The sequence below is a fragment of the Fistularia commersonii genome, chromosome 35, assembly GCF_037954325.1.
Source record: "Fistularia commersonii isolate RoL2024-O1a breed Wild chromosome 35, RoL_Fcom_v1.0, whole genome shotgun sequence".
NCBI classification, from domain to species: domain Eukaryota; kingdom Metazoa; phylum Chordata; class Actinopteri; order Syngnathiformes; family Fistulariidae; genus Fistularia; species Fistularia commersonii.
In genome coordinates, this window is record NC_141318.1 from 5,883,551 (window position 1) to 6,027,729 (window position 144,179).

Here is a 144,179-nt window from a genome sequence, read left to right on the forward strand (position 1 = left end):
TCTATTTCTTTATGATGCTTTTCTGTCAAGTTATTTGGGCAGTTTCCTTCTCTCAAGTATTTCATGTTGAGATTCTAAAAGAAGAGAGTGGTGTGCTCTGTTCATATTTTCAAAGTCCCGTGAAGAACTGTTTTTGCGATACTGGTCCAAATAAACCAAAATATACTTGGAGTACAGACTGTGGTAATGATGATTCTCTTCCACTGTAGAATACAGTATATTTATTTGCTCCCACAAAAAGTCGCTGCACCCAGCAGGGCTTTCCAATTTCTGGATTTAAGTTCTGCAGCATGAGTTACTCTTGCCTCGAGTATTGAAGCCACTGACACAGCCAGATTAAGCTGGAATCAGTATATACCGCAATATCTAACTGGCAGACATCATGAGTGACAGATCCTGGTGCTGTTGTTTGCTTTGGGATTTTTGAACTTCATATATTCTCTCTCAGGTGCTTGGGTATATAAATAACATGCACTATTCATTGCTGAAAAAAACAAAAAAACCCTGAACGATGAACTCTATGTATAAAGAATTTTGTACAATACGAGTTTAAAAATGAACAGGTAGTATTTAAACCAAAAAATTCATAACATGCGATGGCCAAAATGTTGTTTTTTGATGTTTGAAAATGACAAATGGCTGTTGTTTTTTTTTCTTTTTTTCACAAGTGCAATGACATAGTCCATGGGTAAACAACAGTTAATTCCTTCTACTGGGAAGCCAATTTAATCAACTGTGGGGAAACTAACAGAAAAAAAAGGAAAGAGACAGAGAAAGAAAGGGAAATAAAACACTTCCGCTTTTCCAAAGTTTTTTAGGTGATTCCAAAGCACTTCGCAATTGAGGTGGCAAGCCTCCTGTCTGGTCTCTCTGCGGTTCTTGCTTCGACCGCTCAGCCTGGCGGAAAGGGAAGCTCTTCCTCCTCTTGATGATATGGAATTCTAGTATTCTAGTATTTACCCGGGTCATTATTTTGTCATTCTGGCAGTCCCAGCAGTCTAAGATTGTCCCGAACAAAGCTGGAAAATGCAGCTATCTAATTTGACCTAACCATTGCTTTTATCTGCTTTGGCCTTAAAGTTGAAATGGGATTGCTAGAAACAGCAACATGCTGTTTCTCCCATAGGATGATGACAGTTTCCATTATTCAGTCTCAAGATCAACCATGGAGACCTTTTCCCGTCTGGATGCCAACAATGTCAGCTGTGGGGGGAAAAAATAAAAAAAAAGTATAAATATTTAAAAAGGGATACATGCCCAAAGTATTATTTTGATTCCATTGACTTTTTTTGTCATTTGTTCATCCATCATATTTTGTGATGTTTGTGATGTAATTCAGATTTAACAGGCATGTACGGAGGAGGTGGGGCCAGTGACAACAATATAGGGAATGCCAATGTTTTTTTTTCAAGTGTCCAATAAGTCACATGCATGTAACAGTTATACTGTTTTCTATCAAATATATTCATTTTTTTTATTATTAAGTGGCTCATAAATGCACAGAAATTCAGAAATTGAGCACATTTTACCCAGCATGTAACATATTGTGATCTTTTCACTTCCAAATCCATACTTTGTTTATACCTGTTGTGTAGCAGTGGTTGCCCTTTGTTCAGCCTGCGTCAGTCGTCTCTGGAGACGGCTTGTTTTCTCTTGACTCTCTGCGAGCTGAGTCTCATACTGGACAAAAAAAAAAGTTGTACAATCAATTAATCCAATGATCCATCCGTCGGTTCAACTGAGTGAGTTACCTTGTTATCCCTATGCCCGGCATCTTGATGGACCCTAAGGATTAATTCAGAAGCTCTACGACAGCCCTATAAATACCCTGGCCGTGTATTGTTTCCCTTCCCTGGCCACCTGGTTTGCTCTTTGAGGTCAATTATTGGTTCCCCTCAACGGGTACAACGGAAGGTATTTGCTTCAGCAATATCTGAGCAATATCCCAGCCTTCAGTGGCCGCTTCAGTCGTCCCCTGGACAAATCAGACACCATTTTTTTGTTTTCACAGTGAAAGCATCCCTCACCGATAAGGCTCAACACAAGTTTCTCACCCTGCTGCAGAAATGACTTTCTGATATCAGTTAAGGCCAGCCACCGCCACAATGTAGTCTTTGAACTTGGTCCATCCAGGTCTCACTGCTTGACCCCACTGACCAAAAACACTAAGACTTTTCAGAGACAGCATTAGAAGACTACAGAATAAGTTCAATAAAATTTTGCCCAAGGCATTTGTGTACAAGATCCTGTTGGAGGGATATGGTGATTGTTTAACAAATCTTGTTTTCTAAGTATAGGAGAAGTGCCATTAAACAAAGGTTTTACTGTCCATTATCTTACATAGCTTTTGTAGGGTATCGTTCAGAACAGTTTATTTTTTTTTTACATAATATAATTGTTTTATAATAGGGCTGGGTAATTAGTTACAGATGTATCAAAACCTGCATTAAAGACCAATGAAAAACGTCATCCTGATCATGTCAATGACTTTAATTAATAAACTCACATGAAATCATTGTAATGCTATTTTAGTTTCACTTCAAGTGAAGCTTGACCTTAGGATGAGACAACTGGACATCTTGTACTTGTTCATACAGAATATGGCTTGAACTTAACGGAATCTATAAAAGTGCAACAATTCCCTCTACAAACCACACGTACTTCGTGTTCAATTAAACCCTTGTATGTTGTACATTGCAGGACAACGCTTGAGAACTATGACAAAATCAGCACATACATAGATAACAAATATAAATCCCACCAGAAGTGAACCTGGGACTTTTTTACTGTGAGGCAAGACTGCAGCTAACTGCAGCACCACTGCACCAACAGATACTCCTCCCCTAGATTCCGGGTGTCAGTATATTTGGCAAAATGTGGTACTGGTGGTGAATTAACAGCCAGTGCGTGCTGAGAAACCAGTGAAATAAACGGTTTAACCCTATCTAAACATAACCAGATAATTGTTTCAGAAAATCATGATATTGTTTTGAATATTGTACTGCCCCCCTTCATATCAATGTCGATTATGCTTTACGTTATCTCATTTTATATGCCTCAAATATTCCATATACCCTCTCTGATGCTATATATGCTATATATTACAAAATGTAATTTTTGAACAGCTGTCTTGATCATGCTGCTTGATGGCCCTTGACAAGGCTTCAAGATTATATGGTTGAAAATGCCTTATTTCTTGTCTTTTTGTAGCTGTTTGTGTAAATGCTGCAGAGAACAGCAGGTGTGATATTTGCTGAAGGTAACAGCAGCTTAACAGGCATGAACAACAAAGGTCAGCTCCTCCCTTATGGTAGAAAACAGTGTGCAGAAGAACACAATGTTCATTTCACAGTTCTCTTATAGGATCTGAACTTTTAGGAATCGGGTCGCTGTCTCAACTTGCTTTGCTCTTCACTATACTCTAATAGTAGTGTGTGTTGCACAGACCTCAGCAATTGTCTTGTGGTTACTTTCCAGCTGAATCTCGAGCTCATGTGTACGTTGCTTCTGTCGATTCAGCATTGCCCTGAAAGGTACATTTATTTATTATTTTGAAGATATATATGTATATTCATTGATCTCAGCAGTGCTTCACTTGCTGAAGATAACCCTATGCTTCTTTTAATTATCTGCATCTGACACATGAATCCTCATCTAATTTATCCAAAGTTATTATTTTAAGAAGCAATGCAATCAAGTATCTCAAAAAAATGTTTTCACTTTCCAATGCTATTTTTCAGCTTATATTGTCTGTGAAGTAAGAGGTGCTTACAAACTTACTGAGCAGCAATAAAGTTATGACCACTGACAGCAAGTGAAGGGAAAAACATTAATTATCTGTTTTAAAAAACATGCAAATGTCAGTGGGAAGTTTTTAAATCAAGTAAACAGTTTATCTTCAAAATGGATGTGTCAGATGCAGGAAACGGTCTAGAAATGTCTTTTAATCGGTCTCTGTCATGTTAGTTTTGCACGACAACAGCGGATGACAATCAATTTATTTAGTCACATTATACATAAGCAAACAGTTTGCTTTCACGTGGATTAAAGTTTTACTCTTCCTACTTTTAGTCTCAAAACGTATCTCTGCTCACACTCTGTATCCTTTTGTCTTCAGTAACTGCATCAGTTCTTACTTGAGATGTTTAATTTTTGCTTCAAAAGCCTGAACCAGGTTGGTGGCTTCATCCTTCCAGCGTTGCGTTGTCTTCTGCTGTGCTCTGAGGAGCTGTGTCAGATTGGCACTGGAGCTTTTGCTGGTTTCTTCCAGCTCCCTGATGCGTGCGTCAAGCCCCTGCTCCTTTAGGCTAAAGTCTTCCTCGATCTGTGATACCTACAGAAGGGGAGCACAAAAACAAAAAAACGATTCAATTCCTCCTTGAAGACGACCAATTATTATAGATGCTGAGCTACAGGTAAATGATTTGCACCATTTTATGAATGCTCCACTAGTGCATGAGGCATAATCTCATATGGTTTTGTTCGTGGAAAAACGCATTCAGTGGGTAGAATGATCCTGAAGCATTTGTTTGGAGTCTTAATGCTCTCAAGGATCTCTTACCTTTTCAACCAGTGTTGATTATTGTATTTCACTGGCTGCAATTGCTGTTTTATTTACTTGCATTCTGATTCAAAATCCAAACCATCATTCCTATTTTGAGTTATTTTTTTTCCTTTCTTTCTTTAATTTTTCTAAAATTTTCTTTATCCATTGTATGAAGGAAAAAAATGACAATATGAAACGAGTATTTCCTGATGTGTGTCTCTCAGGAGTTAACATACTTATGTCACCTTTGGGCCAAATCACATGCGGTTTCTAAAAATACTGTCTTGGTGGTCATTGCCCAGCTTACAAGTTTAATGTGTAATGTTACAGTTATACTGGATAACTGCATAATTGTAGTAGTAAACTGTATTCATTATGATTATTCACTGCCCTGCCAAAGCATGCAAAACTGGAAAGTTTTATCTGATTTATTGCCCAATCAGCCAAAATAAAACAGGCTCCCCCTCTCAGGGCTCAATGCTGACTTGGAGTCATGCTATCTGTCTTCTCCTGGGTCTCTAAGGAATCAGAGAGCATACTGGGACTCTTGTGTAACAACTGCCTTCATGGATCCAAACTCTTGCACCATCTGCTACTTCTTTACAAACTGCATCACTCAATTACGCTGAATCAATGTTCTAGAAAACTATTTTGTTTGCTCTCTTGCGTCTCCTAGGTAATCTGGTGATCATTTGGCTCCGTAACCTCATCTTGACAACTTGACTTGGATCATCATTAATCAAATAGATCACAGTTGTCATAAATTCCTTCATTCATGGTCTATATCCCCTTTTCTGCACACAGGGTTGCAAGGGTGCTTAAGCCAATCCCAGCTGACACTGAGCAAACGGTGGGTTGCATTGTGGATCAGTGGCCAGTCAATCACAGGAAAGAAATACGACAATCTACAGTCATGAATTAACCTTTTGCATGTTCTGTACGGTGGTAAGATACCAGAGAGCCCAGTCTTTCGGAATCACACAACAAAGCATCTGTCCATCCTGCATCCTGAGGCTCTCCAAAAGGTTCCCCTAACCCCCCCGAAAGAACTTCACCCCAACCAGATTTTTTCCCTGTTACTTTTTCAAAATATCTTAGGCCGGAGGTTGTAAAGTTTCATAGAGACTGTAAATCCCTTGAAGGTAAGTGCTTGCTATTCTGTGTTTTATAAATAAAAATGACCTGTTGTTTCGCTTTCTTTTGGACCAGCAGCGTTGTCTTGCGCAGCTCATCCATCTCCCTCCGGAGCTGCATGTTCTCCTGTTGCAACTGCAGTCTTTCCTCACTGACACCGACACAGTCATCCCGGGCTGTGGCTAGAGAGCCCTGCAGCCGACGTACTTCCTCCTGGTAACGGGAAAGTTCCTCGCTGTAGCTAAAGATCAGGAGATGGAAGAGAGACAGAAGTAGAAATGCACCACTGCCACCTCACTTGTCCCCACCACTTAATTTTCTCCATGATGTGAAAGGAAGAAAAGGTAAAATGAACAAAAAGCAAAGGTTCATTACTGGACTCAAGTGTGATCTTTATGACAACAAATCTTAAACAGCAAAGAGCCCATATTGGCGAGGAATTATTAAATCAGTGACAATAGCTCCACTCACTCCATTTCCAGCTTTTTCAGTTTACTTTGGGTGCTTTGCAGGGTGAGGTTAATTTCATCCTTCATCCTCTCTGCATTAAGGCATCTCTGGTGAAGGTTATCAATCTTCCTGAACTCTGGTTCTCCCCTGCCTTCTTTATACAGCTAAAAGAAACACAAAAAAAAATCAAAACAGAGGCTGCTGAATGATCACCATAAAACCACAGTAAAATCAACTAGTGTAATACCTCTGGACTAGGATAAAGAGGATTCTTCTAGCTTGTGTTTACACTAAATACCTTCTCCAGTTCTTCCTCAACAGCTTTTCTTTCACGAAAGGCCCTCTCAATCTGAGACTCTTTGTCTGCACACTCCTGGAGAGGTAGGAGAAAACAACTTGATTCAAGGGAAGGTTAGAGATATAGGACTAGAAAAACAGGCAAAAAAGTAAAAAAAAAAAAAAAGGATTTAGTTGGAGTCCAGGAAGTCGTTGTATTTCAATTCTTACCAGCTGCAAAGCAGACAGCTCCTCGGCAATGCACTGGATTTGAATGTTGCAGTGCTTGCGCACGTTATCCACCTGTCAGAGAAGAAGTCACGGAATTTAAATATCGCAATTAGTACAGGGATTAAGGGAGGGTGATTGTTTTGTAATCTGCAATGCTTTAGACCAGTAGTTTCCACTGTTATGAAACCAAAATGAGATACTTGAGTTGGGGGCTTATTTTCCTGCCGAGTTAAGCAGCTAAGTTAATTCACAACTGAAGTGAGTTGAATTATTCAAAGGAGGCAAATCAGACAGCAGCCCTGATTTCGTTAATTTAGATGAATGTAACCTCACTCATTCTTACAATTCTCCTTATCTGACTCTACTATGCTGAGCCTTTTGGAGAAGTATGCCAAACAAGCATTTGAAATAAAAGGAGAAAAAGACAATTAGTCTATAAGTCTAAAAACTGGAGATTTTAGTAAAATATGTTAATGGAGTGATTTTCAAGAAGAAAGCGTTATTCTAAAAACTCGAATTACAAATGCTGAATGGTAAAGTGAAAGCCTTTTACTTCAGTCTTATTCAACTAGTTGGGTTATCATAGCTCAAAAGACCTTATGACCTGAAAGATTTTGGTACTTGCCATGAGCATGAACTATTCAATGACTTGAAAAGTGAAAGCAACTGACAATTAAAATTGTGATGTTTTTCAGGCACCTTATTCTCTGTAGGCTTTTGATCATATTGGGATATTAAATATAGAAATATTCCAAATATCCAACTTTTTATGTACAAATATTAATAAAATGTATTGCATTCCCACTGCTGGAGTGATAAAGAATAATCTGAAGTTATAAATTACATAAGCATAACACTTTGCTTATTGACCTTTGGGTTTGAGGAATGTACCTTTAAAGAATAAAACACAAGACAACAAAATGATCCTGCATGCGTGTGTATTGCAGAGATTAATATCGTTAAGGCGGGTTGCGATTATATTTATTTCCTCTTTGCCTGGGAAAGAAATATGCTTAAAGTGACTGTTGATAACCCTGGACACGCCTCTATTGTAGGAAAACTCCACCCTTCATTTGCAACAGTCTGAGTGGCACTCGATTTCCCCGGGTGACTTTGCGGCCCGACTAACAATGTTAACAGTTTTGGGATTAACTCAGGTTTATCTCATTACTCAATATGGCTTTAAGAGAGGATGAGAGGGGGGAGATTATGGCGAGGAAATTGCCTACTTTGTCTGCATTGTTTAGCATTAATCTCCAGTGCCAGGAGAAAATTACCTAGGAGGTAATAAGGCAAAGGCAAGAGAAGTTCGGTATTTTTTGAAAGTCAAATACATCAACAGTGACTCTGAAACCCCATTTGCTGAAGTCCGACCAATGACTAAGATGACAGCTGGCACAGCTGTCATACTTAACTCCAACGGGATTTAGTAGTTGAAAGACGATGAATGAGGATGATTATGGCGCATTAATCAACATGTCTCCCAGTGAGGTAAGGCCAAGGGAAAGACCAATTCTTTCCCGTTGGGCTTAGTTCATCATCTTAGTTCAAACACAAGGGTGAAGAAGTAGTGTAGCTGGAAGGCAGATTATACTCTGAAAACTTTTTTATGTAAACATTGGGCTTGAAGAAGAGATTTCTTTGGTGTAAAGAGATTATACCAAAAACAACCATGTACTTCAAGGAAATGACCTAAATGACAGTGTTTTAAAGCTGATTTTAGGTGCGAGAACAGTGTTATGATGAATCTAGAGGAACAATTTTATGATTTCTCATTTGAAAAACATAAATAAAAAAGCTTCTCTAATTTTCATTTATTTAAATACACAGCCTGAATCTCATGGAAGCCATGGCACATGTTTTGTCTCCACCTCAAGCGGCAAGTCACTACATTGCAAAAACAACTAAGAGGACAACGGTTCGGAAATGACAAGAAATTACTAAAAAAAATAAAGAATCCACAATCGAAATGGATCTCAGGTACTACATTAAGAAAAGGAGGACACTGATCATTGCCCACTGATGCAGAAACAACCATTTTGCTCCAAATGAAGCCTGGCCTGATTAGTTAATGCAATTTTTGGGTAAGGCTTACAATCTGCATAGTGTGGGCTGTGGGAGGACTCTATCCTGAATTCATTGCTCTCCTAACATTGGTCATGCCCAAAACCAGTCTCTGTCTATGAAAGTGTACAGCATCAGCACTCACTGAGTCGTGAGTGCACACATGGCTGACAGTTAAATTTAGCTGCGGTTGTATAGATCTCAACAGGCTTCTGACAGAAGTGACAAGAGATTTTTCAATAAAAGCTGACACTATGTCAGCCAATTACTTAGGATAAAGGTCCCGCCCCCTCCAGATATTGGCATCACTAGTGCCTGCCAATCAGTGCTGATAGAATGTTATTTGTGATTCTGATGCTCCTTTCTGTGCAAAGAAAGCTATGCGTCTAACACCATTTGTTTACATCTATAATTGTCCACGACAATAATAAAACAATGAAGTCACCGAGCATTCATTAAAAAAGGCAAGCAGGTTTTGTATTCTAAATGGTTGACTTTCACCCTTGTTCCTGTTTTGCATATTCAGCAGTTATACAGCTCCTTATTTGCAAAACACATCCTCTAAATCAACAAACCACACTGGTAGCTTGTGTCTGGCCACGCCGCTACTTTCCCTGGCACTGTGTGCATGATGTAATTTCACCATGCTGCCGATGTTTGTAATTCCAACCAGTACAGAATTGGTTCCACTGGGATTTTTTTTCTGTTTTCTTTGCTGCACAGAGCCAATAAATCAAACATCCCAACAGCATATCTGCCGGATGGAAACATTGGGACTCTGACAAAATGAATGCCAATTGAATAGAAGTTTAAACTAGTTGACGCAGACTATGAAAAATTAACAAAAAAAGTCCCGAAAACATATTAAAAAGCAAAAATACCTTGCATATCTTACATAAATTATGTAAATTTACAGTGGAATTACAGAAACATGAAACCAGTATGTAGCGTTTTTCTGTGATATTCACTTAAAAGCACATAATCGCAGTGCTCCTCAGTCCCCTACTCTTGCCCTTGTGCCTGGAAAAGACTACAAGGCCATTGTTCCTTATACCTCTTTCCTTGTGCGGGCACCAGCATCCTGGATCAGCTGTTTGATAGCCCCTTTCGTTTTCTCAAGCTCTTCTGCCCGCTGTTTCTCTCTTAACAGGGCCTATAGGGAGAGTGTAAACGCAGACAGGGTTACCCATTTTAATGGGCAAACAGTTGTAGCACTGAAGGATTGTGAAGACTTGTTAGCACAGCTGATGATGGAGAGACAAAAAGGTACGGTTTGGATCAGATCAAGTAAGAACAAGACGATAGTCACCTGGTCCTTCTGTAGTGCAGCCTCCTCTGCTACCTGATTACTCTCTCTGACTTTGGCCAAAGCTTCATACTTCTCCTCCTCTAAAGTAGTGCAACGTGCCTGGAGTTCTCCCACCTTTCTCTCCCACACATTCTGCTCCCTGCGAACAGCTTCAGCCTCCTGAGATGCTGCTTTGAGTCTGTCAACAAACAGCAATCACAATGAACTACTTCTGATGTACGGTTGGCAAAGTCAAAATATATATATATATGTTTATGTCTAATATTTGAAAAAACATGTTGAGACTTTAGCAGGGGTTGACATTTTGAATCATATCAGCCATGAATTTAAATTGAAGACCTTGATGATACATCAGAAAGCACATGTTAGATGTTTTGGAGAGAAGGTCAGAAAAGCCAGACTGAGATGGTTTGGTCATGTACAGAGGAGGGATAGTGAATATATTGGCAAACGGATGCTGGAACTGGAGCTGCCAGGTAGGAGGTCTAGAGGAAGACCAAAGAGAAGATTTATGGACATAGTGAGAGAGGATATGAAGGTAGTTCGTGTGAGAGAGGAGGATACAGAAAATAGGGTTAAATGGAGGAGGTTGATTCGCTGTGGCGACCCCGAAGGGAAAAGCCCAGAGGAGAAGAAGAAGCAGAAGAAGACAACACATCAGAAAATTTTACACAAATAGATTGCCGGAAAAAGTTAGAAAAAAGAATGGCGGGTGTAGTAAAAGATTACCAAGTACTGACCGGGCCTCAACCTGGCTCAAGGCTGACTGAAGCTGTTGGCCACGTCTGTCGGCTGCGTCTTCTCGGCCTTGAGCTTCAGCGACATCTTCCTCCTGAACATAAAGCCTTTAGAGCTGACTTAAAAATATATATTTTATAAATGTAGTTTATAATTTCTTTTGATGTCTGAAGATCTGATTTCTAAACCAGCAGTAACATTACAATGGAACCCTTAGAAATGATATTATCAAAATTTGGTCAACATGATGAATATATACTTTAACACAGAACAAAAACACAGCTTTTATATTTTTTGTATCAGCTAAGGTATTAATTCCATGACAGGTTTGCTCTTGCTGTCAATATGGATTATTGATTCTATTATTTTATTCACCCGTCTCTGCATCTGGTCCTGAATGTTCTGGAGCAATTTTGTCATCTCATCCACTTTTGCTGTTGCTGTTCTCAGCTCAGCTTTGGCTTGTCTGCAACAGGCAGCACAGAAACACAACATTTTCAGCATGAGGTTATGGAGATTTTCCACAGCATTTACATTGAGCTCTGTCTGATTGGTGTCATCCTCTAAAGGACTGGTGTGATATCGTTTTAAGCCTGCATGAGTTGAGGACCTAATTGTAGCATTGTTTACTTTAATGTCATCCATTCAGCTTTGTGTTGAGAACACAGAACTTAATTGGTTTGACTTGGCAGAGACACATGACTGGGCACGAGTGATTTTGTTTTTAAAGGGAACAGTTCATAAATTCAAGCATAGCAGAAGGCAAAGCCATGCTTAATCAGCAAGAGGAAGACTGAGTCGGTTCAAGGTTTAAAATTTCAGATGCCTACTATATGGCATTTAGTTACCTCAGCTGGATTTGTAGCTCCTCCATCTCTGAGCCTTGCTCTGTCACTGTCTTCAGGAGTTGCTGGTTCATCTGTGCATGGCAAGAGATGCATGACTGCAATTTTTGAGGCATAATTCTTTGAAATTAATGCAAAAACTAACTTTCTCCTAAAAAAAACTTATCTGCCCTTTTACATCAAACCCCACAGAGCATATACTTGTCACTCTGTTCAAAAGTCAATTGTTCTCAGTCAGAGTGAAAAGGCTCCTAATGTAGGACGCTTGAGGGGAACTGCACAAGGCTTGTCCTGCCATTAAAAATACATCAGATGGATATCCTATTACTCTCTTGTCAGAGTTGTGTCAAAAGCACTGTGTATATTTATATGTACATTGTACTAGCTATTGATTTCGTATGTGGAATATGCGCTGAACCTCCTTCTATAAGAACTAACTGAGCTCATGTTTGATCTTTTTCCCCCCTTTCTGTATATTTCATTCATTACTTTGTTAGAAGGGTAATTACTAGTATCGAGTTAATTTTGGATATATGCATGGCAATTTGATTCAAAGACTAATTAAGGGGAAATAAATTAACATGGTTTCATATGTCATTACTTACCAATTCAAGTTTCTGATTGGCTACTTGGAGTTCATGCAAATGCTGCTGGCCCTGAACAAGTTGATCCTGTGAAAAATGTTTTTGAAAAGTAAATTGCTTTTAATTGTCATTAGCTTACATCAAGGATTAATTAGAGCCAGAAGCCTGTAATTATTCTCATTTCTATGTTGGTTGCTCCATCTAGTGGTGAAGGGTATGCAAGATGTTCTAATGAAGTAAGTTCAAACCTTCAGCTGTTTGCTCTGAGCGTTGTGGATCTGTGCATCAGAGACTGTCTTCTGGTAGATTTGCTGGAGGTGGTCAAGCTCCTGTGCTGCTGTCTGCCACAGTTCCATAGCCTGCAAACGCTCCTAAAAAAATGCACAAGAACCCAACTGGTGGTACAATGAGACTAAGGCCATCTGCTTCGCTTCCTTTTTTTTTTTTTTGAAGTCTTAGTCTGCAAAATAGCAGAGATCAAAAATGGTGTTCTATTCCAAATTTTGCCCTGTTGCAAATTACTTCTGCAGTCCACAGCACTAGAAAAGTAGCCCTACCTGGGGGAGAGATGTTTGCATATTTTTGTCGGTGAATGACTCTTGTATGATAGGATTCAGATATTAAAAGCCTGTGCTATTCTCACAAAGGCCATGATATTTCATCTCACAGAATACCCCCCTTTTATCACTCCAATGGCGCAATAACATTGGTGCTTCAAAACTTTAGGCACCCTAGTGCAACTAAGTCATTTACAGGTGTCAGAACGTAAAACATAACGAAAATTGCTTATTTGAACCTAAGCTGTGATCATTACCCAAATCAAAGTGTTTTGGGCCTGTCATTAATTTGCCTTCACGTATTTTGTTGTCTAACAATGGCTGTAAATAAAGCAAAACGGGGACCTGCTCAGTTAGCTGAACTTGTTCGTGTAGATTTTTAATGACCCCCTCATCCTCCATTGTAGCACCATCCACTTCTGATGACACTGGAAGGGCTTGAAGCTGTTTCTCCACACAGTCCCTCAGTTCTGCATGAAGACTGAGAAAAAGTGATCGGTATTATGAGTCAAGTATGAAACATTTATTTTTGGAATTTGAAAATGGTAGCAGAAAATTATGGTCTTTTAGACACACTTTACTTAGCTGAATAAAAAAAGCAATTGATGCCTTTATTACCAGCCAAATTGACTACTTTACTTCGACTCGTCGGATGTCACACATTGTAGCACTTAGTAATAGCAAAGTTAAAGTGAATGTATGCAAATTGAAATGAAAAATTTAATATTTGTTAATCTTAACTACAGATTTGAAGGATTCACATTATTAACTATTTTCGCTTGTTGAAATACCAGCAGAGGAACTTTAATACCTTTCATTCTCCTTGACAAGCTTCTCCAGCTTTGCTTTGACTTCTTTTATGGACACCTATTATTTAAACAACATGTTGACATGTCACGAAAAAGGCAGGGAATCCTAATGGCAACCACACACGAAGTAAAGGATGGGGGCAATAAAAAAAAACAAATTATGAAGAAGTAATACATAGGATAAGTATTTGACTCTTAATCTTACACTCTAGATAGAGTAGAATAGCTACCTTGACTTTCAAAACCATACACCGATGCATTTTTTGAATGTAAGTGTGTTTACTCCCCATTAGTTGTGCAGTATAATTACCAATAATATTAATCCAAGTTTTACGTATATACAAAATAAAAAGATTCTTCAAAATTAATATATATACCGGTACGTATGGGAGACATCAGATACATAAATGATATTGCACATAGATTTGCTAGAAACTCCCCAGTCTGTTGGCACTGAAAAAGCCTCTAAAATGAGAGGTAGAACATCTTTGAAGAACAAAACAAAGTCCAGTTCCACGCTAACATTTGACAATGATAGATCGTAACCTGGTTGAAGGGGAACTGTCACAAACATTTTCCGTATACAGGTATATATAGATAGAATAATAGAGCAAGAGATGACAGCTGGCCGACAAAGTTAAAATACTTAATGTGATACATCTTGCATTGATTACCTGATATTTCTGCAGCTGTTCAGTCATTTCATCAATATGCCGATCATACTCAGCCATCAATGGAGCCATTATACTGTAACATAGAATAATGCTGAAATCACTTTTTGTTCTATGCTCAAGGCTATATACACAATATTAATATAGCTGAACATTGACCTGTATAAAGACAAAATGATAATTTCTCTGACCTTCTATCTGAGATCCAGGGAGCAGGAGACTCTCCCTGATTTCCCTCCTCAACCTGATGAGAATAGGACAAGAAGAGTCAAAACACTGAAGGCTGATCAGTCAAGGTTGATTTAAGACTCAAGATCCCATCATAATTCAAATAATTCATATATGTAGATGGTATATTGATAAGAAAAAAGTAAATTAAAATTTACATATAGAAATATGATTTTAAAATTATTTCCTGGCAAAGCCGCAGAACTGCCTATTGCAGCGAGAAAACACAAAGTGACCCTGGCTGTTTCAAATAGGTTTTACTCTCATAAACGTAATAGTGCTGAATAAAGAAGGCTGTGTACCTGAGATGAAGAGGATTGAGGGTAGTGTGCATCCTGGTACCGGCTGAGAGCAGAATTCAGCCTGTGAACTGTAACAAACACACCTGAAACCTTAAAATACTCCAAGTTAAGGTTACACATTTCAAAACATCCTATCCTATTCACTTTCGTGACATCATCTGCTCTTGTAATGCTCATACAGATAGTCAAAAACCATCCCATCCAGGATGGAACTCGGAAAGTTATTGGGAAATTCTACCGCCCCACATCTCTTATGTCATTTCAAAGAAAACTTTGTTCTCTATTGAACAGAATCTCATAGGCTGCAATTTCAAAAAGATGGAAGTTTGTGGTTATGTGTCTGAACTGTTCCAAAACTAAATCCATGACAGACAGAGCACTTATTGATTCACTTTAGCTGAATTTACCTCCTGATCTTGAAATTCAGTTGATATGGTATTTGACAAAGAGCAGCACAGTCAATACAGTACAGAATAAGCTGTTGACTTTGATATTGCTCTACTTTTACATTTTTTTCCTTTCGCAAGGGACTTATGCCCTGAGTAACAGAAAGATAACAGTAGATACATATTTCTATCATGCAATGAAACAACCTTCTCATTTCAAGAGAGGATAGATATGGACAAAACTGTTGTTACCCCTCTGTTAAGACAAGAAAAGCCCACAATGGTAATGAAATAACTTGAAACTAACAAAAATAATAATCAATAAAAAATAACTGAAAATCAACCAATGAAAATAAGCCATTACTTTTACAATGGTTCTTTAACAGGTTAATATTAAAAACAAAATAATGAAACTGGCCTGGACAAAAATGATGGTACCCTTTACTTAATATGTTGCAAAACCTTTTAAGGCAATCACTGCAATCAACTATTAATGAGGCTTTAGCACCTGATAACAGATATTAAGGCCTACTTCTTGTGAGCAAAATGCTCAAATTGTCCAAGGTGTGTCAGGTTTGAAGGGTGCCTTCTTCACAGAGCATGTTTTAGCCCCTTCCAGAGTTTTTCAATGGGATTTAGATCAGAGCTCATCGAAGGCCATTTCAGAGTAGTTCAATGTTTTGCGCTTAGCTATTCCTGGGTGGTTTTTTTTAGCTTTGTGTTTTTGTGTCATTATCCTGTTGGAAGACCCATGACCTGTGAAAGAGACCAAACTTTCTGACACAGGGAAGCACATTTCTCTCCAGAATGCCTTGGATAGTCTTGAGATTTCATTGTATCCTCACAGATTCAAGACTCCCTGTACCAGATGCAGCTAAACAACCCCACAACATAACCGAGTCTCCTCCATGTTTCACAGTAGGGCCAGTGTTCTGCTTGCCTGGTTGTCCACTTTGGTTTAAACAGTGATGGATGGCACTATCTTACATTAGTGAGATAGTGTACCTTAACATGTACCTTAACCTTGAAGTTCATTTTTAATTAATTAATTCAATTAAGTTATTGCCTCTTTGGTTACCATTGGTATAATCTGTCTCTTCCATTTGTTATTGATTTTCCTCTTGCGAATACATCCAGGGAGGTTTGATACAGTCCCGTGGACCTTAAACTTCTGGCTAATATGTGCAACTGTAGTCACAAGAACATCAAGCTGCTTTGAGACGGTCTTGTAGCCTTTACCTTTAATGTGCTAGTCTATAATATTCTTTCTAATCTCCTGAGACAATCTCCTTTGCTTTCTGCTATCCATGCTCAGTGTGGTACACACCATTGTCACCAAACAGCACAGTGACTATTGGTCAACCTTTAAATAGACAGATTGACTGGCTAAAAGTCTGAAGTCATCTTTGATGCTAATTAGAGGACACACCTTAGTTTAACATGTAATAAAAAAAAAATATTTTCAATCTTTTTCTTGGGGTACAATTATATTTGTCCCAGCATTTTTCATTAGTTTGTTTTTAAACTGATTCTGTTGACCTCCCACTTATTTCTGATTTTCATTGGTTAAAATTCAGTCCTTTTTTTATTTATTACAATTCTCTTGTCAGTTTCAAGTTCTTTCAATGACCATTGTAAGTTTTTCTTTCATTAAAAGAAGGGTACCAACAATTTTGCCTATGTGAGTACAACATCAGAAGACTATGTCTGATCATGTTATTCACGGGTCTGTGATTTTCTGCCATGTGTTTTGTGAACTATAAGCTTACATTGAGGATATTATTCAATCAATTCAAAAACTTCATTTGTCTCCTAGGGGACATTGTGATGTTTCCTTTTTATTTATGTTGTTAAAGATGAAAAGTAAAATAAAAAAAAAGCAGAAGTCAAAATTAAAACAATATTCAGAAAGAGGTATGACAAACTGTGGCCAATTGTGGATTGTGGCTATATCTCAATCCCCTCCCCATTGGTCATCCTTCCCATCAACCCAGCAATAAATAAATCTAAAAATAAAATCAATTTATGATCTTTTAGGCCAACTTAAGGGTTAACTATAGGGGCTGTACTTTCAATACTCCTTTTTACTTGTAATATGTTAATATCAAACTACATAGAGAAAATGTGTGATGAATTTGGGTAGCCAATAACAATCAAAGAAGTTATCAGTAACAAGTGGAGAAACAATTGGGTGAGAATTATAATAAAATTAAATCAGTTACAATATAGCTATAATGATTCGTGGTAAGAACCGATCCTCATAAGGCATATTATTCAAAACCACTGAATTTACATCAACTGAACACACACTGATATACACTTTAGTGTGGATATCAAAACAACATGGCAGTAGCATTAGTAAGCTGTCGTGTTTCGGTTGGGTCGCGATGTTTTGTGAATACCAATCGACGACATTTCTGACTAGATTTATCACGGCTGAAAGCTGAAGAACTTTAGATCGAACACAAACATCACTACAGAAACACTCCCTGCCTTGCCCTTACCTTGATCACGCAAGAACTCAACTTCTGCTTCCATGCTGAAGGTCCAGTGAGCAGAGGAGCGTATGTAAAACTAAAGAACGTTAAAGCAGCTAAAACCCGAGACCGAGGTTTTACATGAAAGCAGCGAACCATCAGCCTGAACACTGGATCCCAAGCTGTTCTTGCATTGTTTCAATAAAACAAGCACTAACGTTGTTTATAAAATCTGAAAGACATTTGCAGAAAGCTAATTATCAAGCGTTACCAATGACAACCTTCCGCCGCTCGCGTCGGTCTGAACAGCTAGTAAATCTCTGCTAGCTACTATTTAGCAAGACTTGTTTAAGATAAGTCCGTTACCCAATTAAAATATGTAAATTAAATAGAAAGTTATTCAAACTGAAGTGAAGGGGTCATATGGGCAATTATCGCGGAAATTGTTTGAAAATGTAATTATTCCTTCCTTTTCATATTTACTTTAGCCCTTAGTTCCGCCGTCAGTTTTGAAGCGAACCAATGACAGCCAATGGAAGTGAGGTGGTGCACCGGTAAAAGTGGTCCCATCAGTACAAGACACTAAGGTTCCGCTCTCGCTTTAGACACGTAGTGGTTTTATGGCCGTGTCGAAAAAAACAAACACTTTTATTTTTAAAAATTAACTCTCGGGTTGATTTTTTTTCAAACCCTTTCAAATTGAAGCAGCTTATATGTGGATTCCCGCTAAGTAGGCTCTGTTAATCAAAAATTGTAAAACTTATGATAGCCCGACATAAAGCTTCCCTGTTCCAGCGGGACAACAAGCTTTATCATAGCCTGACCTCGTCATGTGATTATCTTCCTGTTCATCTTTGACAATTAACTCTATATTCCACAACTTTTCTTCTGATTTTGTGAAAGAACAGAAATCAGACTGTCTCTGAAAGTAAGTGGGACATTATTTGGTCCATTCTTAAGGAAGTACATTTTATGATCTTGCTAAGTTAATGACAGACAGAGAAACCTTTGATAACAAATTGCACAATGAATGTGACAAAAGGGCATTTAATCTCCTGGTAGCACAACACAACACTCCATCTCACAATTTATCAGCATAGGGTCTTTGAGCCTTGGACATCATGGCATTAGCTTGTTGCTTGCATTTTCTGAAACTCATCTTCTTTTTGCAGGGCTGTGAATCTATGTAAGTTTTGAATTTATTGCTGCTCTACTGCCAACAGGCACATTCTCAATGGCATGTCATTTTGCTTTCAGATCTGCCTTACAAATGCAATTCAAGATCCGTCACACATGGGACAGCGATCCTGTGGACCACGAGCCCATCAGCATAATTTTCTCTCCTGGTGAAGGGGGGCTGAAGATGCAAGTATTGGCTCCCTTCTTCAATGACCCGGAGGCTCCTGTAGGGCCCCCAGGCCAACCCTTCCCTGGACTTTGGGACTATGAAGGTAGTTAACTTTCCTGGGGCTCAAGAACGCAGCATATATTGGGATTTTAATGTGACAGTTGCCTAAGATTTCATCTATTTCAGTAAATTATAGCTAACACACAATACATATGTATTTTTTCCATATTGGTTGTAGCAAATGAAAAGTTCATGTGATATTATTCCTGGGATTTAAAAGGATCAGTCAGTGACAAATAAGCAAGTAGGTGGGCGCTGCTAGCCTGCTCCAATCCAATCATTATAACTAATTTATTATTTTTAATTGAAATTATTTATCTGACCTTGGTTTTTGTATTTATGTTGAGCATGATTATTCATGTGTTAGTGCCGGAATTATTACTGAATTTAAAATTCATGGTTTTGTCAATGTCTTTAGAAATAACTAAAACTACTTCTTCAATCATATATTATAGAACTTTAATTAGCCTGTTAGAAGAAATTGTATGGAATAATAGCATTGAGGAAAAAACAGACTTCTTAGATGTGATTCTTATCTATTTCCAAAAGCACAACAGTATTCTACTACTACTCTACTGACTACTATGTATTCAAATGTATTCAAATGGTTTGTGTTAAGCATATGTAGGTGTTGCTCCCAGTTGTTTTACATATCATAATGTTTACATTAATAAAGTGGGATGGATACTTGGTGATGCATTGTTACTCTATAAGCTCAGATAACATAATGAATATGGTCGATTGAGGTTAGTCAGAACAGGGACTTACTCTGTTTATGAGGCTATAATAATAATTTCATTATCATTACAACAGTGACAAAGCAATTAACCTTTAATGAGTTTGAGTAATAACAATTCTATCTAATTGACCTTAAGTAAGTTTGATTTCCGGCTAATGAGCCCCCTATATTTGGCCTCATTAATGTACCAGCCCCATTAACGACTAGGTAGATATGAGCATGCTGCTAAGTTACTGGGCGTGGCATCTGCATTTATGTTACTGATTCTGAAACTTCATATTGTCTGTTTCATATGAAATAATTAAAAACGTTTTGTCTTCTTCAACTCCCCAGTTGTGGAGTCCTTCTTCCTTGATAGCACCACAGAAAATTACCTTGAAGTGGAAGTGTGTCCGTAAGTGCAGTGTACTGATTTGCTCAACAGATGGTTACTAATTTGCAACCAAAGACTCATGGACATATACTGTTGTGGTTTTGCTGTATTTTTTCTAGACATGGACAACATTTGATATTATTGTTGTCGGGGGTTGGCCAAGCATTCCAAGTAGGTAGATACCAGTGCGGTTGTTGAAGCGATAATTAAGAATTTTAAATATTTCTTATTCTTCCTGCATTTCTACCCCCAGCAACAACTGCCCATGGCTTTTAATGCTACAATCACCGGAGACAGATGGATGGGTGAGGCTCTCCTACCCTGGACGTACTTCCCTCCGAATGTCAACAAGATGAATTCATACGCCATCCATGGCTCAGGGCAAAAACGCACGTATGAGGCTCTCTACCCTATCCCCAAAGAGGTGATCGTAGAAGGCCAAAAACCTAACTTGTGAGTACACGTTTTTAATAATTCTATATCTGTCATCACGTTCCCTTGTTTAAAAATGAATGCAAAAAAATCTTGAGAATGCATTGCTTTTAATCTTATATAGAGCCTCTAATCATATTCCATTCCCTTGATAAACCAAATCTACCGTGTCCCATATCTATGTCAACTAATTTTAACCAGAAACATCAAAACATTCTGGCTCTGTTAGCCTGCAGCCGGAGCCTCAGCACTCTAGCAGGTCCCTGTTGGGAAAGTGGTGATAGCATTCCTGCTCCATTTCATTCCACTTTGCATTGATTCTTATCACATCACACACAAGCACACATATGAAATTAGGATGATATTGTTCCATCGCAACTGCTAAGACAACAACTAATATCATTGCCATTGATCGAACTGCAAATTAATCTTAGATTACCTCTTAGGAGACCACTTTCACTAGCTAATTACCGACATCGAAATCTGGATTCATTTTTCCTCTTGATTTTTTTGTCTATTACTCAAATATTGGCCTTGCACATTTAATGCATATTCCTTTTAAGTTATGATTATTATGGTAAGCGCTTGTAATGTTAATATAAATATATATATGAAATAAAGAATGGGTATTTCAGAAATATTTTTATGACTTTGCCAGGCTAAATTCTTATCTTAAATCTCCATTATGCGAGAAAGCAGATGTTTTCCAGGTTTAGAAAATATCAGTATACATGTCATGATTTTTAAAGATGTGTTAACCTCAGTATTCAGTTCAAGAATGTCGCACTCCATCGAGGTATGGAGTTTTAGGATTTTGACTGTTCTAATTTACCGAGCAAATATTCTAGTTGCTAATTAAATTCAGATAATGAAACACGAAACATACATACACAGCTTATATGGTGCATGTGCATAATGAATTCATGCTTTGTCTGTGCAAATTCTCTCTCCCTGTCTTAGCCACCGCCTGGAGTATTTCCAAGACTTCCGTCTGCAAAGCATCATGGGAGAAGGCTGGGTCCAGCCAGAGTCTGATCTGTGGAAGGGAAAACCTTGAGCCTTTCCAAGGTCTATCCTTGCTCACTGCATCACTCTTACTCACACATATGTAGGCACATGAGCGTATGCAAAAGCAGACGGACACACACACACACACACACACACACACACACACACACACACACACACACACACAGTGGCAAGAGGACAGTGGTGCAAACACTCATTGACTGGGAACAAAGGGCAATCAATCTTTAGTAGTTAATTATGTCAAATGATGTGACAAGAAATATGTTATCAGCTTGTCAGATTGCATTATCTCTCACACAGATGCACATACTTGCATGCACATACACACACACATGGACACGCACACATCTCAAGGTATTAGACGTCACCTCAAATTGCATCAGCAGAGTGTGACCCACCGTGGCTTTACTAGCAGCAAAGACTGCTCTCTTTGACATTCAACTCTTGCGGAGTTGATGTATTTCACTTGAGAGAGATGAACGGAAGCAGGGTCTTGTGACTCTCGGTCCCAAATTTTGTTTGAAGACACACACACAAACAACCAGACACCCACGCAGGCTAAAACGGAAAATCTGTTCTCCAGTGATATGTAGCACAGCTTTTGATGTTGTGCTGTAATTAGATACACTTTCAATCTCTACAATCTCTTTGTTGATTTTTCCTTTGTAATTAAACACATCAATTTATTGATTACATTTTGCTGATGAAGTGTGCTGTTATTTTGTTCTAGTGTGACTGTGACAAATGCCCCCAAATGTGGCAAATGCTTTTTTTTTAAGGGTGAGCAGGGTTAGGGTTAAGAAAAGTTCACATGATGGGACTTTTTAAAGTCATCAGATAGCTGAGTTGTTTACACCATGTAAAGTCCTCTCTTGAATAACTTGTAGTGTATATTCTCTGCCACTGACAGGCTAAATGGGATCACTAATAACTTAGCGGGAGTTTAAGCTGGCCTCTTTCGTCCTTTCAGGGTTTTTTGGGGTGCAAAAATTCACATTAACCTTTTTCTCATGGCACAAAAGGAAACTAAAGGATGTTGTTTTTGTAAGTATCTCACTGTATAACATATGTGTGGCCTGTTTGTCAGGTCATTATGGCTAGTGTTCCAGCTCCTAATGCAACCAAGAATGATTCTGAGTTCTGAGATCTTCTCCAAGTCTTATACTTCGATTTACACAGCTTCAGCCTGTTAAGCCAACAGCTTCAGGAGTTCCCAACGATAGATAATGCTGAATATATCTACACAGTATTGGTGAGGCATTTGGCTGACAGCTTTTTTTTTCCACAACTGATATAGAGCATTCCAGAGCCAGAATCCAGAGATTTTCATCTGATGTTCTACCAAAATCTGCCTCCAAGTAGAAAATTGGGTAAAAAAATAGTGTGAAAACTACGTTATATGAGCTTCCTCTTAAAGCTAAGGTAACAGTTCTGCATGTTGGGACATTCATTTAAACCCCATGAGAAGAAGATGAGTAAATTATTGGTTTTGTCTGTATCATTTCTTACAGTGATGCGATTTTCCACACTGCATTAAGCCAATCAAGTGAGGTGTTTGCAAGCGTGCATTGCCTGAGAACAGTATTTGCTTGCCAATGTTAAAACAGCATCATTACCTTTATAAAAGGAGTTTTTTTCCCCCACTCTTTTTTTACTTTCCATTTTTCAAGCTGAAGAAGCACTATCTGGACCAAAAATGAAATCAGTCAACTGTTGAATTGGTGTTTGATGGGAGACCCACTGGTGGAACTTATCATCATTGGCATGAGCAAATGGCAGCCATGATCAATAGCCTTTAAGAGATTGTTATAGTTACCTGTGTGTGAATTCTCCTCACTGACAGGTCACCAGTATAATTTATTACTCAGAAATGCTTTGGTTTTCATCCTGCAGTCATGTTCAAGGCTCTCACTCACACTTGCTAATCCATATTAGTATTCTTTGCCTATGTCAGCCTCTGAACATTATTAGGGCAGTGGATTATTTTTACATGAGAGACTTGTTGCCATCTGGATTTTTTTTTTTTTAATCTAAACAAGAACGTGTTCTTTGAGAGAGTAAGCATAGTGTAACTGCTGAAAACTGGTGTAATGGGTTGCCTGGTTATGTTTTCAGGTGAAAAGTGGTACCATTCCAGCTCACCAATTAACACGCTTATATCTCATCACATACTTTGCCACTCATTTCACAAAGTTACGATCATAAGCCGTCTAAACCCCCAGCATACACTGACACATGATGATTGGGGACTCACAAATCCCTGTCTTTTTTTTTTCCATGACCCTTCAAATCCCCTCTCACCCACCCTTGCTGCAGAGCCTGACTATTTATCAGAAGCTCCTCTTGGATAACTGCCTGGCTGTTGGATGTGTTACTCTTAGCCATGGCAGCCCAAAAGCTCATATTGAGCCCTATCAGTTTTAATTGGCGTTCTCGCCTTTGAAATGCATGCAGTGATTAGGCCTTGAGAGCCAACTGCTTAAGCCCCCTCCTTATCATCGTCCCTTGGTGCCTTGCCACCGCACTGCATGGTATTCTCGTGCACGCAAACATATGCGAGCTCACACTCGCTCATTCACGCACACAAACACTGTTTGTGCATTGTATCTTATGAAATGTAAAATATAGATAATCACTTCTGATGGATACTTGTGACAATTTAATGAAATGCTTTAGTTAATAGACACAAACACACGCTTATGTGCAGGCAGAGGAAGTGTGTCCCCACAAAGATTTCATCCAACCTCTCTAATTAGTCTGAAGAGAAGCGAGTAGAGAGCAGAACAGGTTGCTGGCTTTGGTCTACCTTCGTAGACCCGGCAGACAAGTAGGCACAAGAATCATCATATTCCTCCTCGGAAAAGAGACCAGCTTCCTCTTAAACATTCACAACAAGCTCAAGGGTTATTCTGCATGTCAGGAACTTTCTGGTGATCACCCAGACCCAGTTCTTTTTTATTCAAGAGCTGTGGGTTTCATTTCTTCAAGTTTAAAGAGTGTTTGAGGGTATGAACGAGGGTAAAGTTGTGATGAAAAATAGAACGAGGGGGATAAAGCACTGATCTTGGAACATTAAATGAGAGAGAGATTGAAAAAGTGGGAAGCGGTAATGACTTTGCCTTGTTTTAGGCGGTCTATGATAGAGAACTAAAATGAATGATTCATACTGGAGCTGGTAAGATACTGGGATAATCCATAGTCTTTGCACTCCAATGGCAACAGATTGAACAAATTGATACAATTCATCAACGCTACAGTACACAGTCCTTAAAGGGCTCACTTCTAGTTTTCCACATACTACAAATAAAAGCATGGTTTGATCATCTTAAGTGAGACTTTGTCGTACCCCGTCACCAAACTACCATAATAAATGCATCATCACCAATGCATTTTTCGAATTAACCACCATTGCGTAACAACAGCTGATGAAGTTAAATGAGAAGCTTTTATATGGAGGGCTATATGGCATCCTGGACTTTTCCCGAAACAACTAATCGCTTATCAGCTTTGCCTAATTGTTGTCAAACAGATTCATCATTACTGAGAGTGATGCAGTGGTAAGATCTGAGGAGGAGTGCTGGTTATTCAAAAAAAAAAAATGAAGATCTGACCATAATGCTGCATATGGCCTGTGTAGTTGTATGTCAGTGTGTTATGACGCAGGTACTAATTGCAGTCAAAGCCACTGATGTTCCTTGTACAAGGATGGCATGCACAGAGAGTGGAATGAAGCTATAAGCAGACTGGGGAGAAGGAATGAGTGATTCAGAGCCAAGTGGATGCCAGGGACATTAATGAGAGCCAGGGTAGTTATGTCTCTCAATGAAGCTGCACCGAGCGGGGAGAGAAGACACTAACAGGAAAAATATAAAGAAGGAAAAAACAGAGAAACCAAGTAGTGGTCTTCATCCTTTCACATTTGTAGTTAATATATATATATATTTGTTAACAAGAAGATGAATCGCTCCAAAGTACAGAAAGCAAATACGTATAGAAATCAGCCTCCTAAGTATGACTCAGTGGTAATACATGCATTAACATTTTATAGTCTGAGTTAATAATTAACAGTCATGCACCCGAGATACACACACACACACACACAAAGAGAGAGAGAGATAGAGAGCGAGAGAGAGAGAAATATTGGAAATATATTACATTGTATTAGGAGAAGAAAGTAAATCAAGGTTTCCTCTTTATCAACAAGTAATATAAATCATGGGTGTTTGGCTAATTGATCCCATTATATTCCTACCTGCCTCCTGAGTCTCTCATCCATTCCTGTTTTGTTTATCTTCATTTTAAACTAGATGGATGAAAAAAGTACGGTACTGGATGTGCAGCCTGCTGAATTTCACCCTATTCAGTAAGAAAGCACATTAATTGACAATTAGAAGGAGCTTACAATTACCAAAGAGCATTTAGTCTTGGATAATATTCTGACAAAACAATGTACTCTTGATACAGAAGTTCACCTGATTGTGAGATGGAGATATTCCCTTTTTTTTCTAATGGCAGCAATAACTTGGAGGTAATTTATGTGTAGCTTGATGTTGCTGGTAAGTGAGCAAGTTCACTAAATCTTAATTAGGAACTAAATCACAGTGTTGCATAGCAAAAAACAGTTTAAAGAGGTTATTGTATAACGAGAGAATGCTGATCGCATTAGCTGATAGAATGCACAGTAAGGTAGCATGTCCTTGTGCAAGCTGGTATGTCCACTAATGTTAAGTTTTGTACCTCCTCGAGGTTCTCACCCTAAATGCTTGTTAGTATAACTGAATATATTCTCTCTCTCTTTACACGTACACTCTTAGAATTTCTTTTTGTCCTTTTGTCTGAGCTGCTGTTACAAACGTTTAATAATTGCAAATATTAAAAATAAGAAAGCAGCCCTAAAAAAATTAGTTGTATCATTATGCATCTCAGTTAACCCATTTATATGTTGATATATGCATCCATATATGGTGACACAAATTTACTTATTTTTACCTTATTGTTTCCATCTCAATTCCGACATTGACACACACACACACACACACACACACACACACACACACACACACGCACACACACACACACACAAATATTTTAAATTGATTTATTTTTTAATTTTTTTTTTTATTTTATTCATTTATGTTTTTCCTCTGTTGTGCCCACTCTCATTTTTTATCCTGAGCCCCGTTTCCTCTCTCCAGACCACTCAACTCATGAAATGGATGGAGGCAAAAAGAGCATTAGCGCAGATGAATGGACTGACTGGCCTAACACAATCTGGCTCACTTCAGTAAACAATTTAATATGAACTCTCCCACCGTGAGGTTATCCCATCAGGGCTCGGCACTTAATCTCAGTTTGACTTGATCATACAGGCTGTGATGGATACAGTTTTGACAGGAAAACTTGTGTGTTTTTGTTTGTGTGTGTGTGTGTGTGGGGTTGTGTGTTTGTGTTTGTGTTTGTGTGTGAGAGGGAAAGAGTGAGAGAGACCAAGAGGAAGAAAGAGAAAGAAAAGGAGAGTGTATAATGATGTGTAGGCATGATGGATACCACAGACAATCGGCAGACGGGTGAGCTGTGAGAGGCAGAGCTGATAATTACAGTATTTATCTGGGTTAGGTGTCATGGCTCCCTATGCCGCATTATGAACGGATAAAAAGGCTGAAATGCCTTTCAGTGCATCCCATCAATTCATCACGTGCTCCTCACTTTTTCAAGAGAACTATAAAGGGACTAGATGAACCGTATCATTGAAGTGAATGTTTTCAAGTGCAAGATGTCGCGTCCTCAGGCTGTACAGTGCATGTAGAAATATATTCATGACTATTAATACATTACCTTACATACTATTAAAAACATGAACAGACCATCGACGATGATTAAAACAGTTAATTCTTTATCTGAACTTGCTACTAGGCTTACCTCAATAAACTCAGTCTACACTGGAAAGAAAATAAACCATCTGACCCCTGACTGTTCTCAGAAAAACAGGCACCCACGTCATAATCAAGTGTATCCATGACTCAGCTGCTGGTGTCATGAGCAAATATAGTCAAGATCTCATTCCTCTTTTTTATGGATCCATCGTTTGACGTTTTAATATTTTCGGTTTTTCAGCTTTTTTTTCTGTCTCTGCAATTTTGCTTTTTCATGTATTGAATCCATTATTATGATTATATATGTTGTAGGCGGCACAGCAGTGCAGTGGCTAGCACTTCCGCGCACACAGCAAGAAGGTCTGACTGGAGTTTGCAATTTCTCGAGGTTCTCTGATTTCCTCCCACGGTGCAAAAACAGGGAGTTGGTTCACTGGAGTCCCTAAATTGCAGAAATGTGGGAATGAGAAGGTGAATGGTTATATGTCTCTGTATGTAACCCCATAAAGAACTGGCAACTAACTGGTCCAGTGTGTTCCCCACCTCTTGCCCAGTGGCAGCTGAGATAGGCTTCATCCCCCATGTGCAGTATTGATAATAAATAAATGAATAAATTAATATAACATAAAAATATGTTACATGTGATTATGTCACCTCTCTCCTGTGTAATGACCTTCTATCTCTTTATGACATTTTGTGTTCTCCATCGTCTAGCCACAAGTGTTTCCTGACGATCAATTGTCTGCTTCCGCTCTTCTATCATGTGATTGCCGACTGTTTTTGGTGTTTTATAGCCAGGGTTTCCAATTGTTTTTAAGGTAAAGTTATCCATTCCATTCCAGGCTGGAGAGACAGAGAAAGACTGAAGCTGAAGAGGAGATTTCTGGATGGAATGAAAGAAAACATGAGGTAAGTTCATGTGAGAGAGGAGGATGCAGAGGAGGTGGTTCGGTGAAGGTAGGAGATCCATTGTAGCGACCCCTGAGGGGAGCAGCTGGAAGGAAAAAAAAAATAAGATAACTCATTCTAAATTCTTTTTAAATATTATAATGAATAAACAGTTCACTATATTTGATACCTGCACGCATGCTTCTTCTTCTGCATTTTTTGGGTTCTCTTGGAGGAACAACTTCTTTGTGTAAATTATTAAGTTGATGTTATTTTTTGTCATTTTTTTTCCCTATTTAAATAAATGAACAAATGAATGAATAGATAAATCATGCCCGGTAAAAAGGGTGTTGGCTAGATTACTTGACTAATGATGCTTGGTATCACATTGGACAGATTGCTTCATTAACACTCGACTGCATTTCAAAATTTTTGAAAAAATAAATAATAAAAGTATAGTAAAAATGCATGAAGCAACAGCCTAGACTGCAAAAACAGGAAACAAGCCCTCAATCAGTCAGAGAGCTGATAGCTAATATGGAGAGACATACATTCAGTCTCGTGTTGTCATCTGATATCGAACCACTGCATAAATTTTAGGAGCTATGATTTGTCCCAAATGATTAACAAAATTATACAGAGTGCAGGAGAGACAAATAGAGATACTTGTTCTGATGGATTAATTTCACTTGACAGCTTAACCAGGGACGCAAATCCAAATATTTTTCACTCAGTTTGTGTCTGACAGTTTAAGAGTCCTGAAAATTCCAGGTGTCTTGAAAAGTTGCCCATTAACCTCACTTTTACTCAACTCCATCATGTTGTTCCCAAAAGTCAAGCCTAACTTTGAACCAATTCGTGGCTGTCTCACCTGTCAGTGCTGCGAATCATCCAGTGTCATCGATAATACGTGGTATATCAGCATCACATCGCTGCTATTTTCTGTCTGTGTGTGTGGCTTAAGAATAGAGTTGAGGTTAATTGACTGCCCTGCGGCCACGTGGCTGGAATCTAATCTTACCGGTAATGTGGGGGAAACAAAAGGAGATTTTAGCTCTCATCAAGGCTTCACCTGAAACTGTGACAGACTTTGGTGTAGAAAGTGAACAGCGGCAAACTGTGAAGAGTATTCTTTACTTTGAATACACTTTGAGTATACTTTAGAGCTTGCAGGATTTCACATTGTCAGTCCAACATTATCGTCTTCTTATTTTCCTTTCAGCTACTTTCTTTAGGGGTCACCACAGTGAATTGATCTCCTCCATCTAACCCTGTATCCTCCTCTCTCACACCAACTTACTTCATGTCCTCTTTCACTACATCCATAAATGTTCTCGTTGTGTTTTTCTCTAGACCTGCCTAATAATTCAAACCCCAGCATCCTTCTTACAATACTTTCACTATCCCTCCTCTGTACATGACTGAACCATTGCAGTCTGGCTTGTCTGACCTTCTCTCCAAAACATCTAACATGTGCCGTCCCTCTGATCGACTCATTTTAGATCCTATCCATCCTCATCCCTCCCAAAGAGACCCTAAACATCTTCATCTCCGCTACCTCCAGCTCTAGCTCCTGATTTTTCTTCAAGGCCACTGTCTCCAAACCATACAGCATCGCTGGTCTCATCACTGTCTAGTAAGCTTTTCCTTTCAGTCTGGCTGATACTCTTTTATCACACATTACCCCTGGCACTTTTCTACACCCGTTCCACCTGAACCTGTTTCTTCACCTCTTTTCCACATTCTTCATTGTTCTGGACTGTTGACCATTACTACTTAAAATCCTTCACCTTCTTTATCTCCACTCCCCATAGCCTCACTGTTCCACTCTCATTCACACACATATATTCTGTCTTGCTGTGACTAACCTTCATTCCTCTCCTTTCAAGGGCACCTCTCTAGATTTTCTTCCATTTTTTTTTTCTATAGTCTCACTACAGATCACAATGTCACCTGAAAACGTCATGGTCCATGTAGATTCCTGCCTAACCTCATCTGTCAGCCTTTCCATCACCACCGCAAACAAGAAAGGGCTTAGAGCTGACCCCTGACACAGCCTCACATCCACCTTTAACTTCTCTGTCACACCTGCAGGACAACACAACACTGTCCCACAGCTCGCATACATGTCCTGCACTAGCCTAACATACTTCTCTGGCAATCCAGACTTCCTCATACAATACCATAGTTGCTCTCTTGGCACCCTGTTATTTGCTTTTTCTAGGTCTAAAAAGGCACAATCCAGCTCCTTCTGACATTCTCTGTACTTCTCTACGACCATTCCTAAAGTAAACACTCCATCGGCAGAAACTTTCTAGGCCTGAAACCATAACGCTGCTCACAAATGCTGAGTTTTAATCTCAGTCTAGTTTCCACTACTCTTTCCCATAATCTCATTGTAAGGCTCATCAACTTTAGCCCTCTATAGTTACTGCAATTCTGCACGTCCCCCTTATTCTTAAAAATGAGCACCATCACACTTCTTCTCCATTATTCAGGCATCTTCTCACTCTTTAAGATCCTGTTGAATAATCTAGCTATAGTCACCTCTTGTACCCTTCCCTCTCTTTCATTTTCCGCATTCATCAACACTTCAAAGTACTCTTTCCATCCTCCTATCACTCTTCTAGCATCTGTCCATACATTTTCCTCTCTATCCTTAATCACCCGGACCTGTTGTACATCCTTTCCATCTCTATCTCTCTGTTTTGCCAACCTGCTTAAATCATTCTCTCCCTCCTTACTGTCCGACCGAGCATGCAAGTCATCATATGCCCTTTGTTTTGCCCTTGCTACTTTTCTCTGTATATACCTCTGCACTTCCTCAGTCCACCACCAAGTCTCCTTATCTACAGTACTTTCCTTCCAAACAATACACCAAGTACTCTTCTACCTGTCTCCCTGATAACATTAGCTGTAGTTGTCCCGTCATCTGGAAGCTCTCCCTGACCACCCAGACCCTTTCTCAACTCCTGCCTGAAAACCATAAAACCCTCCTGCTTTTTCTCTGCCTTTGTCCTCTTGATGTTGTCACCAGTCATCCTACAAACCACCCTTCCATGCTGTCTGGCTAAACTCTCACCTACCACTACTTTGCAGTCACTGATCTCCGTCAGGTTACCTCGTCTATGCAAAGTGTCTACCTGGGTGCTCCTACCTCCACTCTTGTTAGTTACCCTATATTCCTATCTTTTCTGGAAAAAAAGTGTTCACTACAGCCATTTCCATTCTTTTTGCAAAATCTACCACCACATGTCCCTCTGTGTTCCTATCCTGGATACCAAATCTGCCCATCACTTCTTCATCAATTCTATTGCCAGCCCCAACATTTCCACTGAAGTCTGTACCAACTTCTCATCTCTGGGGATATTTTGCGTCGCTTCATCTAACTCATTCCAGAACTTTTCCTTCTCCTCAAGCCCACATCCCACCTGTGGGACACAGCCATGAACAACACTGAGTATCACACACTCAATTTCCAATTTCAGACTCGTAGGTCTATCTGACATTCTTTTCACCTTCAGAACATTCCTAACAAACTCCTCCTTCAAGATAACTCCTACTCCACTTCTTTTCCTATCAGTACCATGATAGTACAAATAAAAACCTGCTCCTTAGCTCCTATCCTTACTACCTTTCCACCTGGTCTCCTGGGCACACAGTATAGCTGCCTTCCTTCTCTGCATCATGTCGACCAACTCTCTACGTTTTTCCTGTCATCATCCCAATATTCAAAGTCCCTACTCTCAGTCCCAGACTCTTGCCTTTCCTCTTCTCTCTGTGCTTCCAAACACACTTTCCTCCTCTCCTCCTTCGATCTACAGTAGCCCAATTTCCACTAGTACCCTGTAGGTCATAGGTACCAATGGTGTTGGTTGTTAACACCGGCCTTGACCAAATCCAGTATGGGATTAGTTTTAATTCGCATATATGGTTTTGGCAAAAGTTTTATATCGGATGCCATTCCTGACGCAAACCTTTGCATTTATCCGGGCTCAGGGAGACACTGGCCTGTGCCACCCTGAGGCTTTGTTGATTCTAATGTACTGTATGCCATGTTTACCAAATGTATGTCACATATTCACTTATTCATACACACATTTATTCATGCTGTAATTTGGGGCTATACTATATCCCGGTCCCACAAGGCTGAATTCAGTGATAGCGCAGTTACATAGCAATTGGATCAAGTGTGGGTTAGGTTTCTTGCCCAAGAACACTGAAACAAATTCCTTGCTCTAGCTCTGAATTCAGACAGTCACCCACCAATATTAATCCAGTTTACGATGCAATAGCCCCCCCCCCCCTTGAACATTGCCATAATATTGGAGTGTAAAGCAGATAGCCATTGGATTATCTACAATATTATTATTTAAGCATTATGAACACGATATTATGTTTAAATGTTGGTGTTAGTGCCTCTCAGTACGAGTGCACAGCACTAATAACACTCCCTCACAGGCAAAGAAAGCAGCAAATTGACTCTCTCCCTCTCCCTCTCTCATATATGCACTGTGACTCAACTATTCCTCGCCATTTATGGTCCACAATACCAGACACATTAATGTTACATATTCACATGTCTACAGTTAATGTTACTTTTTCCTGACGGCTGCTTTATTGTACTGCCGCTATTTAGTCATCCTGTGGATGACTCATTACATCTTTTCTTCAATATTTGCACTATCTGTACAGTTTTACCACACTTTTGTGTTTGGTACTCATTCACTCCTAACTGTTGGCCTTGTGAGAATATGTTCATAGTTATGTAAGAATAGAATAGGATAGAATAGAATAGAATAGAATAGAGTAGAATAGAATAGAATAGAATAGAATAGAATAGAATAGAATAGAATAGAATAGAATAGATCCTGATTTTACACCAAGATAGTTAGTCGTCTACTCACCAGTTGTAAAAGACAATAAAAACAGCATCAGTTACTGTAAAGGTAAGGCCAAAAAAGCCCCAGTTAAAACATATTGGATTGAAATTTACTAAAAATAGGAGTGGAGTTACCTACACTGTGGTCTGAAGGAAATGTGTCTCAGTCTGCAACGTCCTCTATACACAGCAGAATTTACAACAATGCTGACCTTGACTTGTTGCAGTATATAATTCTAAAAAACATAATGTGGACAGGGATTTAATTGGTAATTGAGAAGAGACCAACAGGAATGTAACACATTTATTATTTCATCGATACATGATATGCATGGACTATGTTGCTATCTTGGCGCCATAAACCTCATCTGATGTAGGGAAGATGCATCCTAGCTCACTTTAATCACAGGGGAAAATATTGATAAATATCACCATTCATTCAAATTCACATTTTTGCATTTGTCTTGAGTTAATGTACCACAAGTATATGATGCAGTGGAGGAAGTCAAAATATTTCGGAGAGAACCCATTCAGCCACTGGGAGATGGTACAAAAGGCACCACTCCTGCATACATTATCATATTTTGTCAGTTGCTGAATGGAAAAAAGAACAACAGTAATATGGTTTTGGCAATGACAACAGTTATTAGTGTGATAATCTCTAGTGGAATACATGTATAAAATAAATCAGTACTGTTTAATGATACAATGTAACTGGGTGCACAAAAGTCCCTGTATTCTTGAATCCCCCCCCCCCCCAACACACACACACACACACACACATGCACACACACAGATAACTATGTTGATTATTCCTTGCACGGACTAGATGTTGGACTTGGATTCACATGATGGCTATAGACATTAATTCCAGTAAATGTCACGAGTGCAACCTCGTTTGTTAAGACCTCAAAAAAAAAAACACCAAAAAAAAAAAAAAACAGTATCCCTTTTCAAAATGTTCAAAAATAAAATAACTAACACGACTGCCTTTACCCATTTATTTACATCCAGTATTACTTATTATTTCATACTTGTTGTTAACTTTGTTTGTTAATTGCTGTCAATGATTCAATCAACTGCAGCCAAAGGAACAGGTGACATTAAATGGCCAGGGTCGAAATAACTGCCACCACCCAGTTCCCAACTAACGGCATCTTATTAGCCAAGATAAAGGACAAATCAATGGTTTGAAAGTCACTGGGCGATCCGTGCACAGTCATTTAACTCTAATGACTCAATTAATTCTAAAACTATCATTATGCGGATCAATCAAGGCCAAAGAGTGCATTTATAAGTGACAATTGGGCTGTCCTAATTGCCCCCTTATTACAGGGAAATACCATTCATTTTAAAAATTACCATATCTGATTAACAGCCATAAAGAATCACTAGGAATTCATATAAAGAGCTTGCAAAGTTAAGATACCGGGCTAGTTTTATTAATGTATCCCTTCAACCTGTGCAGTACTGCTAACTGAAAACGAATACCTTGCACCCTGGTTTGCACCCGCTGGAATGTATATTGGGCTTCATGTTTTTGGTCTGACTGACTGACCAATGACAACAACAAACCACAATAAAACAGTGGCACGCTTTAATCCCCAAACGTTTTTTCTAATACTATGTCTGCTATCTGGTTGATGTTATACTTAATTCCTGAATACAATTACATTCACAGTGCATTAAACATATCCTACTTGTTACAAGAACAAATTAATTCTGTCGCTGACACCATTAGAGAATTATTTTTTTTAATACAACAGAAACGGCAAAGAAATTGTATAATTTTGACAAAGTATAATACTTGTGATAAACATAAGATCTCTGTGATATGATACAAGCAAAATTAGCAATATTCCTGCACTAAAAGAGTGGACTTATTTCCTCCTCCGTGTCTTTTTTGTCAAATTAAGGGCGACAGTGGCAATTTAGTCGTTTTTTCCTTAAACCACAGAAAGGATAATTTTGACAGATAATTATTTAAGAAAAAAAAAATCTGAAAGCTAAATACAGCAAACAAGAATATGTTCTAAAGATGAAAGTCAAAGGCTATTTTTCATTCTCATTATTAATATTATTACTTTTTTCTTCATAAAACTGTGGTGCACTCATGTTCTCTGAACCTGACCAGTTTACTAAAAGCTGTTCTGCATGACCTTACTTTCAACAGTCTCAATAGTAAAAGATTGTGTCACGGGGACTGATTGTGTTTTTCTGGACCCGTCTGTGTCATGGGAGATCGAGAATACGTGCGGAACATGATAAATATGGAGTCAAGGTAATCTTCTTTGTTGTTGAAAACTTTCTCTCTCATTCTATTTTGCATATCCTTAAGAGAGAAGAGTTGCATGTAGAGATAATATAATACACTAGCTGATGTTCAGCTACAGAAGATTAATGTGGTGTGTTGCTCCTTTAAACTGTCAAATTTCAGTGTTTATCAGAGTTTATTTGGCTTCAGACTTACTGTAAGTATTAATAAGTAGCCTGGTTCTGCAAAGTGTCTTTAAAAATCAGTAATTTTATTGCAGGACTGTCATGATAATATGACAGTGTTGTTTTTGGAACTGTCACAATGTAGCATGTAGTAAGCGATCAAATATTTGCAGAAACTGCAGTTTACCAAAAATTGGTGCACTCTGTTCCGATAGAAGCAATGGCCTCAGTATGTATCTGCTAAGTCACTCTCAATATGAAGCAGATATTTTGAAATGGCAACATACCTTTTTTCTTAGGACTTTAAAATCTATACTTGCAAATATTTAAATACTCAAAGTTTACTTTTTTCACCCTGTTATGTTGTATAATAAGATCAAATATTAGCACCCCCCCCAAACCCCAAAAAGGTCTTGCTGACAAATGCTAGATTAAGCTTGAAAACAATAGTGCAGAGAAATAACAAAAACATGCAAAGAGGTGGCACACCTGAATAGTGTTAGTATGGTCTCCGCTTTAGAAACTAAATACTTTACCCGAAACACAGTAATGACATTTGCTGCTCCAGTCTCTGACATGATTCACTGAAGTTGGTTAATTATGATGAATGCAGCGAGTCCACAGAGGTGGAGGATGTAAGTGACAAATGAAAAAAAAACCCAGACCTTTACAAGAATCCTGTACCTGGGAATGGCGAGATGGCACTAATGGCCCTGGATATAACACATTTACATTTGAATTCACATGGTGGTGTGGTGGGAAATGAGTTTACTTCTTGTGAAATATCTATTTATGCTGGTGGTGTGATGAACTCATTAGTCTTCACATAGGGACACAGCACAGTCAATGTAACCGAACGCTTTCACTCCCTGCAAGCTCATAGATACAGTTCAGACAAGTGGTATTAATGGGGAGGTATTGCAAATTCCAAAATAAAGTTAACACATTGACAGTACAGTCCTAAACAAAGGTCACATTGTAAGAAAGTGAGAAGCTCAATGTGAATAACAGATATGTTTAGATGATGTCAACACCGCTGAAGGATCAAGGATCAAGACCTTTGCAGCACATTGGACTGCATGCTTGATAGGAAGAAGGACCTCCCAAATTCTTGCTAGATAACACATTTTGATGAATTAAATCAATAAACAAATAAATGTAAAAAAAAAAAAAAAAAAAAAAAACCTCGGTCATGCATACCAGACAGAACGGAGCACCGACTCTCTTTGACAGTGATAGATTACGACAATATGCCTGGGAATCTCCAGGTCAGAAATGTGAGGTTTATCATTTTTGAGGTTTAACTGGGTCACTTAAAGGGTAACAGCCAATGCAAGTCATGGAAGTGGAACAGCAGAACTTGCAAGTGAAGGACACTGATATGCCATGGATGAAATTAATGAAAATAAACAATGAAATCAAATGATATAGGACTGTCTCAGAAGATTATAATATTGTGATCAAGTTCTGTAATGCAATTAAAAAACAAAAATTTTTGAGTTTTCTTAAGATGTAAGCCATATTTAACAACATTAAAATAATAAAAGGCTTGCAATATTTCAGTTGATTTGTAATGAATCCAGAATGTATGACATTTTTGTTTTTGTAATTGCATTACAGAAAATAAAGAGCTTTATCACAATATACTAATTTTCTGAGACAGTCCTGTATATACAGCACATATATACATATATATATATCTAAGATATATACATATATCAAAGAATATGTTCATCAGGGTTAACCAAAATCCATGTCTCAGAGGGAAGAACACATTGGTTGCTCTATTCTTTTGAGCATTGATGGAAGGTGATGACAAATATTTTGGTAGGAATATTAAAGGTATGCGTGTTTACCACCTCTTTTCTGAGTCTATACATCCATTGCAGGGTATCTGAAAAATTTGGTGTCTGGTTAGATTGAGAGTGTAGATGAAAAGATGTCGTGAGAAGAGGGTTTGGAGACTAGAAAACATTTGACAGCTGAGAATATGCAGTTAATCTCACGACTATTTTTCTAGCCATTTAATTTCTACATTTTTTCTATAGAATTGAGCATTTGCTTCATGTGCTGCTATTTTTCTGTTGATTGTTCATGAGTGTAATGCAACTTTGTATTTGCTGTTGTTTCAGACGAATGAACAGCTGTCGGCATTGTGTGTATTGCATTTAGTGTGTGTCACGTCAGAGACAGTTGGCAAGGGGTGCCATATTTTGCGGTATTAAAAATGTATCAGTGTATTATCGTAAATTGCACGGGGGGTGAGGTTTAATTAAAATTGTCTTGAAAGTCATTCGAAACTCATTCCTCGGCTGCAATAAAACCCCTGCTTTACATTACATGATCTCCCAATTACTGCCGGTGCTCACTTCAGTGAAGCACGAGTGACAGAAAAGCAGGCCAGAGATTTCATCAAGATGAAAAAAGCGCCACGGCATGCTTGACGGTACCACGCCATCGTCCCAGATATACCCATCCGTGCACGATTCGCCATCATCTGATTTTGAGGACCATTCAGAACAACTTTGGCATGGCTCATCTCACAGATTGTGCAAACAAGGTGTATGCTACAGCCGGGCTGGCATGCAAAATAAAGTACGCACGGATCTTATCCCATCCGCCACACGACAAGATATCTCCTTGAAATATGGATATGACTCACCAGATATGAAGTCACTTTTTGCGGATGCCGATAAAAGTAAGCGTTACATTCCTTCCTCCTGATTTCGGAACAACGGGTGACTGGGGCTTTTTAGGTGTATCGGCTGCATTACGTTTTTTTAATATTGTATTGCTATTTTTCTAGAGTGACTGGATTCATTTTGTTTGATACTTATCGCTTTGACCCTGTGGACTGACCACCTCCATTAACCTTGTTTCCATCATTTGAGTCACTTAAAACATTTGTTAAAACCCTCCAATCGGCCAAGCTGGCTTTGGAAGAAAGTGAGTACGTCAGGCATGACATCGGATTCACATCTTATCTTCAATAGCACTCCTTCTTTGCGGTGAGACACCATAGCTCCGAGGATACTACATCTTCATCATACTGTATTGACATTGTATTTAAGTTGTTGACCTCATGAGGAAATGTTAAATGAGACTCTTTCTGCTGTGAGAAAGCGGTCGGTAGACTAAGATTACTGGAGTTCTTTCTCATTCAGCTCCTGACAAAGAAGTGTTGTGTGAAAGAAAAAAAAAAAGGTCAACAAGGCAAAGTGTTAATATTCAGCCTTGGATTTACAGCTTTGGAAGATTTATAAGCAAGTTTCATCACATGAAAGTCGTACCTCCTGGAGAGTTGGCATCTTTGATATAATGATGTGATCAGAATTTGATTGGAGTAGTAGAAGCAACGTGCAGCACAGGGAGAGGGGATATAACAAAGAGACTGTACGGAATAATATAAAATAAGAGAGCTGAAGGGGGAAAGAGGAAAATGCATAAACAGCACTGAGAGGGAAAAGAATCTGACACAGATGAAAGCAACACCAAACCTGTCTTAGACAAAGGAACTGTGCAAAAGGTAGAAATCACATGGAGAGCTCAGACAAAGAGAGAAAGAGAAAGGGAGGGGAAAATAGGAAGTACTCGCTTCAAGTCAAAGCGTAGCTTTAGTTGTGTACGGCAGGGTGATGAATGAGAGGTAAGTGGTCAGAAAAATGAAAGTTACATTTGATTATTTGCAGTTATGGCTTGAAATCATTGATGCTGTTTGCTGACTGGCAAACATTCACACTGCTCCGGTGATTAGAAGCAGGAAGGTGATGAGTAAGTGCGATAAAACTTCTCCAATTTCACCGATAAGACCAAATTAGAATATCTTGATTTTTTTTTTTCTCCTCTTCATGGTCTCCCCTTGCTCGGTCTCCTCTGACCCGCCCACCTCAGTGTTTCTTCTCATCTCCCTTTTCTCACATCACTTGCGCACGCTCTCTTATTTTATTCATCCCCCTCTTACTTTTTATCTCACTTTATAAAGTTCAAACCGGCTGCCAGTCAACTTCGGTGCCGAGCTCAGATCTCCCGTAACCGCAATTTACGAAAAGCCGTTGCCCGGTTGAGAAGGAGAAGAAGGAGAGGACGAAAAAAGAAACCCTTTCTGTCTGCCTTTTTCTTTCCTGTTCTTTCTCTTTCTATCCGAGGCACCTTGTGAATATGTGATCAGAGTGGCAACATGCTTTTAACCCGAAACAGCGGAGTAGCTGCCAGCTTCACTCATCTGCACTGTATTGTGGCTCTCTGTGCTCCTCCGACGTGGCGCAGAGACAGACTCCGGCAGCTCGGCTGCGCGACGATTGCTTCGCAACCCCTATTTCCAAAGTAGGCGCGTTTAATTTGTTAGGAAGCGTGAGAAGACATGTCTCGCTGAGTGGGTGAGTGAATGAATGAGGATAAAGTGTCACAGCTGCTCGTTTTCGCCGTTACATCAGTTAGGTGGCGGGGCAACTAATAGGCCATTGGCCGGTCCAAATTAAAACACAATCGTCTAATTGGCGCGCTGCGAGGGAGGCGGGATCTAACAAGATTTATGAGAAAATGAAAAGTGATTGGATGTGAAGTTTGAATTAGAGGAAAGCAGTCTGGTGTCAGACTCTATGAAGGTGACTGACTGGCCCGGTGAACGGCCGACTCTCAGCGGGCCAAAATCCCATCCAAACCCAGTTTATCAAATTAGTGTGATAGGTGGACCCCTCCCAAAAGTTCAGCTGTGAAAACAACTTGCCAGCCATTAATTATACTACAGTTGGAACGGCCTGACACGCCCTTTCCTGTTTTTCATGTTAATACAAATCTGCTTATATGCTGACACTAAAGCATTTATCCTAAAAGCAATATCCACCTTAATACATACCATAATGAAACTCCCTGTATGTACATTTCTGGGAAATAAACAATACAATTTCCCCCTTACAAGACAGAAGACAGAAGTTGAAATTATAAGGGAAAATGCAACCCTTGCAAAGTCCAGATCACTGGAAGGTTTTGCTGATGCGAACTTATTCGGTGCTGTCGCTCAGGAAAATATTGTCTGCGACTTTCAAAACTTCAAAGAAACACACAAAGCCCTTGCTGATGTGAGAAAGAAAAAGTACATTAAACATCATAGAAGGTATTGACCCAAAATGTATGGCGTGAATACAAGATTAAATGACGGCACTGCTCCACAAATGGACTTTAAATAGCCGAGTTTTACACCTAGACATGCTTTAATTTTAACTCATATTTGAAAACATTGAAATTCATCCATGCGCTCAAACATTTTTTTCTTCAACAGGGCTTTCAGAGCCAGTGTAGCTGGTGTTCTTGCTCTGGGCTGATCACATCTAACACCACTAGGATTTTTGGTTGAATCATTTATGCTGTAGTAATGAGGTTATGAGACTCTCTTAAGATATTCTTCCTCCTCCCTGAATAGGTCATTTTTTTTTTTTTTTTTTTTCTTAACCTTGCAGCTGGATTTATACTTTTGAGTCGTGGTAACCTATTTGCATGTCGAAGTGACAAAATGCTTTCTGTTGAGCGCAAAATTTAATGCTTAGGCCTTACCTTTTCAAAGGCTTATCTGAATATGTGGCAGCTGTGAATCAGTTGGTAAAGGGGGTTTCCTTTCCTATTAGAAGGTTGGCAGTTCAAATTTCTGAATTGTGTGTGTGTGTGTGTGTGTGTGTGTGTGTGTGTGTGTGTGTGTGTGTGTGTGTGTGTGTGTGTGTGTGTGTGTGTGTGTGAATGGATGAATGCGATCCAGTATAAATCAAGGATCTGAAACAGCTCTACAAGTTGAAACCATCTAATATATGTAAGTACATTCATTTATTCATTATCCATACAGCTTATCCTGCACTATTTGGGGTATGTAGTTTGTGAGATTATGATGAATGATGAATGACTTTTCAGTAATCCTAATAGTCCAGGAAATTTTGGAATAGGGTTTCGTATTTTTTTTTTTTTAGTAATTACTGTTTCAAACTGAGAGAAAGTCTTCTGACCCTATATTTCGTATGAAATTGATTTGCATTTATTGACCAAAATACATTTTATATCTCCCAACCAGAACATTGTTTTTCAGTTTATCCGAAACCCTGGATATTTATAAGCAAGGTATTACCAGCTTTGTAAGTGTTGTATGTTAATTAATGGCGATTTTATTAATACAATGGAACATTACATAGAAAAAAATGAATTGTTTTCCAAGTTAAATATAACCTAGAGTGACTAATGTACTGTCTAGTGATTGGTAGAGGAAAGAATAAGAAAAAGTCAGAGGATGAATTTTGCACAACTGTAGTGTTGGGATGTTTAAAACTAATGTTTAAAATATAATAATGTTGCAACATTCATCATCAGGTATCTTATTTCTCTGTATTCTGTGAAGACCCTTCTTCACTCTGCCCTGATTGGCTTTGTCAGACATTTTTCTAAATCTCACTACTCAAGTCTAAACCAAACTAAACAAATCATCAACATGGCAGCAGGGCAATATGGAAAGCCAAAAATGAAAAAAATAATAAACACAAGAAAATGCATCACAATAAGCGGTGGCACCTTCACAGATCGATAGCCCTGATAAAGATCAGGAGCTTAATGTTGCTTGGCTGTATTTACTCGAAACAATAAGACAAATGATGTTGGTGCTGCATCCGGAGCTTTACTGTCACGGTTCAGTCTAAATCCCTTTCCTATACTTTTAATGTATTAATGCAGCATGGAAAATACAAATGCAAAATGATATTGTTGACAATGCCAGTCCAATATATCATTTTAAGACATTGCTCGGGGGTTTATATTTCATGGATTGTACATATAATTATGGTTGATTTGACATTCCGAATATATCTTCCTCTAAATTCACACCGTTTCCATTAATCATATTCTCCTTCCCTATCATTGAACCTGGAGTCTGACTCCTTGAAATAGCTACTCAAGCTTTGAAAACAGTATATTTGGTATAAGTTCTAATTGCTCCAAAGTCATTTAAAATTACTCATCAGTGAAACATTACACTTGCCAGGAAATAATCCGGAAATAAAATCATGATTCTCAAAAACTAATTTCATGTCCATCCACACCCATGTCCATCTTTAGAAATTATAAAGCAACATTACAAATCTGAACTTCATTTTTTTTTGTTGATCAGTTGTAAGTCATGGCCTTGATTATCTCTTCTGAGACATGCTAGTAATTATTTGACATTAGCATATTCTTCAAAATACCTGACATTTACCTTTTTTCAAAGTCCTGCTTATTTTTCTTGCATCACAGAAAAGTCTGCAAATTAGTTGCAGACTTGCAAATGTAAATTACAGGGCAAATACATTCAATACATTTAACCTAAAATATGAAAGCCATGTACTTCGTTGCCTAAAACTTCAACACACAATAGGGTTGTTCCTCCATTGTTATTACATTTTTAGCTTTGATAAACCCACAAAATGTTTTGTTTATTATTCATAGGAATTGTTTTTGCCTTTAATTAACAATGGGCACTTTATGCTTTTTTTTTTTTTTTTTTTTTTTTTTTTTTTTTTCCGATAGTTTGATTCCTTCTGCTTCTCTTCAGTCCTGAATTATTAAAACCTGGCTCAAATATATGAAGCACTTTGAAAAGGGCTAGAGAAACAAAATGAATAAATAAAGAAACGTTTCTCGAGAGATCTTTTTAGCAGGACAATAGCTGGGCAGCGGGTTTTTTGACTGGTGAAAAGCTAATTCAGTTCCCCCGTTGAGAACCTGAGGGAGTTTCTCCCGCCTTGAGCAAGGCACTTAATCCTCAGTCAGCAGGTTAGACTGGTGTAATACTGGTCATTTCTTGGTGTAAACTGTGGAAAAGCATTACTGTCTGGGAAACTACCGTGGTTAAGCAGGTATTGCAATAGCAATTTTCAAGTTTATACAGATAACAAACATATTTGACACTTTCTAAACCTTCCTCTCAATTATTGAGAAATATGTTAATAGTGGTAATTCCTTTTTCACAGGCTACACATGATGTCAGTCTTTAAGGGGCAGCAAGGCATTTCACATTTATCTTGGTTAGCATGATGGATCTCTCATTGGAAAGTATGACATAAATCACGCTATAATTTCATTTGTTGGCCACTTGTACTTTCTTGTATTCTCGAAAATGTTTTAAGATCATGCTATCACTCACTCATTAATTAAGACCAAGAAAACAGCTTTTACCAAATGATTTAGAGGGCACTCACCAGAAATGAAAGTAATCAGAAAAGCAAAACTAATGTAATGTTCTGACATCACATAAACAGCAGATGTAATCTCCACAATGTTTCGACCGTTCTGCTGCGGAAAAGAGCTCCAATGGTGTAGACCTTGCTGTTCGATTTGAATTAACTGCTGCGACGTGTGAAAAATGCTCTTGCTTGTGAATCATGCCATTTGGCAGAATCTTGAGAATTGTCATATACTATGCGTGGGGATGTGTACGTTTTTGTATACGTGTGCACACATGTGTGTTTGCCAATGGGTGACAAATGTACAAAGATGAACATTACTCAAAGTATACTGTTTTTGGCAAATTCATTAAAAAGAACCACAGAGTTTAGGATATGAAAATGAAAGTCAATAACTTGCTGCCCCGGTTTGTGTGCAGGTCAAAAGGGAAAGAGCTCCCAGGGGAAGTCAAAATTGTTGGAAAATTGGATTCTCGAATCAAAAAAAGCAAATGTTAAGACTTCTGGCTCTAAATTGAAGGTTCAATGATTTTTGAATGGATGGATGCATGGAGGGATGGATGGATTGATGAAAACAAATCATGCACAAATATATACATATATATATATACATATATATATATATACACACTGCTCAAAAAAATAAAGGGAACACTTAAAAAACACATCCTAGATCTAAATGAATGAAATATTCTTATGTGCTCTTTACACAGTTGAATGTGCATACAACAAAATCACACAAAAATGATCCATGGAAATCAATTGTATCAACCCATGGAGGTCTGGATAAGAATCACACTCAAAATTAAAGTGTAAAAACAAACTCCAGGCTGATCCAACTTTGATGTAATGTCCTTAAAACAAGTCAAAATGAATCTGTGTTGCTTCCTGAGTGGACACTATGATTTCACAGAAGTGTGATTGCCTTGGAGTTACATTGTGTTGTTCAAGTGTTCCCTTTATTTTTTTGAGCAGTATATATATATATATATATATATATGCACCATATGTTTTAAATGTATATACAAAAGTATATATTTGTGTGTGTGTAAATATGTAAATACTAGATATAGTGCACAGTTGAAATGTCATGATGACATCAGTATTTCTGCTGAGGGAGAATCCTGCATCTATAATCAAAACTTTTACAATGATATATTTTGGTATATTTTTCCTAGTGGGCTTAGATCTCTATGAATGCTCTCACAAAGCTCTCTTGTAACTTGAACAGTGATAAACTTTCCCCTGAAGTCCTTGTGGTGAAGACTGGATAGTAGAATCTTCTCGGCCACTCTTGCGCGCACATTGAAGCTGCATTGTTATCTTCCACCTTGGTAGGTGATTGAAAAACAAAATTGTATGATGTGAAATGTGGTCCTCGAAAAGGTTGAAGATTCATGAAAAAAAAAAAAATTGAATTTTATATTAACAAGGACACTGGTTAGTACTTTAAACGTTGTGTCATGTTTGAAATATTTTGACATGGCAAACATAACACAACATAAAACATAAAACAATTTCTAAATGAAAAGGAGGATAAAGTATTCTGTTTGTTTAATGTACTAGAATGAGGCATGTTTTCTTGTTTCCATGCTATTACAAAGGAATGAAACTTAAGCGGATATTTTAGCTTCAGGTTGGTCTTAATTTTTTTTCTTGTCTGTTTCCATTGTTCTGTGTGGCATTTACTCAATAATCCATGAATAAATAATTAATGCATCAATATATCTGGTTGGGTATGTGTATCTTGCCATAGGAAACAGTGCAGTCTGCATTTATTGTAATCCCAACATAAAGGAAGAGCCTATGCTTTGCTTCAGCAATCTAAGGCTGTTTTTAGTACAGTAAGTTTCTGGTAACTATCAAAATAGCCTCTTCTAGCAACCTTGGATTTAGGCTATAGTGAAAAAATTGTGCAACTCAGTCAGTCATTTCATTCTTTCTCTGAAAAAAAGTTTGCATTCCTTCGTAATCTCATTATACATTGATTTTTTTATTTATTTATTTTTTTAAATTCTATTTCTTTCAAAGTGAATAATGCTGTTACTGGAATTGATTGATTTTTTACTTGCCGACCGCCTTGTGAGGCGAGGTGATAGCTATTTAGCTTTGAATCAGAGTTGTGATTTGTTTCATTTACATTATTGTAACTATTTTTGAAGGGCAATGTCTATTATATTATTGAAACTTGGCGGTCGCAGATTCTTTTTTTCATTTTTTGTTTAGCTAACACCTGAGTCAGAGCATTCCTTGATGCATACAATCATGGATTCTACTTTATGTGCGAGCAGAAGAGTGGATATAGAGCACAAGGAGAATCACAGACAACCAGGAGGAAATTGTGATTTTCTGATCGCATCAATATTAGCAATATAAATGAAAAAAACATATTCGTAAATATTTGCAACTGATGAGCACACAATTTTAACCAAATTGGAGATGTCCTGCCTGTACATCAAATGACATGTTAATTCGGTCCAGAATTTTACAAAGGTTATAATGTCAGTGTGTCAATGGTCCAAAATGAAATTTAACTATCAAATGTGAATTATGGTCTTCCACTTATTTGGAACCCTGCGGCATTTTTACTCGTCTTCATACTACCGGTAATTTAGCTGCCTTGTTCTAATTTTAGTAGTGTAAAAAAGACAAAGAGTGTTAAAAACAAACAAACAAACAAAAAAACTTCAAGTGAGAATATTGAGAGTCTCAGGATTTCATATCGCTCTTTAATTGTGCTTTAAGCTGCACCTTTAATGAGTTGAGTCTTTTTTTAGATATTGTATTAATCACACATTTTTTCACCCATCTGTTCATTTGCTTGTTTTTCCCCACAAAGCCTTACCCGCTCCTACATGCATTTTTGCACATCGCTGGGTCGCATCACTGTCAGTCTCATCACTTACCCTGCCCTTGAAGTGATATTATTGTGATTTGGGCTGTTGTGCAACACATTTTAACAAAAACCGTTTCTTCATTTTGTACATATATCCGGCTTTTGTCTCCGTTTTCTACAGCATTATTATGTCCCTCACCTCCTTGCTCCCACCCCCATTCCTCAGTTGGAAGCCACTATTATTAATGTCTTCCATGTGTCCTGGAGACCATGGCAACACAGCCATCACTGGCAGCCAGATGGGGTTGCCTACGTGAACACACAAGCTAAAAGATCTTCCGCCACCACCAATTCCCGTCTCTGCTCGGCCCTGCTCCTTTCTTCTGCTACTCTCAATCCTCTTTCTCTTTGGGCATCACCTCTCTTCCTCACTAGCTTTTTTTCCAAAAAGGGACTGAATCAGGATCTTCCCCTTCCTTCTGCAGCTTCTAAAGACTTACAATATATATATACTGATATACAGTATATATATATGTAAATACACACAGGCACATATATACACATATATAAATTTTCTCCTATTGGAAGGGGGAGCAAAGATAAGGAGGGTTAGTGGGAAAGAGGAATACAGGGGAGAAAGGGAGAAGGGGTAATGTAATCTGACTGTGGGAAGTGTGGTAATATATCACCTGCCACTGTTAATAAAATATCATGACACCCAGGGTTTAGTAAGGAAAGAAAGGTTAACTGGTGCTTCATTCAAATGTGCTTATACCGATGCTGGTACGCACACACAAGCACACATGCGCCACCAATGCACACACACGCACAGACACACACACACATGCACGTACATCCGCAACCGCTTATACTGGGACACGGCCATATAAACGTGCAAGCAGACTTTGTTTGTAAAGCTGATCGATGAGCTCACAAAATGCAAGAACCACTGGAAGAGTTCAAGCACACACACACACACACGAGGGCAACAATAAACAACAAAATGTGTCTTTTTTTTTTTCTTTTTCATTATCCACACTTCTGTCGGGACATGTGGCTGCTTGTACATGCAGCAGATACTTGATTCGCGTTTACTTGCAATTATATTTTGAGAGGAACGTAACTTTCAGAACATCTGCTATCAAACGTACACACTGTCTCATCCTAATAAACCTGTCTCAATTTTCACAGTACCACTTTTTGGTTGCATTTTTCCTCCATATAATCTACTCGCTCTTCTCTCCCGTCCTTTTTTCTCTTTATACATATCGACACTCTCCACCTCCTCTCCTCTCTCCCCCCCCGTGGTAGGTTCATCCCTCTCTCCTACTCCTTCTTTTGCCCCAAGGATATCTCCCCGCCTACACAGCCTCGCCTCACGCCTCTCTCTATCTCCATTTATTTATATCAATGAGCAAAAGTCATCCTTTCATCTTCCTCCAGATGAACAGACTCAGTTTGTGGAAGAGGACAGAAGAAAAGAGGAGCTGAACAGAGGAACGCAGTTTCTCAATCCATAATTTTAACTGTACCAAGCAGAGGGAATATTATATAAACTCTCACTTGTAAGAGGAGATAATTCAATGTGTTTTGGCTGGCTGGAGAAGTGATGGCTTCACCTCAAATGGTCGAAAATGCATATTCATGTCAAAGCGGCGAAATCAGGGCCCCCAACCCTCTAGCATTTACTAAAAAGATTTATTGTGAAGAAAAACTCTTCATTATTGACCTTAGATTCTTCTTGTAAAAAGCCAGAAAAGTGTTATCACTTTATCTTTCTTGTATCCTATTTCCTTTGTGTTTGGCTTTTTTTGGTGAATGCAAAGCTTTCCAGAGAAATAATTTTTAACTTTTGTTTAACAAAAGTTCACCGTGGTCCTTCCAGTTTGTTACAGAGTAAAGCGAAGATAGCAGCCAGGGACCCCCATTTTCATGTAAAATCCCCCCCAAAAAGATGCAATTGGAAAAACAATTGTCATAATAATCGAGAGATGACATATTAATTTCTGAATTCCTCATTTCTGTTATTCCTATTTTGTAGATATTCATAGACCCCGCCTTCCATACAGTACATGCACACTTCACAATATATGTTTTGTATTACTTGTATATGTGATTTGTGGATTTGTGACTGGGAACTAGTTCATCATTTGTCTTATACATCGGAATTATTGTTCAGTGGTAATCACAAAACATGTGTCAATTTATGCAATGATGTCGGTCCAAAAATTCCAAAGATTCAAAAGTGGAATCTTTCTTTTCTAATTGAAAGATGTCTTGTAATTATTATCTCTCTACAATGGTCATGTAAAGTAAGAATAGTGAGAGCAAGACTACATTCTGAAAAGAAAATACAATATTTTTCCCATACAACGTGAGCTTTAATTCAATGAATCCTAGTTTATGCCGTTGCAGCGGTCTAATACGGGTGCTAAATATCCCACATTGTATGAGAATTAGTGCCACGCCGGCTTTAAGGATTTTTTTCCACACTAAAAACTTATCTAGTCTGGCAACCCAACTCAAATACAAAGCCCTGGTTTCATTTCACTCCACAGATCAAAGTAACTCCCCTTTACAAGCATCTGATTTCAGCCAGTTTTGTGAATACCAAGCCAATCACAATCAATTATCTCGAGGGCGTGCTTGGCTTGACGAGAACGCCGCCCAGTAGCAGTGGAAGCATTGGAATGCTAATGCCGCTGAGGCTTTTTGACGATGCGATGAGATGGCTGCTCCCATTGATGTGTATTTCGTATCAAAATGTGGCCAGAAAATAGCATTTAAGGGTCTTGCTGCTTCAGGTTTGACAACATTTGGTAAAAGGATTTTGGCTTTTGTAATGTTCAGTTCCCGACAATCTGATAGTGAATGTTTGTAGATCCGGCCAATTGTGTTTAGAGGAATGCTTTGTCTGCGGTCACTGTTAACACTCTCTGCAAATCTGAAATGAACTGTGAGAGACTAGATCAATGTACCTTGCCATTTTGGAAAGCAATACCCAACCCTCCTGTTATCCCCCTGTCTCAGGGGCACAGCATGAAATGTGCACACTCCTACTCACAAGCTAAGACAGTGCAGTGGGAAACAATTTTTCTATTCTGTCTTTAGTTGTTAAATACCAGTGAGCATTTTAAATAGATTTAGATCCCTGTACTATATTTGGAGGCTAGATAAATAACTTTTAGTACGGCACAACGCAACTCATCGGAAATTAAACTGCTGCTTGAAAGGAAGGAAAATTAATTTATAGAAAAAGCAAACAACAACAAAAAAATCAATTGCAACAACAATAATAGTAGTAATAATACTACAATATGACAAATATCAATAACAACAACAATAATAATAATAAATAAATCTATCCCTTCAACCACCGTCCATCCATCCATCTTCTGCTGTTTTCCTGCATTGGGCGAGAGGCAGGATACACCCTGGACCGGTCACAGGTACAGACACAAAGGACTGTCTCGGAAAATTAGAATATTGTGATAAAGTTCTTTATCTCCTGTAATGCAATTATAAAAACAAAAATGTCATACATTCTGGATTCATTACAAATCAACTGAAATATTGCAAGCCTTTTATCATTTTAATATTGCTGATTATGGCTTAAATCTTAAGAAAACTCAAAAATCTCAAAGTATTAGAATGTCATGAAAAAGGTTTTTTTTTTTTTTTTAATTGCATTACAGAAGATAAAGAACTTTATCACAATATTCTAATTTTCTGAGACAGTCCTGTATAAACAAACAACCATTCTCTCACTCACTCATTCGGGGCAATTTTCTCACAGTAAAAGTTTTTCTTATACAGTTAGATAGAAGCTTGAAGTAGCTGTCAGTTTGGCTTGTATGACGATGATGGTCAGTGCCCTCCACACCTGGCAGTCATTTCCCAGATGGGGCTGATGGCTCTATCCACAATGGAGAGCCTCAAAAAGTAATCACCTACAGTTGGGACTACTTCTGATATGGTCATGGTCACGGATTTTCATTTGGGTTTTTTGATGGGTCGCCCAACTCAAGCATCCAGGTCACATTTGGTCAGAGCTGCTAGGAGCCACCAAACCCCCTTATGTTAGTAAAAAAGTATATTTGTGGGTTGCTGCGAAGGACAGCTCTTCCCTTCTACAATACCCAGATAGCTTTCATTCATGACATTTTTGCCATCTATTTATTTTTCCTCCCCTTTTTCGGAATGCATTTTTTCGCCCAAATGGAACATTGGCTAAGTTCAGCATGCAGTTTACTTAGATAGAGGACAAGAAATTGTTTGAACAAATGACTGATGAGCAAATGACCAAGCTTTGCGTTGGGTTAACATTGCAAAGCTTTTAAGCGGTTGCCGCATTAACAGTTGGACTTCAAAAGAAAACAAACATGTTAAACAATAAGTCAGCTTGAGAATGCTAAAGAATCAATTGCTGTATTAGCACTCCATGTGAAACACGATATTGAAAAATGGCGCATACTTCTTGGATTTTTAATTTTAAAGGGATCCCCGCTTACCAAGATGTTATAGTCCTATTTGATCAGTATCTGTACCAGCTGCATATAAATGATAATAAAATCTCTCAACATTTATCTTAGTTTGGAAAAAAATGAAAAAAATATTTCACTTGTAGGCCACCATTATTGTTCACGTTTCAATGCTGTCTGGGACATCATGAGGTTGACCTGGGCTTGGTCACATTCATTTTCCCTTACGGTGCATAAACATGTCGACCGTGCAGCTCTTCCCATTTGAACCTGAAGGAATGAGAGCAAGGTGGACGACACTAAAATCAAAATGAGCTGCAAAACGAAGAAGACCAAAGATGCAAAGCAGCAAGAGTCGGCAAATGTGTGCATGCGGCAGCTGCATTGCTATGCTAACAGAGAGAGTGTCTGTTTTAAGGAACTCCACTTTTTGTCATTGGTTGTTTACTGCAGACTAAAGAACCGCTGTGCTGATTGACCGGTTGGCTGGTCATAAGCTTCCTCCTTGATCGTGCCGCTGCCCAGTCTTTCGTCATCAGGTGCTACTTCTGCGGTAGCAGGTCGTTGACATCCTTGAAGGGGAATACCGAGCCCCCTGCCTGCCTGTGCCGTTTCTTCGAGCGAGCTTCTCTCGTTTTCCGAGGACCTTTTGTATACTTGTGAAAGTAAACTCCAGGCATGGCATTAGCCTTTAGTGTCCCTTTGAAACTAGCAGCACCTGTGAGCTCTTTTAGCAGCTTAGCTCAGCTAAATGTGTCAAATGCATCTGCTGAACACAGCCACGGATCCTCGGGAAGCTGTGGACGTCCACAAGGAGTTTTGCACTTCTTTCTGCGTTTCATATCCCTTGGAAAGCTGCATAGACTAATATCAGTCCGTTTGTTTCCATGGGGTTTCCCAAAAGCAGCACAATATTGCATTATTACTGTATATTCCAGACTGTACCAACTGAAAGTTAACACAAGCGTAAAGCCAGAGTTAACACAGTGCAACCTGTATACATCATCAAACCATTATGCATTGTGCTAGTAAAACAAAAGCTGAGTCTGTAGGTTAAAATACTGTATGTTATATCGTCATTATCTTTTACATTAGTCCACCCAAGCAGAATCCTTTTTAACCCTCATATTATGTTAAGGGTCAATTTTGTCCATTGGGTCAATGGGTGAAACGGGTCAAATTGACCTTTAACATAATATGAGGGTTAAAATCAGATTGACCGAAACAGAACAACTCTTGCATGTGAATTTTAACATTGTTTTCATGTTATGGCATTTTAATCACAACTAATTCCTTATTTGCAACTTTAACTTAGGGACTGAGTCATTTGGTTAATCATCTTATGATTGTGGAAAAAAAAGAAATATAGCAAAACAATGGAGTGAAATTATCAGCCTGCTTCCTCACACTCAATGTGATCGCTTTACTCCTTCATATCCCAACCATTTTGCATTTCTAAAGGATCCTTAGAAAATAGGAAACTACATGAAGGAAGAAGGGAGTCAGCCCACACCTAAGGATTTTTTTTTTACAAATAAAAATCTCTGAAACTGAAAATACGACAAAATTATTCTTGAAGACTTTTTCTTTTCTTCTGCCCTCCCATGTGTGTCTTGCAGTCTGCCATGCTTATCTATCGCTCACTTTCATCTCTTATCGAAATATTTGCCCATATGTATTTAAGTGAACTCCAGGGTCTCCATGGCGAGCATCAGGATTCCTCTAAAAGGGACTTTTCAAGTTTATTTTAGTGTACTTAAGAGTTTGCCAGAGGGTCTCGGTACGAGAGACTGACTCGGTCAGGAGACTCGACGCCTGACACGTGTCTTTCCAATCAGCTCTCCTCCTGTGACTGACTCATCCTTTGTGACTCAGACTGTGAAAACCTCACACTGTGACACCTGATGGCTCGGTTCTCACATACGAAGCTCTACTGGGAATCTCATACACACAAGTGCACACGTGCCAGTAATGTAATAACAGGCACTTTCTTTTTTTTTTTTTTTTTTTTTCCTAAGAGTTACTGCCTAGACTCACATGAAGGTGGAATGAGCCGGAACACCTTTAGTTTCATTAAGCGGCACGCTTTGAGGACGGCTGAAGCTGCTGGGAACCAACGGCCCGTGACTGACGGAGGCTGCGGAGGTGGATACAGAACCAGACCAAGGGCAAGGAGCTGCTGGTGTTACTGGTTAACTGCTGCGACTATGATTAAATCCTCCCGTCTGAGATAAGTCCCTGTCAGTTTCCCTTTTGTTTTCAACATACTTTTGACAGTTTCTTTCTCACTCCCGGCTTACCATATATACAGCCATCCCTTTTGCTGTCTTTCTATTTGAAGACGTGGAATCATCCGTCTCATCTCAATGTTAACCCCTCTCCCTTTGCTTTCACTCCTCTCCCTTTTGGTTTCTATGTTGTCATTGGCTTAACAGCTGACTCTCAGTCATGTTATCTCCTGAGGATCGCATCAAAGCTTCATCGCAGCAACCCACCAAATCCTTCCCCAATCCCATGTCATTGCTAATTCTGTCAAATAGTTACCTACTGTGAGAGTCTGCCCGTGTGTACATGTCAAGAGAAATAGATCTAAAGCACAGACTGCAGATTAGACAGGGATATTTTTTACACCGCAAACAAATGGGACAGGGGCTCGTACAAATGATTCAACATAGCAAAACTTTCGAACTCCCAGACAAAAAAAAAAAACCAAAACTATTAGATATGATCATCGTTAAAGTCTTCAACAGCACACTCATCGCAGTACGTTTTTTTTTTTTTTCTTCAATATTCCATCAAACCATGCAAAAAAGACCAAATTATTCATGGCGCTATGCAGTATAAATGATCGAACAATGTCTCTAAAATTTGTCAGTTTGTAATAAACCGACAAGTGTGGAAGCAGAGGGGCCCCTTCACAAGAGTTGCTCCCACATAGGGTGTTCTCTTTTGCCCCCTTTACTTTTTCAACCTTGTATTCCCCAGCACCCCGTCATTTGTTCAGTCACACCATCATGTTCGCTGCTGAGAGAGACCGAACTACAATAATCCCGATGGCCTTGGCTTCCTTACCCTTTTGGTAGAAGAAGGAGAAAAAAAATTCAAACTCGTTTTTGTGACTGACAGATTTGCTTGTGTAGGACTCACATGCGTGTTTAAGTTATTCATGTGCACTCAAAGCTCGGCAACATGTTGACATGTTGACACTTTGGCTTGTTTTCAAGTGGATGTTTAAAAAAAAAAAAAAAAAAAGCTAATTGGAGGACCATTTGTTTGTTTAAACTGCAACTTGACTGTTTTTACACGCATTTCTGTATGTAGAGAATTAAGGATAAAACATGCACATCTTTTTTAATTGACTTACAAAGGATTATAGGGGAAAAAGGCCAACGGGCAGCGGAGAGGAACTAGCGAGCAAGAAGAGGTTGATTATGTTTATTGGCACTGTTTGGCAGCATTGTTGTCACGTTTAGGCCAAATAATAAAATGGAAAGACACAATCTGCCAATTAAAGTGAGGATAAAAAAAGAAATTTTGAACAGAGAATGTTTGGCTTTACAATGTTTTTTCCCAAAAAAAAAAAAAAAAAAGTAACTTAAAGCACCCTTGTCATGTTCAGTTATCTCAGTTTATCCCAGAGTTTTTTGTCACTTAAGCCACTTTTAACCCAGATATGTCCTCATATTTCCTTTTATTTTATTTTAAGAGGGAGTTTCAGCAGCATGTCAAATTCAGTGAACACGACCCATGGCAGCATCAGTTTTCCTGCCTCCACTAAAATAATCCCACTTGTCAGAAAAAGGCCATCGTATATCACTGCGGCAGTTTCTTCTCATGAGTTCAAGGAGGACGGATGCCCTTTACAGAGGTGTGAGATGTTTGTGACAAAGAGTTTCACTAACCTCTCCTCTCCATTTTGGTGATCCTCTTCCTGTGTGGAGCACGGAGATGCTCAGACTCACTACTAAAAGACCTTATCCGGGACGTAGAACAGACATAGCAGGTCCTTAAAATGGCCTTACTGAGGCAAGATCTGGATGGTTTTGATCTGCAAGTTGTCAGATTCCTGGCTTTCTTGGAGAGGAATCAGATGTAGCGGTGATGGGTCTTAGCTACTCTACACCCATAATCACTTTGGTTTATATATTTCACTCAAGGTCCAGTTTGTAAATTTATTCCACTTTCTGTCAATCAAGTCTACTTACTCAACATTGTACCTGTAATTAATCCTGGTCCCCTGTTGCCCTTAGCATTCCCTTGCCTGGTCCTTTCCTCCTTTCCCTGCTCCTCCATAAGCTTATATATAAAATTCATAATCGGCCGTCAGCCTGACTGCTTTATCCATTCTAACGCCAATTAACAGAGTTTTTCAGATATTTCCTCATCATTGTTAATGTGCACCACATTGAACAGGAATATCAAAATATTAAAAATTATTTATTATTAAAAAAGCAACAACGTTTGTTGATTTTTATTGTCTATGTGCAGGAGGCAGAATCTGTCAGACAACAGGAGATGGATATTCATTTTCACACAGACACACACACACACACACACACAAATAGCACGTTAACATATATTGCTTTTGAGAAGTGGGATTCTTCCATGTGGTATTGATGGTTTGAATGTATAAAAGTTTGAATAGATTCACCATGTTGTCCTTGGCACTGTGAAAAATGGCGATTAGAAAGCAGTGGCAAAAAGTAAAACGGACTTTGATTAATTTGAGTAATTTATTGAATATGATTTTTACTCATTAAGGATTAGTCATGCTTCACTACCCTGCAAATACATATTCGTTGATTGTTTTGATTTTCACAGAAATCTATAATTATTGTTGGATTTTTAGCTAAATTTAATTAATTCAGCAATTTTCTACCTTCAAAAAGTTTGGATCAATCATCTACAAACACACACACACACACACGGACACGCATAAATACACATAGAAAAACTATCATCGCTGGTTACTCTTTAGTGTATGCAGTGTTAATGAATTTTAACAAATGTGGCGCCTAGTCTGTTTAGCACTGTTACCGAACAAGCACATGATTTGGAGATGTGCTATTTTCAAATCCTCCTTTTTCCAGTTCTCTGACTCTTTGCAGTAATTGGGAGGACAAACCTTAGACAAGTTAAGCAGTCGGAAATAATTTTACTTCAAGCAGTAAGATCTTTCTTTAGTTTTTGAACATTCGTTTATGATGCTTTATAAAATGTGTATTTTTCCAAGGGTACATTACAGAATGCATGGTACTGCATCTTTCAGACAAAGAAATGTTAAATATGTTGTTAAAGTAGTTTATACAACTATGAAACTTCATTGGATAACAGGCCCCTAACAGAGGCTTCACGCAGGGAATATATGGGGGATCAAAAAGATGAAGTCACATCAGTAAATGCCTGCAAACTTTGCAACACACAGCACACAACTAAAAATGGAATCCAATCAAACGGGAACTCAAGATATTCTTACAACAGCATCTGTTTATCCTGGCAGGTCATTTGGGAACGATAGCCATTATGCTTTTGTTTTGGCTGCATTCAAGTAACAATGTTTATCAGAAATCTATTTTTTTTTTTCTCTGTGTTTTGTTATTTTTCCTCTGTATGCTTCTGTAAACAACTCAACATATTGCAGTCAGCTGGTAATACATTTGTGTGTCATCAGCATGAAGATAAAGTGAACCCGATTCTTTTGAATAATATCCCCTTGTGGCAAAAAGGAAATAAAAAGGTTGGCCACAAAAGTGACTATTTACAGTAGCATATCAGAACACATGACTGTTGTTGGATAAACCGCGGTGTGTTCTCAGCTTCAAATATTTATGAGCTGTAGGCCCCCAATGTGAGGAGGTTAGTTGGGGGAGAGGGTACGCAAGCTAAATGAGTCGGGGAGGACAGAAGAATCTGAAAAAAAAGTCAACTTTACCCAAAAAGATACAATAAAACAACCAAACAGGTGATTATCATTGCAAAGGTCAGCTCTACGGAAGCTTTCATCCTCTGGAAATAGAAAGCAGCCAAAACCCCACCAAGTCAAGCCAAATTTATTTCTACTCCCCATTTCACACACCAGGCACCACAATCTGTTTCAGAAAAAAATCACACTGTGGAGAAGCTTTTCTCTTTTCTCCTCAGTCCAGGGTTAGTAATTAACAGTAGATGGCCCTGCTCACTTGCACGCAGGCACTCACATACACATTCCAATAATTTGCGTTTTGAAAAGTGACATCTTGAACCTTCATTTTCGAGTGTTTATTGCCGATGCCTCTCTCAGAAAGGATGTTCTAAATGCTTGAGCCGAACAGTAGTAACAAAAAGATTTGGAACAGAGCTGCAAATGAAGGAGAGAAGGAGAGAATTAAAAAGAGATGTAGAAACTCACTAGTGCTGTGATACAAAAAAAAAAAAAAGAATTACTGAAGGCCCTCTGAGCCGAGCTTCAAAACCACCCCGTCACCCTCTGACAAGTACGAAGGAAAGCAAGGGGTAAAGACAAAAGAGGTAACAGTAAAAGGGGGCATGTAAGTGTCAGGTAAAAAGGTGGGAGTAATGACAGAAAGGGGGGATTGGGTTGGACGGCTAAATAAAAATACTTAGATAGTATCTGCTGAAACTGTTGTCCTCCAACCGATGTTTGATCAACCTTTCTCTCCTTGATCCACAAAACTTTGTGTAATCTTTCACCTAAGCGCATGAACTACATCTAAAGGCCTCTTGCGCACAACGGAGCACACACACACACACACACACACACACACACACACACACACACACACACACACACAGTCTCTTCCTAGAATGAATCAAGGTTGCCTAACCTTTCAGCATCTTCTCAGAGCTTATTAATATGCCTCCTTGCTAAAAGGCAAGAAGCGAAAATGTCTCATTTAAATTTAGAGCCGTGATGAGATGGATGTGAGATTCTATTAAAGGTACCTCTTCCTTTTCATGATACACTGAAAGGTACACACTCGCACTCATTTGTACACACCTCGGCAGTGTTACGAACTGAGCCGTATGAACCAGTGATTAAAAAGTATGGTGGTGAATCTCAATCAAAGCACGTTCAACTCAAACCTGACATTTCAACTTCTTGCTCCTCTCTAATCTCATGTCTATAACACAGTGTTAAGTAGCTGCTGGAAGAGATTATGTCTCTTTTTCTCTCAGTCCCTCTGTAAGCCAGCAACTTTCTTTTTATCTTTGAGATTTTACTCTGTCTTATATTTAGTATATTCCACTTTAAAAGCGATTCGCAGACAGATACTCAACTATGCTCAAAGTTCTCTTGCGAAATAGGCAAACGTAAATCTTAGCCGTGGCGTGGATTGCAGTTGTAGCTCTTGACAGGCTTCTTGAGAGGTTCATATAACTCAAAATTGAGACCGCTGTTTTTTTGTACTCTTTTTATTTATTTTTTTTTATAACTAACAGAGTTCCATATCACATAACATCATTTTAGGGCACTCTTGTGCTTTTTTCGTGGTCAGTTGGAAATAGATTACAGATTATAGAGTGGTGGCTTTAGCTTAAAACATATAGAAAAATAAATGTCATTTTCCTCTCCCTGTGCAAGCGTCTGACAATTTTGCTGAAATATAGTTTGACCTGGTTTTACGTGTTGAGCATCTATGACTATAGCACTGCGTTATGAGTAAGGAAGTGTTGGGAGGTGGTGACATGACATCATGTTTTTTTTTTTAGACACTGGACACAGGTTTCATGCTTCGAACAATAAATGGCTCAGGTTTGAGGGATTATTATCTGGTCTCATTTGAAGAGGGCGACATATCAGCACTTCAACTTGGATCTTGTGCATTTTGTGAGCAAAATCTTACTTGATTGAACGGCCACCCATTACATTGATGGCTTCATGCGCGCTCCCTCTCCATCACGCATGCAACGCAACAATGCAATTAGAGCAAAAAGCATTATTGCGCCATAGAAAAGCCTGACACTTAAATGGTACGATAAAACATCGCCAATGGAAGCAACACAGAGATGAATGAATGACATTATGTCCGCAGCGGCAGTGGTCACCGATCACACTTCCGAAGAGAGCAACACGGTCGAGTACGGTGCACAGGCATCGTCTCTGTTAACTGCTGCAATAACTACATAAATCATTGAGTGGGAAATGTGTTCCTTCAGATATCATGCTCTGACTGGACTATGAGCGACTAGAAATGCACCGTGGCAAAGTTGGCAGTTTTGGGGTATAAACCCGACCTTCGCAAGGAGCTCTGGCAGGCTTAGCTGTTTCTTTGTTGTTAATCAATGGTTGAACGATTTGTGCTTATCGTGTAGTTATGGTTTTATCTGCGGCTGCCACTTTCCCGCTACTCAACTTATTACCACAGCTCGTGTACCATTTTTAATACACAGCAACCATTTCCCATTACAATGGAGACCAGGGAAAAGTAAAATGGTCTTTCTTTTTCTTCATTGGCGTCATTTTGAATTAGACAACACATAGACTGGTATCATCAAGCAGAAAAGCCTATTACCTGCACCCACTGACACTTCACTTCTGAAGCTACTCCAGATAAATCCTCTATCTGCAGATGAGACACCTCTCCTCAAAGATTTCGTAGAGAGAAATTGGGCTTCCTCTTCCTCATTGAAGCACTGAGTATTCGTCCTGAAATTAACTCTGTCCTAAAGACTGCAGGTTTTATCAGCATGCCAAGGCTGTCTGGCTGAGGTGGAGGTCTTGTATAATTTAAAAAAAATTGCTTTGACTGCGAGTTGGTTGGTGAGATTGAGCCTTCATTTGAACAGAGTTTATCTATAATTGGTTGATTGAAGCATTTTTAATATATTTTAATATACATACCTACTGGCCCAGCAGGCCTTTTTCTGAATGATTTTAATGAGTTTTATGTTCTATCATGAAGTTGGAAAACTTTATAATCACTGTTTTAAATTTTCATCTTGACAATGGCAGTTCCAAAGAAGCTTTTTGATATCACTGACGGTTTCAACATCATCCAAAATTAACCCGTTCCAGGGCATAGCTTGGGTCGACCGCGGTCTTATTATAAATGGTATTTCTACTGACAATTCTTTAGATGCCAATTTTCTTGAAATTAATTAATTCATTTTGATTGTTCTTGACAACTATCTTGAAAGTCCATACATTTGCTATTATTTTAAAATAATAATAAAATAAACATTGAGAAAAATTAAGCGTCCTAGTGGACTATCTAACATATGCTCCTCACTTTTATCTTTAGTGCATTTAACTAAAATGTCAGTAGCGTTTTTGATAAATTCAATTGTTCCCGTTTAAGTTTCTCTGCCCTTAAGCCTTTTTAAGCATGCTTTTATCAGGCCTCTGCTAAATAAAAATACATAAAGTATAGAGAAAAAATTACAGAGTGTATAAAGTGAAAATGAAAAGTAATTAATGCATTAATTCACTTAATACATAAATAAATGAATGTATGACTAAACAAACAAATAAATGAATAAATAAATGAACCCTTGACGATTACTCTGTTTGCAATTATGTAAGGAGTCTTCTGATTAGATTTCTGTTGAACTGAGTAAGCCCTTCCTAGGTATTGAGTATACCAACAAGGTTGCTTATAGTAAAAGATACTGCTATTTTCCAAAGTGATCTAAGTTTAGCTCATGAAATTATGAGGCCTTTTATTCTTTCAAGCAGAGTCATCATGATATTTCCATTCTGACCATTCTGAGCACTTTTAATTATTTGCATCTAATCTTGAAGACGGGAGTTTCTTAATGTCAGTGAGTTCATTTAACACAGGTGTTCCAGAGCGTTCTGGAACATGTAAATGTAATTCACAATTGGGGTAGATTTAACAGCTATTTATTCGGAAAACATTTTTCTCTTCATGCCGTTTTTCCCTACATGTAATACTCTAATGACAATTAGAGTATTACATGTTATGCATGGAGTGATTTTTGATGCATGTTCTGCAACGTTTAAGGATACAGTTGTCACATCATGTTAGATTTGTCCCATGGCGCGAATGGAGCAGAGAAACCAGATGTGCCTCAGCAGTAATTCATGTCTTTCTCAAAGTCCGAAATGTGTCTGCAATGTTGTGAAAAGAACTGCACTTCCCTGTCTTACCCCATCCTGTCAACTACTCTGAAGGCTTCTTGTGGCAGTTCAACATGTTTTTTATTCGGACAACGTTCTGGTAAGCGTTTGGGGAACTAAGTGCTGTGCTTTTTGCTGTTATTTTTTGTTGTTTATATTGATTTGAAATGGGATGCACAGGGATGCGGTAGTTAGCGCTTCAGTTTTGCACTGGGAAATTTCACAATTCAAATCTGTTGCGCCCTTGGAGCTGTCTTTGTGCAGTTTGCATCGGTTCTATATAGTTTGTACAGCTTTCTCTCACAATCCAAAACATATTCTCAGGGAATTCCATCATAAAAAGGCATAGAGCATTATGAAATTTCAAAACATATCACCTTAAAAACAACAACTCTAGTCTATTCATATGTTGCAAACCAGTTTTGATAGAATATTGAAAAAAGCATAACCAGAGCATCCAAAAAGGATTTTGACAAAGATAAGAGGGCCTATTTGACTAAAGGAATACTAAGAGATCAAATTATAAAAGGTGACAATGTGAAAAATCTGCCTTGGATAATATATGTTTGAATATATGTTTGAACTCAATATGAACATTTAATATTGTGTTGCATATAAAGAACATTACTGACAAAGTGATGACCATGAATATGCAGACATACAGTCTTTTCACTGCTCAAAAATATCCTAGAGCTGAATGAAATCCTTATTAAATACTTTCTTTTTTACATAGTTGAATGTCTGACAAAAAAAAAGCAATGGAATCAACTTTTTTAACTCAGGGAGGTCTGGATTTGGAGTCACAGTCTAATTAAGGTGGAAAAACAGATTACAAACTGATCCAACTTCGATATAACGTCCCTAAAACAAATCAGAATGATCCTGAGGGATCTCCTCCTAGACCTAGACTAAAACGTCCTCAAGCTTTTGGACAGTCTGTGGTGCAACGTGGCGTTCGTGAATGGAGCAAGACATGATGTCCCAGATGTGCTCAGTTGGATTGGGCATCAATGCCTTTGTCTTGCAGGAACTGCTGACACTCCAGTCACATGAGGTCAAGCATTGTCTTGCATTAGGAGGACTCAGGGCCAACCGCACCAGCATATGGTCTCACAAGGGGTCTGAGGATCTCATCTCAGTACCTAACCTCTGGTGAGCACATGAAGGGCTGTGACCCCCCCAAAGAATTGGCGCCCCACATAATTACTGACCTACTGCTAAACCGGTCATGCTGGAGGATGTTACAAGCAGCAGAATGTGCTCTAAGGCATCTCCAGACTGTCACGTATGCTCAGTGCGAACCTGCTTTCATCTGTGAAGAGTACAAGGCACCAGTGGCGTATTTGCCAAGCTTGGTGTTTTCTGGCAAATGCCAAATGGCTTGCACGGTGTTGGGCTGTAAGCACAACCCCCACCTGCGGATGTCAGGCCCTCATAGTGTCTTTCTGAGCAGATACATGCACATTTGTGGCCTACTGGAGGTCATTTTGCAGGGCTCTGGCAGTGCGCCTCATGTTCTCCATTGCACAAAAGCAGAGGAAGCAGTCCTGCTGCTAGGTTGTTACCCTCCTCGGGCCTCCTCCGCATCTCCTGATGTGCTGGCCTGTCTCCTGGTAGCGCCTCCGTGCTGCGGACACTACACTGGCAGAGACAGCAAACTTCCTGGATACAGATCGCATTGATGTGCCATCCTGGATGAGCTGCACTACCTTAGCTACTTGTGTGGGTTGGACTCTCTGTCTCATGCTACCGATAGAGTGAACATACCGCCAGCATTCAAAAGTGACCAAAAACAGCCAAAAAGCATAGAAACTGAGAAGTGGTCTATGGTCACCACCTGCAGAACCACCGCTTTATTGGGGATGTTTTGCTAATTGATGATAATTTCCACCTGTTGTCTATTCGATTTGCAGAACAGCATGTAAAATTGATTGTCAATCAGTGTTGCTTCCCTAAGTGGACAGTTTGATTTCACAGAAGTGTGATTGACTTAGAGATACATTGAGTTGTTGAAGTGTTCCCTTTTTTTTGAGTAGTGTATACACACACACACATACACACACACCCACATATATATAATCACTCCTTGTTTAACAACGATGATCCGTTCCAATGACCGCGTAGTCAAGCGAATTTGTCGTTTAGCGAAGGATTCCCTTTATGTTAACTCAAATTGTCATATATAAGTAGCATAATGCACAGCCATATGGTAGGCTAGCCTACCATAGCCTGAAAGTTAACCTATTGTTGGTGAAAAGTTACAAGTTAATCTTGCCTAATGTTGACAATAGCGTTGGTGTTATTGCTATAGATCTTTTATTATATTTTATTATACCATTATCTTCTAATTCAAACCGATATATCTTTTCCTTTCTTATATCTGTACTGCAGTCAAAATGTTAGTGTTATCTTATATTCTAGTGTACATACACAAAATGAATGATAGGTACACTTACGCTCTCGACCTGGCTGCCACTGTACTTGGAGCATATACATGGACGTCGCAACTATATATATATATATATATATATATTTATATAACAACGAGGGGTCTGAGGATATATATATATAGTTGCGACGTCCATGTATATGCTCCAAGTACAGTGGCAGCCAGGTCGAGAGCGTAAGTGTATATATATATATATAAAACAGCAGGAAATAATTGTATATTAGGATATATTCAGGTTGCAGTAAGCAACTTCAATTTTGAATGATGTTGCTCTTTAATTAAACAGCCAGATAATTATAACTATGCAACAAACAAAAAAACCTCAGGGTGTAATTAACTAAATGAGCAGTCCCATGCATGGTGCCTCCACATTCTGCCCTCCCTTCATGCAAAAGTACAGCAGGGGTTAGTGCAGCACAATTGTCTGTGTATGGCACACTTATTGTTACACTTGGGCTTTCATGCGTTGAACTCTAGAAGGCTAGCAAAGTTCCAACTGCCAAAATAAAGGATGCTTGGAAGATTATGTGCAAGTCTCCCCACATGTCCCAATATTGATGCATTATCTTTTTAACATACAAAACGGAACACGATGAACAAGCATGTATGAATACATGATTGGATATGTATATAATAGACATTGTATGAGCTGTCTTCTTGGTGCTGTGAATCAAGTACTCTTCATCAGCAAATGGAAAATAAGCCTTAATAAAACATCAGATATTACTTCCTTGATTCAATAAGTTGAATCCAATATTATTTACACATTTAGTTTGGAGCTGAAAAATGAAAGAAGTGCCTTTTTTATGTCCGAGCTCAAACTATCATTTTCATGAATTACATTATTATATTTCCTTTTTTTTCCACTTTTTTTTCATGACCAATTGAACTTCACCCTTTAATCTCAAATGACCTCCCTCCGAACACTCTCAAAGCTGAAGCAGGAAAATTGTACCAAAGAAAATAATGAACACTATTAGCTTACATCTAACTTAACTTACTCTGCAGCAATATGATTTGTTCAATTTGAATACTAACAAGTGAGAAAGGTTAGGGGTGCACAGTCCCTCTTCATCAGACTCTGCCCCTCAACAGGAGAGAGATTAAAAGTCAGACTGTTATCATATTGATCTGTAGGCTAAATACACACACATTCTCAAGAGGCCATTTACTGGATATGGGTATCGAGTTAGAATGGAGATGCTTAATTTTTGAAAAAATTCCTTCTGGCCCCAAGAGTTTCCTGCTGCCTGGTGGTGAGTTTCTTTTGAAGGGGACCATTGTTTCGGCAGAAACTGAAATCGGTATTAAGGTCACAGATCATGGACGGATCATAGAACTGAGAATTTTAAATGACTGAAACACAGATGTGCTATGGCCCCCACTGTAAGTCGGTTTTCCTTGAAAATATGTATTATTCATTCAAATTCCACATGTTATTTTTTTTACAGACAGTAATTATAGCCTCAAGTCTAAAAAGCCAAATGCAGTGTCTTGGAATTATGTTTTTATCAAAATACAATAAAGAAATTTGACTTAAACTGCAGGTATTATGACATGTGCAAGACATTATTGAAAAAAGTGACATAAGCTTTTGACTGCTCTTTTTTGTGCAAGACACATTGGAAGAGATCATTTCAGGTAAATTCACACTGTAGCAACAATTTATCTAAAGTAAATCAACAAAAAAAAAAACAGCCTGGGATCAAAATCCAAGTCTCAATAGCATTTTTTCCCAGTTTCATCTGGATAAAAAATGAATAATAAAACCATAACCGATTTTTCTTTCCCACAACGTTTAGACGAAGTGGCACAGAGTCGCTTCTGCTTATGGAAATATGTTTGTTGTTGTTCGTAGCTGCTGACAAAGGTGGGCAGCCATCATTTCTTTGTTGTCCTGCGGGCTTGGTAACATTAAGGGTCTGGGAGAGACATTAACTTTCACAATTTGGGTTGGAACCCAAAATATTGCGAAGAATATAAATACAAAAACTGTTGTTTATATTTGTAAATACTAACAAGGAATGGTATAATATTAGTATAAAATTTTTGAATGCCATTTGAATTAAATGTGTAAGTATGTACAACTTTGCACAATTTTAATGTCTCTTCAAAGGTATTAACTCTTGCATGCCTAAAGGACAACCAGGTAATCAGTTACATAATGATATTTCGACATTTTCTTTACTCGTAACACGGAAATAAAATGAATATATGTCTTGAAGTTAACTGGTTGCAGGACCAGGCAACTACATCAATGGAATTTGTTCTGTGGCTGTTTAACCATGAAATGTGGTCTGTCATAATGATATTGTCATATTTTCTGAACGGAGGAACAAAGCATGAATATCTCAAGTCATATAATGGTTTTGTTCCTTTTAGTAAAGACTGCTAATTATCATCAATGGAGAATGTCATGCCCTTGAAAGAGAAAAAAAAAATGGGAAAAAGAGGGTCATTCAACATTTGTGTGCTGTGATATCATATAGAATCACATTCATCAAAAAGGGCATTTACATGGGAGCAGTATGCACCTATTATTCTTCAAAATCACCCTGGTTCACACAATCTATTGAGCCATGCGCACACACACACACACACACACACACACACACACACACACACACACACACACACACACACACACACACACACACACACACACACACACACACACACACACACACATATATTTGATAAATCTTAAGATCCTCCCCATTGACATGATTTACATGCAATAGTACTTTTCTAGATGCAAGAACTTCTACATTTGATCCTAAATAAATAAAAAAAATGAATCAAACCAAAAAAAACTTGGAATAGTTATTTACAACTGAAAAACCACCTTAGGTAGAATTTACGATTGCCTTTCTAGTTAATGCTTTTGATAAAAAAGGCAAGTGCAGAGCTTTTGCTACACATGATTAAAATCATGAAAGGTTATCGCCTTACCAAGATGCTTTCATCAACTCCCTGCAAAGGAATCTGTTGCCTGAAAAGCACTAAACAGCAACAGAAAGGGGGGTGGGGGGATAAGTTAATGAGCAAAAACAACTTTCACACACATCTTCTGCCTCCCGGACAAAAGCTTCGTGCACAATGTGTGCGCGTGAAGCGGTGGTTTGAAAGTGTGCTTGTTCACTATTTATACTTCATCACGCTCCTTCCTGGGGGTGCCCTGCCAGAAAGCTTCTCTGATAAAAAAAAGCCTCTGTGGCAAACGGTTTTTGAGCTCTCTAATCTTGAGAATCACGTTTCGGGAACAGAGGTGGTAAACTTCCGTTCCGCTCGCTTACCTCACTACACCCGACTTGTTGCAGAAGTTCTGTCTTTGACTGAACGGGAGATCACATGGGTAGAACTAGTAGTTGATCCTGTAAACCAACCACTGACACAGTTTACCGCAGTAACTGAAGTAACAGTAAAGTAACTGTTCCTTGTGTCGACTTGTATGGGGCAATCATATAAAACATCTCTGTACATATGTTCACAAATACCTGCGAAACTTTCCTTGTTTTTAACGTATAACTTCAATCTTTCTCGTAACAATCAGAAATTAATGTGAACCATCATTTTGTAAGCTTTGGTTCAATACGTGAAGAAGATTAAACTCATTATCCCCTCAACAAATGCCAAATATTTATCATCTAATATGTGTTACCTCTGTGTTGGATGCACACACACACACACACACACACACTCAGTTCCCCTGGACTTGCTCTATATTCGCACTCTTCCTAGGTGGTGTGATCAGCATCCCTTTCGTCATCGCTCATCTGCTTTACCTGTCCATGAAACTGATTCTTTTATTGACTTCTTCTCTTAGTCTGTGACTCAGCATTAAACTGACCTTCTCTTTTCTCAGCTATTTCTCATGTTGTCTCCCACCGTCCCAGCCCAGTTAGAACTACAGGATATTTCAACTTGTATTCCAAACAATATTTTGGACACATCTCTGCTGGTGATGAACCAACAGCGGCAGAAGAGTGGAAGTTATACTATTAGAGAAGCTTTCGGTACAATCACACACCGAGAACGGTAGAAGGCCTTTAGGAGAAGAAGATGTGGGTTGTTGTTTTTATATTTGTCTATTTTTTCAGGATAATTCTGAACCATAATCTCACATTTGAAATACGCACACATGAACAGCACATATTGATGTAAGGGAGGTTTTAAAAGAGGATTTTGATTTGATTTGTAACTTTGCTTGTTATTTTTAGGTTGTACTAAAATGATAAAATTGAAGAAGATGTGAGAAATGCTTGAAATGAACACACACACTGACCTTGAGGAAAATAAGCTGGTTGACGGCTTTGCCTTTGTATCGATGATAAACAAAGTTGCACACCTTTGACAATGTAGACACCTCATGTACACGTGCACCAAAAAACATCACCATAGCATATCTGCAGGGAACACATCTTTGAATCACAAGAACTTTGTGCACTGATGTACAGATTTGTAACTGTTCATGTCAAAATCTGCCACTCTAAGTGGAAGATTAAAATTTGGCACTGGGCAAGTGGCACATATAACCTTAATCAATAAAACGGGGGGGGTGAAAAAAAAGATCATTTACACCAATGTGCGCAAACAACCAAGAACGTCTTAAAATATACTTAAAAAAATGTTGTCAATAAAGTGTATCTTAAGAGCAGGCTTGTGTCGAGAGTTGTATTGTGACACAATACAGGGGATCTCGTAACCACACAATGATGGAGGTTAAGATAATATCCTAGGAAACAATATATAAATGTGAATTCGTTCACTCATCATCTGTGCAGTCGGGGTCGTGGAGGGTGGCTGTCACATTTGACAGGGTTCACCCTGAATAAGTTAATCACAATGTCCCATAGAGAGACATACAACCATTCACCCTATCTCTCACAAATCTGGGCAAAATTATTTCCGGATCGAATTGAGTTAATAAATAAATAAAAGCCGACATGCTGTGTTTAATTTGCATCATACTTGGAGCAGTTATTCATTTGATTATGCTAAAAGGAAAGTGACATTTTTATCCCTTTCCGTCACCACAGTGTAGTTGTGCTCTCTCTTCAAAACCGTTCATAGTGACAGACAACCCCCAATGCGAGCAGATAGGGTCTGCTGAGTCTGATAATATGTTTTTATTCCCCCTCTTTTTTTTTTGGGGGGGGGGGGTGCTTTTTTCAGCTTTGGTAACACCTAAAAGCGCTTTTGCTTTTTACTACATAAAGAGATCCAGATTGACAGGCTGGCAGATTTTAAAATGGCTGGTTTTGCAATGATGGTGGGTGGGGTGTCGGGGGGTCGGGGGGGTCGGGGTGGAGGGGTTAGGGGCAAGAAGCAAAGTAAAGCGAAACTAAACAGCTAAATGAGGGGGTGAGCCAGCTTCTGACTAATCAAGTGAGTGAATGAGCAGGTAAGTGAGTATGCATCTGACTGATTAAGTCACCAGGCCATTAAGCCCAGAAAGCAGTTGAGGCATTTTATATGTTAATGCGAGTGCAAGAGAGGAAAGTTAGTGAAGGATGTGGTGTGACAAGAAATAAGAAGGCAGGCAGGGGTGACAAAAGGTGGAAGCCGGTTGGTGGGGGAAGGTGAGTGGGAGGCGGGCGAGCGGGAGAGAGGGGAGAATCATTGGAGTGTGTAGGAAGGATGGAGAGAAGGAGTGAGGGTGGCTGTGGAAGCTGGTGGTAATCAGAAGGCAGTGATGGGTGGTCAAGCTGTGTGTGCGTGCATGTGGTTGTGTGTGTGTGTGTGCGTGCGTGCATGTGTGTGTGTGTGTGTGAGCCCCACTGCGGTCAGTACTCTGTGACAGCGCAGGTTTCTCTCCCCTTAGAGTGTGTCTGTCTCACTGTGCACAGCTGTGTGTGTAAGTTGTATTTAAAAGTGGCTGAATGGATTTTCAGACACTTTTTCCACCCTCCTGGCGATTTTCCTGGCTGCCTCTTCCAAAGGAGTTCCTGAAGGTGTAAACTTTGATTTGCAGCTAATATCATATTTTTCACATTCTGAAGCTCCCAATTTCTTTTTGATCCTGAAGATGTCTTTGACAAGAGTTTGTCATGTTTTACAAATCCTTTCATTATATTCAAGTTATGAGGAATAATTATTATTTGTATCACTTTTATATGAATTGGAATCCTATAAAGCTACATGTCCTTGAAAAAAAAAAAAAAATCACAAAATATGTTGTAGTGACCCCAATAAAAGATTTCTGAATTACACACATGCTCAGATCACCAATGTTTGTTGACCTCCCTCCTTTCCTGACCTTGTCTCTTGAATGCATGGAATGATTTAATTAAAACTAAACGTTCTGCTCTACATGGAACGGACATCGGTCATCATTTTTCTGGCCATTATAATTACTTGCTATCTGTCCATGAAGCGTATTTTTGAAAGAAATTGATGGTCCATCAGACTTCAACTGATAACTTTGGAGTTTTGTTTCTTGAGAGAAATGCTGGTTAGGATTTTTTGTGATGTGTGATTTCTGTGAAACAAATTTTGATAGCTTTCTGGTAAGAACCCTTAGATTATTTGGAGTAAATTATGTCACAAATGTTAGTTGTATCTAATCAGAATATTTACAATAACGAGAAATGCGGTGGCTTCAATGGAAATCTTTATAATATGCACATTTATAGAATTAAGTTGCCTCCTCACAAACACACACACCCACACACACACACACACACACACACACACAAATCAACCCACAAGTCACATCTCTCAAGATGGAAAACAGACACAAAGTGCTTCTATATGGGTTTGTGTCACAGACGCCTCCCAGGACAGAACAAGACCTCGATCGTGAAAAGCAGTTTAGAATTCGCTGCCAACTGACTTCAGAACTCGGGGGATTGTATAAAATAATTGTTTAATAGTCTTGTGTCTATGTCCAATCAATTCTACAAGAGAATCGATCATTCCTACAAGAGAATTGATCTAACCTAGCTACCATTTGATTTGTAAAAAGAGTTTAATCGATACAACTGAATCAAGTTTTTTTTCTTTTTCCCCGATGTGGTACTATTGCCATCAAACAATGGGTTTGCTACGGAAAATAGTTGGGTATGACAAACAGCGACAAATGATTTTTAATATGTGATAATCAAAAAAGGAACACTCAGCAGCCCTTAATGTAAAGTTGCTCAGGCTTAACTATGAATTATGTGATTTAATAAGAAAGAATTTCAAATTGGTTTGTTTACGATTTCAGTAAATTCAGTCGAGAGCATCAGCTCTGGGTCATGTGTCACAGCGATGCAGAGAGGCAATGTAGAACACCTGTTCAATAGTTGAATCTGTGAAATCTCTTTGCCCTCAGGAACGAGGGAGAGCAAAAATCTTTTTTATTTTTTTTTATTTTTGTAATCCCATTGTGTTGTTAGCGTGTTTTTCGAGTCTGCTATCGCCCCCACGCACATACAAAGCACCGAGCTGACCAACAGCGGTGAAGGCTGACAGGGGAGCCTTGGGGAAAGAGGGAAATAAAGAAAAGAAATTAATAAATTTCACAGTGCACGCAAGAAGGTCCCTGGTTTGGTTCCGATGGGGGGGGGTTCCGATGTTGACTTTGCGAGTTCTTGCCACGTCTTTGTGGGTTTCCTCAAGGCTTTCTCCACCCACAATTAAAAAACATGCAGGCGCTTCATTGGAGGCCCTGCGTTGCCCGTCTGACTTGTGCATGATAGTTGGAGTGGTTGTATGTCTCAGTTTTAGGGTGGACTCCGCCTTTCGCCTGCTGTGATAGGCTCCAGCCCCCAAGATACCGAGTGCAGGATAAGCGGTATAAGTAATGAATGAATGAATGGATTCACATGTATATATAAATAAATATATTTGCCGCCAACAGTCAGCCTTAATTGCCGACAGCAGGTCCCTGCTGTCCGAAAGCACCAGAACAGCAGGTGAAACAATCCCACCCACGATTATGATGTGGGTTTGATGAGTTGAAAACAATTACGCATTCACACTTTAGTTAATTGCTTAACGTTTTACTATTGGAAAGCAATCATGGAGCTATTGTTGGGATCCGAGGTCGGGGCTCTGGGTGCAGCCCACGTCACCAGTGAGTCTGATTGAGCAGGTGAATAATACCAGCTGGGGGTGCCGGCACACACACGGCTGACCAGGCCTCGTCAAGCAGGGGATGAGAGAAGTCTGCCACCGGCTCTTCGGTGACTGATTGTTGGTTGTTCCTCGCTAGTTCATTACCCCCCTTGCGTTCTTTGTCTTGGTCGCAGGTTGTAGTTCCTGATGGTTGACGCCTCTGCTTTGCCTGCCTCTAGTTTTCGAGACTCCTGGTGCCTCTCCTTGTCAGCCTCGAGTTACCGCAGTTGCCTTACGCCTCTCCTTGCCTGCCCCTAGTTCTCGAGGCGCCTCGTGACTTTCCCCAGCTCTTCATTCGGCTGCCTCGTCAATAAACCCCTTAAGACTCTCTACTTCCTGAGTGTCCTTGCGTTTGGATCAGGCGCACCTTCCTGAAACATGACAGAATTGCAGGGCATGTAAGTTGAGGGGTGGTACCTGTTCTAGGATGAACCACCAGACCTCCTTCACTCTCTCTATTACAGACAAGAGGCTATGAAGTGGCCAGCGGATCTGCACTAGAAGCGCCAGTTGGATTGGACATGCTGCGGACGTTCGTATGGAAACCGATGGGCTCGACCGACGTACATTGGCTTGGGACCCTGATTGGGGAAGTTGGGTCCTGGACGGAGGAAGAGCTTGAAGGTTGACATTCAGTTCTATGCCCGACCCACTGTTAACTGTACCTCTTTGCTTGTATCTTAGCTGATTGAGGCAGGTAGCCAAGGTTATCAGGTCCTCTGGTCATCCAAGGGGCTGATTTGGCCTTCAAGGTTTCACTGAGGGCACCAAAACAGGCGCTCTTCATAGTGAGAGGGTTCCACCCAGATGCAGAAGCAAATGTACTAAACTCAGTGGCAAAGTTGGAAACAGTTTGCTGACCTTGTGAGTATCCCAAGATCTCTGGAACAGGTGGTGTGGTCAGAACCCTCACTAAAGGATTTCTTAAATTTTAAATTCCTGAAAGAACTTTTTGAAGGTGCAACCAAAGCTGGATGGAACCGGGCCCCGGCCCATCTTCGGGCCTTGCAGGAAAGGAGGCCCGGGATAAATAAAATCTTGGCGTCATCATGTGGGGAACAATTAAAGGCACTCTAGAAGAAATCCCCGCTCCCACAACGGTCTGAGAATTTCGCTGGCATGGGTGAGCTAACATCTCGGGAGGTGGTGAGGGCCTGGGAGACTGGCGGAGCAGCGGGGACCTCTGTAGGAGGAGATGGACTAGGATGACAGCTCAGGAGTAGCTGTATCAGCTGATCCAAGCGCTGGTCAATGTTTAGTAGGCTGAGGGACCCAAGAACAGCATTGTAAGAGTGGACCAGAGAGTGTCCACTGGGTCAGAATGGCCAAATTGTTCTTCTGGGCTGCCAGGTGGTAGCTTTTGGGGGTGATGTTGGGATCTGGAGTTAGGGTGCTGGTTGCAGCCCCCGTCACCAGTGAGCCTGAGTGACCAGGTGACCAGGCCTTGCCACCATCCCTTCGGTGCCAGATTGTTGCTTGTTCCTCGCTAGTTCATTACCGCCTTGCATTCTGTCTTGCACTTCCTTACAGCTCCGAGTCCCTGACGGTTGACGCCTTTCCTAGTTCCGAAGACCCCAATCACTTTCCCCAGGAGACGACCCTGCCAAAGCACAGCTCTCATTCACCTTCCTCGTCAATAAACCCCTTAAGACGCCCTACCTCTTGAGTGTCCTTGGGTTTGGTTTAGGCACACCTTCCTTGAACATGACTGCTATTCTGTCCTGAGACATTTCTACGTAAAGAAAAAAAAAAAGACAATTGCTTTTGTTAGCATTTTTGAAAGCATTACCAAAAGTAATTGAAATGAAAAATCCCTGTATTTCTGAATCAATTAGAGGGGATATTTGCCGTACTGTAGAGCGAAGCTAACCGAACTTAGAGTTTCCAGGTTGTTCCTGGAAGGGAAGCCAACACAGACCGCTGAAATGATAACCATGGACTTGGATCCAGTTCAGTTGATTATACAGAACACTTGAGTGAGAGCATGTACATGCGCAATGGTTACAATGTTCCTTCAAAAGGATTTATGTTTGGGAAAAATCTTTAAGCCCACATATCGCTTGATTGCTTGCCTTGCTTCTGGTGACTCTACTTTCAACATGTGAACTGCATGATGCAAATTCTGCAACCATCTGAATTTAATCTGGATTTTCATATTCACACATTATCATGCATGCTGTATGTATATGCGTGGGAGCACATATATTCAAAAGCCTTCCAATACATGTTTGTCCCAGTCTTGTGGGAGACTTCGGAGTGGCTGAGTGCATCGTCGCAGTATTTTATGGGATCTATATTTCACATTCATAAAATCAATCCCATTCTTACTCAACTGTCCAAGAGCTTCCCATTTTGTAGAAAACAGAAAAATGGTGAACCTTCGGCTAGGCTTGTCATCAATTCAATATGATCCATCAACTATAATTGACAAATAATTAAAAATAAGTCATGTATGATTAATAACTTCAGGCTTGGCAGAAGACACTTATCTGGTTCATTAGTAAAAACAGTTTTTATATGGCTGATCCTGACCTTCAAAGTTTCACATTTCTCCCGATAAGTCTTGTTAAAACCTGTGTGAAAGTTAAAATCTTGAATTTTCTGTGCTGATTAGGTGAAGAACAGTGAGAAGCTCTAATATCTGAATGTCCAGGGACAGCTTGTTGAAGGACTAAGAAAGAGAAAGGACTTATAGTTTATTTAAAACCACCTCCGGACATGTAAAACGGCGTAAGGATGGTTAACCTAAAGCACTCTCGGGAAAGGTTTGTGTTTTCTGCCGTCACATTTCATTCTGGTAAGCAGTGGGATCACCTCGTTTTAATCACTGTACTTTCTATCCGTGTGGGCGAGCGTGTTGCGGGGGGGCACGCCAGATAGCACTTTTTGTGTCTGTGTCATACCTATCTCCCATTTTGCCACTGCTTTGCTTTGAATTCTTCCCTCTTTTCCATTTCCTTGTCTTGTTCTCTTTCTTCCTTGTTTGAACCCCTGACACTACCTGATACAAAAATACACAGTGGTTCGCAGTAAGATTTTCCGTATGTGTACACAAACCGGCATCCTTATAAGATTGGATGCTCAGACAAAGACACATACCAGTGAATCCCAGTGTGAGTTCAGTCATGGATTTGGTCTGATAATCCCTGCACTGGATCAGTGCCCCTATGTGCCTTTGTGTTGATAAGTGTGTGCTTGTGTGTGTGTTTCCATTTCAATCAACAGGGTAAAATATGTAGAGACACACGCCTGCAAGTACGCTCATTATGGAATTTGCCATTACATCATCAAACAGTTGCTTTTAAACACACGTAGCTCTCGCTATGCTACTTTATATTCAAATCTTACCTTTGCTGTGGTTGTGATTGAATTCTTAGTCCCTGAGGAGAGCAGATGCTATTGTTACCTCCCTTTGGATCCCACAAATGAGAAACAAGGACCTCATTCTGGCTCAACAACCTCACAGTTACACTGCATCTATGCACGCTGAAATGTAGCGAGATGAAACTACAGAGCGAGGTTCGCAATACCCAGTGGCTTGCCGGTATAAGATTTCTCCAAAAAATCTCTGCTCAATTGCCGTCATTTACAATGAAAAAATAACTTGTTTTTTCAAATCTACATTTTATTTTATCTTTTTAAACTCATTATATCATAACACTATTTAATCTTCAAGCTGGTCTCAAGTTTGTATAACAATGTTTAGATGATGTGCTCTGATTTTCATGGCAAAGTTGACAGTTTTCCCTGAATATTTTCCATGTGTTGCTGTGCTCCCAATGACCAATAGGTGGCACAGCAACTCTATGTTGTCAAGTGTGTGTGAGGCTCTGTCTGTGGTGCTGAATGTTAATCTCCCTGATCTGTTGTTGCGAGATGAAGAGTGCAACAAGAGAGGAGAATGGGTGGGATTTGGGGAATGTAAACAAGAATAAAGGAATGAGAGGAAAACATCAGAAATAAAGCCAGGACCAGACAGAAGGCAATTTAGGTGAGAGAAGTTAATGGCTGTGGATGAAATATAGAAATGTTTGGGGTGGGTGACAATGGGGAGGAAAGAGAAGCGGACTTCAAAACTTACCAAAAATGAGAAGAAAAAAAAAAAAAAAGAGAAAGCGAAGGATGAGGGCTAATGTGCAGCAAAAGGGAGAAATAATGAATTGCAGAGGTAAGGTAATGCCCGACCAAAAAGAATAAAATTTGAAAAAATAATGCTGGAGTAAACGGGACTTCTTTGCAAGAGGCAAACTGGTGAAATTGGCGAAAGGTAATGGTGGGAAAGTGACGGAGCGTGAACAGAGGCGATGCATCACAACATCATGCGATAATGTTTGGGTGCGTGGATAAACTCGACTCCCTCTGTGTTTCTCTTTGTTTTTGACCCTCACCATGACAACGGTGCGTCTGCTTGCGTGAGAGGGGAGACCTGAACTGCAGACATAGACAGATGGGGCTAAGAGGGGTGGAAGACATTAAGTGGGTCCTATCTGTCTGTGCAAGAGTGTGCTCATGAGTGAAATGGCGATCTGTGTGTGGGACTGTGAATGTGTGTGTGTGTGTGTGCGGGTGTGTACAGTGATCACTGATGCGGCGACACCGGTCGCATACAGTGGTATGCATGGAACAGATAGCAGGATTGATGCTTTCCATAGCGCTGCAGAAGCCCCTGCTTCGCTCCCTCTTCCTTGCATGACTCTTTCTCTCCTTGCTCCCCCCTCAAACCCCTGTTCTTCTAACTGCCTTCTTGATTTAGATTCCTCCTCCGAATCTTCTGTGTATATTTGCACTGCTTTTTCATTCTCCGACAATGATCCAGTAATGGGACTGTCAAAGTCAGAACTCTAGATCATTTATGACCTCTGTCTATATACTATTCTGCAGCGGAGGGCTTCCTCGGCGCCGCTGACCTCCAGCAAAGCAGGGAAGGTTTTCCTTTATGAAGTCGTAAGGTAGTCTGAGAGGGAGGGGGAGATGATCTGCGGAAGAAACTTAGCCTCATTGAGCAGATATGTGAGATGTCAACCTCTGCCATCTGAAATGTTTCAAATAGGAGGAATATTATCCACATAAGCAGATAAAATCTTTCTTACTACTTATTTACTCGCCCTCTTATTATTACCCTCCCTCCTTGTTTTTTGAGGAATGTTCTTAAATGTTGGATATCTTTGTTTTTTTTGTTTCCCTTTGTTTTGTGGTCTTAGTTTTCAGACACATCAGTGTTATTTATCTTTTATATAAGTACATTTTTACTTACAATCCTTGAACAGTTTTCTTTTGTTATATCCCCATTTCTATAACAACTTTGTTTAATTATTTTTGGCTTGGGGCTGTGAATTGAGCATCGGGTTCGGGATAATTTGATAATGATTTGGTAAGTAATTATTTCTTTAAGTATGATTTTGCTGTACCAATTCCAAGTTAGGGTGAGTTCACCTTCTTCGCTGAACTCATCTCTAACTTTCTTTTTTTTTACATGGCAGTGTGAGACATGTCACCTTGGTGGCCAACGAAGACATTTCTGTACCATTAGCCTCTTAAAAATAAAAATAATTTCACCTGAATTGGACATTAATTATGCAAAGTGGTCACTCGGGTCCACGTCAGATATTTTGGGTCAAAATAAATGAATAGTAGAAATAATTATACCTATAAAGAATATTGTATAATGTGTATCTTGTCATGAGGTTTTGTAAGAATGGGTGTGACTCTGTCAAAGAACCTGCTCTAATAAATGTTCAAAAAATAAAAAATAAACGAAATATGAAAAAAAATAGTTGAGGTAATTCTTTCCTATTGTGCTAAGTTTAACTAATCGCCATTTTTAACTGGGGTTTGCTCTGCATGGCAGCAGGGTTAGCTTCTTAGTTTCACACGTTTTTTTTTCTCAAAAACTGATTTAGTAATTTGTTAATGTTTTCATAATTTTCATCATATGAAAAAAAAAAAGGAAAAAATACCCATAGGCTTAAGTAATGCCTCTTATTAAGTAAAAAGTAGAAGAACATTGCAATGTAATCAACACAAGATGAGCTGCAATTTTGATTCAGCATCTAAGTGCCCTTGATCATCAAAAAAACAAAGACAAAAATAATATCACTTTATGTTTGAGGACATTTTACCAGCATGCCTCAACAACACAACCAGTGATTAGTTGATAGTGAAACTACTTATCACAATTACTGAACTCCTGTTCTCAGATTTTTCTTAGCAATTAAGTCATATGTGGAGGCAGGATGTTTTCACTAATTTTATTTTTTGTTATCCTGTTTGTTTGAACACGATCGACAAATGAGGATAAGCTATTACCTCCGGCGATCCCTTCATTGTCTGGCTCGACCTGACGTGCGTTTGTGATTTGCATGAAAGACCAGCACCTTGACACGGCCAAGCTCATGGAACGTGATGAAAAAGCGGTTATCGGTGCAACACAGAGGACATTTTGGTGTATGAATTTGTTTTTTGTTTGCTCTCCAAAGGCTGTTCCAAACACCTAAAAGAGCTACTTGACCATGGCCAAAGGTGAAAGTTTCTGCCTCTCTAGTGTCAAATCCACAAGAGACATTTGAAATGCTTGCTGTCATGGCTTCCTCTAACAAGTCCAGTTCCCTTAACAAGAAGCTTGTCTTTTACATAAATGCGTCGTGCATACAAACATCTGGAAGTGCTTATTTAACGGCAGTCATTCTTCCTCGCTCTCTCCCTCTCAAACTCCCCACGTAATTCCCGACAGTATCGCATATAAAAAAAGGGCAAAAACATAAACACAGATGACCTTGAGGCACAACTTCAAACCGGGATTTAGTTTCTTTGAACACGTAGCCAAACGCTAAACACGCCGGATTATCTGTGATGATCTGTGACAGCTCCCCCTGTGTCCACTGTCAGGAGGGACGTTCTACAGGCTGTCAAACAATACAGGTAGCGCATCTCCTGGAAGCATAATGAGGCTTTTCTTGTACATGACCATTCTACTTTTGTGTCAGACCCTTCCCTGATGATTGCAATGAAGAAAAAGGAAAAGGATGCAATGGATGGCAGGACTGCAGAGAACATTTTCCAGGTTTTCTCTGCAGTGAGACTCTTGTATACTTATTCCACTTCCCTGAGTAATTTGCACTTGAGCTGCTGTCTCCCGAATCACTGAAGTCTGGTTGAAGTTGCCAACATCCCAGCTGGATGGACTTACAGTTATGAGCGAGCGTCACGAAAATGCCTGCATCAAGGTCCCTCTTAGTATCTTTTTAATTTTGTGGACATTCTTCCTTTCCTTTTTTTAACCTAGCCTTTCAGTAGTAAGAAGGTTTCTTACAAAACTACTCTTTATTCTTTTATTTTTTTTTCTTCAGAGGCAGTAAACATTTGTAGTCAGTCGAAGAGAAGACTACCAAGTTTAAGCCTGCAACCAAGAAATTATTGAGATATTTGTTCAACTGGAAAACCACAGACTTTACAGCAAGAACATGTCTTCCAAATTTTATGCATCAATGTATTTATTTAGTTTAACAACAAATATTACAACTCTTCCTTTGGACTTTAACGTTGTTTGTTCCCATAGACTGTTGCATGAATGACTGAATTGGGTTTGCCTCAGTGCATTTTAGAGTTCAGGGAGATGTTCTTCATGAATTCAGATTGACCGCTGGTGGACCGGCCTACAACCAATCACAGTGTCTGACAGGAACCAAATAACCAATCAGTGAACAAGCATCTGGAGACACAACATGGAAATAAGGTACTTCTAAAAATACATAAATGAATAAATAATACCAAAGAGAAGACTTATGGATGGAGTGACTGAGGACATGACATTAGTTGGTATGAGGGAAGAGAATACAGAGAATAACTCCTGAAGGGAGCGGCCACAAGAAAGACAACAATGAAAAAATAGTCTTGGGTTTTGAAACCTCCTTAGCTTTTTTTTTGGAAAAGTGCCTTAGAGGTGTTGGAAATGTGGCTATTGGCCAATCTTGTGTGTTAAATCCATCCCAGAGAATACAGATGGCAAGTTTCTTAATATTCAGGAAGTTTTGGGAATGGGGAGGTAGAAAGAACCGCGGAGCAAAATATCAAAATGTTCAAAAAACATAATTACGACTGTCATGACTTTACTTAGTGAAAGGACACGCTCATTATTTCACGAATAAGTAAATAAAAAGTGTCAGATTTTGCACACAATAGAGAAATAACTAAAAAGCCCTGTGTATGCCATTGAAAAGAGAGTTTTTTTTTGTTTTTTTGCATGTATCTAGATGAAGACATAAAACCTTAAGCTGCAGTATTTTTACATCAGAAATGGAAAAAAAAAAAGGAAAACACAAACAAACAAACTGTTTGCTGAGATAATATCACTATTTGAGATCTCCAATGAAAAACTGCCTATGGTAAATTTCTGTTTGCTTCATTTAATTTTGTATATTTATTTATTTACTTCTGACTGGTTCTGGATGTCCCTATAGGTTCCTATCCTCTCTGCTGTGCTCTGTTTTATTCATTCTCTGTCCATTTCATCTTTCATGTTGTCTCTGTTTTTGTTCCCACTGCATAGAGAATTACCTTTCTTCCTTCTTTTTGCGCACCCTTTTCTACCATTTTCACATACATACACATATGCACACCCACACAGCCACACACTCTGATTTGTACCTTCTCTCTCAACCTCTAGTTGCGAGATCAATGCCTCCCCCAGGTAGGCTGAGTCTGAGTTATTCTACCACAGAGTGTGGGAGAGTTAAAAGGCAGAGCAGTGGCACATTGAGTCAAATTGTATGTGTATCTCAGTGCTGCTTGCATTTTTCTGCATCTGAAAATCAGTAAATGGGAGTCACACTAGACGGTTCCTCTCATCCTGCCAAGATGTGAGGGGGGATTTGGTGTTGGGCTTTGGAAACGAAAACAGCCCAAACATTTCAAAAACAGAGGGTGTAAATTGAGGGTGAATATAAGCAGCAAGAATATAAAAGCCAACATAAAACTATTCTTACTTAATTGCAACTTTTCTGACATCAAATCAGCTTCAGGTAAAAAAACGGTTGCAGTACGGTCTTATTCCTGTGTATTTTGTATCGATGGCGTAATAAATACTATGGCCGAACAAATTCCAGGCTTCGCTCGACCACACACTAAGTTAACTATACGTTTGGGACGTTCCCCTCTATTATCACTATTATGTCATTACTTTAAGCGCCTGATTCCTGACTTCTAGACAACACATGCGTGTCGGCATCAAACTCACGGTTTAAACAATCACCCATTAATTTCTGTATTCGTAGAAAGAAATAGGAGATTGAAGGTTTCAAAGTGATAAGTGTGAGAGACGGATATTGGAGTTGAGGTCAGACTCAGGAAAGAGGGATTAGTAAGTGAAATTTAATTTAACCAAATTAAAGAAAACCTTTTTCTTTTTGTTTTACCTTCCAGGAGGAGACCTACAGAAAAGCTGCCATGCTGCAATATCAAGTCTGTTTTGGCTGCTTTGCCAACAACTGTCATAGTATCAGAACCACTATATGCAAGTTTAACTTCAACCGAGCAAGTGATCTCAAGACTGCGAAATGTTGCTTCTTCTAATATTCGCTGTTTGTTTTTTGCGTGAGATGTTTTGTTTTATTCTATGGAGCGCCCTATCCCCCATCAGGCTCGTTGTTTTCTTTCAAGGCCTGAGAATTTTTGGTTCCTTTCATAAGAAAATAAAAAAAAAAAATGGAAAGAAAACAGTGTTTTAATAATAATAAAATGCTCAATGGATTAGTTACTAGCTGGTGGTAGGATGTATTCTATTCCCCTTACGAGTGAATTAGCTCAAACAGGGCTATGGGCTAGCAAATATTGGATTTAACTGCAAATTCAAATAATCTCCTATCATGTAACCTGTTGAATCAATTTTAGCAGGATTGTTGTCATTTTCCAATATGTGACATAAACAATCAGCATCCAATTTTAAGAGCATTTTTTGGTCCAGAAACTATAAGAAATAAGAGATTTGATACATTTCTCTCGAAATCCTCTTGTCGTGTCAACCGGACTTGAATTTCTTCACTTGAAGATGAATATAAGTTATATTCGGAAACTCCCCACAGGTCATTAGAAGTGAAGAAGCCTCTCGGATGAGGGGTGAAACGTCTCCGAGTGAAGAAATTCAAGTCCAGTTGACACGACAAGATTTCGACAGGAGTTCACCATGACCTGGATGACTGAAAACCTCCACAGACAAGAGGTTTGATATGTCTTTTATTTCAACCATGAGTGGAAACGTTTGATCGCTGAGATGAAATTATGTAAATTCAGACAGAAGAGAGGACATTCAAAGGAAATTATCATTTCCACCACACAAAATATCAAAAAATTTGGAGCAAATCATGAATAGTTTATGTATTTCTGCACATAGATCTGCCTAACTGCAGTATTAGATTGTTTTCAGTATTCATGATTTTTTGTTGAAATGGAGATTATCTTTTAACATTTGAAATAAAAGCCAAATTGGCACATTTTTTTTTGTCATTGAAAGGCTTTTGTCTTTAATACTCTTAACACATAGACTTGATTAAATATGACCTCAATATGTCATTCGTATCGAGCATTCAAGTATTCAAGTGTAGAAATCAATGTCTGACCCAAACATTGACAAGAACACAAGGCCACTTATTTATTTATTTTTTTTTTTACATAGAATTAGAATATAAATAAAAAAATTGGCATCTATTTTTTTATCTTCTTTTTTATTTTTTTATTTTTTATTAAGTCCTCATAAATAAAGTAAATGTGAAAATCACTCTCAAAGACTCACACAATCGAGCTGGCAATCCTGACCTATGATCACCACATTGATGATTTGTCGGGGCACTATGGATATGTCAATTTTGTGTCACTCCACACCAACACAGGCCCTTGCCGTCTCTGGTGTAGGTACGTCAGCGTATGTGAGCATTCATACTAACAAAGTAATATTGTGATATTGTCAAGGATCGGGAATACTGATTTCACTTTAACAAGGTCGCAGCCTATCTGAGAAAAAAAACAGGAAGTAAAGGCTGCGCTTTATAGGGGGAGTCCTGGATACTAGTGCCAAATCACCAATGTTATGTCCTCTTATTAGAGTCTGTTCCTCTTGTGTGTTTAGTGTTTATGAGTACACTCATTTTTGAATACATAATACATGCTGAGATCTATTTCACAGCCGTACCTTGTTGCACAGCTGTCAAAGACGATTCTGAGGTTTTTGTGCTTATGATGCGGCGCCCACGGCGACTGTCAATCACAGCTGTCGTTTTTTTTGAATGAGCACACTGGGAGATGAGGGAGTATTTGATTTGATTTGAGAGGGGAAGCATAAGGCGTGTATCTCCGTATCACACACACAGCGGGACAAGGAAGTTGCTATTCCTGCAATGAGTCATAAGTCAGATGCTCCTAAACACACACACACACACAAACACACACGCAGGCACCTACCACCCCCTCCAAACACACACACAAACGAGCCAGCAGGATGCACAAAATCAACAAGAGGCCCGGGCAGACACAAAGACGTGGATGTGCACATGTGCAGGGAACTCGGCACAATTCCTGGATTTATTCTACAGCAGCAATGCTCCACTGCGTTTAAATCAACAGTCTGTCCTCTTTATTGAGAGCCACATCCAGAGTTCCATCGACCTGAAGGAGAGGAAGATGTGATAGCCAACTGACGACAGCAGAAGTAAAGTCAAGGGAGGAAAAAAGGGGAAACATGGGGGGCACCAATGTGAAAAATAGAGATAGTGAGAGACAGCCAGAGTGTGTCGGTCTGGTCCGTGGGCCAGAAGCTTGTCTCCTGCTGGAGAGGAAGTGCTTTGAGTGCAGTGAGAATGTGGGCTAGCTTGCCCTGCTAACCTTGGAGTGCTAGTAATTGGCACTTGGCATTAAGCAGCCCCTCTTCCTCTGGGATAATAAGATTTTAGACAGAAAGGAAGAGCTGTAAGCTTCGAGAGAAGGGACCAATTCATTGCTCGTGCAAATTGTACAGCCGCCGAGAATTTTCACTCCAAATCGAATTTACAGCTCGATGCCACAGAAAAAACTGTGATGTAAACACAACCTGTTCGAGATGCTGTGAGCGATGGCAGCGAGATGTGTTGAAATCGTGTCAACGCAATGCCAATCAATGTGTTCGTCTCTGATATATCAGCATTTTATTATTTTTTTTCTTTTGGCGAGATTGAACATTTTTATGCCAAGCCCACTCCTCCTCATTCTCTTATGTTTTTTTTTTTATTTTTTTTATTTATTTCTATTTTATTTTTTCATTAATTAGTGTCAACTTGCAACCAAGTTGAAGTGTGAACACATGCTGGTAAATGATAATGATGTAGGTTGTTCCCTACTACTGTCAGATGCAATGGCATACAGGATTTCATTCACTGAAAAACAAAACAAACCCCAAAAAACCTGCTTCAAACTTTGTGGATGATACCGTATCTTAGTACACTCAATCACACAAAGAGCTTATTGATATCCCAATTTAAGACAAATTTCGTGGTGATGGTGATGGGCTTGCTTTTTGTCCAAACTCTAATTATCTTAGGACTGAAATGATGGCTCTGTATGTATTTAGTTATGCGCAACTTTGAGTCTCGGTTTTAGGAATTAAGCTTCATTTTACTATAACACCTCCCCCTTACACACACACACACACACTCGTACATGCACATGCCCACACAGCTGCATTAAAATGGTAAATAAACTGATAACAGTAAAAGAGTGTGATGACTCTATATTCGTTTGCTCTTCATCATCAACATGGATGAGCAATTTAATTTAATTGAAACTGAGCCTTGAAAGTGGATTGAAGTATATGGGGAGGCTATGGGAGTATAAAGAGATGGCTCTAAAAATAAGGTTCTATTGCATTGGATCACAGAACCAAGAAAATGAAGCTCATGTATTTATACATTTTAAAGTAAAACCAAACCGCTCAGAGCTGATTTTCTATTTCACCTTTTCAGTAAAAAAAACATGGAAAATCTCAAACAAACAAAAAATCTCGTTCCAAATTTATGGATTTCCTCTGTCAGTCAAAAAGTATGTCCATTGTCTGATGCCCCATTCAGTTTAAACCCTTCCTCAATGTAAACTGGGCTTAAGAGACTTTATGGTCTTACCGCAGCCCGGAAAACAAAACAAAACAAAACAAAACAAAACAAAACAAAACAAAACAAAACAAAACAAAACAAAACAAAACAAAACAAAACAAAACAAAAAACATTAATTGTTTAAGGGACATGGGGTCTGGCACAGGCTGTTTTCTGGAAGGAAATTAAACATAATTTATATGAGCTGATCAAGATAATTGAACAAATTTCAGCTGATCTTCTGCTTTTTCTCTCAGGTTTTCCATTCAGGCATACCTACAGTGAATCAAAAAGCTCCATTTCACCCTGTTATCTGTATCGTCATGTCTCACACCAACTAACTTCATGTCCTCTTTCACTACATCCAAAAATCTTCTCTGTGTTCTTCCTCCAGACCTCCCGCCTGGCACTTCCAACCCCAGCATCATTCTACCAATATATTCCCTCTCCCTCCTCTGCACATGACCGAACCATATCAGCCTGGCTTCTCTGACTTTATCCCCAAAGCAAGTGGTGTCTTATAGACTCACTCCTGATCCTATCTGTCCTCATCCAAAGAGAACCTCAACATCTCCATCTCTGCAACTTCAAGCTTTGTTGCCTGTCTTATCCTCAATGCTATTGTCTCCAGATCATACAGCATCGCTGGTCTCACAACTGTCTTGTACATCTTTCCTATCATTCTGGCTGATGTTGATTTATCACACCAGTACTTGAAACCCTCCACCTTCTTTATCTCCAATCCATGTAGCCTCATCGTTCCACTTGGGTCCCTTTCATCTACACAAATATATTCTGTCTTGCGTCAACTAACCTTCATTCCTCTCCTTTTCAGAGAACTCTCCAGATTTGCCTCCACCTGTTCCCTGCTCTCACTCCAGATCACAATATCATCTGCAAACATCATGGTCCAGGGAGATTCCTGTTGTGCCGCATCTGTCGGCCTGTCCATCACCACTGCCAGCAAGAAGGGGCTCAGAGCTGATCCCTGATGAAGCCCCACCTTGAACAACTCATACTCCATTTCTCTTTCTGTCCGTACCATAATAGTACAACTTGCACTTCAGCTTCTAGCCTTGCTACTCTTCCAACTGGTCTCCTGGAATCAAAGTATATCAACCTTTCTTCTCTGCCAACTTTGCCTCCAACTCTCTGACTTTTTTTCCATCCATCTTCTTCCGTTATCCTGCAGCCAGGGTCGGGGGGGATGCTGGAGCCTATCCCAGCTGCCATCGGGCAAGAGGCGGGGTACACAGTGAGGCTGAAGTGCTAACCACTGCGACACTGTGCCACCCTCCCTGGGTTTTCATAATAATACTCAAGGTTCCTCTCTTTTCTCTTCTCTCTCTGCATCCAAACAAGCCTTCCATCTTTTCCTCTGCGACCCACAGTAGCCCAATTTCCACTGGTACCCTGTACGTTATCGGCCCTATTGGCATTAGGCCCTAATGACAAACTGGGAGCTACCCTGGACAATCGTTCCCACCCCCTACACGATGAGCTGTGGCTGATTCACGGTTCATCCAACTCTGGTGCAGAACTTAAAGCCTCAAGTGCTCCGTTGTGCCCACAGCTATCAGACTGGATAACATCAGTCTGGACGGCACACAAGCCTCACAGCACGAAGGACCCTGGTTCGATTCCGACAAGGGGACCTTTCTGGGTGGAGTTTGCATGTTCTCCCTGTGTCTGCATGGGTTTCTTCCGGGTTCTCCGGTTTACTCCCACAGTACCAAAAAAATAGGAAAAAAAAATGGAAAAATTCCGCCGAATGAATGAGTGAGCGAATGGTTGGTTGTCTATATATGCGGCCCTGCGATTGACTGGCGACCAGTCCGAAGTGTACCCTGCCTCTCGCCCGATGACAGCTGGGATGGACTCCAGCATCCACCGCCACCCAGAGGACAGGATGAGCGGGAGAAGACGGATGGATGGTCGGATGGATGGACGGCACACAACTCTGACTGGCTCGGGGTGCATCTGTGCTACCACAACCTCACTACCCAACTCAGTTCACTACCTCACCCACTCACGTGTCATGCACAACCTCTCTTGTCTTTTTTTATTTTATATTATCCTTGTTGGTCCCAGTTTTTCCCACTCTCATCCTGCCTATTTTTGTTTATTTGCTTTATTGTCGTCATTGCTATTATCGTTCTGTCGATGTTGTCATTTAGTTTTCGTTGTCTATTTTCACCCTTACTGTCTTCTTTTTTTTTCATTCTGTTAATTCATATACTTAATTTTGTTGCTGCTGTTGTTCTCTCTGCTGTCTATTTGTTTGTTTGATTTTTCTAATTGCCTTCTAATTGTCTGTCTATTTTCTATTTCTATTTCTATTTCTAGAGACATATAACTGTCACACTGCTGTAACAAAAGAATTTCCCCCATGGGGATCAATAAAGTTTATCTTATAACAAGAAGTGAAAACAGAGTGAAGATTTTTTTTCATTTTCTTTCTTTCCTTATTTTTTCCCAATTTGAAATTAAAATAGGACTATCTTACTTGCATTATGCTCTACTCTATTTCACTCCAAATGCCTGTAAACCAGGCTGAACCAGATAGCTCACAAGGTAGATATGTTAATTAAAAACTAAAATAAAATATAGCTTTTAGTACATTTTGTCATATTTAAAATTTAAGCTAAGGGCAGCGTCATAAATACATTCAAATTGGTCTTAATTCATGGCCTGGACAGTGTGTGACTGGGTTGGAAGCCAATTAATAGGTGAATAAGCTCAAGTGTCTCGAGGCATTATTAATAAGATGGCGTCAGGATCTCTGCAGCAGCCACAGTCAAGCTGTTGTCGTGCTGAGTCAGACTTCTTCCAAAAGTCTTAATTTGTTCCCTTTTAAAAAAAGCTCACCATTCTTATCAAGAGTTTGATTTACACAAATGCATGCTTTACATTCTCATTTTTCCCCGATTTTTCAAATTGGCAATTTGCGTTCTTTCTTCTGACGCACCGATTGACGAAGATACCGCATCGATGTGGGAAAGATCGATTTGTCCAAACCAAGCATCGTTGTGCAGGAGATGGAGCAGAGCTGGAAGACAGCGGTGAGGTGTGCTGCAGGTGTGACAGAGAAGTTCAAAGTGGAGGTAGGGACTGCATCAGGTAACAGCTCTGAGCCCTTTCTTGTTCGGCATTTTGATGGACAGGCTGACAGATGAGGTTAGACAGGGATCACCATGGACTATGATGCCGGCAAATGACATTGTGATCTGTGGTGGGAGCAGGGAGAAGGTGGAGGAAAATCCGGTGGGGTGGAGGTGCACCCTAAAAAAGAATAGGGATGAAGGTTAGCTGCAACAAGACGGAATCGATATGTGTGAATGTGTGAATGGTGAGGTTACAGGGAGTAGAGACAAAGAGGGTGGAGGATTTCAAGTACTAAGAGCCAACAGTCCAGAGCAATGGAGAGAGAGGATGGGGAGTGAAGAAATACATTCAAGCAGGTTGGAATGGGTGGAGAAAGGTGCCAGGGGTAATAAGTGATCCAAGAGTATCTGTAAGAATAAAAGGCAAGGTGTTTAAGACCATGTTGTCTTGTTTAGAGACAGTCACATTAAGGAAATAACAGGAGGCAGAGCTGGAGGGAGCAGAGATGAAGATGTTTAGGTTTCTCTTTGGGAGTTACAAGGATGGGTAGGATCAGGAATGAGTCCATTAGAGGGACAGCACATGTTAGATGCTTTGGATATGAAGTCGGACTGGCCATGCTTTTATGATTTTGTGCAAATCAGGGTTAGTAAATATCCGGGTAGAGGGACACTTAGGTTAGAACTGCCAGGCAGGAGGCCTTGAGGAAGGCAAAAGAGTAGATTTACGGACAGAGTGAAAGAGAATGTGAAGTTAGTCGCGAAGAGAGAAAAGGATTCAGAGATTAGGGTTGGCTGGACTAAGCTGATTTGCTGTTGAGTGAAAAAGAAATATATGCCACTAAAGACATGGGGTCTTTTTCAAAAACAATTTATTAATGGTTTTGTAACAACAAATCTGATCACTGTGACATTAATTCATTTGTGTCCATGATGTGCGATCTTTGCAATGAAATAATAGTGGACTTATTAATTTACTGAATTCTGGCTATACAATTACATGTTCTAATAATAATAATAACAATAATAATAATAATAATAATAATACTGCTACTACTACTACTACTACTACTACAACTAATAATGATAATAATAATAATGATAATCATCATCATCATCATCATCATCATGATCCTGATAATGATAATAATGATAATAATTCATTTTTTTCAAAGCACATTTCTCAACAAATATGACACTGCATAGACATACACACATACTCAAAATCCAGATTTTAAATAATCAGTGAAAATATAAACAATAGATTTGATGGTTGTCAAAAAACTTCAGCCTGGTGGATATGACCCTCCAACAGCTCGTGGTTGTTTTTTTTTGTTTTTTTTTTAATTTTTTTTTCCTATTATTGTAAATTTCTACCATATCTTCTCAGTCATGTTGCTCGTTTATCTTTTTTTTTTTTTACATTCCAAGCACATCTCCATCACTGTACCCAGAACCATGTGAATTTAGTGTTCAAGGCCATGGTGTCACACTTGCAAGAATAACAGTGACACTGTGCTAATGACCTCAGTATTACATTTTGCTGCCCTGCTGTATTTTGATTTGTGGCCCCAAGATGGGGGGGGGAGAACAGAAAATGCGGGAGGTTGAGTCCAGTTATCGAGCTCAATTGTACTTTTCATATCAAAAATGATATAAATCAGCAGTAGTTGCGACACCATGCATTTAAGTGGCTGCCTTCCAAAATGACATTTGATATTTTTTATTTCTCTTATTTATATAGTGATTGAGTCATTGAGTTGAGCTATGACTGAATGGATTGATGAAATTAGCACCCTGCCGCAAGAGACCGAAACTATCGGAGGTGAGTGTATGCACATTGGGTCACTGTTGTGTATTTTTAATTTCATTTGAAACACAACTGCACGTCCCTGTGTGTCGACTCAAAATGATTCCCCTAAGATGACACATTGGAAAAATTTGCATCCTTTGTGCAAATTTTAGCCCTCGACAAGGTTTACTTTTGAGCAGCGGACTAGCGCTGTGTATAAATCGCAAAAATATCCCGGGGAGTTATGGACTGTGCATTGCATTAAAAAAATACAATACAAAAATAAAGGAAGGAAACAAACAAAGAAAACTATCATGGATTTAACGTGGAGAGTGAGAAAAGAAGACGGTAAGAAAACTAAAGTTTGCATTATTAGGCTACAGCACAAAAAGGTCTGAAATCCCAAAACCCACATCCTTTCATGTACTTAAAATTTAAGTATACTGCCCAAAGAGCAGGAAGAGAGTGATCCAGCTGCCTCTGCAGTCCAAGAACTCCTTTCCAGGGTCTTTCCTGCTGCATCACACATCAAAGTGCACTTTGTTCCATCATTATGAAATCCTAATGATGCTACTGTAGCAAGAACATAATGGCTTAATTGGACTGTGCTGAAGATGTAATGAACATTTTTTCTTTGTTCTGGCCGTGGTTGGTGTTAAAGCACCGTGGGGAAGGACCGCGCTTCCTTATTCAACAGGCAGGCGAAAGCTGAGCCTTTTTTTTTTTTTTTTTAAACCTTCACAAAAATGCACAATGATTCTTTGATCTCTGTTATTAATCTTTTATCCTTATATTTCTTAATGCATCCAAGTGTTTTTTTTTTCCTTTTTCTTGGATTTTTATCCTCCTGAAACAAGAGGCCCTGTGACAGCGGCTTTTAATTACTATTATTATTATTTTTTTTATCATTGTTGTTGCTATTTTTGTCTTAAAGGGTGGCGTTTTCTCTGATGAAGTGAACGAAGTGATGAACTGCGGTGTCACTTCAGTGTTTAAACACAGTTTAATTTTTAATGAACTTTTGTGAATTAGCAATCGAACGAATATTTGGCTTTGGCTAAGTTGGTGGAGCAGGATCTTGCTTCCATGCTGAAATGTCCTTCGGAAAGATACCGGGTGGCCAAGTGAGCGACCAGTGTGCAAGAAAGAGTCAATGGATGAATGCTATCCAGCAATCCAGCACTTGAACCAAGTTCAAGGTGATAAAAGGGCTATGCAAGAAGAAATCATTTAAAAAGGTCATCAATCAATGCAAAAAACAGAGAATGTATCTCGCTCTTGACTTATCACTCAGGTTAAATCAATTCATCAAACAAGCTCTGATTGTAAATTTTGTCTAAACTAAATATATAAATGCTTGACTAGAAGATGTCAGTGCACCTCAAAATCAGTGTTGAAAAGAAAATAATTTTAACAAGCGTCACAACATCCAGCCCGGCTCATTAAAATACAAATATTCTGCTGTGTCTAAACAAGTTTGGGGAACCTTGAATAACATTTAAGGATGACTTTGATTGAAAATGTTTTATCTGTACACACACATATATATATATAATGTTTTAGCTGTATATATATGTATAGCCAAAACATTTTTAATCATATACATATATATATATATATATATATGACTTTGAGCCATGTTTTTCAATTATACATATATATGTACAGCCAAAATTACATTTTTTTTCAATGACAATAAAGTTTTCCTTTTTTTTAACATGGTGATCCTGTAAGAAATTATATTTTTTACCCTACCAATAAACTTGCCTTTGTACCTCTAAATCAAACCAAGAGCAAGGCAATTTTCAAATTATAGTTTGTAGGAGTCTGCATTGAAATAAATTCACAGAAATTTGGAGGTGAATGAACCCAGGACTTTGCTTGAATTAAATAACACAGGGTGGAGGCAAATAAAACTGACTTGACAAGAAAATTTGCTCAAGCTGCTGTCTTTTCATTCATTCATTCATTCATTCATTCATTCATTCATTATACTGCTTATCTGGGATGTGGTTGTGGGCCGACTGGAGCCTATCCAATCATTTTATATTATATTTAACAATTTACAACATAAATAAATAAATGCATTTAGAAATGCATGGAACAAATTTCCTATTTGAAGGGACTTGCACTAACATATAATTCTTCATGTGATTGTTTTACATGCAAACAGGAAGCATGAGTCTGAGATTGGATTTTGGTGAGAGGGATTTTGTCTTGGTAAGGTCTGTTTGCATCTCCTGAAGTTGAAGAGGCAGAAAAAACTGTTAAGTTGCCCTGGGGAGGCTGGTGTAAATGAAAAAAATGGCATCTGTGTTGCCAAATTTTAGGCTTATTGACAACAGTCTCTCAATCGTGTGTAAAATCCTGCACATAATCAAGCTTAAAGTTCATTACCATGTGGGCTGTATTAAGTTTTGGCCAGAAACCAATTAAGGTAGAATTACCGATTTTTGACCAGTTTCATCCTAATTTCTGATGTGCAGTGCACATCCATAAATATCTCACAGAAACTTCAAGCTGGATTCAAACATTAACTTATATTTGCATCTGGAGCTGGCATGGTAAGTGAAAGGTGACACTGAAAACCCCTTGCTCCATTTTTAACTTGTGGGAAACTTTCTTCCACCACAGAAGGAGCAATTAACTTCAAACTTTTTGACCATTCATCCTCAGCGCTGGCACATAATTGATTCCAATTATTTGCAGGTACTATTTTTTCTGGATTATGCACAGCATTTGTGCTGCATACTCAGTGTCCCCATCAGGAGGTGTATCTTTTCATGATCGACTGAAGGCTGAATTAGAATTTTAGGAAGATGAAGAACTCTTTGAAAAATACATTCAAAATAGTTTACAACTGACATTGCTCTATTAAGCATGTGCTTATAGCGCATGTGTGTGTGTGTGTGTGCGTGTGTGCGCACACACACCACTCCAGGGACTTAATTATGGCCACATATGAGCAGGAGGAAGCTCTCTTATATTCGTTCTCCTTTTAATATTCAAGAAAATCTTATTAAGGGAAAAAAAAGAGTCTTTGCTGAAAACAGAGAGCAGATCTTGATTAAATAAAAAAAATTCTTTGTTCCTTACTTGTCAGAGCGAAAGGCTGGCAGATGTGTTCAAATGAAGTGGCTGGGTGGTTTAGCCTTTGAAGAAACAAAATAAAGCCAATCAATATTAACAAGATTCACCTTACCCTCCAGTGTGGCTTCTTATCTGACACCTTTCACTCCTGATGACTCTTTTCCCCTCTTTTCCCCTCACCGTCATGGTTGTTGTCGACCTCAAGCTATTGGTTCATACCTTTTTTGCCTGCAGCCCGTATATGAGCCTCCCTTCATTAATTGCACTGATAGCATTGGAGCTGCTTCCTCACTGCTATTTCACGCATGGCTCGGTGGAAAAATTAAGGACTTGTCACGGCATGCTGCATTTACGGGCCAATGATGCAGGTAGCTTTGACAGGTGAGAGGCGGTGACTGCGATTCAATTGAAACACCTTACATGTGGATTTATTTTCCCTCATGTTTACACCTTCTTACTTCTGCTACCCATCCGGCTCAAGCCAGCGGGGCTGGACAGTAAAAATACCAAAGGTAGCCTTTTAAATTCATAAAATATGTAGTGCATAGCAATAAATAGGTAAATACCGGTACATAAAATTCTTGGGATTGCCTTTGTGTGACTGAACCACACATGTCGAACAGGCTTTTTCTTATTAGCCTGCTACATGTAATGAAAATAACATCCACCTTTCTTGTGTTTTGTATTATATTCCATTTGAGGCTTGTAAGAATCATCAAACAGCTGTAGTGTTTAAAACACAAGAGCCTGAACCTATTCGTATGTTATGCATTATTTATACCGTGAATTGTTCATGAAATGACATCTTTTCATGTAAGTCATGCTATTTGCATCATGTGGCATACTAAATGACAAGGAAGCTTTGTTCTTGCTGCACCAGCTCTTTCTGATGTTTTATATTTGTGAATCATATGATATTAAATCCAGTGGTTATGATGTGCATGCTGAATTATCGTAGGATATTTACATCACCAGCAGGTTTTATGCCTGTGTCACTGAAGGTCAGTGCATCTTGAATTTGAAAGCGCATGTAGCAGACAGCATATGATATTCACACGCCGGCGCGTGACTCGACTGGCACCATGCTAATAAAGTCATCACAGCTGAACAAATGTTAAATCATCCCATCAGCTTACGGGGTTATCGGTCTGTGAGAAACCTCAAGCCACGCGAGTCTGGAAATAATGAGCGAAATGCCCGGTCAGTCGTCCAGGTAATCCGGGATTCTTTTTAACTCGACTCCTACCCAAAACAACAGTTACACGGGAATTAATAGACACACGTGGAACGTGAAAAGCAGACATTGAAGGGCGTCTTAAAGACATTAAGCGTTACAAGTGCATGTTGCAGAGGCCCAGGAGAATATCTTGATGGGTTCTGAGACGTGTCAGGGTTTTTCCTCGGCACAACTTCCTTCTGTTAACCTATTTCAATTCACAATGGTTCAGTGGCTTTTCTGGCTGAAAGCTAGAAGCTAGAAAATGCCCTCTTTTGCAGGGGTAACAAATAAGCAACAGACGTTTTTTTTGTTTGAGACTGAAAAGAAGATTCGGTATGGATTTTGACACCTCTGAAAAACCACCATTTCGATTCTCACCTCTGGAAGGGTATGATCTTTTCTGAAGTTGGTTGGATTTTATCAGCGGGATTCTTAGTCTTCTACAGAACGCTCTAACAGTATTTTGTGCAGTATTTTTGACTTCCTATATTTCAATTGTCTTTCCTGTCATGTCTGCTGTAATTTTTTTTCAGGCAATCTCATACAACTTTGCTATAGAACTTTATTTAAAATCAACACGCTTCCTCATTAAAACTTAATCAGATCAGTGATGTTCGGAAACATCCAGGATTCGCTCTAAATCACGAACAGGCACTGAAGTGAGCTCTACTGCGGCTAATGTGCAGTTTTCCATGAGAAATGATCTTCAGATGCCAGGTTTCCATCATGCAATGCACCATCACGAATATCAAGGGCTTAAGCTGTCGAAATTAATATAAATAAATACTCGAACGGGAAAATAAATGGAATAACAATTAAAGAAAACAAGTAAATAAATAATCAATTTATAAAGAATCAATTGAGCCATGTAAATGTTACGTGATTTCTTTGTCTTGATATAAGTTTCTTTGCTATTTTCTTTTCTTCGTCCCTGGTTGTTTAACATTATACCATTTGGGGACATCATTGTGAAAGATTTACGGTTAATAATTAAGTCAGAACTGGTTTAAAAAAGCAGACACTGTTATTTGGCCAGCTGTTGGCGGTTGCTACTATTGCTCAATATGTGCATTTTTGCTTGATGATGAGATTGAGAAAGGATGATTTTCAGTCAAATTAATCATGTTTAGAAACTTTTACTCAAATCAAGGCATTTCCGGGCACAGCCTACAACTAATGCACAACTCAGGAAAGATAGAGTAGTTTACTGCATAACGAAACCTATTACCGTTATGTCCTCAGTAGACTATTTCTAGAGAAAAAGCAGGTGTATCAAAACAATCTGATTGGTTTATCACCCTCAGATATAGGAACACAGTGTGAAACTGTGTGCTTCAACACGGAAAGAATGGAGGGAGAGAGAGAATATATACTCAGAGGGGATAATTTAAGCTCACTAAGACCAGAACCAGTTGGTCTGTGATTTCTGGGTGTAGGACTATCAGCTGTGGAACACCACCAGAAGCTTTGTCTGATTTTACTGTCAACAGGTTTTCGATGTGGCCAAGGTTCGGCTTGCGACGGTAGGAGCGAATGCAGATTTTGTATTCTAGGAGCTAATAGAATACTTTATTGCTGATTCTATGATTTCTTGGCATTTTCTTCATGTTGGTTGGCACATAGTACTCAGAACAGTGCCCAGAATTCTCACTATGGAATTCGATGAACTCCGTGAACTACATCAAACTGTGCCTGCGGATGGAGGGCATTTCGTTCCTGTGTTATAGACAAGTAGGGAATAGATTTTATGCAAAAAGTCAAACACAATGACCAATTCTCACCAGAGGAAGTGGCGCTGGTTCAATCTGGGTGGCATTTTGTAAACCCATAATGGCTTCCACTCTGAAATGGACTGGATGACTTGGACTGCGCATTTACTTAAAAAAAAAAAAGGACCAAAACCATCACTTAAAGCCCTCCCTGAGAGGAAAGATGGGTTTGCTAGATGACATTTGGAAGCAGCGTGTAGTTTGTCGATATCTCTTTTGAGTCTATAAATATCAAGTTTGCTTTACAATTTGACTGTCTAAAACAAGTTTACATATAAACAGCGATCAAATGTATTTAAATATTAGTTGCTACAACACTGGCATGACTGGAGGTTAAAATGGTTTCATATTTTAATGGGCTGTAAAACAATATTGCCTATTAACCTTGATGGCTCCACACTGTAATTAGTGTATTTATATTTGTTTTTAAATGGCATTAGAAAACTTCTCATATGCATTCAGGCATAAAAAAAACAATTCCACGAGAGCAGTTCATAATGATCCCAGGACTATATACCATGTGATATATAAAATCATAATTACACAATGTTTTAGTCTTTCCAAATTGAATAGGATGACTAGTGAAAAAAATAGAATAATGAAGAAAAATATTTTTTTGCAAGCAATAACATCATTTCTTATTTTGCCAAAAAAAAAATAAAATAAAAACTTAGCAAAGAAGTGAAACAGTAATATGTAATGGAGCATTCCTAAGTTCCTGAAACCTTTGGGGTTCACCAAAGAAATGGATGAAGACAAATAACATCAACAAAAAAAACCAAAAAAAAACGGAGAGAGTGTTTACCAAAAGATGAGAGTGAAAACAAAATTCCAAATAATCAAAAAAAGGGCAGTATGTGTTTTAGCTTCCTTAGGCTTATCTTCATCTGCCAAAGGATTGAAACCCTGATCATACCCAAAGTCTCCATGGTGTTGATACACTTATAAGCCCAGTCATATGTTCCCATTGCTGTTTTTCTTTTTTTTTAAGTGACCAGCGGTTTGCTGGTTTGCTCATGGTTCCCAGGGCTTGTTTTGAATGCTTGAGAACAGTGTTGACTCTGTGGTTCATCTGTCACCCCACGTCTTTACCTAAATAGCAGCTATTTCAGCATCTCCTCTGTCTAGCAACCTCCTCTCCATACCTGTGTTCCATATCAGAGGATGATGTCATCAATTCTATTTTATTTTATTCAAATCATTAAGGAATCGATCTCAGAGGACTATGAAAAAAATAAGTGAAATGTTCATTCATTCAGTCTTTATCTGCAGCGCGTAACCTGCGAACAGGGTCACAGGGGCATGAGAGCTAATCCTAGCTGACAGTAGCTGAGGAGCGGATTGACTGCCAGTCAATCACAAGGGGGTCTACAGAGACATACAACCACACACTCTCTCATTCAGACTGATGGATGATCTGGAAACTTCCGTTTACCAACTGTATGTGTTTGGACAGCGGGAGGAAATGCGAGAACCGGTAAAGACACCAGGTATGCACCGGGAGAACATGCGCACGGAGCTCACACAAAAAGGCCCAAGTATTGATGACACAGGATCTCCTTGTTCAAGTAGTACAAGCATGTCAAAGCATTGATCTCTTTTTAAATTAATCAAAAAACAAATAAATGCAAAACTAGCACATGGACTCCATATCTGTCAGTCTTTGGACGGCTCCAGTATAAATGTTGTTCAAGATTTCAGGTATTTAAGTTCATTCATGGTCAGCATTCAAGCAGCCAAAGCTTTGAGTACATTGCAGAGGGCGAGGAAAGCCCTGACCACAAAATAACTATAATTAATGTTTTTCTTCTTGATGCTGTGGAACCCATAAATGCTAAATGCTACCAATACCTGAATCCATGGCATTTACGCCAGAGAGCAGTATACAACATCTCCTGGAGTAGCTCTGCTGCCAAAAATTTCTGGCATACAAACTATGTTCTTTGCACTTCTCCATTCAGATGATGACAGAGACAGAAACATAGAGAGAGATTCATAATGACTATATTGCCCAGTTTCTATATTAAGTCTAAATCGAGCTTACGGATAAGAGAACTTTGAAATCCATCATCACCTCATCGTCACAGACTGTCATTCACAAGAAAAAAAAACAACATTCAAGCTCTGAGCTTGTACTTCAGCAAGGTGATTTGCTGAGCAGTATTTAATTTAATTTAATTTAATTTAATTTAATTTAATTTAATTTAGTTTAATTTAATTTAATTTAATTTAATTTAATTTAAGTTAGTCATGGATAACATGGATGTTTTTGTTTTTAATTAATATGAATTAAATAGATTCTCTATCTTGTTTGAAAAAAATGAACATATACACAAACATATACATATACATTTTTTTTTCAGAAGTCAAAAATAAATTTTAAAGCAAAAGACCAGAAAGCAAATGAAAAAAAATGAATGAAGCAGGACTATAAAAAAAATGGGAGAAAAAGAAAAAAAAAATACTAACCCACGTCTCTTGGTTAGAATTAACAGTGATTTTTTGAGTTTGATAACTTTTAACAAAAGATAGCTGTTAAGCATAATCTTATTTCCTGGGCTTTAGATTTTGAATTGGATTTCTGTACACGTTTTTTAATCTGGCTAATTATTTTGTCGATCAATTTTGGGTGGTGGCTCAGCGCTTATGAGATGGGATAAGTATCATTATTAATCATTCCTTTAATGCTCTGAAGTCATAAAAATATCAGCTTTGGTTTCTTCAAGATAGAATGAAAAGGATTTGACTATATCTTTGATTAAGTAGTCAACTAACTCACAAGAGTTCAGGTATTTATACTTTAATTTCACGGCAGAAAATGAATCAAACTGACCTTTGGGATATTTCATTTTCTTATCAATGATGAATTTAAAAAGTTTTTTTTTTTAATTTTTTTTGTCAGACTGAATAACAACATGAAAGTATAATGTGTGTAACGGACAAGTCTGGTGCTTTGAATTGTGTGAATTTTGTGTGATAGACAACATGCACTTATAATTATTGGATGAAATTTGATGTATTTGTAATTACCAAATTAGCAAAAGAGAAACATCTAACACGTTGGAACTTGTTTGCCTCAAGAACATCTACAACTACTGTATTTCTAATTTTGAATTATCTGAATCATTTCTTTGAATGAGTTGAATGAGTAGTAATACAACAAGTTCCGATGACATCACTCTTCATCACATACACTCCTAACCAGTAATGTGGGGGAGGTTCATGGCTGGTGAGGCACTGAGTGATGTGCCTCATATTCGCTCAGCACCAGAAACTGGTAACACACCTACGGTTGACAAAAAAAAGACTGTACATTGGAAATGTAGTTCATATAGAAAAATTGTTTCAACATTTTAATAGCAACATCCAGAGACACAGCAATAAGGTCTTAGTGTGGAGCATGCCGGCAGTCAGCCGTTATTGCGCGATCTACGTTGAAGCTCAGTCGTCTGGGGCCTCACCGCACATCTCTTCTCATTATTTGACATGAAAATGTGAAAATCCAGCCATTCTGAATAAAAAAACAATCTAAAAGTGGTGAAGTTAAATGAAAAATATCTTTATAATGCAAATTACTGATAAATATAACCTTTTCATTTGACATTTTTCCAAGACTGGCAAGTGAGGCACAGCCTCTCTTGCCTCCCCTGACTGCACGTAACTGCTCCTGACCCAAAACACTCCAGAACTGGATCCCTGTCTTGCTGCCTACTTACTGGCCAGGTGATGCTTCTCGTACAACTCATGCACTTAGTGTATTCACCTGACAAACTACTTCACCTTAAGAGCTGGGGGTAATAACCCCACACAACCCTGATCAGTACAGTCATGTTGGCGAAAATTGTAATGCCTTTAGGCAACATAGTTAAATTCCTGGCTGTCATCCTGAGGCTAATTTGAATACTAACAAGTTCAATTTATTTTCAGCCGGCACATTGGATCGGTTCCTGGCCCCACAATATATAGTATAAGTTAAGTTTGTATCAAACCAAAGAAACAATTCAACATTGATATCTATCATTTGTCTCAGTTCGGTCCTAGGAGTAGAACTCAGCGAGCCTTTAAGATCCAAGTCATTTTTAATCATACCATTTTTGTGCAGCGCGCACTAAAAGCCAGTCTAATAGGATTCAGGTTATGCAGAGCATGGCATTGTGGATTGCAGCGCTGCTTTTTCAGAATGTAGTAAATGATTGTTATTAACTTTGAGAGTTTAAGAATTCATGTTGGGCTTCATGCCAAATGGAAAGTTCAAAACAAATTACAGTTATCTTCAACACGTACATTTTTATATCCAGATTTCTCTGGGGGTAAGTTGCCTTTTTCCTTCTTCTGTCTGAAATCTATACTGGCCGCAAAACAGTTCGAAAATATGAAAACGTGAGATTATTCTTTCAGGTAAGCATTGAATGTCTCACATCAGGAGATTCAGAGGAACGGTCTATTTGCTGATGTGGAATGGAGGCCGAAATGCATCAAAATGAATGATTTTTAACCATCCCCATTATCATTCGATCAAATCATTTAATCAATTTATTAGTGTTATAAAGTATTTATTGACACACTCGTGGGAACATGAGAAGTGCTGATAGCATCAGAACAGATCACTCCATCACATTTTGAGACATTCCCTATTCAGAGCATGAGAAATAAACCTTGTATGTGACCAATATGTAACCGTCTTTTCAAATAGCTTCTGTGATACTGGTCTGTAACCGGGGCATTCTAATAAAGTTAAATTTGCCTTGAAGAACTTTTTGAGGTCATCCGGGTTCAGAGCTGAATGGCAGCTTCTCAAAGTGATTAATAGAGATCCCATGGGAAGTTCAGTATCTTGGGATGTTTTGCACGTTCTTTCCACCTTGAGCATCTAGCCACTTGAGTGACGGAAATCCAGAGTAGTGGTGTGTGTGTGTGTGTGTGGGGGTAGAGAGATATGACATAATCCAAACGGAGACTGGTTGGTGTGTTGTGATACTGTGTCGCTCAGCTCCACAGCCTCAATCAATAGCTGCCAGCAAAAGAGAATGGATCTCTCTCTTGCTCTCACTCACATACGCACACACGCGCAAACACTCAACTACCTGTCAGCGAGAAGGAAATGGTGAGGCTAATAAGACAAACTTTAAGAAATTTTCCAGCTGTCCTCCACTAGAACAAGTGGATACACTTGTCTGACTCCCCACACTGTTTGCAACAGAGCAATGCAACACAGGCCTCATTATAATATTTTGCAAATATGAAAAAAAAAAAATAGTTATTCGCCCTATTTGCCATTTTTCTGCCCACTTATAATTCTAAAAAGAAAAGACTGAAGTGGATGTAGAAATTCGAACATCACGCCTGCAAAGGTGCTGGATTGTTCTCACGGCAACAAACTATATTTGTTGTTGTGTCTTATAGAAAAGAAAAAAAAAAAAACTCTAGTAAGAGAACATTTCTATCAACAGAACTCATGGGACTCAACATTACAAAAGGCACTTCTATTATTGTGAAAAATAATGTGGGACAATGCTGTTAATACTTGTGTTTCTTTTTTGTTGAGGGATGAAATTGCATTGTTTGATGAAAAACTGAATGCATCTTTATTTCTAACCACCTATCAGAGTGGAATTAGAAATAGCTAGAGTCCTTCGTTCTCATGGCAGGCAATCTTACTTGATGTGATCGATAATGATTACCAGTTCCAAGTAACTACAGAGCTGTCAGTTTGAAAGGACGACATATTTGGAGGGCATTTTCTTTTCTCATTCTTTTTTGAAAATATTATCGATTCAGATTAATGTTCCATAACATATCCAAAGCTATGTTGGGTCTTCTCTCCACGACTTATACCAGTGAACTTTCACCTATAACAAGCATATGGAGGACTCATTATGCATACACTGTATCGGTATGTTAATGCATTATACTGTATAAAAGATGAGCAGAGTGCAGCTCACAATAATAATGAAAAACAATGAGTGAAGAGTTATTAGAATACATAAATATTGTATTATATAATATTATCCATCCATCCATCCATCCATCCATCCATCCATCATCTACCGCTTTATACTACCTAGGGTTGCAGAGGGTGCTGTAGCCTGTCCCACCTGCCATCGGGTGTGAGGCGGACATATCCTGGACTGGTCTTCATATACAGGTAAGGTGATACTCTTCACACTCATTCACACTCATTCACACATTTGAGCATTTTTCCCAGTTGCTCAAATTAGTTTGCTGCATTTTTGGACTGTGGGAGGAAACTGGACATCAATCCCTGCTGCCCATGGTATGATATGATATGATATGATATATGTGACATTCAAAGAACCAAAGGCACATTCTACATTGACACAAATGTAGCAAGATGTTTCCCTACACAAAGATAGATATTAATGTAGATAACCAATAGTAATTTATTGGTGATACCACATTCTTTTACACCTCCAACCCAATGTGGAGAGAAATCTTGCAGGGCTAGAGTAAAACATATACAACCAGCTCCAAATAAGATGATGTGATAGGACCCTTGAATACTCTATATATTTGTTAGAAGTGCTTGATTTTCATTCCATTGCATGCTGTAAGGGATCCACACCCGTGACAATACATATGTATTCAGTTCCTACTCAATGTCATCTCTTCATGAAAGACAAAAACATGATCAGTATTGCAGATCAACAGTGATCAACAATAAAGAAACAGACAATAGCGTATTTCATGTATTTTTCATCTTTTTCTTTTCCACAGCACCCTTCAGGGGTCTCAACAGCGAATCATCTGCCTCCATCTAATCCTTTCCTCTCAATTCTCCTCTCCACCAACCAACTCTTTTTCTCTCTCACCAACAGACAAATATCTGATTAACTGGAATATATTGACTTGGATATATTATAGGGATTATGTAAACTGTGTCCTTGTGGGTAACAAGAAAAAAAAAACAAAAAAAAACAAGAGGTGAATTTAATGATAACAAAGTTGAAATGGAATAGACCGATAGGAAATTTGTTGAAGGACGACTTGGAGAAAGGAACTTGAGAAAGGTTGGGGGCGATGAGGAGCTTTAGCTTGAGACTCCAGCAGAGTCTGTGACATTTAGGCCCTGTCCCACTGGCCCCCTTTGGCCCTAATGCTCCACCCAACCCATTGTTTTACACATTTCCACAGACGGTAAGAAGTCTGTTTATCTTTTGCATCGAGAGACAGATGTCTTGGAGTCCCTGGGCAGCCCAACGAAACTAACCTTTTCAGGGATAAACAAATAGAAGGGTAGGACAAAGTGCTTTAACAGTGATTCTAACATATAAACATCTGTATTCTGTGTATTTCTCACAATATTCAACAATGCTCTTCTTTTTCAATATATTGAGATCTACCAGGATTATCAGTTGTAAAGAAAAAACACTTGTTTATTTGTGTGTGTCTCCAGAAACTAATGTTCTGGCTGGTGTTTATCTGCGGCGATGAGTGCATTTACTACCAGGAACATACAGATACACAACTCATATCAACCGTAAATGAAAAGCTGTTTTTATTTTAAGTTGTGGAGCGAGTGAACCAGCATCCATTTATTTTCCACTGAGCTTTCCATTCATTTTAAGGTAATACGATCTTGGTTTAGATAACCCGGCTGGCTGAATGCACAAAAAAGAACAAGAGGCAAGAGAGACTGACTTTTCAGCTAGATTTGCTTTTTAAAAAGACAAAGAATGACAAATACTGAGTAATCAATTACATTTTGTAGATCCCCGAGGGAATTTTATGCTCTTCAAAAGAGTAAGATTTAAATTATACGAATAGCTTCTAGTCTGTAAGCCATGTGGTATTCCTCTAATTTGTTTTGCCATTGTCTGAATAAGTACATTAATCAATTAGTAAATGCATTAGTTAAAAAAAGTGAGACCATATTTCTGCATGGACATTATCCACGCACTTAATTTTTTATGTACCTGGATTTATATGACAAATATGATATAAAACAGACCCACATTAACCAGAACTATGGGAATAGGTGTGCTTGAAAATCTACAATGAGTTAAATTTCATTTTACATGTCTGCCTGAATCACATGACATCAGTTTACTGATTGGCGTCCAAAGAAGTAAAGGGGAAGTGAGTTTCCACCTCCGAGATGAAGATTTGAATTCACAACCAAACAAACCAGCCAAGGTCCAGGGACTCTGCAACCCCTGTTCCAGAGTGGTCTAAGAGATTCTCACTGGAGGAGAATGTGACATTGATTCAGTAAATATCCATCAATTTGTTCCCACAAACACTTTGCTGGAAGACGTACAGGAGGCATCCTACTCTGAGCCCCTCCCTGATGACGGTGCTTCTCCCCCCAACTCAAAGGGAAAGCCGGACATCCGGCGGGGAAACTAATGTAGACCGCTTGTATCCATGAACTTTCAGTCACTACCCATAAGTCGTGATCGTGAAAATGTAGATTAACAGGAAAAATCGAGATCTTTGCCTCACAGTTCATTTCCATCATTACTAGCACAGACCGATGCAGAGAGCACGTCATTACTGATGCTGCAACGATCCGCCTGTCGATCCACCGCTCTATTCATCCCTAATGCACAACACCTTGAGGTACTTTAACTCCCCCTCTTCTTCTTCTCCTTTCGGCTTTTCCCTTCAGGGGTCGCCACAGCGAGTCAACTTTCTTCATCTAACCCTATTCTCCTTATCCTTCTCTCTCACACCAGCTACCTTCGTATCTTCTCTTAATACATCCATAAATCTTCTCTTCGGTCTTCCTCAAGACCTCCTGCCCGGCAGCTCCAATTCCAGCATCCGTCTACCCTCCTTTGTACATGACCGAACCATCTCAGTCTGGCTTCTCTGACATCGTCTCCAAAACATCTAACGTGTTGTTCCTCTGATAGACTCATTCCTGATCCTTTCCATTCTGGTCACTCTCAAAGAGAACCTCGACATTTTCATCTCTGCAACCTCTAGTTCTGCTTCCTGTCTTTTGGTCATTGTAACTGTTTCTAGTCCGTACAGCATCGCTGGTCTCACCACTGTTTTGTACACCTTTACTTTCATTCTGGTCGATAGTCTTCTATCGCATTGTACCCCTGACACTTTTTAACACCCATTCCAACCTGCTTGAACCTATCTCTTCATCTCTTTTCCTCACTCTCCGTTGCTCTGGACTGTTGACCCCAAGTACCTGAAATCCTCCAACTTCCTGATCTAGACTGCCAGGAGCCTCACCCTTCCACCTGAGTTCCTCTCATTCACACACATATACTCTGTGATGCCGGGACTAACTTTCATTCCTCTCCTTTCCAGAGCATACCTCCAGCTCTCTAGATTTTCCTCAACCTGTTGTCTGCTCTCACTACAGATCACAATGTCATCTGCAAACATCATGGTCCATGGAGATTCCAGTCTAACCTCATCTGTCAGCCTGTTCATCACCACTGCAAACAAGAAGGGGCCCAGAGCTGATCCCTGATGGAGTCCCACCTCTACCTTGAACTTCTCCGTTACCCCTACAGCACACCGCACCACTATCTCACAGCTAGCATACATGTCCTGCACAATTCTGACATACTTCTCTGCCACCCCAGATTTCCCCATACAATTCCAGAGATCCTCTCTTGGCACCCTGTCATATGCTTTTCCTAGGTCTACAAAAACACAATGCAGCTCCCTCTGGTCTTCTCTGTACTCTCAAAGCAAATACTGCATCTGTAGTACTCTTTCTAGGCATGAGGCCATACTGCTGTTCACAAATGCTGACTTCTGCTCTCAGTCTAACTCCCCCACTTGGGGGACTCCACCTTTTTCCTGGCTGAGGACCATAGCCTCTGAGGTGCTGATGGTTAGGAAAAAAAATAGGTCCCACTTCGCATTTGTCCTTGTGCAGTTTTTGAAATGACTTATCCAAAACAATTTAGTTACAGCATTAATATTATGCCATCAAAGAAACTGCCGTTCATTTTGACTGAAAGTTTGTTTTATAGCGGATCTAAACTAGATTCATACTTTATTTTTGTGGCTGCATCTTTAGGATTTAGATTCCCAAACTTTATTTTTCAGTCATTTGTTCTGTTTCCATTATGTTTTCATCAGCTTAACTGGCTGAAAAGAAGACTGATATTTCTAAATAAGGGATAATAGATGATCAGTCCCCCCTAATAGAATTATTTCTAACAGTAGCTCATCACAGCAGATGGAAGTAAATTTCATTTTAGCTGACGACCCATAAATACAACAACCAACAACAGGTTTGTGTTCATAATCCATACAGAACAATAGCCTCGATGAAAGCTTGAAGGGACTATAGATCGGTTTTAGACTTCTTTAAAGTGCTTAATACATCTCCAACTTCCTCTTCCATAACATTATATTACTAGAGAAGCCATGGTCACAATACAAGACAAACGTATCAGTTGAAAAAAAGATTATATGTCAGAGCAGGCAAAAATAAAGAAAAAGACGATAACAGAATAAAAAACTAATTATGGAGTCAATATTTCTGAATACTAAAATGCATAGAGGAATACAAAGTAGTTGCTTCATTAAAATAACTTCAAGAATAAGTTTTTTAGATGGATTTCCAAAAATACTGCCTTTATAAAATAAACATTTTATCAGGCATTTTACAAGGTTGCTAGATAGCTAGTTAGCTAGATTTGCCATGCTAGTCGTGGTGGGTAGAGGTTGGTAGTCCATTGAAAGACCGGGTCTAACTTCAAGCCTGTTTTCTCTGTGTCTGCCTTTGTATTTTGCTCTGGGATATTGGTACAGGGTTGCATCATAGCTGAATATCTGCTTTACCAGGGATTTAATTTGCAGTCAGTCCATTAAATCTGAGAAATACATGCTCGGTCATTTCATTTCTGCAGTGACTAATAAAGGACTCAACAAATCCTTTTCTTGGTGTTAATTTGCTTAGTGGATCATCAATATGTGAAATACAGCTCAGTTCATACCCTTTCTGACCCTCAAGTTTTCCTGAAATAACAACTACAACATTTGCTGACAGTGTGAAGATGTCATTTATTTTTAAATATCATGATCTTTCTCAAAAACTAAATTGCTTCATACTATCTTCAATTTACATTGAACTAGTATTCTGGGTAGGGAATTCTAGTATTCTTGGTAGGGAATTCTTACATGAATCCTTTGAAATAATTTACCCAGTTAAACATAATATTGCTTGAACGAATGATGAGGTGCAAATTATCTTATATTTCCGAGCATGCAAACATCTCTTCAGTCCAGTATTAAATGTAGGTGCTGGTTATTTAGGAATACTGTTGCTCGAAGCTATCAGGAGCCCCATCTCTGAAGGTGGTGCAAATCCCAATGGGCTTTTAAAGGCTGATTGGTTGCCAAGGAGAGCTTAATAATCCCGGTGGGATGGCGGCCATCCATGGTTCAATATGTTCTGATGATTGAAGCTGAAAAAAAAAAAAAAAATCTGCGAAGAATTTGGGTTTTTCATTTTTTTTCAGTTATTCTCCTGTACAGCTGCTTTAATACAAGTAAAAATCTGCATTGGTCAATGCACCAATAATCAAATGATGTGACTTGCTTAAGTGGTGAAAGAGGGGTTTGCAATGGAAGATGTTCAAACTACTTAGGAGATGGCAGCGTAATACATAGGATAATATCCTACAGTGGTATTTGCAGTGTGTGAAGAAGGCAAGGCATGATCCATGAGGTGTCTGCTGCATCTCCAAAACTATCAGTACTCATTTAATAAATCCAATCAGCAAATGGTCTTCTCTGGTATCCTTATTCTTTGACAGCAATATGGTTATATCAGGTGACACAGTAACATTTCCAAAGGTCTTTCATTAATTTTAAGACAAACATACCCAGCTACAATAATTTCACAAGTGAGCAGAACTTTCTAAATAACAAAGAGAAGATATAATTACACACTGAATTATAATGTTCCACTGGAAAAAAGCTACAACAAAGTTAAAACATATGGTTTTGTATGATCTCCACTTGTCCCATCTCGGTGAGGTAGTAATGAGAGGAGCAGTGACAGAACCACTTTTATCCTGAGAATGAAAGAATATAGACCCTGTTTTGTTTCCATCTCTCCACCCGGGGCTATCAAAGTGGAAATGTGTCAACTGGTGTGCTTTTTGTCTCCTGTTAAAATCTCATGTTATCACCCTGACTTATTTATTTATGTATTTATTAACTACCCCGGTCGAGAGCCGAGCGCTATGTATGTTGATCAATTTTGATTAGTCTATGAATATTTTTGAACCATTGCATATAATGTCTAAGGAGGTTCACAGTCATCCAGTTCATTGTCAAAATGTTTTTCTGGCATTGAACTGAAGAATCCTCTGGGAGTGAGAGGTGTAACGTCTTCAAAGGAAGAAAATCAAATTCAGTTGCCACAAAAAAAAGATTTTTACAAGCATCCTATACAATATATTTTGCTGATGGAATAGCTGCCAAAACTTACGTCTAAATGGCATCATCATGGCATACTGTTTAAATTTCACATTATTTTTGAATTAACTGCTATTGGAATGTTTATGGAAGAATGAATATGTCAATAAATAAAGAAATACATTTTAAAGAGGTCTTTGGAGCTATTTAGCCCCCAAATTATGTGTTGTTACAAGATTAATGAATACATATTGATAGATGGAGAAGGCTGATTTGCTGTGGCGAACCCTGAGGGGAAAATCTGAAAGGAGAAGAGGAAGAAGAAGAAAATGGATGGATAGAGGACTACTTCCACCTCTACTTACCGCAATTATCAGCACAATATTTATATTTATATTATATTTATACATCCCCCAGGACACCTTACTCATTATTATCTATTTTTCACAATGCAAATCCCCTACTGTGCACCTGCTATTTCTATGACCATTCTCTGCACAAGAAATTTCTGTTTTTTTCTTTCATTTCTTATATATATATATATATATATATATATATATATATATATATATATATATATTTTTTTAATATTTTCCATATTGTTGTTCATTTGTATATATATCCCAATTTGCGTAGATCATAGTAATATTTGCACACTTTTCCACCCTGTAACACCTTATGACAATTATATTTCCTTGTCGTGATATAATTAAAGTCCACCTTATCTTATCTTATCTTATCTTATGTATAGATGGATAGCTTGATAGCAAGATTGATCAGGTCTACACTGAGCCTTTGAATTGCAACATTCTGGCAGGATGTGAGTATATTAGAGAAGCAGCCAGCCTCACTGCAATATAGATAACTAGACATTAGTGTTGATGACCCAATTACCTGTAACTGTAATTGCAGTGCCAAAGTCAGCGGCAGCCGAAAGCCAGGCCAGGCGGATAACTTCCCACTGTCATATCTCACCTGGATTTTGGAGCTAAGAAAGCTTTTATAAAGATTTTAAAGAAATACCTGATTATGTCCTTACAAAACTGTTTTCTGTGTGGTAACTTAACAGTTTCATGAATAGTGTCCACTTCTTTCACAGACGTACAAATGATACTGGAGGTGTTAATTGCCGGGTCTCTTTAACACCAGACAGATGCCACTAATTGGCATACATTTATAAATAGCTCTAATAGGGGGATAAATATAAAAAAAAGGAAAGCAGAGGCATCTGTGTGGGTCAAATGCCACAATAACTCATTACTCCAAACTTAATAAAGCAAATAGTGAATTTCTTGTAAAAATTAGAAAACTGAATTCGCCAACCATTTGCAGGTAACGAAACATTTTTAATGCACCCCAGTCTATTATAATAAGACTGCATGCCATAGCGAGTGTATTTTGCAGACTATGCATGATCAGGTGTGGAGGAGGAAGATGTTTAGGCTCAACAGCAACGCATTTTCCAGCAGTGACAAAGCCATGAAACTCACTGGGTCTTTATTTAGCAACAGATAAATAGTAAAATATTAGTATTTCCCAAGGCAAACATCACCACCACTCCATGGTCACATTCCGGCTATCCACTATGTAGCTTACTGCCTCACTATTTGACTGACTGACGGGCTCACAACTTAATCCGAGTAACACAGGGAAATGTCTCAAAGCTACAAAAGTTCTTTGGTCAGATCATTGGAGGTCCTCCTCCAGTAATCTTCTTGTTAACATGAGTCTACCAAAATCATGATGATATTCTCAGTTCTAGGGGAGGGGGATCCAGATTTATGTCCCCTGTTGTCTTGGGGAGAATTTTTGTCTATCAATTGCAGGGCTGGGAAACAGGAAGAGGAAATCCTGGAAAGCAGACTCGTACTCCATTTCATGCGAGTGGATTTGCAGGCAGCAATGTCTGAGTTGGTTGTTGAATAAAATTCCTGCCCTGGTAGATGTCAATGATCAAATCTGCAACAGTTTCTCAAGATTATTGTCTACCCTTCTTTCTTGACAGGTTGTGTACAGAACACTGATTACAGTAGAAAAAGGAATTGCGCATGTACTGTTTGACCCTCTTTTTGCAGTGAAAGAGGCCATTTACAGAAATTTCCATCCACTACTTTCTTGTTCAGAGCAGATTAATAAAAAAAAAAATGTTAACAATCAAAATCAAAACCAACACTTGGTAACAGGTGAAATATTTTTATCAGCTTATCCTGCCCAGAGAATAATGGCACAGCTCAGACCGATCCCAGCTGACGTCGAGCGAGAGGCGGGGCTTTGCCTGTACCTGTCGCCAGTCAATCACAGCACCACGTATGGAGACATTAAATCATTCACTCTCACTTATGGGCAATTCAGACTCTTCAATGAAATGTCTGTATGCTTCTGACCAGTGGCAGGAAAGTAGATAACCTGGAGATCACTCACCCAGGTGCTGAGAACACGCAACCGCCGCACAAAATGGCCTCGGTCAGATCCGAATGAGGGACCTTTGTGCTGTGAGTCGGGAGAATTAAATCACTGTCAGTGTGGTCTAAAATACACCCTTGTGGAGACAGTCAATAATATTCACACACCTTAAATGACCTGTGCATGGGTATTGTCACTACCTCGCAATCTGGTCATACGTGTACAGTGCACATTCTACAACTGTAAGGGTGTCATTACCTACTCCTTTGCAGAGCAAGATGTCATTGAAACATGACATATTGCTACTTAAAATATATATCTGGCAAGGCAGAGAGAGACACATTTTGCTCCTTTCAAAAAAAACTGTGATATGTTATGATTTTCCTTGGAGTGTTTTCCACATTGTCTATTTTTTTTTCCTTAAAGTTTTGCTCTTTTAACAATCTGAGATAGTTGCTTCAGGGATACAAAGCATACATGAAAAGGCTTCTAATCACCGAAAGGTGCTTCTCTAATCTAGAATACATGTATAAAAATGAAATAAGAAAAACATCAATTAAAGAAAAAAACAGGAAAGGAAAACAAAAACCTGGAAATCTGGCACACTCCTTGTTAGTGAATTGAATCATCAAGGAAGTTGCCCTGCTGTGCTAAATTGAAAATACACACAGTGTCTGTTAAAAGGAGACATGCTAATGATTTGTGCTAAGGGGAGGGTTTCTGCGTGCAACAAGAGCAAAGAGAGTCAAGCAGACCATCTTCAGGAGCTGTGTGAATCCATCAAAAAAGCTCCATGAGCTGAAGCAGGCTTGATACACACAGTTCTAGATTTGATTGGCTTATTTTTGATCCCTTTTGCTTTCAGCTTCAATGCATTCTTTCATGTATGGAGTCTTAATTCCACTGATCAGATACATTTCATTATGGTTGATAGTAGGATTATATAGCTGTTTTAAAAAAGAAAAAGGGAGCTATACTCAAATTTAAATTAGACGAAAAACACATACTGTTTAAATAAGGGATTTAAACAAAGAAAATATACTACTTTTTAGACATGTGATCATTTTTTGTTGGTCAGCAGTGCCAGTTAGCTGCATCAAGCCAGTTATGCATGGACAGCACACTTTACTCTGCCTCATTAAACCCAATAAGTGCATAGATAAATGCAAGAATTCCCACATTGTAGTTAAGTGCACTGGACCACCGATGTTCCTCCAATTGTTAATGGTCATGAAATGGTCCCCCTCTGACCTGTGGCTAAAATATGGGAAACCAACTCTTTTAATCTTTGTAATTAAGCTAATGAAAATGATAATACATTTTTAAAAGCCTGCCAAAAGCTGGGGTCTGTTTTGAATGGTCAATTCACAGCGGACCAAACAAGTGTAACTCGCAACTCTGCTGCCACAAAGTAGATCTAAGCTATATCTCGCGGCCAACTGGGCCGACATCCCACCCCGTCGCTACGCAGACAAGTATAGACAACAAGCGTTGGATTGCAATCTAGGCATTTTTGGCCATTTGGAAACTAAAAGTAATAAATGGGCTCGTTCATCGGGGTTTGTACCTGGTATGTGCAATTAATCAAGTGTTCAGTGCATTGTCTTCATAAGATAATGATAGCGAAAATTTTGATGTGTACACATGAGTTATTTGTGCATCCTATATTCATATTTCAACAATGTAACTTTTTAGAATATGTAGAATATTTGAATATTTTCATTCAAATCTTGCTTGGAGCCATGCCGGCAGATATATCAACATTGGTATCATTTGCCCGGGTGTATTAAACCACTCCCGGTGAAATATTTTGTTTCCCCTTAAACTTCTGGTTTTGAAATGACATTATCTGCCTCACGAACAATTGAATACAGAACTGGGCGTGATGGATTTTTTTTTTTTTTTTTTTGCGAAGGACACTGATCCACCCTTTTGAGGGCATAGCTCTTGAATAAAGGATGAACTTTTGAAACATTAGAAACAGTAAAAGTATGAAAGCCACTCAGTTATATCTGTGATGACGTGGTAAGTGCCCGCACAGAAATAACGTTAATAAGAATGCATGTGACATTGAACAATGAGCTGTATAAAAACCTTTTATGGTTTTAAAGATTTCATAAACACCACTTTTGCTGTTTGACCAGATTTCTCATTTTGCATTCTTCAAAATTGACAGGAACCTTGAATTTCTTTTTTTTCTCTCTCTCTTTTCTTCCTCCTTTTTGACACCAGGTGAGGGATTGGCTTTACTTTTTTTTAAAGACAAACTATATAATTCTTCTGCTATTTTCATTCTTGAATAGGAAAGCTTTTCTTTCATTTTTAACTATCACCCATCATCTTTTTGACCATCACCTTCTTCTGGGCAATTTTTATTGTTCGCAAACTTTTCATTTTCTTTCATGGCAAATGTCCCCGAACTTCATAGAATGGAAAGCATTTTTTTCTTTACAGTTTTAGTAAATGTTGAAGTACTCAAATTCTTCTGCTCATTGTATTTCACCGAATGTTTAAAATTGTTTTCAAGATCAGGATAACATGTCCAGCCATTCTATTACGGATACGTCCACATACGTTTTGCTCAATAGTGTGTCGACACGGTTGGAACTGTAATTTGGCATAAATATACATGTGTATTATAAGAATAAGAATAAGAATAAGAACAACTTTATTTATTCTGAAGTAAATTGTTGTGCAAGAGTTTCAAGTAAAACATAACAATAATAAATAATTGTAGGAAATTGTATAAACAGTATAAAAAAGGGGGAAGGATAAGAAATACAAATAAAACTATAAAGTGTCTAAGTAACAAGTCAAGTGACACTATAAAGTGTCTTAAGGTCTTCAGGTCTTAAGTACAAAGATTTTGAGATTCTCTGCGGCTGAAGGGAGAGGAATTAAAAACTATTATAATTATTATTATTATTAACTACTATTATAATTGTTATAATTATAAAACAATTTTGGTCTGCAGGCTTTTATTGGTACCGGTATCTCACGCCAACCCCAGGAGATAAATTATTGTAATCATGGGCAGAACAAACAATGATCAGAGAACACCAGCATGCAATAAATAGTAGAAAGATATTGCATCTATTCAGAGCATAAAGTCCACTGGACCAAAAGATGGGTCAAGTTTGTGTTGTTCATCTGCAGTCACCAGAAGTTGTGCGTCAGAAAGAGCTGGGATGAACCAGTAAGACACAGAGCTGGGCTTCCGTTAGATGAGGCGAGCCCGCACACCTCAGCTGTCTTGAATGACAAATCCCTTTAAGGAGCATTCCAGAGACTTGCAAGGGTCCCGAGAATGTCTACAAGCGTCAGCTTCCAGCGGAGAGCTGGAGAGACACGCTTCCCCGGGCTTCTGTCATCTGAGTCCCGGTAGACGAACCTTCAACACATGATGGAAGGAAGACGGGATTCTTTGTAAAGCCTACATGACAAGGAGAAACAATTGATGCTTGTGTCTCCACAGCGGCATGTGACTGCACTTTATCTGCTTGGTATTACAAAAGGAAAGGATTGTCCTCCGTTGTGCATCACAGGGGGGCCAAAGTCTTTTTTTTTTTTCCCTATTCTGAACACTGAACATCCAAACAACATCGCCATGGAACAGCAGCAGATTCTGTCCTCGCTCCTTGGATGGAGTGCACACTGATAGTGCACTTGTAATCTGACTGTTCCCTCCAGGAGGTTGACCTTTGGTAACCATTCCCGCATGGTCAGCAATTTCATCAAATATTTAACCATGAGGCAAAGCTCTAATGGTAGCTCAACCTAAAATTGATTTATTCAGTTATTGTTTATACAAATATCATACTTAATATACATCAACAGAGATTATTTTGTGAAGGAGGCCCCTTCACCTTAACCGAATGAAGGCCTACTTTACTCCGCTAAACACCGTTGTGCTTGTTTGAATGGATACTTCATGCAACTTTGCTTCAGTGTCACAAGACGTTTGAACTTTGATCGTACGACCAAGAGTGTGTGTTCGTGTGTGTGTACGTCAGTGAGCAGCCCTGACCCTTACTCACTAATTGCACAATATTCGTGCAACTCGGGGAAAAGCCATGAGCTACAAAAATGTCAGTGAACTGCCAGCAGTTGAGCTTTTACGTTTCATTTCACACACTCTGATTTACACTGTCAATTATTAATTAGGAATTTTACATTTCTACCGCATCATTCACTCTCTATCCTTTTATGCTTTTCTTTGAATTCTTCCCTCAGTAAGTTACCTTTGTCTTTTCAGTGGTAGTAACACCTTGTTTAACGATCTGGCACTCAATAGCAAATTAAGAGTTTTATTGTACTTCCTCACTCTGTGACTGTAAATAAACTCTCTGAGTCCTTGAATCCACAAGCTCAGAATTAGAGGGTCAACATCATAGACAAATGTCTGAATCACAAGCTTGGTTTTTCTTTTCAATGCCATTTGGAGTTGCAATTAAATGAGAATGAGTTAGGATAATTCCTGAATAATGTGCTCTTTAAAAAGTCCCTCCTACACCACATCTAATTGATTTTTGGATGCAGAATCCTCCATCACCAAATAATCTAAAATGCATATTTTGAAACACTTGTCTCCACATTTGTTTCCAGTCACCTGACAGAAAGATCTTAAATCTTATCCTTCCTCTGATGGCAATTGTAGCATCAATGCTATATTTCATTGGTGGATCTGATAATGTGGACATTTAACTTTTTGATCCAGTCCCATGATAAATCCATGAAGACACACACGCACACACACACACACACACACACACACACACACACACACACACACACACACACCAATATACAGTGGGGAGAACAAGTATTTGATTCATTGCTGATTTTTCAGCTTTTCCCATTTGGTGATGTCTGTGATTTTTATCATAGGTACTTTTCAACTGTGAGTGACGGAATCCTACACAAAAATGTACGTTTTAATATTTTTGCAAACTTTATCCAGGTATTATTATTTCAGGGGTTGATGTCCACATATTTGAAGTAGAGGCCATTGAGTTTGTTGCCGAACTGAAGTCTCCTGCTGCCCTTGATATGTCTGTGTTAGAATGCTGAGAATGGCGTGGTTTGCAGCCAAGGGAACGGCACTCGTGCACACCCCAAAAGTCACCTTGCTGTTGGTTGAATATTCCTTAACCAGCCCCTCCAAACAACTCCAATACCTCTAACAAAGAAAGCATTCCATCATTTAGTTCCCCTAGCTTGTTTCTGGCCCACTTGCTTACTTAGCCCCCATAAACCCTCTTGTTTCTCCATGTCATAGTTTTTCGATTATGTACGCAGCATGTGCCTCTAAATGTGCAAACCCCCTCTGTGGACTGCTGTGTCTGAATAAAAATATATATGAATCTACATTTCAGAAGAATTATTTGTGTTGTGAGGTGTGAGTACATTTGTTTACACTTTATATATTGCGGATGGATATAAATACAGGTTACTTTAAATGGATGTTGTTGAGTCTCTTTATTTATCTTTTGTTTGTATTGTAGTGTTTTATGAATGTCTCTTTTTGTGTCTCTGCAACAAAATGCGCTCAATAAATAAATGGAGAGTTGCCTGCCTTGCTTGTTCATGTCAGAAGAAAACAACAAAAAACAACAAAACACTGGGGCAAGGATACAATAATAGGAAGAGGAAACACAAATTGCACAGTAATGAACTACAATGAAGCAACTTTAGAGTGATACGAGTACATACGTTAAGGACTATTTGACTGATCAGCCATAAGTAAAAAAAGGGAAATTTAAACTTTCCAAAGGGGTATTGGAAAGTTGAAGCTGGTCCCTTACATGCACTTCTTTGATTTAACACAAGAGCACAGGAAGAAAGGATCATTAAAATGAAAATAAAAATCACTGTATTCTAAATCATATATTACTGTTATATGATGGTCAAAGGTCCTTGGGGGAAAGTCATAATTATATAAAGTTCACTTGCATACGGCCTTGTCTGAGCTGCTCTTATCATGGAGACTTGCCGACTGGCACTGCAATAAATCATTGAATTGTGATAAAAATACTGCTCTGGGATGTAAACCTGTTCATCTTCTTTAGAACATAATCCAATAGCGATAACTCTACTGGTGCATTCCAAATAATGAACAAATCTCATCTAGAACATCTGCAGATGGCTTGCGGGTGGTGGGATCCTTCTAAAGAGACATACCGGTTTATATTTAGGTACAATCTTTGTGAGGGCATATAATGGATAACCTTCAAACACACTCAAAATTTTTCACACTCTTGAATTAAGTGTATTTATCAGGGTATGCAACATTAGGTTACCCGTACATTTCCTTGAAAAATACATTTCACTTTTCAAAGGGATATAGTCCGCATGAAATTCACAAAATACTGTAGTGATGTTCGATACACGTGTAATGTGTCTGGACTCCTGAAAATGGACGGAAAGATTTTATGAAATGTCTGAAAAAAGTGACGATTGCTCCCATTTATCACTTTATGCTCTCAATAAGCAAGGCGATGGGAAAAAATAATAAATAAACAAAAATAAATACCAAATAAAGTACCCTTGGTGTGCATGGTGTGCATTGCTGTGACTAATTAATTTGAAAATAAAACACGAATGGTCTGATGACTAATACTATGAACTTACCTTCCAAAAATAGGCTTGCGAATACCATGGGAGAATTGATACCCGATTTTGGAGAGGATCAAAACCACACCTGATATGAATGGATTAAGCCAGAGTTTTGATTTCTTTTTTGTTTGGCATAACGTACACCTGACAAATGAGCTTAGGAGGGGCTCGCTGTTCCATACTGTGTCAGTTAATAGCCCGCTCTATACTTGTTTTAATCCCTACACTTTTTTTTCAATCTGCTGGACGAGTCAGATGCAGAGGAAGTGAGAGTGAGAGATTACAAGAGATGATGACCTCAGTCTCAATTGGAATCGGTTCTGTTGTCCAAATATGTTTCCAAGGAATTTGGCTCTGGTTTCAGTCTCACCAATCCCTCATCTACTGTATTTAAGCATACATTTGTTTAGTCTTTACCCTGATCACTTCATAGAGAAAGCAGATGTTGCTTCGCCACTCTGCTCTTCTTGTCACATGTGAAAGTCTTTCTCTCTCCGATTCACTTTTTCTTACATCCTCAAATAGACTGTTTATCTTCGAAGGATCAGTCCCTGCTTCTCATGGCAACCTGCATTGCTTTCAAGAATGGTCATTTGTGCTAATGTTAATTCAAGTTTAGAATGACCAAAGACAAAAAAATGATTTTTTTTGTCTCATAAGTGACGACGTGCCTTTGTCAAAACTTGTTGGGCACTGCAGAGGAACCATCCGATTAGTATTCAGCGTTTCACTGGCGTTTCAGGATTTGTCAATCCATGCAATTCCAATCCTGATAATAACATGGTCATAGGGTGAAGCCAACCTCGGCCAACAGTTGGTCAGACAAGGCAAATGCTTGACGTGATGTCAAACAGTCAAAATAAAGTCATATACAGAAAATAAATAATGAGTTATAATTGCTCAGAGCTGTTGTCAATTTAGAATTTTCATTTAACTTGCTTGATGGTTTTGGTCTGCAGCTCTTTAAGAAAACCCAAGCAAGCAATCACCCAACAGAAAAACAAAGATCTTCCTTGTGGGAGACAAGAGTGCCAATATCTACAGCCGCTTACTGACTATCAAGATGATCATCAAATCAATGAAATATACATACATCTATTTATTTATTGTATCTTCAACTGTACATTTCATGCCAAGACAATGACAAAAGTGTCATATGCTACTGTAAGTGGGATGTCAAAGTGATCAATAAGTCAAAAAACAATTATTTATTCGAGGTCACAGTGCCTTCAAACTCGGACTCGGTCGCTTTTTCGTTTGTTCATGACACACAGCACCCACAGATCTATTTCTCTGGAAATCTGACAAATGCGAGAAAATTTGCGAGCGAGCCACATTCTTGTAAATCAATTCTACAAATGATTTTGGAACGTATCTTTGTGTAGCTGTCGATGTAAGATTAGGCCCGTTGATTGAGGGGAAGTAGTTCATGTGCCCCGTGCAACAAAAAAAAGAATGAATGCTTTAAGCAATTGTATGACAGAGGCCGCAGAGTGGCGAGGGCAGTGAATCCCCGAACAAAGAACGGCAATAAATGAACGAATGCTTTGGTATTCATGTTTGCCCTTATGGGATTTTGTAACTATGCCCCTCCACTGGAGGGTCAGTTTGAGGGGGTGGACTACGTGCAAATAGTTAACAGCAATGATCAAATCTCAGAAGAACTCTGATAACAGCAGAAAGAGTCGCCACACAATTTTAATAGTGCACCCACAGAATTTTATGTTTTACCTACCATAAATCAGAACATATATATATATATATATATATATATATATATATTTTTTTTTTTTCAAATGCTTTTTCTTCAACATGGCCATGATCATTTTATTGAAACCTGGCAGTAGGCTGACAAAAGAAAGGTGAAAGAAAGAAAAAAAAGTGAGCCCTCTGTCCATTTTCAAGCAGACTCTCTAAACTTTACATTGCAGCACAACAAAAAAAAAGTGGCGGAGCTGTGGACAAGTTTGAACTTTATTCCTCACACACAAAAACCAAACTGACAATGAACTTCCGTGGACCATAATGCCCGTGACGTAAACAACGTCCCAGCCCCTTGTCCTGTGGGGTGAGAGCCCACGCCCCTTACTGTCCACCACACAGTCCCCCCCAAAAGCTCCCCAAAACAAACTAGTCTCTCATGGGAGGCTTGAGCAGCCTGCTATAATGACTGTGTCGTTCCTGGATCAAAGCAGCAGGACCTGTGGAGCCACTGCTCAGGTCCTGGAAGGAGGGCAACCTCGATGGGGAATCTGGAAAGGAAACACAGCTCCCCGAGCCACCCTGTGTGCCGGTTTCAGCTGATGCAGCGCGACCTGATCCCTACGACCACCCATATCCAGCACCAAACTTTTAACGCCTGTCTTATGAATCCGAAAGATTCAGGGGTTGATGAGGCGAGCGGTGAACATAATGTCGCACAAACTCAAACTGAGCTGACATGAACTCTGCAAGCATAAAAGACCACGGAAAACTGATGAATTGGGCATGGAACTTGAGAGCTGCTGGGCAAGAAAGGATCCACAGCCGGAGAGGACGGAGGAGCAGATCTCTTGGCGAAAAATTACCCGTAGCCTTGTAATAGCTGACCGAGAACCAGCTCGGTGGGTGAGGTCATCTTCAGGAGTTGAACCCACGGTAAACGGTCCACCCAGTTGCCATCCAAGAGTCCACGCTAACGACGGGGACAGTGATGAGACGATCACGAAGTCCGACTCAAAATGGTGGCCGCGGAAACAAACAGGCACCGACCTTGAGCTGAAAGTTGCAGCAGGGGACCCATTAGCTGCACTCAGTAGCGGGCCGATGCCTCTGGCCTGTACCTGTATGTCCGCTTGCATTGGGGGGGCTTTTCTGCGAGCCAGAGTCCACCAGAATCTGTATTCTATGCCTCGAGTCTTTGATGAACAGTAGCTGGGTGTGTCTGCAGCGTCCACAGCTGCACTCGAGCACCCGCCTTGGATCTCCTCGGCACCTTGAAGGAGCACGGCGGGATGCAGAGCGGTGCCTTGCCGCTAAAGAGATTTTACATATTTAAAAGGTTGGAAACTAGTGGGAAAATGCAAAGTGGGCAGTTCCCTATGAATCCCCTCATGGTGGTCAGTGTCAAAAGCTTGCCTCCAGTGGAATCCATATTTTTCTTTCCACATCCAAATGACCCCCATCACATTGATCTATTGTAACTGGTAACAATCCCTTGGGAACCAGAAATGAAGAGAGACCAGATGCTGGTGATTGGATGTGTCAATGCTAAGGTATAGTATAAGCAGAATTATGAATCAGCACAAACTAACGGTTCTTTATAAACCATCCACTCTGTTGATATTCAGCTCTTCTTCTTCCTAGTTTACAGTTAGATTTTATCATCATTTTATAATCTCTTTTTTCTGCCTGTGGACTACTTTTTGCTGCCTCTGTAAATTTAAAAGTCATATGAATCAATTCATAAATGTATCCAAAGTAAACCTAACATCATTAACAACGCACACATCAGTCAACTGATCGTATTGAACTTCAGCAGAGATATGTAGGCTTAAGTTCGAATCCTGGCTTACTCTTTGTTTCAAGACAGACGGTTGGTCTTTGAATAAAAAAAATCCAAGTGCTGACTTGAGGTCCTGGTGTGTTTTGACCTTCTCAGGTGGTCGTGCCTTGTGTTTTTCTTCGGTGAATGGTTTGGCAATGATAACATCATCAGTGATTAAACTTCAGATATGACTTTTCCCTTGTTGCTTGTGGTTGGATGAACCAACATAGAAGGAAGTACAAAATATAAAGCACCGCGAACTCCGATGTGCTACTTGATCCCGCACTGCTGGATGAGCACAGACCCCCTTTGGACTGAAAAGAAAGAAACCTGCTGCCGCAAACCAGTGCTCTCATCCTTCACCACGGAGTGAAGAAAAGACCTTTCTTTTCAGTTAAGTCACTTTGACCCTGTCTTTCACAACCCTTGTTGGAGTTACCTCCCCACTGTGGATTACCACTACCAGAGCATGTCATTGTTCCCCTGTCTTGTTCTGTATAGAAGAACTGAATTAAACCAGAGGATGGAATGAAAAACACATAGCCCACTTCCATAATAGATCAAAGATGAGACTATAATCTGGACATTGCGGTCTGTCATTTCAGCTGTTTATTGTTGTTGATTAATGAATTGTATTCATAGCGGTCATTTCTATTTTAATGCTTAGAAAGTATTGATTGAATTTGCTGGTGCTGGAGTTTTGTTTTTTTTTTTTTCCCCCAAGTCTCCTGCTTGCCTCTGTGAGCTATGGTCAGCATGTAAGGTCATTAAGTTTCTTGAAATCTTTGGAAAGGCAGAGACAGCGGGGCATGGACGACAGCGGTGCCCAGGCCAATGTGAAAGTAGAAAAGCGCTATGATTCACCCACCAACCTGTTACGACAACTATTTCTCTGGTATGGGTTCTGGCCACTGCTCTTTCTGCAAAAAAATAAAACTGAAAATATTCACACATATTTTGAGTGAACAAATAATTGTGTGTGAGCTTATCTTTATCTTGTTAAACACATACCAAAGCAGCATGTGCCATTTTTTATCTCTATTTTAATATCCTTTGTCTGGCCTGTACTCCCTTGTGGATCATGTCCACCATCATACTCCTCTCATTGCATGTATGCCGACACACAAAGATCTTTCTCTTTACAAAACACATTTAACGCCATTTGTTTCTTTAGATGTATCATTTACAGAGATTTTATCCTTAAAACTAGGCAACTTTCTGATGAGAGGTCAGGCTCAGGAGGAAATCAGACCCGCTGTTTGGACATGTTTCTTAGAGAGCGGTGTCCTAATTTTCGTTTGGGATTCTTCCCGGGTTTCATCAACAGACTGAGAGATACTGTCAATCAGGATGCTGTTTCTATGTGACTGCCTTTCCAAGTAGTCCTGCCTCTCCTGGAATGCTCAGATATTTTGACTATCACTAGAAAGAAATCGAAAGAGATCCATGTATCATCTTTTAAGGTATGAGAGGCTTTTATAATTCAATGGATTTTGTCATTTGGATGATCTAGCTTTTTGCTATTAAACCATAATACCATTAAAGTTTAATAGTTCAGCTTTCAATGCATGTCCAGTAACAGCCTGGATGGAGCAAAAGGATAGTAACCAAACAGTTTCAAAGAACTCATTACTATTGTTTTGTTCTGCTTCTTTTCCTTTCTGTCCTGTAGGCCCGTGGTAGCAACCCATGTCAGATAGCGAGTTGTCTGGTCTGGTATGGTAGATCCAGCTGTAACCTGCTTCTATCTTTGCTCTTATGATTGATCCCAATATGTCGTCCTTGTCACCAAAGCACGGAAATCCCAACATACCGTTGCCTCCCTACGTGGAAGACGGTTAGATGGTGGAAGGTCCGCTCGTCAGTGTGAGAAATGCGTAATTCAAAGCAGCCTGTTCCCCTTCAGATACATTAGATGTGCTGTGTTGTATCTTTTTTTTTTCCTTTTTTTGAAGTAGTTCAAACCCATGGCTCCTCACAAGTTCTGACATCACCCTTTAACCACATGCTTCTCCATTTTCAAGGCCCGGCCCTTTGGGTGTTGTCGTGTTTGTTGTCCCGTTAATCATTTCTGTTACATAGTGTCTCTCTTGGTATGTGATGTGTGTAGACAACTGCATTAGTTGGTAAATCCCTCATGCCCAAAAGGCTCTTCAAAGTTGAGCATTGATGTTGTTGGCCCTCTGCGTAGGTGCCATATTCTATCAGTATCAAATACACAGAAGTCAGGCAGTAAAACCCACTTGAAAGACCGCTGGTGAAGAAAGATAGGGCAGAGAGTTCAAAAGACTTGACATTTTCTGGTGACTCTTTTCTTTATACCAACTATACTCCTTTTTTTGCAATCAAAGCAATTCGTTATTTCAATTGATTTATTACTTAAACATATAATCAATCACAAACCTGATGCATCTTGCTTAAAAAGTTATAAGGATTATTTTCTCATTTCTTCTATGACACAGGAATGACATTTTCATAATTAAGCAAGATATAAATCAGAATAAATCATTAGCTAACATCAAATTCAAAAGATCTTAAAATACGGCTTGAATATGAATTTTCCAGTATTAAGTTATGTGCTTTGTGCATGTGACAGTGGGATCAAGGCCAATGGAGAGCAGAAGAGAGCAGCGGTAAGGTTTTTTTTTTTTTTTTATGGTGCCAGATTTTTTTTTTCACTTTTTTAATTGTCATGGATTTGTTGTTACGCCCCCTTGTTGGTAAGATGGGGCCGAAGACAACAGCCTCCATGGAGCGGAGCTTGACCAGATTGATTTTTTTTCATCTTCAGCTAGTCTGAACAGCAAGAACATACCGAGATGGCCTTGGATTTGGCGAAACAGGTAAGAGGCCTCCTGTGGCATACATCAAGCTGTACCCAAGGTGCGCTAAACAACACCTGGCGGTGGAATGGACCCTTGACGCCTTCAGATACTACCTCATTGGTCGTAAGTTGCGGTTGGGGACAGACCATCAACTGTTGCAGTGGATGGACCGCAAGTCAACCCTTATTCGAGTGCGCTCACGAGGATGGATAACCGTGTACATGCACACCAACATGGACCTTTGGGTTTACATGCAAGACTGCAAAGCAGGGCTCTACCAACAAACTTTGCCACTTGGGTATTATTTGCTACTGCAATGGACAGGGAAGTGAAATGAGGTCACTGGACTGACAATGTGAAAAGGCTGAGCTTCTATATTGTGCTTTAAGTACAAACTTGCGTACCTAAGAGGAGCAACCTAGCCTGTTGCAGTGCTGTCCTTTCTTGTCGATTGAGCCCCTCCGGTGGTAAAAGGGTGCCGTCGGGAAACAAGGAAACATTTATTAGTTCCTGCCACAATTTGTCTGGTTTAGCTTGGCAGTGTCCGAGATGGCCCTGATTTTTCTGTTTCTGAATGCGCTGTCGAGTTACATTTTAATAGGCCAATCCCTTGTCCAATCTGCTGTTTAAACATCAAAAAATGTCCTTATGATGCACTACTGTCAAGTATGTTGGCGCTTGCATTTTCTGGATTATAGGTTCCCCCTTTCATGTGATAATGGTGCTGGTTGCCTCCTATATGTATAACAATCTGGTCCCATGCCTGGAGGAGAGTCTTCTTTTGTCCAGTGCGTTGGTCCTTGATGCTACTGTATTCGCTCTCTGCTTTTATTAGGAGACTTAGCAAGGCCCATTTTGAGTCAGGCTTTTGATTTTGCCTGGTGTGTTTGTCCTTGGTGTTATTTGCTGCTGTATTTCATGAAGACTTAGCAAGGTTCGATCTGAGTTAGGTTTTTGATTTTTCCTAGTGTATGTGTCCTTGCTGCTCTTTGTTCTTTACTTTCATCAGAAACTTAGTAGTTATTTTTGAGTCCGGTGTTTGATATTGTCAGTGCATTTATCCTTGCTACATAGTTGTTCTCTGTTTTATATCGGAGTTCAGGTGTTTTTGGGACAAGGTGACAGTTGGACCAGGGATTTCTTTTTAAGACCATTTTCCCAAAATGATGAAAACAAACCAAAAAAAAAAAGCATTCATTTTCATGGACATCTTCCTGCTTGGCTTTGCTACCAAGCCGTTAATATTTTACATGAATCTCTACCCTGCCTCTGTATTTTTGGCATTATCCACCATTACCGAGCGGTGTCCACAGTGCAAGGTGTTGTGCATTATAAGGACTGATAAATGCCAGGCCAAATATCTCTTGTAATGGCAAGCAACAAGTCTACTCAGTCACTGCAAAGCCAAAAGCTCATCATTTTCTATTCTCTTATACAATTATTGTCAAACTCAAGAGAAACTCAAATTGGTTCATGTTCATGAACATGAACATGAAGAGCTCTTCATGTGCTCTTTCACTCACTCCATAAATCCTCTCTTCGGTATTCCTCTTGCCACCCTGCCTGGCATTTTCTGCATCAGCGTCAGCATCCTTCTACCCCAATATTCACCATCCCCTGCTCTGTAAATGCTTGATCCATCTCAATGTAGGCTTTCAATCTTTATCTCGAATGCCCCTAACAAGGTCCATTCCTCTGATGGACTGATTCCTGATATTATCAACCCTCGTCACTCCCGAAGAGAATCCCAGTGAAACAAAAGAAAGAACTATAGGCCATATAACAGAAATATTTGGTATTAAAAGTCCAGAATTTATATCAATTCAAAGCAGAAATTGCACAGTAGAAAGAAAAGCACATGACAATTTGACAAAGATCAGCTGCAGTCACAAGCTTCTCCTTGATGGATTCACATTTGCCGCAGAATTCACAGGACTAACTTGTTGAATGCACCAGAGACCTCTTCTGGTGACAGAACTGAAGCTTAGTTGTGTTTCCAATTTCCTACGCAAGAACTAGACCAGAAGACCTTCACAGTGCCACACTTGGCCTTTCATTAACCAGGGCAGTTTTATGTCCCCGTGATACAAATCTGAAGTATGTTTATCAAACAGATGGGTATTTTTGGATGTAACTTGCACAGACCATTAAGCTGCTGTTTTTTCAATTGCTGTGGGTATCAACTTAATTTGACTGAAAAAAAAAAAAAAAATTACCATCGTTAATTTAAACTACCGGCAATGTACAATATGGCCTATACTCACCATAAATGAATTACATCCATAATTAATGTCATTAGGATAACCTATGCTTGACAGTTCAATCTGCCGGGCCATTGCAAACAGGTGTCCTCGTGCACGTTTGATTGACACCAAGGTCCTCGTGTGTTCAGGCCATTATTGAATACCGAGCAATCTGAATTTGCAGCTACATATTAGTCATGCTTAAAGGCACAGTTGTTTATACTTTTATCAAGCAGGAGCTTATAATTGGTATTTCAAGAGAAAATAATCATTTGACTTTCACACTATTCTGTAATAGTCTCAGTCATTGTTTTCAGAGGAGTGATATATCTCATTTTGAATCCCTGTGCAAGAATCTCCCAGCCTCCCTCCGGCTGTGCAGAGTTTGTGAAAAAAACCTGTTTCAACAATCAATTGAATCAACATTTAAATCAGTTTAACAGCTGCTTTTTTTGTTTTTTTTTTTCCTTCTCTTTTTTACCTATTTAAACCAAATTTACTGTTGTTGTCATTCTGTTCAATTTATTTTCACTAATAAAATCTTTGAAAAACTTAAGGGTCTCATTTTCTGTTGTTATAATTGTGATGATGATGACAGCGCCACGCATCACATTTGATGTCTGTTTCTCACGCAAACGTAATAACACTGTTTTTGAGTATTCTCAAATGTAAACCAAAACCCTGCAGTAAGATAAATAGAGATTGCACTTCAAAAAGACATCAGTAGCAGAAAATTTCTGCGTATTTTCATACTGCTTTTGAGACAATAAACACCATCTTTTAACTTGCAGACTCTCGATGGCAGCATGGGACCGACACGCAGCTTTGGGTGAGGCTGGGATCTTTGAAGGAGAACGAAAGGAAGCAGAAAAGACAGCTCCTGAAAATAAACATTTCTCCTGAGATGCACACTGTGTTTGTCACCGTTTCCTTTTTATATTTTTATTTTATTACTTTGATGACAAACAAAGTCCCTTTGTCTCCACATGTGTTTGCATGTTTGTGTTTTAATTTTATTACAGCGTTAATTACATTAGATTTTACACAGCGACCGACAAGCCTTCTTCAGATGCCGCCACCAGAGATGCAAGCAGCATATTAGTATTTACTTTATGTTTCTCAGCAAAGTAAAATAAGGAAGGATCATCATTTTTTCTTTATTTACTTTGTAGAAAAAAAACAAAAACAAAACAACTCTATCACAGGTGCGAGTAATGGAGGGGGAGGAAAAAGGTGCCTTACAACGTTCTCTATCGATCACTGATGCACCACACAATCAAATGGTGCTACATGGAACACCTTAGGCAACTGTGCAAAAGGAATTCACTTCGGGATTTTAAAGGGGAAACAATTTAATGCCATCTCAATGTCAGTTAATTCGACAAGATGAGTGGCCAATACTGAACAAACATCCCGACTGTAACAAGTGAGAATGTCAGATTCTTCGCTCATTTTTTGAGTGTAAACATTTATAAAAAAATGAAAAAAAGGTATTTCACTGGTTGTAATTCGAAATACACCCTTACAGAGGAAAATAAAATAAAAAAAGAAGGAAGCTCTGCACATAGCTCTTTTTATAGTTGGCATATAGCTTCTGAAATGGTTCTCAGTTGTAATGGTGAAACACAAAATGAGGGGAGGAACTCCCTGCAGAACACTTGTCCAACTTTTTCTCAAAGGGTAAATGAGCTTTCTATCAACTGTGCGGGCAACCTATGGTCAACTGGAGTGAACGGCTCTCCATTCCCATGAAAAAAAAATTGCTGGCTGACACTCAAATCACAGGCAAAGGGACGGAGTCCAGCAAGAGAGCAAAAGATGTCAGAAAATGCAATTATGAACTCAAGGAAAATGAAGTGAATTTTTGTTCAGTGACTGTAAAAGAAGAGAGCACCTCTTCAACATATAGTGAAATGCCATTGCTGAAAGATAGAAACTAGATGTTCATGAAAAAAAAAAAAAGATAAAAAGAAAAAAGAGCAGCACACTGAAAATGAACATGTTAGTGGAATTTCTGGATTGTTCAGGGTTAAAATTATATTTTGACTGGTTGTCAATAAAAGTATGCAATTAGTGAGTGCAGGGAAAAATGGCATTGGAGGGAAGGGAGCGAGCACCGTTACATCCATGCTGCTATCGTGGTCTTGACCAATTTTGAATTATATATTTTGAAACACTTTCTCAATTTGTTTGCGAGAACAAATAAGCAATTTCTTTTTAACATTTTTATAACTGGAGTGCTGGCACAACAATTTTCAATCATTTGCTACTACTTATCCTGCACCCGGGAGGCAGGGGGTCTGTAGCCTATCCCAGCTGTAATTGGGGAGGCAGGCTACACCAGCCAATCACAGGGCTACTTTTAGAGACAAACAACTGTTCACTCTCTCATTCACACGTCTGTGCAATTTAGGATTTCCAGTGTTCCAACTCACTGTTTTTGCTCTGTGGGAGGAAACTGTTGAAACCAAAAGAAAAGCCATCCAGACATGGAGGGCGGGCATGCAAACTCAACATAGAAGGAACTCCCTAATCCCTAAAATCAAACTGGGGACTTTCTTGCTGTGAAGCAGAGGCACTAACCCTTTACTAGCCATAACTGTTTCTTGTCTCATTAAATATTTCAAATGGCATGTATGACCACTTTCAACTTTTTAAGTTTACAGTCAATTATAAAATTCTTCCTTTCATTATTCACAATGTAGCTTGACATGATTATTATTATTATTGTTATCTTTATTATTAGTATGCACTGTGGTTAATATTTTAGCTTTCCTATAAGACAGAAACATATTCCACTTGTGAAACAATAACCTGTGCCCTGAGCTCAACTTATAGGAGTTCCTTTTTTTTCTGAAAATGTCTTTACCCTATACAACATTTTTTGTGCATGCAAAATGGTGGAAAATATGTGTCACTATCTGTGTTGACAAATGTGACTTTTTGGTATTGCAGCAAAAATAAATTATAAACAAAAAAATGTCACAACCAAACTTGACAACCTTGAAACTACCAAATAAAGTGACACCAGTGAATATTATGGTACAGAGGTTCACCAGTCAAGCATTCGGGAGGCATAATGACTTTTACAATGTTTTTTTTTTTTTTTCTGTGTCTTTAAGACATGAAATGAAGACTGTATTGATGATCTGAGCCAGGATTGGAAGCCACATACTCACACGATTGATGAAATTGCTCTGAATGATTAATCTTCACTTCCAGTGCATTCATTTCCTGATCTGCACGTCGATGACTCGAAACAAGCATTCCCGGATTTGTCTGTACTTTTGCATTTCTCCGCAAAGTTTAAAACCTTCTAAAACCCTTTCTTTTTCTGACTGTCTGATTGAGAGATGAGGTTAAAAATATGGAGCCTCTGACAACAAATGTTTAAATCTCAGTACAACCCAACAACTTAATTGGACAAATTTAACAAATGCACGGTAATAGAGATACACTTACACGGCTGACCCACACGCATTTTCTTTTAGTCATCTTATTATATCATGAAAGCGTGTGAGTCATTTTCTTCTATATTCATAATGGCAGATGGAACTTGTAAATGCCTTTAAATATAATATATTTTTCGTAGTTGTCTGGGGGCCACAGCAATTTGACAAACTCAAACTGGGATCAATAAATAAATCAGTCAACCTCTGAATCCAAACCCTGCATTTATTCCTCTGTCAGACCATCTTGCTTCAGCCCTCTGTTCAAGCAGCCTAAATGCGCTTCAGTGGTCTTTTCCAAAATAAGTAAAGTGATATTTGTTTGTGTGGTGGTATGACAAATAAGGTGAAAAGCCTGGGTATCTGGGAGGCTGGAGGATCTACGAATAATTCTATATAGTGGCTGTAGCTCCAGGTAATGGTATAAATGGTGTTCCCTTACAGAGATTAAAGGTGGTAAACAACCTATATGATTGTTAACGGGCTCCTGGGCTGGACCAAGTTTCTCTGCTGTCTGTAATGACAGCGCTGCCTCTTCGAAAACTCACATACTTTGATGTGCAGGGCCTGCGAAAGACTTTTGAAGTCGGTATGACACACCATCAAAGCATTTGTTTGCGCCTTAGCACTTGCTGCCAAAGCCGGTGTCATTTTGCCTGTCCTTGACAGCATGCAGGTGTTAAGACAGAGGGAGAGGTCCACTTTCAAGATAAGTTTGAACATCCCAGTGCTTGAGATGGGAGACAGCAAGCCCATTTGCAAAAAAAAAAAAAATTGACAGATGCATAGAGGAAAGCGAGCCAGTTGTTGGTCAGCAACTGGGAGATGAGTATGCGGGTTGAAAATTGTGATAAGGTGCTGGTGGGGGAAAAAAGGCAAAAGCTTGGTAGAAGGAATATTACAATACTGGCAAATGAGAGAACAGATGAGCCTTTATACTTCAGTCTCGCAGCAAGAAACACAGTGTGCTTGTTCAGGTGGGCAAACCTACCCTTCAGTGGCATCCTGCCTCACTTTTCCTTACAACCTCCCACACTTTGAGTCTGCTTTTCATCATGTCCTACCAAGAGATGTGTCCCTGGCATGAGAAAAGAACATGCATGCTGGTTGAGAGAGAATTTATTTCTTAGTCTAACATCTATCTTATCGTAAGTCTATGTAACCATAGCAACAGGTGGCTGATGAAAAGCCTTTCTTCTTTTTTTTTTTCTTTTTGGTTGCCCTGGCGTTGCAGAGTATAGGGCTGAATATTGTCTATGAAGACAGTGTGATGTTGGATTTACAATGCAATATTTTAAGAATGATATAATTTGTATGGGATACTGCAACGTAAACATGTCCATTTATTTGTAAATAGGCGCGTTTGGTCTTTGCTTGATTTCATTGTTTCTCTCTCTCTCTATCCAAAGTAAGATCTCTGGCAATTAACAGTCAAATACAACCTATTGATTTTTTTTGTTTGATGTTCTTTTTAATTCTGTTTTTTTAGAGAATTAATTGGTTCTGTGGGCTATGTTTGAGTGGGACCCCTCATTCACAGGAAAATACGTTATCGGTGATAAGAGGACACTTCTGGTTGACAAGAGGCAGGTCAAAACTAATTTCAAAGAGAGCATTTATATTACAAAAACAAAATGCATCATGTGCAAGTGGCATGTAGTCATTGTATTACAGACTCTGAGGCAATTAGAGGCTGAATCCTTTTCATATTCAATGTTCAGAAATCGTCGCTGCTCTAAAGGGTATGAATTTGGAAATTAAAAAAAAGGGGTAAGAGAAAATGAAGAAATAACAGTGACAAAAAAGCAAACAGGTTTCCATTTCACCATCCATGACTTAATTCTTCAATGAATATACAAGCATAAAAAAAACAAACATTTTTTAACTATATAAATAGATACATTAAATATGTGACAACTTAATAAGCGGACGTTTTAGAAAATAAACATTTCTTTTGGACCGTTTCCTGGCTCCACCATACTCGGCAGATTTGTTCCTATATACTAATATGTGCAAAACTGCCATTAAGTTTCCGGTATGTTTTCCTGCTGTGCAAGGCTTGGTGTAGCGGCTGTGCTACAAGGTGTCGTCCGTACTGCCCTGCCTTCACACACTATGACAATTCCATGCCATGTCCAATTGGGGGTCATCTGGCAGATGACAACAAAGAAAACTGGGAGAAAGCATCATCTTGGCAGTGTCCCAGTTTCCTAAACTGAATGAAAACCCCAAGTCCTTCATGAACTAACATGCATTGGAATGAGTGGAAAAGATATATCAGGGCCAGCGGAAAGTAACAGGAAAAAGTTATTTCGGGTTATCGTTTGGTTTGCCAAGATGGGCATGATTTTCACCTCTCCTTTCTGCCACTCCAAGCAGCTGGCATAGCCCACACCGGGTCCTGTCTGAAAGCGGCTTTAGGAGGCATTCATCCATCCTACACCATCTTGCTGTGTTCCTCCACTTTTGTGATTTGCTGTAATCTTCATTTCACAGAACGGTATATGAAGTTCAAGCATAGCACAAATGAATGGTTAAAATAAAATCAAAACTAAGAACCCTGTTTCAGCATCTGCTAAGACTGGGTGCTCAGTTGTTCCGAATGCATCGGATATTTTCAACTGAACAACGTTACTGATCAACATAAAGTTCTTTTAACTGATGTTTATCGATTGTCTTGCTTGGCTAGTTGTTTCTTTCATGCTTATGAGACTGGAATGACTGGGTTTGATTTTAAATTTAAGTGTAACCCATACTTTCAAAGGGGAGTCAGTAATAACGTGAAAATTAAAAAAAAAAGTATGTAAATACTGGAGGTACCAAGACAGTGTTCATAGCAGAAAATGTCCTGTAGAAGCAACACTCGCACAAACACACACACACACACACACACACACACACACACACGCATGCACAAACACAACAGAGTAATTAAACCAATTGTCCCTGTATTGTTGACCCAATATTGTTGACCAAACATTCAAATAGGCAACATTTTTTTTTTGTTCTCTCTGTTTAAATTTTTCACAGTTTAACCCAGTCCCATCAAATTATGGCACAGCATCAGGTGAGCCCCTGATAGGGATGGAATGCATCTCACCCAAAAACACATAGCCATTTAAAGATGGTGTATAATCTGTCTGTGAATGGTTTTCCTGGGAATAGAAGGTGAGTCAGATGTGTTTCAGCGACACCAAGCAGAGGTCAGACTGTGTCGATATCTAAAAGTGGCTGCACGGGTTACATGTGGAAAGTGATAGTCTTTGTCTGGTCGCTGTGATGCTCTTAGATTTCAAGCTCAACATGGTCCTGCACACCGGGGTGAGTGAATATATAGCTACTAGATGTTTTTTTTTTTTTTTTTATATATAAAGATCAAAAAGAGGGCGTTGACCTCAAAATTCATCCTCTCCAGGCACAACACGGATCCAATGCAATGTCTGTTTTTCCTGCTTTTAAAGATGAATGAGAAGGGCCGAGATCGGTTACGTTTTGTGTGTACATGTTGATAACCTGTATCTTGATGTCAACGGTTGAGATTATGCTCATTCTCTGAGGGAGTACTAATTCAAAGCATTTCCTAATATGTTTGTAGTAAACTTCGACCTGTGATGCTGTTAATAATCATATGTAATCAGATATGTTAATAATGTAAGTGAGAATTTGACCCAGTCAAGCTCATTCCACCGTTGTTGAACATTCCAATAACCATCGCCCAATTATTTGAGCCCACTAGAATTATAGGAAAACAAAGCTGTTACCTTTGATATCACACCAGAGAATCTCCAGAACAGTGAGGTGCTGAATCTGACTGTAGGAGTTAAAACGCCGTAATTAAATCTAGATTTATCTGTAAATTCCATCTCTGATAATAGCTGAAACACATGAGTGCCAGGGTTGGTCAAACAGAGCGGGGTGGATGAGGAGGAGCCCGTTTTGATTGTTACAAAGTGAAACATGCTGGTGTGCACGGCAGGATCCATACACACTATCTGACATATACTCAGTGGGCAGATATTTGCCGACACCCTCTGACAGAAACCCGCACACCGAGATGTGTCCTGCAAACGCGGATAGGGGTCCTTTCTGCTGGGCAAAAGTGGAGGCGGTGGCCACCCTGCTGCCTCATTGATTTAGTCAACAGCTTGCTCCTGTTTAAAACCCAGCTGTCTTTGTCACAAACTTATACGCACACACACATACACAAAATATGAAAGCATGCACATCCACGTAAACACATCAACACTCTGCCATACATGTGTTATTATTTGCTGATATTCTGCCAACTGCTGCCTGTGACACTCGACCCTATCACTGCAGGTTTTGGCCTGGCGCCAGAGATGCAGCGATCATTCGTGTTTGTGTGTGAGTGTGTGTGTGTGTGTGTATGTGTGTGTGTGTCTGTTAGCTTCAGTTTAGAAATAGGGTCAGGTTTATCGTGGGGGTAGGGAGATGAAGCTGGTGTCTATTTGTTTTTAATATCTGCTGGGCATCATCTCTGCCTCACGCTGACTCTGTTTATTATGTTGACACAAACACACTGGCTCTACTGACCCATCATGTTGGCTAATAATTGTGCTGATGACACTCCTGACTGTTCACATCTGCACACCAACATACATAGACGAGGGCATTATTCGCTTTAAGAAACTGCAGCAAAACTAAACAAGAGCATTGGTTTTGGTGGTTATTTCCTTGATATGTGTGTGCAGAAAGGACTGCCACGTAAAAAAAAATATATTACACATGCTGCAAATGGCCTAATCTATGATGTGTCTAGCCTCCAAAAAGCAATTAGCACATTTTTCCCTTCATGCTGTATGCTAAATTGTTTGAGTGGTAATTGTTAGTTCGGACCAAAACAGCGGAAAGGTGACCGAGTGACTAATAGTCTATTTTGTAGGATCTTGGATCAAAATCCCAATTATTATTTTGTGGTGAAGAAATAGAAAACATACACATCGCTGCTTGATGATGGACAGAGTCAGGGGGTGGGAGGATTCCCTGAGGATGAACATGGTGAACAATAGTTCCTTTTACATAAATACTGACTCAGCGGCACTTGTGACACGATGAGAGGCTAGTGAGAAAACAGTCCCTGAACTTTTACACTTCCTGTCTAAGGCACACCACACTCCCATTGATGCTCTCAATCCCATGAAATCATCCCAAGGTCCTGCAATGGACTTGAAGATGTAAGATGTCGTACGTAAGTGTAGCTCTGTACTTCTCGATGTATGTATTGTTCACTCTTTGTATGAAAGGGACTAACTATAACCAATAACTCTAAGACCTGCTGGAAGAAAAGCAGACAAAGCCTCTGTTTCTGTTTCTCTCCTCTCCCCCTCACAAAAAACGAACCTCTGATAGAATAGGCCTCGTCGCCAATCGGCTAGGCGATCCACACCCTGGTCTTGGACTGAGTGGACGGGGATGGCTCACTGTGGTTCGCGATGGTCGCCACGGCTACCTCCCATCAAGACCGTCCTCAATACTGGCATCAAGCACATCTAGCATGTTATTTTTGAAAAGCCCCCTCCTTGGTATGCATTGCATCATCGCTGAATATCCTTGGCATGTCTGTGCATGATTTCAATTTATTGCCACTTTAATGACTGATTTCCCTTCAATTGTTGCAACTGCAAGTAAGTATTACATGATGAGATGCACTGGTTATGTAAGCAGCTAAAGATTTAGTACCTTCAACATGAACTTGTCTCTGTGTTAGGGTTGTGTTGCATTCCTATCCCCTAATTTATGTTTCCCAATTTTTTTTTTTTTTTTTTTTTAATTACATTCTTGTTTACCAAAAATATACAACATCTATTTGTTGCATGAAAAGTTGGTTAATGATGAAAGCGATATATGAGGAGTCAAAGTCACCTGAATTGGGGACTGATCATCGTCAAAACACCAAATAAGGAAACATTTCTTTGACAAAGGTTGTTATTGCTCCCCAAAAGTTATACAGTGTTATGGGATATGACAGTGCAGCTGCTTTTGTGGTCCAACATCTTCTCAAGATGATTTATGTGTTGATATCTGAGTCTAGCATCCTGGGTGCTGTCGTGTACGGATGGGAGAATCCTAAGAGACACACTGTTTTTGATTCTGGGCTATGTAAATAAAATTGACTTCCCCTGACTTTGTTTAATTTTTCTCTAGTCTTAAGATGTAGCTTTAATTAGAGATGACCTGGGTGGCAGATGCACCTGGTTGCTTGCATCCACTGGGAATAAGCCATCAACATACATTACGAAATATGATCACTTTTAATGTGGTGGATGGTGGCAACTGTAACCTACAGGAATATATTCCTCCTCTTCCATATTCAGATGCCAAGTTGGTCCTAATCGTGTTATGAGGATGCAAGATCTCTGAGGTTGCTCAATTATACATTCTACCCTGCTTTTCATTCTCTCAGCTGCATTTTTTTTTTTTTTTTCCTATTTCCTCAACTCTACCCTGGAACACAGATTATACTCTTCTGTGTCTTTTTTCAGCGGAAAGACACAGATCACATGCTAGGCTTTAAACATGAAAGACAAGGCAGGAAACAACAATGGGGATATGAGATCTCAAAACATGCCTAAGTGTGTTTATATGTTTCTAAGCACAAGTAGTCTTTAACTCACAGAGGAAATAATTCCTTCAATATGTGCATATATATATATTTGACATCCATTCGGGATGTGCACTACTTCTGATTTCGATGAGATTTATTCTTCTGAATATGGAAAGTTCCTTTTTCCCAACCATTTGCCAGTGTTTCTTTAATTTTACAAGGGACTTGGGATTTTTGGGACATTATGATTGAGTCTGCTAAATCTGAATCACATTATTGTTTTTCAAAAAATGCTGTCAAGTGAAGTCACTCAAGAGTTTAAAGTTAGTCCAAAGAGTTTGAGTTCTCACTTTGTAGTAAAAACAAGTAGCTGGTACTAATGTATTCTGCTTAAGGCCCTTTCCCGCTCAAAAAGACCTAAGCGTTGATAAAATAAAGTTTGAGCACAATTTCAGGGTAGGCTGGAGGTACAATGCTGACAACACAATTTTTGACAGTTTTAGTGCACAAAGGAATAACGGAGCACAAAGTTAGACAGATTAAACCTTGCCATCAAATGACACTCAATGGGATGACAGTTACCATGAGTCACCAGATGAAAAGGAGAACAAGATAAAGAATGCTGTGCACATACTGGGTACAGGTGAGGCAGTATTCTTTTTGTGTTCTGACACAATCAGATCTGAGACAACCAGAGACCAACACAGTAGAGACCAAACATCTTTAGTCACAAATGACTGATCCAAACGTACACCTTGTGCTCACAAATAGTAAACTGAGTTTAAACTTGGATGACTGCACAAGCACCGCTTTGATCCAAAATTGTTTGACCGAAGGGGTGTGTGAATGGTGAGAGGTCTTCTATATGGAACCCTTGTGTTCATTAAGGTCCACATCAAGTACCTCGGGGACTACATTCCTCTATGATATAGTGTTTCCCTGCCACTGACCCACATTTCAAATGAAATGAAAAGTATAGCCCAAGAATTGGGTAATATATCCTGTGTCCGGTGTCGTATAGATTCTCTTTCTCCTTCTCTTCCCCTCTCTCTCTCTCTCTCTCTCTATCTGTATATATATATATGAATACATGAATAACGAAATAAGTAAATAAAACACTAAAACTGCCACAAATTTCATAGGGCCTTGGTTGGTGATACATCATCATTTCTGTCTCATTCTCCCTGCAGATTTTAGCTCTATAAAGATTTTTCCCTTTTATTTTTATTTCCCCGTTTTGCTATTGTCTCCCTTGTACTACAAAGCAAGATAAAACCTAGTCTGGTGTGACTTGCCGATGATGCTTGGGCAGCAAGAAAGGAGGGCAAATGAGAAGCGTACTAGGGCAAATATGGATTTATTGGTATTGGGGTGCGTCCCGCTGTCATCTCTGGACACATTGTCGTCAAGTGTAATTTATTACTATGTTCAGGCGTGGCCAGTTCCAGTTTTACATGCGGCATCAATCATGGGGGCTGCTGTTCAGCTTTTAACACATTCACACACCCTCGTACACAACCCCGCTCACGCAGACGTACGCACCTCGTCACACAAATGCTGCTTTAGGAACAAAAGCCAAGGCTGAAAATGAATGCTGCAAACAAGCATCCATCAGACCCTCAAAATACAAACAAAGCAGACAGAGCAGATATGTGTAAAAACCCGCTTTATCGGCAAACATCCACAGGACACAATCAGCAATCACTGGTTAATCTGTCCCGTCTCTGCAGCAGGGCTCCTACAAAAAAACTGCTTTGCTGATGAATTAGTGTGCTGGGGTGTGCAAGATACAGCTAGCTGTGACATTGCAGATGGTGGCTACTACTCTCATGCACAAGCAAATATAATTCAAAAGATAATCAGTCCTATCAAAAAAAATGATGTGTGCAGTTGTTTTAAAAGGACAGAATGAAGATTTAAATGCAGATTTACTTTTTTCTGTTCTTATATACATCTCCCAAATATATGTTAAAACATCGGGTTCAATGATGAAGAAAGACCAGATTTTCTTCTATTTGTTTGGTTTTATTTGCATGAGCTTCCTCACTTACGCACAGTTTTTGGAGTATTTGGATAACTCTTTGCAGGTAACTGCTTTTAGAATCACTTGTGTGAAAAAGGTGGGAATTATATCTACTGAATCGCAAAATCTTAGGCTGCACATGAGCACCCTGCTTACTGGAGCATCAGTTTGTTAAGTTTAATTAGCCAGTGACATTGTGTATGTAATGGTGAGTTTATGAGGAAGATCGCATAATTTGACGTACAAATGAGGATCCAAGGATTCAAGACTTTTAATGTCATTACACAGAGTGCAACGAAATTAGAGATGCTCTCAGGTTCAGTGTAATCAAAAACAGACAAAAACAACCTTAAAAAGCAGTCCACAGCACAAGAAATTCAATGATAGCAACATCTCTGTGTTACAGATACAGATATAAGAAAGAAAAAATATAACAAAAAATCTGAAAAAAAAAAAAACTGAAAAATATAAATAACATCTAGAAGAATAAATAGATAAATATGTAGAAAGAAAAGTGTAAAAAGTGACAGAGTGACAATAGCAATGACAAGAATAAAATAAATAAACAAAAATAGGCAGGATGCGTGCGGGTTGGGACCAACAAGGATAAGAAAGACAGCAGAATTAGGGCATGACATGTGAATGGGTGAGCCAGTGAGATTGTGGAAGGAGCACAGGTGCATCTTAGGCCACCTGACTTGTATGCTGTTTAGATTGCTGCTGTCCAGTCTGATGGCCATGGGCACAGAGGAGTGTCTGAAGCGTTTAGTTCAGCACTCGGGTGGGATGAACCATTGGCTAAAGGAGCTGCGCATCGGCCACAGCTCGTCGTACAGGGGGTTGGAAGGATTGTCCAGGATATCTCCCAGTTTGTCCTACTGATTGAAGATGGTCCAGGTTCAGTTCCATCTCCGAGCAGGCTTTCCTCACAATCTTGTCGGGGCCAATTTAGCTCACCAGTCCTTGCACCGCCCCACCAGCACAATATACTGAAGAAGAGTGCGCTGGCTACCATAGACTGGTAGAAGGTCTTGAGGAGCTCACTACAGACGGCCAACGACCTCAGTCTCCTCAAGAAGAATATTCTGCTCTAACCTTTCCTGTAGTGTTGTGTGACCAGTCCAATTTGTTGTTTATGAGGACCCAAGGAACTTGTAGGAGTCCACTATCTCCACCTCTTCACCCTGGGGAGTGATTGGTACTTGTCTCCTTCAATTCTTCCGGAAGTCCACAACCACCTCCTTGGTCTTGGAGATGTTGAGTAGGAGGTTGTTCTGGTTGCTCTACTCGACAAAACTCACAATCAGACTTCTGTACTTCTCCTCGTTGTCATCATTGACGTATCCGATGATAGAAGAGTCATCAGAGAACTTCTGGAGGTGGCAGGAACCGGAGCTGTACCAGAAGTCGGAGGGGAAGAGGGTGAAGAGGAATGGAGACAGGACAGTACCTCGAAGCACTCCTGTGCTGCACGCCACAGCCTCAGAAGCACAGCCATCCACCCTGACATACTGCGCCCGTCCTGTGAGGTGGTCCAGGATCCAGGCAGTGATGTCAGGTTGAAGTTGTGTACTCAGCAGCGTGTCCTTGAGGAAGGTGGGTTGGACACTGTTGAAGGCACTGGAGAAGTCAAAGAAGATGACACCTGTCCCTCTCGGTCCGCTCCCTCAACTTCGCGCCTGCTTTCCTACCACGGCGGTTGCTCTGCCATAGCAAGTCTGGGATGCGCTGCAGGGAGTCCGGCTCCTTTTCTCCTCCTTGGTGTATTTATCATTTTCCTCAGTATTGGCAGGGGGAAAAGTGTGGCAAACAACATAGTGCACCGCAGGTATATAGTCCCACCCGCGAAAGTCCCACCCGTTATTTACTTACCTGTCCTCTCTTGAAAGAAGAGAGGACAGGTAAGTAAATAACTTAAGAAAATAAGAAGCCTGCTGTCTTCCAGCCCTCATCTTGAAAAAAAATAGAAAAAAAAATACATTTACATTTAGAAATTACATCTAAAAATTACATCTGAATTACATTTAGATTTACTTTCAGGCAATATTTGTTCAAAAAGGCATTTTACTACTGTCATATCTTACTGTTTGTGTTGATGTATTGTCAAATACATGATGCTTGTGTCAGATTCTTACTTCCATGAAGCTGTGACTGACAAAAATCCCACAATGGTAATTATCAACAGGTAGCTAGAAAACAACAGATGGCTACTCATTTTTCAATTTATTTGCTGATTGATTTATTTTTTCCATTACGCACTCTGCAATTATTGGGTAAATGGTTATAGTGGATTTGATGGTGAATGCTGGGGTGTGAAATTTATGAATGGCATATATTCCTGTTACTGGAAAAGTTCTCTTTAAAAGTTTTTACACAACAAAAGTGACCAGAGTTTTGTTAAGAGCATGAAAAAGGCAGTGAGGCTCCCTTCTTCTCAAGCTCTGCACAGCAGGCAAGTCTCAAGGAAATGCGGTGATGCCGTTTTCACATTTTCAATGCTTCATTCTGGAATAACTAGCGTCATATAATGGACTTTGATTTGATGCATGACTAGAAATACCTCAAAGCTTCATCATCTTGCTCAATTACAAGCAATCTCACAAGCAATTATTTTTCACTTTATTTCTGAATGTTCAAACAGCTTTTAGAGAAAGTCCACGTTCACAATAATTGCTTAATTATTTATTTATTTGTTTATTTAATTATTAAATTATTAATTTATTCTTAGTTGCAATTACTCATGGTTAAAAACAAACAAAAAAACACTTATGAATGATTGTCTTCTTCTAGTCTTAATCGAAGACTTTTGGAATTATCGTAAAACAATTGCAAAGTGACATGCAGTGAGAAATAGTTTAATTTTGTTTATTTTTTTTTCCAAAAAGGTCAGGGAAACCTATGTAGCTATGCTTGCCAGGTCTTGATTCAAAACGTTGAATTTAAACATTTAACTTAGCTTTAAACTAACCCTTCAGGATTCAAGAACTTTTTTTTTTTCACCGAAAAAGGATAAAAGAAAAGTGCAGTGATGAATAAGCCAGTGCCTGCATTCTATAATCTGACTTATAATTAACTGGGATATGACATAGGTGTCCATTAAAAACAACAGAACTAAATAGAATTCATTGAACAATACAGTGGTAGAGGAAACAATATGATATATATATACACTGCTCAAAAAAATAAAGGGAACACTTAAAAAACACATCCTCAAAAATGATCAATGGAAATCAATTGTATCAACCCATGGAGGTCTGATTAGGAATCACATTCAAAATTAAAGTGTAAAAACAAACTCCAGGCTGATCCAACTTTGATGTATTGTCCTTAAAACAAGTCAAAATGAATCTGTGTTGCTTCCTGAGTGAACACTATGATTTCACAGAAGTGTGATTGACTTGCAGTTACATTGTGTTGTTCAAGTGTTCCCTTTATTTTTTTGAGCAGTATATATTGTGCACCATTGCTCCCAGAATCACTCGGATGCGCAAACCCCTCCAACACGTTACGGTGGCAGCTTTATATATATGTATATGTATACATGTATATATATATATATATATAATGTCAGGGGCTTTATGTCTCTGCAAGGGTCACCCAAGGCAAACAGTTCCCTGGTAAGGGGCCAGACAAAGCCTCAATGGTAAGTTCTATTAAGGGTTGCTGGAGTGGAGGGTCTTGGTCCTGGTCGTGGAACAGAGGACCAGCTCTACACCCTCAGCAGGGTCCTTTAAGGGCCATGGGAATTTAACCAACCAGTCTATGTGTGTTTTGTAGATCTGGAGAAGGCATTCGACGGTATCCTGCAATCCTGTGAGAAGGCGCTCTGGAAAAATGGAGTACCGAACCTCTGTAAACATGCTGTTTGGTCCCTGTATGACCGGTGTCGGAGCTTGATCTACGTTGCCGGTTGCAAGTCTGATTTGTTTCTAGTGAAAGTTGGAGTCTCTGCTTTTTGCAGATGATGTGGTTCTGTTGGCTTCATCAGTCCATGATCTCCAGCTCTCACTGGAATGGTTTGCGGCCGAATGTGAAACGGCCGGAATAAGGATCACCACCTCCAAATCCAAGACCATGGTGCCAAGACCACCCCAGGTTGGACAAACAAAAACACTCTATATGCAACCCCAAAGCAAATTTGACCAATTACGATGTTTTGCTGTGACTGCCACTGCTGTTCAAAAAGAATAAAGAACACTGCTTAATGCACAAAGAATCACACTTAAATTTGTCTAATATATTTTTTTTCTGTGTGGAAAAACATTCAGTGAAATCAACTGTCATGCTGATGCGTAGTTAGTGTGCGAGGACAAATTGTATTTTATCTCAATTAATCCGACCAAAAAGGTTGCACTTTTTCCAATTTATTTCAATGAACCTCCTGCATGGTTTTGGATGGTGGGAGGAAACCAGAGTATGCTCACACGGGGAGAACATGCAAACTTTGCACAGAAAAGCCCGCAGAGAATCAAACCGGAGTCCCCCCGCTAGCCTCTGTGCCCGCAGCCCAGTTCTCAATTGCCCATAAAGTTTTTGTTGTGGAAAATTGTTCTTATTTTCTATCAAACTTGTTAGTACAATTTTATATACATAATGAACAACACACACCTCTTACATGGCATAGAAAGTATTCCTGTTGGCTCTTATGTGAAGGCGCCAGTGTGCATTTAAAAATAGGAATATTTATCACCAACTCATCGAGCTGGAAAATGCCTTGGTGTTTTGTAAGATCTTCTGGTTTTATAGATATCAGTGTATTAAGATATAGCAACAACAATAACAACAACATCAACAAGAATAATCTTCTTACATTTCCGCTGTTCCTGTCAGGGGCTGCCACAGTCAATGATCAGCTGTTATCTGATACGATTTTCTGTATCTTCCTCTCTCACGCAAATTAGCTAAATGTTCTCTTAAATTAAATCCATACATCTCCCCAGTCTAGGCCTCCTTCCTGGCAGTTCAAAACTCAACATCCCTCTAACCATACTTTCGCCATCCCTTTTTTGTACATATCCAAACAAAATCTCAGTCTGGTTCCTCTGACTTGATCTTTGAAACATCTGGCATGTTCTGTCCTTCTGATGGACTAATTCCTTATCATATCCGTCCTTCTCGCTCCACAGAGAACCTCAGCATTTCCGTCTGCTACCACAAGTTTTGTCTATTTTCTCCTCAGTGCCACTGTCTCTAGACCATGATGGTTTGTCTCACGATTCCCTAGTACACCATTACTTTGATAATAATTATAACAACAAAAACAATATTAAGTACCATGAAAAATGTTAATGATTATATATCTATAGAACACATTCCTTTTAAGTGCTTTACAAATAAGAGAGGGCAAGGTTGGGGTGTAATGAAATTAAAAAGGGTGCAATTATCCTACACTGACACCTGTACCTGGAGGAAGCTGAACCAGACAAGGGGGAGTTTACAAACTCCTCAAAGAAAGGCTCCCTGCAGGGATTGAACCAATAACCTTCATGCTGTCAGGTGGATGTGCTAACTACTTCGTCACGTCTGAAAAAAAACAAAAAAAAAAAACAACTGTACTCGGGACTCATATGCAGCAACGACTGAGTCTTCAGCTTTTCTTAAAGTATACCAACAGAACAGGCCTGCCATATGTCAAGAGGCAAACTGATCAACTCTTAGATGTATGAAAAGAAAAGGCCTCCTCGCCAACTCTTTTTTTTTTGGGGGTGGCACTTTGGGGTCACAAATAAGACTAGAACCATGGAAGTGCAATGTATGTCAAGGAATATACACAAGTGACTTCACCAAGTCAGACAGTCAAGATGGTGCACGGCCGTTGACAACATTAAAGGTCAGCATCACCTTATCGCTCGAACGTTCAGTTCAAACTGAAGAAGCCTCTCAAATTAGAGATGAAATGTCTTCAAGGGAAGAAAATCAAGCCAAGTTGCCACAAGAAGAAGAATTTGACAAGAATTTATCAAGAAGAACACTGTGAGATTTTGGAAACAGGGATGAATTAAGACCACTGGAGGACCTGATCTGAAATGCAATGAAATTAGGCTGAATAGGCTTTATAAGATATATTTGACAAAAACTCAAGGTTCGAGACTAATCTGCAGTTGTCAGCAAGTCACCATCGAGGCCGGGCTTCTTCAGTCAGTGCTTACTGGAACATGTTAACACTGGAAAACTCCTGAGGAATGTGGTAAATGTAGAATATTTAGAGACCAGGAAAAAAAAAACAAAAACACAAAAAAATATACCGACAGATGAGTGCTGCTGAACACCTG

At 39.2% G+C, this 144,179-nt stretch overlaps 2 protein-coding genes across 8 annotated transcripts; one reads left to right on the top strand and one right to left on the bottom strand.

The window, feature by feature from the left end:
* Positions 1-413: 413 nt before the first annotated feature.
* Positions 414-18,102, bottom strand: LOC147214008 (sodium channel and clathrin linker 1-like). Of its 2 annotated transcripts, XM_086142349.1 has the most exons (21): positions 17,635-18,102; positions 14,745-14,812; positions 14,406-14,458; positions 14,218-14,290; positions 13,546-13,601; positions 13,080-13,215; positions 12,426-12,548; positions 12,199-12,264; positions 11,597-11,667; positions 11,124-11,214; positions 10,751-10,842; positions 10,011-10,188; positions 9,756-9,854; positions 6,638-6,709; positions 6,429-6,503; positions 6,152-6,294; positions 5,729-5,921; positions 4,137-4,333; positions 3,448-3,526; positions 1,585-1,680; positions 414-1,203 (listed from the first exon to the last, which is right to left on the bottom strand). In XM_086142349.1, exons 1-21 carry the CDS (start codon positions 17,666-17,668, stop codon positions 1,144-1,146), a joined length of 2,055 nt encoding a protein of 684 aa, XP_085998475.1. In that variant the 5' UTR covers positions 17,669-18,102; the 3' UTR covers positions 414-1,143. The 2 variants fall into 2 exon arrangements, with proteins under 2 accessions (XP_085998475.1, XP_085998476.1); XM_086142350.1 differs by lacking the exon at positions 3,448-3,526.
* Positions 18,103-18,203: 101 nt separating this feature from the next.
* On the top strand, positions 18,204-81,270 carry c35h4orf33 (chromosome 35 C4orf33 homolog). Of its 6 annotated transcripts, none has more exons than XR_015104443.1 (8): positions 18,555-18,793; positions 18,865-19,058; positions 20,088-20,148; positions 20,247-20,298; positions 20,381-20,580; positions 21,520-21,627; positions 28,304-28,370; positions 81,230-81,270. XR_015104443.1 is itself a non-coding variant. In XM_086142636.1 (7 exons), the coding sequence occupies exons 1-6, from the start codon at positions 18,729-18,731 to the stop codon at positions 21,614-21,616; spliced, it is 669 nt and encodes a 222-aa protein (XP_085998762.1). In that variant the 5' UTR covers positions 18,555-18,728; the 3' UTR covers positions 21,617-21,627; positions 28,304-28,380. The 6 variants fall into 6 exon arrangements, 3 of the variants coding, with proteins under 3 accessions (XP_085998763.1, XP_085998762.1, XP_085998761.1); XR_015104441.1 differs by lacking the exon at positions 81,230-81,270 and adding an exon at positions 79,444-79,482; XR_015104442.1 differs by lacking the exon at positions 81,230-81,270 and adding an exon at positions 37,803-37,931.
* Positions 81,271-144,179: the final 62,909 nt, after the last annotated feature.

Bases quoted from the DNA above. Each gene is read 5' to 3' on its own strand.
- c35h4orf33 (XM_086142636.1), top strand. From the start codon at position 18,729: ATGGCATTAGCTTGTTGCTTGCATTTTCTGAAACTCATCTTCTTTTTG. The intron at 18,794-18,864 runs GTAAGTTTTGAA...TTTTGCTTTCAG, and splicing joins TTGCAGGGCTGTGAATCTAT to ATCTGCCTTACAAATGCAAT. The intron at 19,059-20,087 runs GTAGTTAACTTT...TCAACTCCCCAG, and splicing joins TGGACTTTGGGACTATGAAG to TTGTGGAGTCCTTCTTCCTT.
- LOC147214008 (XM_086142349.1), bottom strand. From the start codon at position 17,668: ATGGAAGCAGAAGTTGAGTTCTTGCGTGATCAAG. The intron at 6,504-6,637 runs GTAAGAATTGAA...CTACCTCTCCAG, and splicing joins AGCTGTCTGCTTTGCAGCTG to GAGTGTGCAGACAAAGAGTC. The intron at 5,922-6,151 runs GTGAGTGGAGCT...CCTGATCTTTAG, and splicing joins CTGAAAAAGCTGGAAATGGA to CTACAGCGAGGAACTTTCCC.